Source organism: Chanodichthys erythropterus, chromosome 10, assembly GCF_024489055.1.
Source record: "Chanodichthys erythropterus isolate Z2021 chromosome 10, ASM2448905v1, whole genome shotgun sequence".
Lineage (NCBI taxonomy): Eukaryota > Metazoa > Chordata > Actinopteri > Cypriniformes > Xenocyprididae > Chanodichthys > Chanodichthys erythropterus.
Window position 1 is genome coordinate 36,057,427 of NC_090230.1, and position 117,561 is coordinate 36,174,987.

Sequence of the window (117,561 nt, forward strand, 5' to 3'; positions counted from 1 at the left end):
CAGCAACAAAGGGCATCTGGAGGAATCAATTAATCTTAAACTGATCTAGAAAATTAATTCACAAAAAGGTAAAGAAAGAGTTCATTCAACTTAAAGTAAATTGCTATTGAGCAAATGCAATAGAGAACTGTGACGCGTAAATCCATGTAGCACCGCTTGTGGAAATCTTTGATGCCATGTAAATGTACAACACACCACACCAAAAAACGGATGTCTTTCATGGTATTGCTGGAGATTAATATTTTGTGATTAAAAAATAAAGGTGAACCTTACTTATGGTGGCCGGACTAACTTCCATTACCCTGATACCCACCCTATTATGAGTTAAAAATCAGCACATCTTTAAAGGATTAGTCCACTTTCAAATAAAATTTTCCTGATAATTTACTCACCCCCATGTCATCCAAGATGTTCATGCCTTTCTTTCTTCAGTCCAAAAGAAATTAAGGTTTTTGATAAACGTTCCAGGATTTTTCTCCTTATAGTGGACTTCAATGGACTCCAAAAGGCTGAAGGTCAAAATTACAGTTTCAGTGCAGCTTCAAAGAGCTTTAAACATACCAGATGAGGAATAAGGGTCTTATCTAGAGAAACCATCTCATTTTCTAAAAAAAAAATTAATTTATATAAAGCATATACATAAATGATCGCCTTCCAAGTGTTTCCGCCAAAACCGCACTTTCGTATTCTTCAAAAAGCTTACGCTGCATGTCCTACGCGTTCTCTATACTACTTACGGAAAAAATGGAACTGGCACTACGTTCGTTCCGTACGTAGAATAGGGAAGGCATAGGACGTACAGCGTAAGCTTTTTGAAGAATACGACAGTGCGGTTTTGGCGGAAGCACTTGGAAGGTGATCATTTGTTTATATAAAGCATATACATTTACTTTTTTTTTTTTTTTAATGACCGATCGTTTCGCTAGATAAGACCCTTATTCCTCGTCTGGGATCATTTAAAGCCCTTTGAAGCTGCACTGAAACTGTAATTTTGACCTTCAACCGTTTGGAGTCCATTGAAGTCCACTATAAGGAGAATAATCCTGGAATGTTTTCATCAAAAACCTTCATTTCTTTTCGACAAGATATAAAAAGACGTGAACATCTTGGATGACATGGGAGTGAGTAAATTATCAGGAAAATTTTATTTGAAAGTGAACTAATCCTTTAAGTATCTTGTTTATGCAGAACAATGGAGACAAACTTGATGTTTGACAGATAATGCAAAATTTGATCAAGATAAAAAAAGTAATTGAGGTTCCAGTAATAAGCTACATAACGGCAGATGCTGGATTCCAGTGACTCTGAAAAATACGATACCGTTTCTCATCATCTTGCTATAAATAACAGCTAGCTGGTTATTTGATCCTCTGTCACGGATGCTGAATTGTGGTATGCCAATACATGAAAATAACACGCTTATTAATAATATAGCACGAAAAAACAAACCAGAAGCCGTTCTGCACATTTCTACTTTGGCACCTACGTTTCCCCTTCACGGCATTGGTCTTCACTGTTGCTACGACAACATGCATCTTAATGGCAATCGGTTTCTCTACACTCGCACACGTAAAGATTTCTAATATTGCACATACAATAACACATTTCCAAAATGTTTACAGGAATGTAAACCATTTAAACTTTCATATTTTTATACTTTATTCCTCTAAAATCCATCTTCCCTGGGTTAGTATCCACAGAAACTCATAAAAGTGTCAATGAATGACCAAATAAAAATGTGCAGCAGGAAATTCTCGTTCTGTAAGTAAGGTGTGCGCAGTACCGGTTTCCACGACTTTAACCCAGTGTGAAACTAAAGGGGCAGTCTCTTGATCCAGTCACGGCCCCGGCCTGCTCAGTCCAGCAGGAACCATCTCGTGTGCTGGTCTTTCAGTAGAGGTGATGCTCGTGGTTAAGACTTGAAGACGTGCACCGCCCGCACCACATACTGCCTGCAGATGGGGCACTCGTTCATCCTCTTGCCGCACTTGGTGCAGGTGACCATGTGACCGCACTCCAGCAGAACGCAGTCTATCACGGCATCCATGCAGATACGGCACAGGTTCTCATCAACGCCGCCCAGCTGAGCTACTTGCACACCATCTGCAAGAAAATATATGGATAGTTTGAGATCTTGTTTAAAAGTCTATCGATCTTGTGCGCCTGTTCTGCTCGTGTGTAATGAGGTTTGCCTTTTTTACTTTGGGAAAGATTTTTTTTTGTACATACTGTAGCTGCATAGACAATGACATTTTTGAAGACATTTTGGTAACACTTTACAATACAATCATTAGTAAACATGAACTAATAATGAACTGCACTTCTACAGCATTCATTAATCTTGGTTAATGTTAATTTCAACGTTTACTAATACATTATTAAAATCTTGTTAACATTAGTTAATGCACTGTGAACTAACACGAACAAACAATGAACAACTGGATTTTTATTAACTAACATTAAGGAAGATTAGTAAATACAGTAACAAATGTATTGCTCATTGTTAGTTAATACATTAACTAATGTTAACAAATGAACCTTCTTGTAAAGTGTTACTGAAATTTTGAGCAGTAAAAATGTGGTCAATTTTCATTTGAATTAAAATGTTTAAGAAATGGTACATGTTCAATACATCTTAAAACTCCACTGAAGACATTTTTGATGATGCACAAACAGAGAGAAAGTGTTTACAATAAAAACAATTATGATGGAAATTATATCGGCCATGCATGTTGAATTGTTAATATTTTGTTTAAGGACAAAAAAAACTTTAAAAATGTTCATTATTTGAGCATGCAAATTTTTTTTTAGAGAAAATTAAAACTATTTTATAAAATATAGCTGCAAGCAAGAAGCAAAAGCAAGAAGAGCAAAAACATTAGAAAGAATGACAAATCATTAACATGCTAACCAATTAGCATGCTAAGCTAACTAACATAAGACAACAAACACAGGCTTGGTCAACTTCGAAGAGGTATTTCTCGGGAATGGTAGCAAATATAAAAAAATCTGTTCAGTCATTTCTGTGCGGCTCAGTCAAAAGATTATTTGATCATATTTTGGACAAAATTGGACCAAATTTGTAGGAGGAGTCACGAAAAAAAGTGTTTTTCCATCACTTCAAAATGGTGGACAAACAAAATGATGGAAATTGATAAATGAGATATTGTCAGAATCGGCATACGCCAAGGAACGTAAGGACATAGAGGACAATTTGGACAATGTTTTGAAAAGTTATCAGCATTTATGCAAAAATCTGAAACACTATCTGAATGATCCCCACCTAATTTTGTGCCGATATGTCAAATCGTTTAAGAGATACTAAAATTTATAACACATTTCAAAATGGCGGACTCCTTTAACATACTTTCTCATTTGACATCTTTCTAGCCAGTCAATCTCAGCGGTCAGAACATTAAATGAATCATATACAGTATGTGCTTTCAACTCTCCTGTACGGCAGACTAATCCAGTATTTGCTGATGTCAGTCTTATTATCTCAATTAATTGCCCTATAAAAATCGAAATTGGGCACATCCTTAAAGCATCTGAAGCTTGGTCCTTCTCCAAAAAGCCACTTAATATTTTGTCTCAGACTGGACAGCAATAATCTTCGGATCATTTTAGGCTGTTTTCCAAGCATTGTTAATCGTTAATATAATTAATGATGGCAAGGTGCAATTACAGTAATGTGACAAGCTATAAAAAGACAGACAGATCACATTAGGAGCACAATTCATGACACAAATGGGATCATATGCACGTGAGAACCACATATCAAACTCTCCCAGCATGCATCATTCATGGTGATGAGATGATGGTAATGATGATGTTCGAGCCGCATTAAAAAAAGGCTGAGTCTTACCTCCGATACCTCCATTGCATATAGGAGGAGGGTAAGCTATGACTTTGATTGACAAACATAGTAATGGTAGAGTTAGCATTATTAGCATTGGATAGCACTGTCAAAAAGCTCACATGCATTTAATGTCTTCTCACACTTGAAATTGTTACCCTAAGTTATGTTTTTTAATTTTTCACAGTTCATAATTCACTAGGTTAGTAATTAATCAAGGGTAGTCAGGTTTTGATATTTGTATACATTTGTAAACACCGATTTAATGTTTTTATTTGAATATTTATGCATTTAAACATTTGTTTAAAAAATGTTGTTATTGTTAACTAAAACGAAAAGCTATTAAAATGTTTTTTGTTAACTGAAATAAAGCTGAAATAAAGTAAAATTACACAGCAAAAATAAGAAATGTTGCCTTGGCAACTAATGGAAATAAAATAAGTTTAAGTTACTAAAAAATATACTAAAACTAAAAGCTAAAAAACTAAAATTAAAATAAATGAATGCTCTATATTTTATATATATATATATATATATACAGTCCAAAAGTTTGGAACCACTAAGATTTTTAATGTTTTTAAAAGAAGTTTCGTCTGCTCACCAAGGCTACATTTATTTAATTAAAAATACAGTAAAAAACAGTAATATTGTGAAAATATTTTTACAATTTAAAATAACTGTGTACTATTTAAATATATTTGACAAAGTAATTTATTCCTTTGGTGCAAAGCTGAATTTTCAGCATCGTTACTCCAGTCTTCAGTGTCACATGATCCTTCAGAAATCATTCTGCTGATTTGCTGCTCAATAAACATTTATGATTATTTTCAATGTTGAAAACAGTTTTATACTTTTTTTTTCAGGATTCCTTGATGAATAGAAAGTAGAATTTTTTTTTTTTTTTTTTTTTTTGGAAAAGAAATTAAAGAAATGAATACTTTTATTCAGCAAGGATGCATTAAATGGCAGTAAAGACATTTATAATGTTACAAAAGATTAGATTTCAGATAAACACTGTTCTTTTGAACTTTCTATTCATCAAATAATCCTGAAAAAAGATATTGTACACAAATATTTTGTACAATTGTACACATTACATGTTTCTTGAGCAGCAGATCAGCATATTAGAATGATTTCTGAAGGATCATGTGACACTGAAGACTGGAGTAATGATGCTGAAAATTCAGCTTTGCCATCACAGGAATAAATTACTTTGTCAAATATATTTAAATAGAAAACAGTTATTTTAAATTGTAATAATATTTCACAATATTACTGTTTATACTGTATTTTTAATTAAATAAATGTAGCCGTAAACTTATTTTAAAAACATTAAAAATCTTAGTGGTTCCAAACTTTTGTATATAAACGTAAATGATATTCAAAACAAATACTAAACTAACACTGTCAAGTTCAATGTATCAAAACAGGTTGGCTTACCTGCAGCTAGGCTGTTGCTAACATTTTCCACTGCAAGGAAAAGAAAATAAGAAGAATCAATTTTATGGAGAGCACAAGCCTGTTTGAAAATCATATTAGCTACAGCTGATTTGGGGCCGATCCTTGACTGATTCAATTTCATGTTGTTTTTTCTCACATGCAGTCTGGCAAAAATATTTGAAGACTGTGATAAAATGACTGCGTTCTTTCTCATCCATCGCTCTTATTATGAAATGCCAGCTGAGCTCTTTTCAGCCTGAACATCAACAAAAGCTGACCACAGAGTTTCCCTCTCATTATTTTGCCAATTATACAGCCAGTAGAAGATAAAATGGTCTGTTACATAAAGTTACCAAGGAACATTTCATGCACTATTCTACTAATTAAAACATCTTCATGATATCTTCTATAAGAAGGATCATCTGCTTAAAAAAAAAAGAAGCATTTTTTGACAGAATTCAGATTGGGGGAAAAGTCAGCAAGTTTTGTGACCAATATATTTGCCATCTGATCAAGGACTTTTTGACAAATCACCCCAAGACTGTTAGACTGGACCCCCATCTGTCCTCCATCCTCACACTCGGCACGGGTGCCCCACAGGACTCTGTGCTGAGCCCCCTTCGTTATGCTCTCTACACTCATGACTGTGTCCTCACTCATCCCACAAACACCATTATTAAGTCTGCAGATGATGCAACTGTGGTCGGACTTATCTAAGTAGAAGATGAGACAGCTTATAGGGACGAAGTCCAAAGACTGGCAGTGTGGTGTTCAGACAATAGTCTCATACTGAACTCTTTAAAGGTGCCCTAGAACCAGTTTTTACAAGATGTAATATAAGTCTAAGGTGTCCCCTGAATGTGTCTGTGAAGTTTCAAAATACCCCATAGATTTTTTTTTTTTTTTTTTAACTGCCTATTTTGGGGCATCATTAACTATGCACAGATTCAGCGCGCGGCCCCTTTAAATCCCGTCGGATCATGTGAGTATAGTATTTATTTGGATGTTTACATTGATTCTGAATGAGTTTGATGGTGCTCCGTGGTTAAAGCTAACATTACACACTGTTGGAGAGATTTATAAAGAATGAAGTTGTGTTTATGAATTATACAGACTGCAAGTGTTTAATAATGAAAATAGAAACGGCTCTTGTCTCCGTGAATACAGTAATAAACGATGGTAACTTTAACCACATTTAACAGTACATTAGCAACATGTTAACGAAACATTTAGAAAGACAATTTACAAATATCACTAAAAATATCATGTAATCATGGATCATGTCAGTTATTATCGCTCCGTCTGCCATTTTTCACTATTGTCCTTGCTTGCTTACCTAGTCTGATGATTCAGCTGTGCACAGATCCGGACTTTAATACTGGCTGCCCTTGTGTAATGCCTTGAACATGGGCTGGCATTATGCAAATATTGGGGCGTACACCCCGACTGTTACGTAACAGTCAGTGTTATGTTGAGATTCGCCTGTTCTTCGGAGGTCTTTTAAACAAATGAGATTTATATAACAAGGAGGAAACAATGGTGTTCGAAACTCAATGTATGTCATTTCCATATACTGAACTCTTGCTATTCAACTATGCCAAGATAAATTCAATTTTTGATTCTAGGGCACCTTTAAAAACAAAAGAACTCATAATAAACTTCCAAAAGAGCAGTGCAGTCCCTGGGCCTTTATGCATTATGTGGAAATTGTCAGTTTTCAGTTTCCTGGGCAAATATATCTCTGCAGATTTCTGCTGGGCTACCAAAAACCTATGGAAGCTTGTTTCCACCTCTAAATAAAAAATAAAAAAAAGGTAATTGCGACTTTATCTCACAATTCTGACGTTTTTATCATAATTGCGAATTTACATCTCGCAATTCTGACTTCTTTTTTCAGAATTGAGAGATATAAACTCACAACTGCAAGTTATAAAGTCCAATTCTGAGGAAAAAAGACTGACTATAACTCCCAATTCTGACTTTATAACTCCCAATTGCGAGTTTATATCGCAATTCTGAGGGTAAAAAAAGAGTGCGAATTGTGAGATAAAAAGTCACAATTATACCTTGTTTACTTTTTATTCAGTGGTGGAAACAAGCTTCCATAAAAACCACACCAATAGTCAAGAAGGCAGAGCAGAGACTCCACTTCCTGAGAATCTCCAACCAAAATCAACTGCAAGTAAAACTGCTGGCATCCTTCCATTCTGTTCCAACGAGAGTGTGCTAACAAACTGCACCTCTTTGTGGTATGCCAGATACTCAGCAGCAGACAGGAGAGCCCTCCAGAGGGTCATCAGTACAGCCCAGAAGATCATCGGCTGCCCACTGCCCTCCCTGGAAGCCTTATTCAGCACTCGTTGTCTAAGTAGAACAGCTAACATACTGAAAAACCCATTTCACCCTGGAGATCATCTGTTTGTCCGGCTGCCCACTGGTAGGCACTTCAGGTCCACTGTATCACGGACAAACAGATTTAAGAACAGTTTCTACCCCAGAGCCATACTAGAAATTAATACTGTTACTCTGAACACTCAATTGCACTTTGAATGGATATATTTCAATTACACTAATTGTATATTAGGGCCACTGCAAGATAATGATGTGCAATATTTGTACATGCAAAAGTTGTTGTATTGTATTGTTATGTGTTATACTTATTGTGTCATGGTTATATCTATTGCTGTTGTGCTGTTATGGGTGAATGCATTGTAAGCTTTGCTAACAAATTTCATTTTTTATACATGATAATCAATGGGAATTTAATTGAATTATTAAAATTGAATAATGTATTGAATCAACTAAAGTCTCTATCATTCCCTTTCAGCTTATGAATATTTTGGGCGAATATAGGGCCCTGTTTACACCTGGTTTTAATATGTGTTTTGGTCGATCGGATCATAAGTGGACGACAGGGTCTAAAATGTTTTGAGCTTGTCCACTTTCAACCACTTCCAAAGTAGTCAAAAACGCATTTGACCGGATTGCTTTCGTAGTGTAAACACTCATGTGGTTGAATGGGTTCAAACAGCCTCAAAAGACCATCTCTCCGCCTACTGGCCTAATGCGTAAACATTATGGGATGTGCACTAGCCAGACTTTGTCGACCCAAGTTTGGTTTGAAGATGAAAAACGTACTAAACACAATGTTTTCGCACCATTCCTGATTTCTAACACACACTCATGCTGTTTTCCGTGGTCTTGCGGCTAAGAGAGCAGAAATTAAAGCTGAGGCTCTCCATATGTTTTTCGTCATCTCCAGTCATATTCATATGTAAATTTTGCAAGCTAATTTTGTCCATTAGTTCGAAAGATTGGAAAAAACACATTAATTTACCCGTCCATAGACCCTCCCCTTTCTTTCTGGTCTACTTGTGATCCAATAGACCACAACACATTTTAATACTGGGTGTAAACAGGGCCTAGATGTTTCAGAAACAACCACAGTGTAAGTAGACCACTTTAGGTAGAGTCTAAACTTATATGCGTCACATTGAGTCTTACTTGATCTTCTGTTGAGTTCATTCTCTCTGTAAAGACGATGGACCCGCTCCACCAGCTCCCATTTCTCACAGCAGCCTGAATAGTTGACGAAGTTGCGGGCGAGAATCTCTTTCAGCTGCCGCACTGTCAGGCTCTCAATGTCGTCCTCGCGGGACAGGTCCGAGAGGGAGGCACGTGCGCGTCTCTGCGTCGCTGGGCTCGCCTGCTCGGGACAGACGTCAACAGAGACGTGTGAAAGGACGGGTTATAGCATTTAACTGTAGCCCATAGTGATATTACACCAGACTGCTAATTTTTAAACTTGTAGATGTTCTTCTGAGGTATTTGCCAAACACTAAGCAGTTATTGGATGCCACTGAATTATTAATGTTAATGGATGCTGAGAGAATCGAGGGGTTTTAAAGTAACCCAATCGTCACCCAATCACTCAAGGCATGCTGATTTTGTCAGAAGTGAACACAGGGATGGTTTGTCTCACCTCGAGTATGTCGTCATGAGGCTCCAGGTTGAGGAGAGAAACTGATGCAGCATCTCCATGGTCCTGAAGATAAAACACAGAAATCAAGATCTTAGATCAGATTAAAACCGGTTGAAGTCAGAACGCGTGTTCTGTGTGGTGATCACACGGGTGCTGTGAGTTCAGATCCCATCATCTCTCCTCTTTAGTGTTTGTAGTTCATATAAAATCATATGCTAAATGAATAAATGTAATAAATGGTGGATTGGTAAAATCTGGTATATCTGACCACTTACTTGATCTTATATATTAAATCTTTTAATTTAAGTTTTAGAATATAAATTCAAGCCATATTTAAAACACAAACATGTTATACATAGCGAAAATAAACATAAAAAATATTATATATAATATACTATTGTTCAAAAGTTTGTACAGTCAAAAGTCAGTGAAAAATTTAAAAGAAAAATACAGTAAAAGCAGTAATGTTGTGAAATATCACAATTCAAAATAATTGTTTTCTATCTGAATATAGAATTGATCATTTTAAAATTTAATTCCTGGGATGCAAAGCTAAATTTTTTTAACATCATTACTCCAGTCTTCAGTGTCACATGATCCTTCAGAAATCATTCTAATATGCTGATTTGCTATTCAAGAGACATTTATTATTATTATTAATAATAATAGTTATTGTTATTTTTATTATTATTATCATCAATGTCCAAAACAGTTGTGTTGCTTAATATTTTTTTGGAAGACAGGATTTTTTCCCCCAGGATTTATTGATGAATAGAAAGTTCAAAGGACATCATTTGTAATATAATATAATATAATATAATATAATATAATATAATATAATATAATATAATATAATATAATATAATATAATATAATATAATATAATATAATATAATAAATATAATATAATATAATATAATATAATATAATAAATATAATATAATATAATATATAATATAATATAATATAATAAATATAATATAATATAATATAATATAATATAATAAATATAATATAATATAATATAATATAATATAATAAATATAATATAATATAATATAAATAATAAAAATTGAGATGCATTGCAAAAATACTCTTCAGATACATCACCATATATTATTCAAGTATATATTGTAAATAATAAATAAATATATATTATTTTGTACTAAAATTGCCTCATTAAGAATTACATTTAATTTAATTAATTTTACTGATTATAAATTGTAAAACACATCCTAAAGTAAATCATAAAAAAAATAACTATTCTATTGGTTTTGGAAAGATTTACCTTGCCAAATATGAGTAAAATGAGAAGAAGTCTTTCATGCAATTCTTGAGAACATTGCGCATTCATGTATTTTTAAGTTTCAAAATCCTTTTTTTTTCCCCACTTAAAAAAAGTGAGATTCACTTTAAATCTCCATAAAAACTACTCTGTTTAAGTGCATTTAAATTAAATCATCTACCATCACATTTTCACAATTAGCTTTCCTCAGTTCTGCAACTGCACATCAAATAACAACACATTACAGATTCAATCACTCATTCCCACTGATTGCAATATTTTCTTCCCTGTATCATTCACATAAGGACTGTGTGTGCAGACAGCGTTCGGATGGTTTGTTGGTCTCTCTCTTTTCCTATTTGCCGCATTCAGAACAATTAGCTAATGGCTCAGTGTCCGTCCTGTCTGCTGTCTTGCAGAAGAATGACTGTGTCTTTATGAGAGGGCTCAGCACATGGACCGAGATCTCACACACGGGCCACATACAGACATCGTGCAGCTTTGCTGGCTGGCTGCGTATTAATAATGAATGGGTCAGTCTGCCAACTCAGGCTCTAAAGTCACACTAGACCATCACAGTCTCTTCCTGAACACACAGACGCACTCTTTAAAACTTCAGGGTGAATTTACTTAGTTATCAAACTTAGTCATTTTCCTCTTAAAAAGCACTTTAATGGCTGTGCTGTTCAACTGTAAGTGTACTAAGTCATTCAGGAATTGTCGGACAACCTATTCCAACATTATGTAACACGCTCAGCATGTCACATCTAAATAAAAAGGAAAGGCTTAAACGTCACGGCTAGCCTGGTGGGGTACAGCTGTTTCAAGTATCCACGCGGTCACGTCGCATCAAAGCACGTCAGAGCGGATGAGTGTCTGCTAACTGAGGGTTGTAAGCAGCTTAATAACTACAGAGAACAGGAGTCAATAGATCGGTCTAAAAAAAAATTCAGATTGAGAAAAAATCCTTGCTTATGTAGTCAGAAAGTGATAGTGAATGACATAAAAACAAATTAAATGTGACTTAATGAAACAAAAATGTAAAAGATAATAATTGACAGTAATGTTAAAGCAATACATTAGAAAAAATGTTGGTTACTTAATGTGCAATTTTAGGTAAGATATTTTAAAGGTTGAAGATTGTAAATGTGTAAACACTGATCTGTTTTCAAAATATTTAGTTATAAAAAATATAAAATAAATATTGTAAATAATTATATGCATTAAAATGTTTTTTGAAAATGTTGTAAATTGCCACATTAGGTAATACATTTAATTTAATGAAAATATCTTATTGATTATAAATGCTGAACCACGTCTTATAGTAAATGAGAAAAATGTATCATATAAATTTGACTTGTTTGTTAAAAATGAGTAAAATGAAAAAAAAAGGTCTTTTTTCTTTCTGTTTGGTATTTTGTACTGCAAATATTGTTCTGTTCTCATGACAAACTGCTTGTGATTTTCCTTATTTTTAAGTTGCTTTGAATAAATCCATGTTCACACAGCAAGAGAATACGTTTGTCAGTCCTCTATTTGAATCCTTAAAGGATTAGTTCACTTCAGAATTAAAATTTGATGATTTACTCACCCCCATGTCATCCAAGATTTTTATATCTTTCCTTTTTTAGTCGAAAAGAAATTAAGGTTTTTGAGGAAAACATTCCAGGATTTTTCTCCATATAGAGGACTTCAACAGTTACCAATGGGTTGAAGGTCCAAATGTCAGTTTCAGTGAAGCTTCAAAGGGCTCTACACGATCCCAGACAAGGAATAAGGGTCTTGTCTAGCAAAACGATTGGTCATTTTCTTAAAAAAAAAAAAAAAATGTATACACTTTTTAACCACAAATACACTGCTCTGCGATGCGCCACGCATTACGTAATCACATTGGAAAGGCCACGTGTGACATAGGCGGAAGTACCGCGGTAGGGCGAAAACCTCCATCTCATTTTCTCCTCCATCTTCAAAATCATCCGGCATCATTGTTTTACCTTTTTTTGTAAAGTCCATTTAACTTAGTCTTTGCATGTTCACTTTGTGGACACTGGATTGGTACTTTTGCCTACGTCACACGTGATCTTTACTACGTGATTACGTCATGCGTGGTGCAGTGCAAGATGAGCATTTTGTGGTTAAAATGTGATTTTTTTTATTTTTTTTTTTAGAAAATGACAGATCGTTTCACTAGATAAGACACTTATTCTTCATCTGGGATCATGTAGAGCCCTTTGAAGCTGCACTGAAACTGCAATTTGGACCTTCAATACGTTGTAACTGTTTAAGTCCACCATATGTAGAAAAATCCTGGAATGTTTTCCTCAAAAACCTTGAAGAAAAAAAGACATGAACATCTTGGATGACATGGGGTGAGTAAATTGTTAGGAAATTTTAATTCTGAAGTGAACTAATGCTTTAATACGGTTTGCGTTCACACACAGTTCAGTTATTCACAGGAGTGACAACCGAATTCTATAACCAAACTCACACCTGTAAATTTTAGGACTCATAACCGAATTCTTGGAAAATCACACGGAACCGGACCCAACAACTAGTTGTGTCACGTTCTGTGCTGCACAAATGCATGGCTACCCTGTGTTACGGGTTTTCATGTGTGGTTTCAGTAACTTTCAGTGACGGAGATATGAGCTGTGTGTCATCTGAATGTTTTAGATCCAGTTACTGTTCTCCATCGGATATAAAAGCTGCTGTCGGTTAATGAAGATTTGATGGATGAACTCGAGCGCTTTGGACTCTTGTTGTGTCAAAAGTGATAAGGCTTTTCAGTTTTATGGATGTTACCATCTTTGATATTACTTTGGTCACTGTCGCTATGGTTACTGATAAGAGAATACAGGCTTGACTGCCATTGCACTTTCATACAGACAGTATTCAAAACGCTACTGTAAGTTGCTGTGTGAATGGGACTCACAACTTTAAGTAAATGCGGTTGTCAATCCAAAAAACTGACAGTGTGAACATAGCCTAAAAGTGTCTGCTAAATTAAAAGGAAATAAGAATATTAGCCACCGACTGAGGTTCTGGTGGTGCAATCATGCATGTGAAAACAGTGACTGAAAGAAAGCGCCTCACCTGATTGGTTGTCCCTGAGCTATCGCTGCGACTGAGAGCTTCTCCCTGAGATGCGGCTACGGACAGCACCGACTGCTGGGAGGAGGAGCGTGCTGTGGAAGCAGGCAGTGTGGAGAGAGCGCGCGGAAGTGATGGTAGACTGTCCGTGTCTGCTACCGCCTCCTCTTCTTCCTCCTCCTCCTCCTCCTCATCTTCCCCGATCTCCAGCTCGGCACCCAGATGGCAGAGCACCAGGTCCACCAGGTCCTCTTTCTCCCTGCATGTGTCCGTGTTGATGTTTCGCAGCGTGAGGTACTGCCGCAGGTCTTTAACGCGGAGTCGCATTAACCTGGGCCGCTGGAAGGCCGTGCCCCACAGCAGGTGGCAGGTGGCGCAGCGCCGCAGGTTTTCCTGCAGCACAGAACACAGCGAGCAGAAGCTCTTCTTGCAGTCCGAGCAAACGTGCTGTGAAGAGAGAGAGAGATGAATAAATAAAGCTACACTACGTAACTTTTTTTTGTTCAAAATTAACAAAATTGAATAATGAGAGAGTCCATCATAAGAGGGATGGGCATTTTCGAAACCAACCTTTCAAATATAGTGCTCTTAATAATTTCGTAAGAGCTTGCCTCACCACAAGGTTTTTAAAACTTTATAATGGTCCACAATCTTTAATAACATTTTTAATGTCTTAGGGCGGGTATTTTTGATCCCGGACGAGCCCCCATAAATTTTACGACTCCCGGAGCGGTCTAGGGGTACAGAGATCTAACATTTAAAAAAAAAATTGACATTAAAAAGAAATACATACAAACAATTTGCTAGACAAAGAATCACGAAACCGAATGAATATAGTGCAGCAAAGTAATTTATTAAGTGTGAGTACTCTGCTACATAAGGAAAGCTACAACAGTTGAGTGCATGAAGTTATTTGCATCATTCGGGTGTTTAAAGTACATTTTTTCTTTTTGGAATTTTCAGAGTGAACGCACTACTTGCACTATTTATACAACTAAAATAGTATAGAATAATGCATTTCGAAAATTTCAATATTTCACCCCCACTGCTTGCTGATCTCTGTGAACCCATGAACCAGTGTCTATATGTTTTTTACCTGATCTTTGATCAGTTTTATAAATCTGTAGTAGAGCTGCACTATTAATCTTTAAAGGTGCCCTAGAATCAAAAATTGAATTTATATTGGCATAGTTAAATAACAAGAGTTCAGTACATGGAAATGACATACGGTAAGTCTCAAACTCCATTGCTTCCTCCTTCTTATATAAATCTCATTTGTTTAAAAGACTTCCGGAAAACACGCGGATCTCAACATAACACCGACTGTTACGTAACAGTCGGGATCGTTAATATGTATGACCCCAATATTTGCATATGCCAGCCCATGTTCAAGGCATTACACAAGGAAAGGCAGTATTAATGTCTGGATCTGTGCACAGACAAGGTAAGCAAGCAAGAACAACAGAGAAAAATGGCAGATGGAGCGATAATAACTGACATGATCCATGATATCATGATATTTTTAGTGATATTTGTAAATTGTCTTTCTAAATGTTTTGTTAGCATGTTGCTAATGTACTGTTAAATGTGGTTAAAGTTACCATCGTTTATTACTGTATTCACAGAGACAAGAGCTGTCGCTATTTTCATTATTAAACACTTGCAGTCTGTATAATTCATAAACACAACTTCATTCTTTATAAATCTCTCCAACAATGTAGCATTAGCCGTTAGCCACGGAGCACAGCCTCAAACTCATACAGAATCAAACGTAAACGTCAAAATAAATACTTTACTCACATAATTCGAAGCATGCATGACGAACATCTTGTAAAGATCCATTTGAGGGTTATATTAGCTGTGTGAACTTTGTAAATTCACTGTATTATAATCGAGAGCTCGTGTGGCAGGGAGCACGCGATTTAAAGGGGCGGCGCTGCCAAAATCAGTGTATAGTTAATGATGCCCCAAAATAGGCAGTTAAAAAAATTTATTAAAAAAAATCTATGGGGTATTTTGAGCTGAAACTTCACAGACACATTCAGGGGACACCTTAGACTAATATTACATCTTGTGAAAAAGCATTCTTGGGCACCTTTAAAAGATCGCAATCTCGATTCAAACACCCATGCATTCTCATTCATAAATGACAACGATTCGCCTGTGTCTATTAAACCTTTTACAAAATTAACACCAGAATATTTGTGCTGCTGCTTAGCCAGAGAGAGCAGTTATTATGTATAGGTATGTATAAGTATGAAACAGTCTTTTCAACCACGCACACAGAATCGTTATATCTGTGTTACAAATATTCAAATTATCACAGAAGTACTGGGGGGAAAAAAGTTTATAGTTCAGATATAAACACTGATGTCTACGGAAACAATCAAAATAGAATAAATCACCTTTTGAATGTAAAATAACAATTGTGTTACATGAAACAAGTGAAGTATTTATGAGTGAGTCATTGAATCATTAATTCAAACAGTTAGTTGTAGTTTCTTAGTGATGTGATTATGGATCTCCAGGTAGTCACATATAACCGGGACAGGTCACGTGACAGGCGCATATAGCTGCACCTTCCAAGGAATGATTTTACTCTTACTGATGGATTTCCAGAGGAACGCATACGTTTCATCATTCGCCTATGCGTGTTTCCGTGCATCATATCCGTAAATAAAGGAATGGGATGTAACTCCCAAAACAATGATTCTCCGCAATTAACTTGTAATTTTATGCTTCAACCGTTACATAGTATAGCTTTAAAAAGCCAACTATTATGTTTGCATTAGACCAGTGAGTTAATTACGTCATGCTTTAGTTTTGAATGACACTGACAGAATACAGACACTAGCACCATTTCAACATCACTGCGGTGTGAACATCATTTTTCAAGACACTGTCTGACTCTCAGAAGCAGTTGTGGCATCTCTGTTGGCAAGCTCAGTGGTTCTTATCAAATGCCACCCTGCTGATGAATGAGCTGTTCAATCAAACCATTGCACTCTGGGTTAATGTCAGGTCTATCCATCAAGTCTGTGTGCTGATGTGAGCATCTGCAGATGTATCGCACTGTCTGGGCATCTGAGCGTCTGCAGACAGGTGTGAAAGTGCTGATAGGATTTCAAAAAACTGATGCTTTGTGGAAAAGTTAATGCTTGGATCTTTCATCACTTCTGATTTAGACATGGCAGATCAATGTTTCCTGCACTTCTCGTCAGGAGTAATACATACAGTATGTAGTCAACCAAAATGCCTATTAGCACCGAGTATACCGCTGTTGCTAGACCGCAGTGTTAAATACAATGCATCCACATGTGGCACTCATTCTTGAAATCATCACCAGTTGGTGCAAAGGGACGGTTTGCAACATTGCTTAGTAAGGCTGTAATTGTGACGTTTTTACTTGTAAATTAAGATGAAATAAATTACTGGTAATAATAACAGTAATAGTAGTATAATAGGCCTGTTATAACATATCATCTTGGCAAATTATTTATCATATAAATAATTCCAGCTATTTGACTAATGTTACAGTGAAATATTACAGTGACAGCAGTGCATGAAGTGTGCTTAGATTTTACTGTACATTGCTAGCCAGTAATTTAGATTATTACACAAGGTGTGAATTAGGCCATAACCCCAGGCATCCTACCTTTCGTCTGAACACAGAGAAGGCCAGTCCGCAGGCTTTGCATGCCAGGCCTGCGCTTCCTGAGGTGGTGCTGCTGGGTGGGTAGGTGGAGTAACCAGCACTTGGGGCGAAGCGGAACGGCCCGGCTCCGGCTCCAAAGCCTGGCTGCTGGGTGCGGACCGCCCCTGTGCCCATCACCTCATTAAGCAGCCCGCAACATGACGCCCACATAGAGGAGGCCCCCGCCTGGAGAACAACGACATGTTCAGATAAAGCAATGGCAAAAATGATCCTGTACTTCACCACAGAGGGCAGAATTTTGTGCCAAAATTCCACTTTGCAACACAGGAATAAATAACATTTTAAAATATACTAAAATATAAAAACAGTTATTTTAAATTGTAATTATATTTCACAATATTACTGTTTTTACTGATCAAATAAATGCAGCCTTGGTGAGTATAAGAGAATCTTTACAAAAACATTAAAAGAAAGAAAAAAAAAAAAAAATCAATAGTTTACTGATCTTCACGTTATGTAACTTGTACATCATAAACAACTAAATCCACTCAACACTCATAAACTCTGCAAGTGATCATCTGAAACAACTCAACACTTTGCAGTACTTAAGTGAAATCCTCAAGGAACATGATACAGTGTAAATGGCTGTTAGGGCAAGAAAAGGTCCGGCTAATTGTAGCAAGCATTTAGAGTGTTAAAACGGTGTTGGCAGAGCAAAATGACTGTACGAGCTAAACAGCTGAGATTAATGGATGTCTCTCAGGTTACAGCCAAATGCATGTGCAAACCAAACAATGCTTTCATAGTAATCATAAAAGTAGACATTACCAGGAGTATTCTTACTCTCCAAAGGTCTAATGATCTGGGGTTTTTAAGAGCTTTCATTTACTTAAAGGTGTAAATTTAGATCATGTTGGTTTCACTCTGCTGGATGTGTCATAATACCGCTGACATACGGTCTGGTTCACTTTGCAGATTTTTCTGGCCTACTTAGATAGAGAAAATGATGATCTGATTAAATGTAAAGCAACCAGAGTTATTTTTATTTGTTGTTTATCTGGAATAGATTGTACCACAATAATAATTTATTTCAATAAAGCAACTCCCTACTAAAGGTTGTACAGAAGCAATGAAAAACTAGGTTAAATGTTTTCTGCATGGCCCAAAAAAAAAAAAAAAGCACATATGCAACTCTGAAATATAGAGTTCTTATGGATATCTAATGTACTTGCTACTAAACCTGTTGGAAAAAAGGTGAGACACTGCAGATGTCTAGGGTAAAAAAATTAACTAATAGTTTTCACCATAGTTCCCCAGTGGATTGATTACAATAAGAATTGCAAACATTTTTTGTATTACAGGTTTTCTAAAATGTTATGTTTAAATATGCAAATGATGCATTATTTACTTTAAAAAATGCACTAATTTGCATAAAATTCTAGTACAAAAATCTGAACATTGGATGAAGTCAGGTTCAGAATACTTGTTTCATTTTTTTTTTTTTTTTGACATGTCAAAGGATTTTACAGAGAGGGTTTGGGGTATTTCTTTTTATCACTCCATAATTCAGAAAAAAAAAAAAAAAAAAAACATTCACAATTTTTTTTTAAATAAAATGTTGTATATAATCTCGCAAATTATATATGAACAAATCCCCCTGTAAAAACCTTCAGAATATAGATAGGAATAAAACTGTAAAGTTTGGTGTAAGTAAGATATAAGATATATGGCTTAGTGTAGGAGGAAAAAAACTAATTTTGATAAAAACAGCCTTTAAAAAAATATGTATTGTAATTGAAATCTATAGACACAAATGGATAATGTGTCAAAAAAATAAATGCTTATTGTTTTCTTACCACTAGTCTGAAAAAACATTTTATTAAAAGCTAAAAAGCTAAAAAGCCCAAAATCTCAAAATCGAAAATACAGCGTTTTAGCCTGTTGTGAAACTGTATTGTTGTTTCTTCTGTACTGAAATCAGAGTGAAATGGATTATTGAAAAAGAAAAAACGTAGGACGAGACTTGGTTCTACCCATCAGTTGTTGATTAGATGGAGGCAGACCTAAATGTGAACTCCAGTTTGATTGCAAAGAAAGAGGCGCTGTTTAAGTGAACACAACGATTGGAGAAGTCCACCACATGTTCAGACAGATATTTGAGTTATATTTTGATTGAGAATCAAAGGTCAAAATAATTTTTTAAAAGAAAAACAGAAAAAAAAAATAAACATATGCATGGATAAACTGTTCACTAGCCCAAGCTTGTTTCCGGGTCTTAGTTGGTCTCCCAGCCTGGAGGGTTTTGGAAACTTTTCAGCTGCTTAGGCTAAGAGAGCAGTTTAAACCAGCAAGCTATCCAAGGCAAATCCAGTGATTCTTTCATTCTCTGAAGCACTTGCTGTATCAACCTGGTACATTGTCTCCAGATGGACTGATTAAAAGGTACACTATGCAACTTTTGTCCCTCTAGCAGTAAAAAAAAAAAAAAACTGCATGCATTTTGTGGAAGAACATTGTTTTGGTTGTGCTTCGGCTTTGCGTGATTGTGAAGATGACTGTGGGTATCCTACTGCTCATAAAACATTCACTACTTGGCTTAAAAGGCAATAACCAGTTTAGATGGACAGGATCTCAAGCTGAATAGCTGAAGACATTACTTAATAGACACGGTACTTCCTCTAAAATAAATTACAGCACAGTACTACAACAACCAAAATGAAATGACCCTTCACAATAGATAATGCTTTACAATAAACTCTGTTAGAGAGCTACATATGGCAATTTATCTGTTCAATAAAATACCTTACTGTTGTTGAGTAATAAAAACACCATCTCCATGTTGCTTTTACATTTCAAATCCCTCAGTTCTCGCCACCTCCGACAAGCCAAGCCAAGCCAAGCCAATGTTGATTCTTGTTTTATTACGAGCTCTGTCTCATTCTCTTTTTGCCAGCAGACTCTCCTCTGTTCACCATTTGTTTAAATCGGGTGATTCCCCGGAGGTTCGAGATTAAGCTGCTCCATGTCAACCTTTCTTGCTTGTGGTTAAGACTAACCTGTGCCACTCCTACACTAAACACAGAGTAGCTGGAGCAACTTTTCTCTATTTACGGATATGAGGAGACATATGAGGGGCGAATTACATATGAGGGGCATATGAGGGGCGAATGAGGGGCAAGTATGCAATTTCCAGAGAAAAGCATCCCAACAGGTCTAAAATATTAACACTTATAAAATAATAGTGAATCAGGGTAAGAAAAAAAAACATGTTTTGGAAGAAGGATTGATGGTGTATTGACTCATTATTTAAATTTAGTTCATCTTGAACAAAAAAAGTTACATAGTGCACCTTTAATAAAAACTCTTAATCAGATTCGTGCTTGACCAGGGAGTGGACAGTAAAGCATAAGAACTCAAAATAAACATAAAATCCTTGTACAGGCAACAACATCCATTGTTTCTTTAATCAATAAACCCTCATTCATGCATTCAAATGCACAGCTTTCATCAGCGCCTGTGACCCAACATGGCGTGATGTCTCGTCTCAGAATAACACTCCGGAGGTGGGGTGGGGGTGAAAGAATGCATCTTCTGTTTAAGAGCAGGAGAATCAATGAGCTGAAATGAGCATACATGCATCCTATGGTGCACCGAGACAGAGAGAGATGGGCTGTCCTGTGTTTGACGCATCAGTGTTGGCTGAGCGGCTGGAATCTGTTGTTGCTCTTACACTGTGCAAAGCAGGATAAGCCAGGCGGAGCTCTCCGTTTGGCCCATGGCTTTTGTTGTTTATACTCTTATATAATGTAGGCCAACACTGCTGTGTCTGTAGCACACTACAATTAGATATTAGTGATGCTTTCTCTTATATAGAAAGACAACAGAACACAAAATAATAATAATTATATATATATATATATATATATATATATATATATATATATATAAACAAAACGTGAGTGCTACAGACATTACAGCAAAAGGCCCGGTAGATTTTTCAACACTTCTCTCAAATTGTTATGCTAATAATATAATTTGTTATGAAAAAAAAAAAACACATTAAATTAGAAAAATACAATATACATAAATACACTACCATTCAAAGGTTTGGGGTTGGTAAGATTTTTTTTTTATGTTTTTGAAAGAAGTCTCTTAAGCTCACCAAGACTGCATTTGTTGGACCAAAAACACATATTGTGAAATATTATTACAATAAAAAAAAATTTTTTAGTTTATAATGTAATTTTTTCCTGTGATGGCAAAGCTACATTTTCAGCATCACATGGTCCTTCAGAAATCATTCTAATATGCTGATTTGCTGCTCAAGAAATATTTCTTGTGCTGCTTAAGATTTATGTGGAAACCATGATTCATTTTGTCAGGACTCTTTTGATGAAGTTCAAAAGAACAGCATTTATTTTAAATAGATGTCTTTAGTAACATTAAATAAATGTCTTTACTGTCACTTTTGATCAATGTAATAAGACTTTGCTGAATAAAAGTATTAATATCTTAAAAAAAAAAAAAAAAAAAAACACACACAATAGACTGAACCCAAATGTTTGAATGGTAGTGTATGCAAAAAAAAAAATATATATATATATATTATATAATAAGCCTAAGCCAGTTCAAGAAGCACAATCCTTTATACTGAAGTCTGTTCTGGCAGGTCACTAATACTTCCTGTTGTTTATCATATTATTAATGATGTTGGCTGTTCATGAAGTGCACCCTGGGTTTGAGCGGAGTCCCTCTGGCAGTGCACTCAGTATGTGAACAGTATGGCAGTTAGCGTGATCTCCGTGTTGCGTAACATAAGGTCAGGGCATGAAGTCGCTGCTCGTGCTTCAGTCTGGCAGAGAGCCGGTGGCGCAGCTTCCCCCTGTCACTTCAATTAAAACCCCGTGAGCTCAGCGAGGTGCCCACGTCCATCACAAAACCACTGAGAGAAGAACACTGCAAGAGCTCGCATTTTTGTGTATTCATGCATTTGTTACTTACACATAGCAGAACTTTTTATAAAGCCTGTATGTATAGCACAATATGAAGTAATGTATGATTTTTAAACTTGCATTTTAGATTTCCATTAACTGTAAAATTTAATTATTATTATTATTATAATGTATTATAACTTACAAATAAATCTATGATATGATGCATGAATTATTTAGAAAACTTATTTATAAAATAAATAACAACATCAATTTATATTGAACAATATTATTGATTTGACTGCACTGACACTATTGGATTAGAACTGAACTGAGCTGGACGGTGACATCAAATGAACTGAACTCATTTAAAGGGGATCTATTATGCCCTTTTTCACAAGATGTAATATAAGTCTCTGGTGTCTCCAGAATGTGTCTGTGAGGTTTCAGCTCAAAATACCCCACAGATCATTTATTATAGCTTGTCAAATTTACCCCTATTTGAGTGTGAGCAAAAACACACAGTTTTCGTGTGTATCCCTTTAAATGCAAATGCTTTCCAAAAGGGGGCGGAGCTTTAACAGCTCGTGCTTAGGTTGCTCAACAACAACAAAGCTGGAAAATCTCACGCAGCCAAAATGAGGATTGTCAGTAACGGTGTTCACATTGTTCAAACCAGAGTCGACACTGATGGAGAGACTCAGGAAGAAGTTACAACTTTTAGAATGCAACTGGATGTTTCTGAATAGTTAGTAAAGTTAAATTTATGTAGTTGCTGTGGAGTTGATTCAACTCATCGACTGGCATGTGCCGTCATCTTTTGTGCAAAGCCCGTACAGACGCCCAAGATACATAGCGTACCTGTTTGCCAAACAGAGCCATACACACCAGGCTAACGTTTATGATTGCTATCAAATGCTGTGGTCTAATAATTTTTCCAAAATATCGCTCGGACAGAAATGCTTATTTTTTTAGCATTTGAGCTTACCAGAGTCAACTTGCAGGCTATCCAAGCTAACGAGACTCTAAATAGTGTTCAGTGCTCGTCTGCACAGCCAACGACAGAACAGTTAGCATGCTTTGCTCAAACTTTTGCCATGGCGTTAGAACCGGTACACCGTTTTTGCTTGCGAAAATAAAATGACGGCTCCGTGGGCGAAAACATGCAGATTAATGGGCGGTAATATTATAATAAGATCCCCTTCCTACATCACAAGTAGAGCGAAATATGAGTGGCTTGTTTTTTCACATGATTTGTAGAGAAAGCTTTATATAAATAAAAGTGAATTGACTTGACTTTCCATAAAAAGTAACTAAGTAACACAATTAGTTACTTTTTTAGGGAGTAACACAATACTGTAAAGCATTACTTTTAAAGGTGCCATCGAATTGAAAATTGAATTTACCTCGGCATAGTTGAATAACAAGAGTTCAGTACATGGAAATGACATACAGTGAGTCTCAAACTCCATTGTTTCCTTATGTAAATCTCATTTGTTTAAAAGACCTCTGAAGAACAGGCGAATCTCAACATAACACCGACTGTTACGTAACAGTCGGGATCATTAATATGTACGCCCCCAATATTTGCATATGCCAGCCCATGATCGAGGCATTACACAAGCCAGTAGTAATGTCTGGATCTGTGCACAGCTGAATCATTAGACTAGGTAAGCAAGCAAGGACAATAGCGAAAAATGGCAGATGGAGCAATAATAACGGACATGATCCATGATAACATGATATTTTTAGTGATGTTTGTAAATTGTCTTTCTAAATGTTTCGTTAGCATGTTGCTAATGTACTGTTAAATGTGGTTAAAGTTACCATCGTTTCTTACTGTATTCACGGAGACAAGAGCCGTCGCTATTTTCATTTTTAAACACTTGCAGTCTGTATAATTCATAAACACAACTTCATTCTTTATAAATCTCTCCAACAGTGTAGCATTAGCCGTTAGCCACGGAGCATAGCCTTAAACTCATTCAGAATCAAATGTAAACATCCAAATAAATATCATACTTACGCGATTAGACATGCTGCATGGCGATAAGAGTCGAGAGCTCGGGAGGGGGCGGAGAGCGCAAGCAATTATAGGGGCCACAGCCTGAATCGGCGCATTTCTAATTATGCCCCAAAATAGGCAGTTAAAAAAATTAATTAAAAAAATAATAATCTATGGGGAATTTTGAGCTGCAACTTCACAGACACATTCAGGGGACACCTTAGACTAATATTACATTTTGTAAAAAAACGTTCGATAGCACCTTTAAAAGTAACTTTCCCCAACACTAGTTCATTATATACAGGCTTCAAAGAGGAAGTTACATAAATGACTGACCAAGTAGAATCCCCACATCTACTTTCCAGTGTTTGTTTATATAACATAAGTGTGTGCACCCATTTTGTCCGTACATCTGACCCAGCATTGGTTCTAGTAGTTTCTGACAGGTTGACGGTCAGGAGGATTTCAGCAATACAGTCTCCTGCTTTTAGAGATCTGATGACCTATTCTCTCACATCAGAACAAGAGCGCACAGAGAGCTCTGTCTCCTTCAAGGAAAACAGAGCATTACAGTTCCCTTAAGTCACGATTCGCTGCACGGGGACTCATTTGAAAGCGAATCTTATGGTAAATGCTTATTTTTAATTGATGAGCATACTGGACTCCAGAGAGACCATGTGCATGCCGGCATCAACTGAATTCAGACTGATGTCTCCAGCGCTCATGATATAATACATGCAGAGACTTATAACTGCATTAAGCACTGGGAATAAGACAACTCGACAAGACTTGAGCCTGATGTTTCTTAAAAACAATGAATCAGCACTTCTGATTCACAATGGAATAAAGGAAAAGCAAATTCCTCGTCTCTCCTCTCACCTGCAGCGACAGTCTCTGTAAAGCTCAGGAAGAGCTACGGAGAAATGAAATCCCTCCCACTGACAGAGATGCATGACTTTTAATGACTTCTGAGTCTGACTAATGAGGATCGCATGAGAGTGCATAACTAATTACACCAGCAGATATGGGACTGAGCAGCTTTGAACATGTTGTTGGTTTAAAAAATGTTTCTTGAAGGAATAGTTCATCCAGAAACGAGTCAAGCCATAAACACTAAATACACTAAATATAGTTTAAAAGTAAATATTTTATAGTCCTGTCATGGTGTTTTTATCGTTTTTGGAGGTCAACAGAGCATATATTAACTCAAGTTTTATTTTAGTATCACTGTGATATTATAATACTTTAATATTTTGAATTTTTATATTATCCATTTTCATTTTAGTTTAAGTTTTGTACTTTTGTTGTTTTTCTCATTTTTTTCACTATTTTATTTATTAATGTCTATTTAGATTTATTCCTTTTTATTTTATTAATTTTAGTGAAACTAAATTAAAATGAGAAATGTTGAATCAAATTGCTATTTCCCTACCTTTAGAAAAACTAACTTGTGACTTATGCCGGAGGTCTAATGATTTCTGGCGTATTTGGTCCCCTCTCTGAAAATGTCTTTGTTTCTTGACTCTTGTTTATTTTGGAGCTATTACCCTTCACTTGATCCTTGAACTACCAGTTTATGGAAGATTGTATGATGGATGATTGTATAGGCCGGCATGAGACACCTGTACCACTGTTATTGTAAAACTAAGCAAAATAAAGAAAATAAAAAATAAAGAAATCTCATGGGGGAAAAAAAGAGAGAAATGCTGCTTTGGCAACTTGCTGAAATAAATAAGTTTTTTATATTTATTTTATTTTAATCAACATTTATATATTTCAAGTAACACATTTTCTTCATGGTTTTAATTTCCGTTTTAATTAACTATAATAATAACCCTGATTCACTATAAGCTTTCCTTGCTTGGAAAAGAGCTGTGTGAAGTTTCTTCAAAAAATTTCAGTATGAGGGTGAGAAAATAAGGACAGAATTCTCAATTTTTGGGTGAACTAACACATTCGAAGAAGTGTAGGAACCTTGCTGGGATCTAATAAGATGTCAGTAACAGTATTTAGACAACGATACAAAGATAAAAAAAATTTTTTATTAAATATAAATTTTGAAAAATCTTCATAATCATCAATAGATGTTTTTTTTTTTTTTTTTGCCAACATTATTACAAAATGACTGGCATATCCAATAATGATCTTCTGGTGGAGATATGCCGTTTCATTTCCACTGCTTTTTAATATGAAACAGATGAAGGTAGATTATCTCCATCTGAAATTTCTCCAGACTTTTGTTTAACTCTTTCTATGGTCCTAAAAATAATGACTTCAGCTATAGTGTGGACCAGATACCAAATAAAGTAGAATATGATTGAATGAACAGATTCATATTATTGCCTGATATGTACAGTATCAGGGTTCTAAACACCTCCAGAAATAATTACCACATTCATAAAAAAAAAAAAAAAACCTGATACTGTCTGATTTCCCACTCAAATTGTGCAAAAGCAATGTAGATATCCTCAGAAAAAGCTTTCTTTCAGAAGACAGTTTGTCCTTTGCTTCCCGGGAGATTCTGTGCTTTAAACGTGTCACTACACACAGTGTCATTACAGAAACCACAGGGAGAAAAAAGGCCAGACTGTGGTGCTCTTATGAATGAGAGGAATTATTCAGAATTATCTAACGTGTGATTAACCCTCTTATTATACCCACTCACGCTTTGTTTCATGGCTGCTCCCTGAAGAAGCGAGTTCAACACCAAGTCAAAAAACCGCCTCACACTTTGAATGAAAATGAGTATGTATTTGAAAGCATTTAGTCATTGTGTGCTGAACGCTGATAAAAATCTCATCACAGTCACCCGATCATTTCTCCCCTGCAAGTAACTCACATTATATCAGCAAATTCCCACTATTAAAACATTTAAAATACCACCACAATCATATTGTAACAAAACTTTATCACATCATAATCCATTATTCTGACATCATATGTCATAATTCAACTGTAATGTTTTAGAGAGGGAATCACTTCTGTATCACAGCCTTCCCTCATTTTTACTGTCTACTATTCTGACATCATAATCACTATGGCATTTTCAATTTTGAGTTTTAATAACTCATGAGAGGAATCGTCTCTGTCTGAGCAGATTTTCCAGTTATAAAATCTAGTCAATAATCACAATCAGAATCAGTCATTTTCATCTCCACACTTTTCCACTGTTCTGACATCAAAACCACTAATTCATTTGAGATGTTTATGTCCATTTATACCAGCCTGGCCAAACATTTTCATCACTATTCTAATGTCATATCTCATAATTCAAAACTTACATTTTACTCATTACTGTCTGGACCAGTTATAAATCACTTCTGTTCCTCATGACTGAGCAACTTTTCTCCATTCCTAACATCTCGTCAAATCACAACAATCATAATCACATGCACAATCATTTTTATCACAGCCTTCCCTCATTTTTAGTCTACTTTACTGACGTCATAATCACTATGGAATTTTTTCAATTTTGAGTTTCAATGAGAGGAATCGTCTCTGTCTGAGCAGATTTTCCAGTTATAAAAATCACAATCGGAATCAGTAATTTTCATCTTCAACATATTCCAAAATTCTAACATCATAACCACTATGTGATAGTTCATTTGAGATGTTTATGTCCATTTATACCAGCGTGGCCAAGCATTTTCATCACTATTCTGATGTCATATCTCATAATTCAAAACGTACATTTTACTCATTACTGTCTGGACTGATGATCCAATTATACCTGCTCAACCAGACATCACAAATAGAATCACAATTTTTTTCATCGCAATTCTAATGTCATAATCACTCTGCCAAAATTAAAAACTATTCTCATGTCATAATCACTATGTGCATAATTAAATCGAGACATTTTTAGTAGGAGAAACTATGTGAACTGCTGGTCCACTGATATTAACCTGATAGTTATCACAATCACTAATTTATAAGAGTAATTATAAAATAAAATACCACCACAATCATATAGTAACAAACCTTTTTATCAAATCTCACAATCTTAATCTATTGTTCTGACATTATATTTATCATGTCATAATTCAACTGTAATGTTTTAGATGGTGAATCTGTGCTCTGTCTGAGCACAAAAATCACAATCAGTCATTTTCCTCTTCACACTTTTCAACATATTCCACAATTCTGACATCATAACCACTAAGGTGAGATGTTTATGTCCATTTTCAAAATTGTTTATGTCCATTTTTTTAAATGTATGTACAAGGTACATTCATAAAACTAGCAATCATCACAACCAGAATCACATTCATTTTCATAACTATTCTGAGGTCATAATCACTACGTACATAATTAAATCAAGCCATTTTTAGTAGGAGAAACTATGTGAATTGCACTGATATTAGCCTGATAGTTATCACAATCACTATAATTTGTATAACTATCTGACGTCATAATCACTATACTATATTTAAACTGTGACCTTTTTAGTAGGAGAAATCACTTCTGTCCCTCATGACTGTCTGAACTACATGCTGCTTTATAAGAGTAATTATAAAATACCACCACAATCATATAGTAGCAAAACTTTTTATCAAATCTCTCAAACTTAATCCACTGTATTGAGTGACATTATATTTATCATGTCATAATTCAACTGTAATGTTTTAGATGGTGAATCACTTCTGTTCCTCATGACTGAGCAACTTTTCTGAACATCTCGTCAAATCACAACAATCATAATCACAAGCACAATCATTTTTATCACAGACTTCCCTCATTTTTAGTCTACTGACAGCGTAACCACTATGGCATTTTTCAATTTTGAGTTTCAATGAGAGGAATCGTCTCTGTCTGAGCAGATTTTCCAGTTACAAAAATGACAATCGGATGCCAGCCTGGCCAAACATTTTCATATATCATAATTCAAAACTGACATTTTTACTCATTACTGTCTGGACTGATGATCCAATTATAACTGCTCCACCAGACATCACAAATAGAATCACAATCATTTTCATCACAATTCTAATGTCATAATCACTCTGCCAAAATTAAAAAATGACAGTTTAGCAATGACTGCTGGTCAAATTATAACAGCTCAGCCAGAAACAGAATCACTATTCTGACTCTCTTCTGGGGAATCACTTATATCCCTCCCTTAAAATATATGTACAAGGAACATTCATAAAATTAGCAATCATCACATTCATTTTCATAACTATTCTGAGGTAATAATCACTACGTGCATAATTAAATCGAGCCATTTTTAGTAGGAGAAACTATGTGAATTGCACTGATATTAGCCTATTAGCTTATCACAATCACTAATCTGACGTCATATTCACTATACTATAATTAAATTGTGACCTTTTTAGTAGGAGAAATCACTTCTGTCCCTCATGACTGACTGTCTGAACTACATGCCGATTTATATGAATATCGTCAAAATAATTTCAATCACTATTCTGACGTCATAATTACAAGCACGTAATTACATCGCGACGTTTCAGCAGTGGAAAACACTTTTTGCTACATGCATTGATACATGCCTGCAATACTTGTATCGCTATCCTGACGTCATAATCACTGTTATAATTTAACTGTGACGTTTCAGAAGGGGACATCACTTCTGTCCCTTATGACTGTCTGAGCTCCTTGTCCATTCATATCAGCTCATCCAGTGACTGCTGGCAGAGACTATCCTCCAATCTCATTAGAGAAGTGCTACGATAAACTGGGTTATGATGGTCGCTGCTTGTACACTCTGTTCCAAGCAAATCAAGCTGCATCTGTCCTGATGTCTACAGATACCGATAGTATCGAATCTCTTGGTAAATGATAATAAATACAATGCAGCTGTCAGCCAAACAAACAAACACTCTTAATGCAAGAGCATGCAAAAGAAGGAAGAGCACGCGCATTGAGTCATTTGATGCATCCAATTGATGCAACTCTTAATAAGTCTGACTGTTGACATATCAAACGGACATTAATTATTTTGTTGCTTCCACGCAGACGACAAATCTCGTCGATGTCAATAAAAAATCTGACATTTATTTATTTTTACATACCTTCATTGCAACTTCCGTCCGTGAAAACTGTCGAATTCTAAAGTGATTTTCATCGCAAGGACGATCAGGAACACTCCATTACGTCTTCTCTTTCTATCATCCTTGTGTATGTGTAGAAAAGAGGATAACGTAATGGCAAAGCGCGGATCCGCCAATCCTGAAATAGCAAGGGCCGCTGGTATGTATAGCAGCCAATCGGCGTTGCGTTTGCCGGCGAGTGGGCGTGTCTTAGCGCCACGCATGTGTGCAGCAACGGTTTGATGCAGCGACACTAGTGCTCTCTCAACAGACCTAGTTTGGAAGCAGATGTGTAAAACGCTGATAATTACGTCCAGTTCTGATGTGCGCATTTCCCTGGACGTGCTAATTACATCCCCACTCTCAGTTTCATTAACAAGGAAACTGACTTAAAGGATTAGTTCACTTTCAAATTAAAATTTCCTGATCATTTACTCAACCTTATGTCATCCAAGATGTCCATGTCATTCTCTCTTCAGTCGTAAAGAAATTAAGGTTTTTGATGAAAACATTCCAGGATTTTTCTCCATATAGTGGACTCCAAATGGTTTTATGGTAAAAATTACAGTTTAATTGCAGCTTCAAATTGTTCTACACAATCCCAGACGAGGAATAAGGGTCTTATCTAGAGAAACCATTGCTCATTTTCTAAAAAAAAATTAACATTATACTGTATACGTTTTAACCATAAATGCTCATCTTGAACTAGCTCTCTTCTTCTTCTCTATTTGAATTCCAGCAGTGTAGACACTGCTAAGTGTATTACTGCCCTCCACAGGTCAAAGTTTGAACTAATTGTTATATACTTGCACTAGCATATTGTATATGACAATTTAGTTCAAATTTTGACCTGAGGAGGGCAGTAATACACTTAGCAGTGTCTACACCATAGACTAATAAAATATGGATGTAGTGTCCGTGACGTCACCCATAGAGTTCTAAAGAGCAGTTTTGAAGCGAAAATGAGGCCGCAGCCATCTTAGCAGCGCGTCACCGCACGTCACTACCGGATAACTGAAAATGGGCAAAGAGGCGGGGCGTAGTTGGATCCCATGATGTGACTGGTTGCTGAAACCAAGCCGCCTAGCTCGACGTGACCATGTTAACAGGCAAAGGAGCTAAACTATTAATAAAGATAACAAGTTATATAATTAGAAAGTTATAAAGGTTTACTGTCAATCTACAGTGTACACCAGTAATTAATTTGTGAGGGGTGTGCAAATAACAACACGAAAAAACAAAACTAATTGTTATATACTTGCACTAGCATATTGTATATGACAATTTAGTTCACACTTTGACCTGTGGAGGGCAGTAATACACTTTAGCAGTGTCTACACTGCTGGAATTCTAATAGAGAGGAAGAAGAAGAGAGCTAGTTCAAGATGAGCAATTTATGGTTAAAATGTATAAAATTTTATTTTATTTTTTTTTTTACAAAATGAGCAATGGTTTCTCTAGATAAGACCCTTATTCCTCGTTTGGGATCGCGTAGAATGATTTGAAGCTACACTGAAACTGTAATTTTTACCTTCAACTGTTTGGAGACCATTGAAGTCCTGGAATGTTTTCATCCAAAACCTTAATTTTTTTTCGACTGAAGAGAGAAGGACATGGACATCTTGGATGACATGGGGGTGAGTAAATTATCAGGAAATTTTAAATTAAAAGTGAACTAATCCTTTAATGTGAGAATTATTTAGTTACTTTCAACAACGCAGTCTGGTGCAGCCTAATTGGATTTTAAACAACTTTTTATGATATACTTACGATATATAAATGTGTATAAATGTATACATATAATATACAACATTATATGAATGTATAAATGTGACAAATAACAGTAGGCTACTTATGTTTTTGTCCGTGTAACGTCCGACGCCGACGGAAAGCTCTCGAGCAGTCTGTTGCTATGGTTACCTCCTCAGGCGAACGCGATCTCGAGCGTTTCGCTGACTAACTTTTAATCTGAGTATTGTGGTTACTAAACACATTTAAATGCGTTTGATACGACTGGCTGCTGTTTGTTTGGTCTACAGTTCACACTGGAAAGTGCTGGAATGTTTAGTGAGGAGATAGGCTATTTTACAACCTCACACGTGCTGTTCTTAAATACTTTAAAACTCACCATATGTTTTTATTTTCAAAACTCATAACCTTGGCTGTCCTGTAATTTTTAACATGTCAAAATAAACCATTTGAACTCATTTACACAAATAATAACTTATTTAGGAAATGCATATTTAATTAGGCTACATGCTCTAAATAAAATAATACAGTAAATAGAGCATGCTCACCAACTTACATAATTAAGATCAATTTAATCTTTCATTTCAGTTGGATCAGTTTTACGCTTCAGCGTTGCATTGCAACACACGTCATTGTTTTACAATAAAGTGAGAAAGCAGGCCATCTAGTGGCCAGATAAGTGAAAGACAATCCATACAGATACTGCACACTGTTGAAATCAAAATCATTTAAAGGGATAGTTCACTTAAAAATGAAAATTTACTCACTCTGTCATCATTTACTCACTCTCAAGTTGTTCCAAACCTGTATGTATTTCTTTCTTCTGCTGAACACAAAAGAAGATATTTTGAAGAATATGGGTATCCAAACAGCCGTTGAACCCCATTGACTTCCATAGTATGGGAAAAAAAATACTACGGAAGTCAGTGGGATCCCATGAACTGTTTGGTTACTGACATTCTTCAAAATGTATTGTGTGTGTGTTCATCAGAAGAAAGAAATTCATACAGGTTTAGAACAACTTGAGATTGAGTAAACAATGACAGAATTTTCTTTTTTGGGTGAACTGTCCCTATAAGAAGCCAGCTTTGTTCTGGAAGCATCTACAAATTCAAGGCTATTTAATATAACAATTCAATATAAAACATAAATGCAAAATACATAAGCGCATGTATCACCTGAAATGAGTTCAGTGCAAAAGTGAGTTTTATGTTTAACATATACAGTACAATTTTCATGAGATCTGATATGCAGAATAGTCACAGAGTGTTACAGATGGTAGATTCACTGCTGCCTGCAGGGGAGAAAATGCAGTTCTGAGAGAGAGAAAGTCATTACTATTCATATAGTATCATATTACAAGCACTTTTGACAAGTGAAAGTGGGTAGAACATTTGCCGTCTGTCAGAGTTAAGTGATGAATGTACTTGCCAAACAAACCTGAGAAACGAGTGGCCAAGTTTATGAAATATGATACCATCAGAAGACTTAAGGAACAAATCCCTGACAGTTCATTGTGAACACTCAAAAAAATAATATGTTGGATTTACTTATTTTTTTTATGTCAACAGGTTCCATGTAATTTGGTTATGTTGCATTTAATTAACATTATTTAAGTTAACTTAAATTAATTACATAAGGTTAACTCAGTGCCATTTGGTTGAATCAGGTTAACATTCTTAATTTTGTCCAAAACCTAAAATTAATATCAAACAGAAATTAAAACGAGTAATCCAGTTTAATTGATTAGTTATTTAGTGGATGTGTTCAAGAATGATTTTCACAAGATCTTTACTCTGTAACAACTCTTATTGATAGGTGTTAGTCAGAAGATGGTTTTATTCCAGCATGCCCAAAATTGTTGTTAAAACTATTAACATAACAGAAACTTTTAAGTACCAACATAATAGAACAGTAAACATTAAAAAGTTTCTCCATTTTCTCAAAACTGCTTAAAATAACACTTTATTTCAACATTTACTCTCCCAGATCAGCCCCTTTGAGTCCTGGTTGAGTTTACTTGATTGAAACATGTTGTTTTAATATGAAAAAATCATCAAGTTAAGTCAAAAAGTAATCGTTTCAAGTCAATTTAACATGAAGTAATTAAATTTGAACCAGAAACCTAATACAGTTGTGTTGAATCAAAATAACTTGTTTAAATAAAGTGAACAGCATCAAATAAAATCATTTTTTTGAGTGAAGTAGGCTATACCCTTAGCTTTGAAGCAACCTCAGTGAGAAACTAAACAAACAAGTGGAAATTAATTTTACATTAAAAGACACGATGTTTATGTTTAATTCTTTATTTTATTTTCTGAATGCTCTAAACTTTATTTGGGGTCATCATGGAACATATTTTTTTTTCTAGGTCCTTCACATCATGTTAGAGTAATTCAAACAGTTGTCCAGTTGGGGGCGACAATGACCATAAAACGTGAACCTTCAGCAGGCAATCTGTGAGTTTTACTGTAAATGAAAGGATCGCAAACTGGGGGAAAAAATCGTTTCACAATTACTGATCAGTCAGAAGTTACCTAAATCATTCATAACCTCATCTCAAAAACTAAACAGCTTTAAAACGTACTTTTCATTTGATGAGGTTACTTCAGTTGTTTGATATCAAATTTAAATGAAACGTTAAGTGTTTCATGCATTCAATCTAACATTTTTAATGTATCATCATTAAATTAGGCCTACTATTAGTAATTCACATCTGCTCATATGTTGTGTCTGAATCAACAGAATAACAGTGTATGTTACAGGAAATTTCAAAATACCAAGAAGAGTCACAAAAGTCCAGTTTAGTTTTCACAGAACTTTCTAGTTTTCCAAGAACACTATGACTTGCATGCAAAGTTATATGCGGAAATTCCCTGGTGTCATTAATTTGATGCCGATTTGGGTTTCCTGGCCTGTTGTTGTTAAGCCCATAAAAGGCTCAAGTATAACCAGCACTGAAACCTTTCTCACCGACTCAGACCCTGCAGACTTTAAGAAATGCACTCCAGAGACAGGCCTGGGCCATTTGTCTGGTAAAAAAAAACAACAGAATTTTGCAAACGAGGTCATTGAAAGATGAACAAACACATGAAACGAATCAACCACAAATGCATTAACCGATGTCTTAAAACACACAGTTTATAAAGGACAGTGAACCTTCATCAGTCATCTGGCACATGTGCACTTCAGACAAGAGGACTGAAGCTGCTGTTTCCTGTCACTGTGTGCGGTTAGGGAGGTGAACGAATCAAAGGTCATTGACATTTTAAGGGTTGTTAAAACCAACAAACTGCTTCAAACTCGCTACAGATGTTTTATTCAACACTACCAGATTGCCAAAAAACCAGTGCTATATCTCAGGATGACGAAACTAATTTTGTGCAATAATTTTTCTTTTTATGTATTTATAAATCTTTATAAATCTTTTGAATTTATAGATGATTTAAATTTTAATAATATACTTTATACTATTATAATTTATAATGTGATGTACATTATAAATTATAATAGTATAAAGTATATTATTAATATTTAAATCATCTATAAATTCAAGCAGCGCCATTCACAGGATGACAAAATCAATTTTATGCAATAATTTTTCTTTTTATGTATTTATAAACCCCGTACATATCATATTATATTTATATATATTTTATATATTTACATATAAATCATCTAAAAATTGAAGTATTGTATATGTATGTAATATAATTTATATAAATGCATTTCACGGGATGACAAAAAAAAAAAAAATTTGCAATCATTTTACTTTTTTATATATTCATTTGTAAACCTTTATACAAAAGCACATCACATTATTTATTTATTTTTTAAAATAATGTATAATATTTTCCCTTAAATAATCTCCATATAAATGAGAGGTTTTTTTGCAAGATTTGTACTTCTTCTTATGTATTAATTTATAAACCTTTATACAAAATCTCACATCTCATTATTTAAAAAAATTTATCCCAGGATGCAAAAAAAAAAAAAAAAAAAATCATCACTCTTTATGTATTTATTTTTATACTTTTATACATAAAGACATAACCTTATATTCAAAAAAATAATTTATAATATTTTCATTTAAATCAACTTCAAATAAACTCAAGCTGCTCTTAATTTATTTCACCATATGATGCATGAATTATTAAGGGAATTATTAAGGGAAATTAATTATTAAGGGGGGAAGTCTTGCCTCGTTATACTTCAGAACAAGAATATAATTAATTCTAATTTTGTTATTTCTTGAAAAAACATATTTTGATACATATTTATCATATTGTTCCATGATTAAGGAGCCATTTGAATAAAACAATCATATACAACAATATATGAAGGAGAAGTTAGCTACTTAGGGTTTTTTTTTTTTTTTTTTTTAATAAAAAGATAATGAGAATGCTACATTAGTGAATTAGAGCTGCATATATGGTGCAGAGATCCAGAGACTGCTTGTGAAACCTGCCAGCTGTTGAAATGACTTATGGAGTCTCATTAAGAAAGTGCTGTCTGCAAACGCAGAGCACTGTTCTCATTAAGCAAACAGAGACACTGAGAAACCCTTAGTATTGATCACACCAGGATAAGAAATGAAGAGGGAAAGAAAACCTCATCAAAATGAGCTTTTTGTTTGGTACAAGACAGCACCACATATACTGGAAAGCATATACTCATATATGCTAAAATACCATGTTTTCTACTATTCTTTGAAGTACCTTGGCACACCGTATACACTGAATACCATCATCCATATATGAGTATGGAAATCACATGGTGTTACAACCGATTCATCAAGTTAGAAAGTTTAACACACATCCCAGTATTTACTGACAGCACTGCTGATGCCTGTAATTACTTACTGTACATGAAATCCGGGAGACAGATTAGAGAAAAAACACATCTGGCAGGTAAAAAACAGGATGGATCCAGTTCCTGTCCATCCTGTATCTACGAGGCACGTTGTCAAAAGCAGCCCCTTAAAAAAGGATCATTTCTGTCATCTCACAAACACAACGATGTCCATTTGTTTACAAACGGTGTTTATTTCACATAGCAAGAACCATCATTCATTAGTGTTTATTATAAAACAGAAAGATAAAGAACATCCAGTTGCTCAAAGCCATTAGGATCACACCGTTTGCTACATTTATACTAGAACTGAACATTAAACTACAATGAGAAGCCCACCATGTAAAGTGCAAATCAGACACGCGTCTGTAAAGGAAACACCACCTGTGGAGCAAAGGGCATCATGAAACAACACAAAAGGTCACATTTACTGTCAAACACTCATGCGTTCGCACACACACAGCATTAATAATTAATAAATGAACTCTGGTACATTTAAATTTGTTTAAAAAATACAAAATATTGACATGAATCAAACAAAATTCTTCTATAAAAACACTGAAATCAATGCCACTGTGACCGTTCCAACATGGTTCTTGTGCTGATAAAACACTGTCATTTATGTGTCTTGTAACATCACCTCTCATTGCTAACTGGCCGAGTTTGAAAGAAAAATAATCACGTCGGTCATGTGGCATTGTTAGTGTCTCGGCTGCCTGTGTGTCCTGTTTAATGAGCTCTGGCTAAAGCTACATTTGCATCATAAGCTTCCACAGAACAACACAGACATCAGTCACTTTTCTAGCCCGCAGGCACACCAGCAGCCCTTTTTCTCTCTTCTCTCACTTCTCCTCCCTCTCTTCTAATTGAGGCGAATATACCCTGGACAAAAGCTTTCTCAGAGGGGAGCATTTGACTGTATCTGTCACAAACAAAATGTAAAAGTTTCACACAGCAGCTGCTGATGTGGGCGGCAAAGACTGACTTGTGGTAATGGTTTTATGTGTTACAAATCTTATTTATGGTCAGTTAGTGTTTGACTATAAATTTCAGTTTAATATTGCAAACAATAGATTGGCTGGTGCTTTCTGCAGCAACTGGACTAAGAATAAAGATGGTGGGAGTGTGGAACATGTCCTGATCCTTCTCCCCCCTTTCAAAATCCCACCTCCATGCATCAACTTTACATAACCACTTTGTCTCATGGCACTCAAGTTTCTTTTTGTGGTGAAGGAGCGCTTCATGCTTTTACAATGTTGAAACCACAAGGAACCGTGGTCCATCACCTCTCACAGAAATGCAGTGTATTTTTCTCTTCTACACTCCAGGGCTCCAGCACCAGATGGTCTTCCAGTTCATCTTCTTCATCCTCCTCAAACACACTGATTTCCTCAGTAGAAGTCTCTAGGCAGTAACTGCTGCCCTGGCCCTCACTGTATTCATAGATGGTAGGTAGGCTGCTTCTCATTCCAAAGCGTCTGCGTAGTGCGACTAGCAATGGCTGAGGCACAGTAAAGATGTCCACATTGTTGCCCAGATCCACCCAGGCCAAATTGGGAAACTTTTTGGGGTCCTTAACCACCTCTATCAGGTCTTTAAGGATAGCTACAGTAAGCCGGTTACCGTTGATGGCAAGTGTGGTGAGTTTGGGTAGCGCTCCTAAAAATGGTAAAAGTAGCCGCAAGCTGTCATCCTGGAGCTCTGTGAAGCTGATGTCGACTGCTGTCACAGATGAACCATTGTTCTGAAGGTAGTATGCCACACGATGCAAATCACGGCCAGAGAGAGGGATACCAGATAGATCCACAGTATCATTTGCCAATTTCTTTTTCAGAGTAGTTTTAAGACTGAAAAAAAAAAAAAACAGAATTAAAAGAATTGAAAAACATTTATAAGCATACACAAAGCATACACATAGTAAAATAAATGTTTTGTGTGTGTGTGTGTGTGTGCAAATTTTAATTATTTTTATACCATTGTTTATTTACATATAATTTATAGACGAATGTGATTTTTAGAGAGCATGGAAAGGTTGCACATGGTAGAGATTTAAAGGAAAGGAAGGACTAAAACAAAACTTTTTTTTTGGACAGAAAAAAAAGGTCTCCACATGCATTGGTGGTTCAGTGGTAGAATTCTCGCCTGCCACGCGGGAGGCCCGGGTTCGATTCCCGGCCAATGCAACATTGATTTTTGATACTTTCAAACAACTAAAAAACAGTCTAAGCAACGCAGTACCAACAATGACTGCACATTTGTTGCATTTTTCAGCAGATCTCAAGTTTTTCTATTAGTTTTTCATTTACATATAATTTATAGACGAATGTGATTTTTAGAGAGCATGGAAAGGTTGCACATGGTAGAGATTTAAAGGAAAGGAAGGACTAAAACAAAACTTTTTTTTGGACACACACAAAAAAAGATCTCTACATGCATTGGTGGTTCAGTGGTAGAATTCTCGCCTGCCACGCGGGAGGCCCGGGTTCGATTCCCGGCCAATGCAACAGTGATTTTTGATACTTTCAAACAACCAAAAAACAGTCTAAGCAACGCAGTACCAACAATGACTGCACATTTGTTGCATTTTTCAGCAGATCTCAAGTTTTTCTATTAGTTTTTAATTTACATATAATTTATAGACGAATGTGATTTTTAGAGAGCATGGAAAGGTTGCACATGGTAGAGATTTAAAGGAAAGGAAGGACTAAAACAAAACTTTTTTTTTGGACAGAAAAAAAAGGTCTCCACGTGCATTGGTGGTTCAGTGGTAGAATTCTCGCCTGCCACGCGGGAGGCCCGGGTTCGATTCCCGGCCAATGCAACATTGATTTTTGATACTTTCAAACAACTAAAAAACAGTCTAAGCAACGCAGTACCAACAATGACTGCACATTTGTTGCGTTTTTCAGCAGATCTCAAGTTTTTCTATTAGTTTTTCATTTACATATAATTTATAGATGAATGTGATTTTTAGAGAGCATGGGAAGGTTGCACATGGTAGAGATTTAAAGGAAAGGAAGGTCTAAAACAAAACTTTTTTTTTGGACACACAAAAAAACATCTCCACATGCATTGGTGGTTCAGTGGTAGAATTCTCGCCTGCCACGCGGGAGGCCCGGGTTCGATTCCCGGCCAATGCAACAGTAATTTTTGATACTTTCAAACAACCAAAAAACAGTCTAAGCAACGCAGTACCAACAATGACTGCACATTTGTTGCATTTTTCAGCAGATCTCAAGTTTTTCTATTAGTTTTTCATTTACATATAATTTATAGACGAATGTGATTTTTAGAGAGCATGGAAAGGTTGCACATGGTAGAGATTTAAAGGAAAGGAAGGACTAAAACAAAACTTTTTTTTGGACACACACAAAAAAAGATCTCTACATGCATTGGTGGTTCAGTGGTAGAATTCTCGCCTGCCACGCGGGAGGCCCGGGTTCGATTCCCGGCCAATGCAACAGTGATTTTTGATACTTTCAAACAACCAAAAAACAGTCTAAGCAACGCAGTACCAACAATGACTGCACATTTGCTGCATTTTTCAGCAGATCTCAAGTTTTTCTATTAGTTTTTAATTTACATATAATTTATAGACGAATGTGATTTTTAGAGAGCATGGAAAGGTTGCACATGGTAGAGATTTAAAGGAAAGGAAGGACTAAAACAAAACTTTTTTTTTGGACAGAAAAAAAAGGTCTCCACATGCATTGGTGGTTCAGTGGTAGAATTCTCGCCTGCCACGCGGGAGGCCCGGGTTCGATTCCCGGCCAATGCAACATTGATTTTTGATACTTTCAAACAACTAAAAAACAGTCTAAGCAACGCAGTACCAACAATGACTGCACATTTGTTGCATTTTTCAGCAGATCTCAAGTTTTTCTATTAGTTTTTCATTTACATATAATTTATAGACGAATGTGATTTTTAGAGAGCATGGGAAGGTTGCACATGGTAGAGATTTAAAGGAAAGGAAGGTCTAAAACAAAACTTTTTTTTTGGACACAAAAAAAAACATCTCCACATGCATTGGTGGTTCAGTGGTAGAATTCTCGCCTGCCACGCGGGAGGCCCGGGTTCGATTCCCGGCCAATGCAACAGTAATTTTTGATACTTTCAAACAACCAAAAAACAGTCTAAGCAACGCAGTACCAACAATGACTGCACATTTGTTGCATTTTTCAGCAGATCTCAAGTTTTTCTATTAGTTTTTCATTTACATATAATTTATAGACGAATGTGATTTTTAGAGAGCATGGAAAGGTTGCACATGGTAGAGATTTAAAGGAAAGGAAGGACTAAAACAAAACTTTTTTTTGGACACACACAAAAAAAGATCTCTACATGCATTGGTGGTTCAGTGGTAGAATTCTCGCCTGCCACGCGGGAGGCCCGGGTTCGATTCCCGGCCAATGCAACAGTAATTTTTGATACTTTCAAACAACCAAAAAACAGTCTAAGCAACGCAGTACCAACAATGACTGCACATTTGTTGCATTTTTCAGCAGATCTCAAGTTTTTCTATTAGTTTTTCATTTACATAATTTAGAGACTAATGTGATTTTTAGGGAGCATGGAAGGGTAGCACATGGTAGAGATTTAAAGGAAACGAAGGACTAAAACAAAACTTTTTTTGGATACACATAAAAGATTTCCACATGCATTGGTGGTTCAGTGGTAGAATTCTTGACTTGCATGGAAAGGTTGCACATGGTAAAGATTCAAAGGAAAGGAAAGATTAAAACAAAACTTTTTTTGGACACACCAAAAATAAAAACTGTTTTATGCATTGGTGGTTCAGTGGTAGAATTCTCGCCTGCCACGTGGGAGGCCCGGGTTCGATTCCCGGCCAATGCAACAGTGATTTTTGATACTTTCAGATGTCGGCCCACATCTGATCCGCATATAATCCACATGTACCAGATGTGGGCCGGATCTGGGCCACACTATGTTACTGTCTGGGACTTAACCAGACAGTGTTTTTTTTTCTCAGAAAAGGGTCATAAAATGACAGGCAATTTAAATCTAACTCTGCCAACTTGTTTTTTTACGGTGATGACCAATGTTGTTTGTGATGTGCACATCACCCATCAGCATGTCTTCCGCATATCCATATATGCAAAGCCAGACCAACATTTGAATTAGACTTTCTTAGAAAAGGGAAAGAAAAATGAAAATCGGATGTATATGGATGGATAGGGTTCAGTGAGTCATCGTTCTTGCCCAGAGCAGTCACGTTGACAAGCAAGTCAGGGCTGTCAGGATAAATGAGTGCACACACCAAAAAAAAAAAAAAAACAGAAAACTGTGGCAACTCAGGCTGATGGAGATGCTTGCAATTGTGTGTGGTTTGCTCCGAAGTGCTGCTACTGCAACTCCCCCATACACTTGTCTGCAGATGAGCAAGTGGACGACACAGCGGCCAGGGGGCATCAGCTTAAACAAGCAAGGTTGTCGATTCCTGAAATTAAGTGTAATTCAGCTTGTCGTCCATATGTATAGAAGACAGACCAATTATTTTCATTGCATCAAAATGAAATATTCTGAGTACATGGGTAATAATAAAGACTTTTATGCATGATAAATGGCTCTTTGTGCATTAACTACCCTTTAAATTAGAGAGCTGACAACTGAACAGCAATGCAGCTCCCTTCTTCAATCAGCCTGCAGCACCCCACCCCTCTGCAGCGGGGAAAGTCCATCTGCTTCTCCTCTGCTTGGCATGACAGCATTACATTCAGAGGGGCTTTTGCTGTGACTGCAGGATTTGGACTTCCTACGCCGTGTGCTCTATTGTTCTGAGTTTGGGCTTGTCTGATTGGATTAAGGGCTTTTCTACAGGGGCTGCCTGGCACGCTGCTCACACTTTTCTGCGTAGGAGCCAGAGGTCCAGCCAAACAAAACACACGTATCAGCCCTTTTCAATAACAACACTGTGTGTTGGTGTTATAGTCGTGAGGAAGGGTGCTGAGAGCTCCTGGAGTTGTTGGAATGAGGGGTGGAATGGATGGGGTAGGTAGCAGACTGCAATCCAGAATTGGCTGCCCATTTGCAAGGTAACATGGAAGTGCTAATTCCAGGATAGACTCTAGATCATGCACCCTTTATCTCAAGGATGTTGTTTACTCAAGGTTTACTGGCAATGTTGATTATAGGAACAAACCATTTCAGACAGCCTTTTGAAAAAGCAACGTGGCACGACTACACATACTGTGAGATATATAAACCATAAATATACCATGGCATTTAAATAGTAAAAATTCAAAGAATGTTTTGGCTGGTTTTGTTTGGCAGTTAGTAACTAGACTGATTAAATTAACTGTGGAACGAACTAGAATCCATGGAGGAACTGAACAACCTGCTTAATGAGAGATATACTGGTTCTAATTGCCTCGTACATCCATTCTGCCCTTTGGGATATTGACATGTTTTCACAAAGAGCTTACATGACCTATCAAACGCAACCTCAAAGACAGCTAGTGACTACAATGAAGCAAGCATAAAAACATAAGAGGCCACCACATATGTCACCATTTTGACTAATTGTACTCTGAATAATTACACAACGTGTTCATTAATTCATCAAATTAATCGCATGCATTAATATGTGCAGAGAAAGTCCCTAAAATAAAAGAATTCAAATAAATTACATTATTGCGGCAGACTATAGAAGCTTGTTTCCACCACAGAATAAAAAATAATTGGATAATTGTAACTTTTTATATCACAATTCTGACTTCTTTTCTCTGTGAGATATAAACTTTCAATATGGAGTTATAAAGTCCAATTCTGAGGGGGGGAAAAAAAGACTTATTTATATCTCACAATTCTGACTTTATATCTTGCAATTCTGACTTTATAACAACTGCGACTTTATATTACACAATTCTGACTTTATATCACACAATTCTGACTTTATAATACAATTGCTACTTTATATTACACAATTCTGACTTTATAACACAATTGCGACTTTATATTACACAATTCTGACTTTATAACACAATTGCGACTTTATATTACACAATTCTGACTTTATATTACATAATTCTGACTTTATAACACAATTGCGACTTTATATTACACAATTCTGACTTTATAAAACACAATTTCGACTTTATATTACAATATTCTGACTTTATAATGCAATTGCGACTTTATATCACACAATTCTGACTTTATAATACAATTGCTACTTTATATTACACAATTCTGACTTTATAACACACAATTCTGACTTTATAACACAATTGCGACTTTATATTACACAATTCTGACTTTATATTACATAATTCTGACTTTATAACACAATTGCGACTTTATATTACACAATTCTGACTTTATAAAACACAATTTCAACTTTATATTACAATATTCTGACTTTATAATGCAATTGCGACTTTATATTACACAATTCTGACTTTATAACACGCAATTCTGACTTTATAACACAATTGAGACTTTATATTACACAATTCTGATTTTATAACACAATTCTGACTTTATAACACGCAAGTGCGAGTTTATATCACACAATTCTGACTTTATAACTTTATAGCAGAACTTTTTGCAAGAAAAAAAGTAAGAATTGTGAGATAAATGATTGCAATTCTTCTATTCAGTGATGGAAACAAGCTTCCATAGCAGACAAAGACACTGAATAGACATTACAAAAAAGCATCTTTAAAGTTACAGATTGACAACCCTAGTTTCATTACCACCAAACACATGGTTTAATTTGCTAAAGATCTGTATTGCATCTTCTGTGCCGTAAAAGTGGTTGACTAAGCAAACTTGATGTACATGCTGAGTTTTTGTAGCACACACGGACTTTTGGATAAAATCCATTCAAAAACCTGTCAGGGCAGATCTGCATACCATGCCAACATAACTCTGAAAATAACATTGTCATAACTCTCTTCAGATGATTTTTCTACCAAGTCCTGACAACGTGGCAGGTTTGAAGGCCCATTTGCATTAATATAGCTCCATACTGACACTCTGACATGTGCTCTATAGGAAATGATGTCTCTAAGACTTTATTTAGATTTAAAGGCACGTTGCAATGTGACGGACGGTAAGTCACATTTTTAAAATCTCTCTCTTCTCCTTAAGCTCTGAATCTCTCCAGGGATGATGTTTGTGGTCATTCTATGAGCCTTTTGCAGGTTTTCTCTTCACACTACCACATACACATTTCCCTGGCCATCTTAAACATGAACTGCACAGAACAATGACTTTCCAGTTGGCTAATCCCATTTCAGTACTGGTGGGATAGTCGAGGCTATATATAAAGTTGAATGTAGACAGAGAACATGGTGTTAAAGCACTGCGAAGGTCCTGGAAGATGGGACTAATATATATATATATACTGTGGCCTTAAGTTTATGCTTCAGTCACAGTTTAGCTTAAGATATCCAGTAACTTAAGAGATCATAAGAGGCTCATCTTCCAACAGCCCCCATTGCCCTCAATCTCTCAGTCATCCCACCTCTCACTCGGTGTGTGGCACCTTGAGCTCATGCCAACCTGCTTTGATTAGCCGTCAGAAGGCCACTGGGGGCTTAACGGTGAGTGTCAGACTGAAGTAGTGCCAGTTCTTGGAGCAGATAATCCTCCTCAACACACATGCCCACACTCAATTAACACAAACACACAATCACATGTGAGATCCCTCTAACAAGAGGAATTTCAGGACATCGGTGCCTCTCTATGGGGTTTCAACCTGGCTACATGGATTTGAGTGGAAGCTCCACCAACTGTGCCAGTGGAAAACACATGCTAATGTGAGAGGAACGTTAAAGATTAGAGGCATTTAGAGATCTAAATAAAGCAACACCAAAAACTATTTCACAATCAAAAGGAAAAAAAATATATATATATATTTTGCTTAAAAAAGTAAAGCCTTTATTTATTTATTTATTTATTTATTTTTATTGTGGCATTATTTTCAAGACACATTTTTCTTTATATTTTTTATCACTGTAATAAAGTAAAATAAAGAAATAAATCATGATGAATAAAAAGGTTATATTACGGAATATAAATAAATCAGAGAAGTAGCAAATAATACTATATGAATAGCATGTGGGTTTTTGTTGTTGTTGTGGTTGTTGCTTTTTCTGTGTTATTGTAATGAGTGAATTTCACAAAAACATTTCCAGGTAACATTTAAAAAAAAAAAAGAAAAAAAAAAAAAAAATTATATATATATATATAAATATATATATATATATATATATATATATATTTTTTTTTTTTTTACTTTAAAATCATTTTGTAAAGTGACATTATTTACCAAAAACTTTAAATTTATAAAAAAAAAATTTTAACAATTAAGTTTTTCATATAAATTATCATTAGAATAATAAAAAAAATAAAAAAAGTGAATATCACAAAAACAGTTCTGGGTCACATTTGACCCCAACATCAAAAGAAAAAAAAAAAAAAAGAATTTACATTTTCTATTAAGAAACTAGATAAATAAATAAATTAATTATTGTTTTTCAAGCCGATTAAACATATATTTCCATTACTTTAATACTATACAAATACTGAAATTTTTTATTAAATTAGCATATTAGCTCAACCACAGTGTTGCAACTTTAACACTGTTGCCGCGGGTTGATTTTCATTCCCGCCCAAATAACATTATATTTAGCCCCTGGAATACAAATTTTACCAGGGGATCCCTGCCAAAAACTCAGATTTTACACCCTAGAACGCATTTTTTTACATTGGGACCCCCCGAAACACGATTGGGCTAGTTTTGGGCTAGTTTTGAGTTGCAATTTTGCGGGTTTTATTCTGAAAACCTGGCAACCCTGCAAAAAACTATGCCAGTGGAAACCTGCTACTTGCTAATGTGTAAAAAATGTCACAGATTAAAATAGACATCTAGGAATCTAGATAAAGCAGAAAAGCTAGATAAGTTAAAAGTTCATAGGAAAGTTCTTAAACAAGTTTTAAGCATGTCAGATACATATCAGGCTGATTGCTCCTGAAACTCCAAGGAAGACATATTTCCAGCATAATCGTGGGGTACTTTCAATGGCACCAACATCGCAGTAATTTTGATTAAAGGTATTTCTAATTATACACAAAGATAGCTCCGATTTGAATCGGATTATAACACATACCCTTCCCCGTTTTAGATGTGTAGTAGCGCTATATTTGCAGCCATTGAACAAGCTCCTCTTTGATAAGAGCCCGTGGCAAGGCAAGAGTAATGATAGCAATAATTATAGTGATGATAATAGCACATGATGTGTGTGATAGCATGGTGCTCTTAAAATGGCTGATGCGGAGCGGTTCTCCCTCGTATCTGCAGAAACACTTCAAAAAAGACACTTCAAAGCTCTGCTAGTGCATCAGTGCAGTGTTTTGGCGAGATCAAGCTCAAACCCTGTTCGCCGCTAATGCTACATGCTTGTATTTTTTTGTTAGCATGAGTCTAATATCTGCACCTCCTTTCTTTCTGCCTCTATAAGGCTCTGACAGTTGAATTATTGGAGAGGGCCGTCTGCAAGGAAGTGACGGATTATGTAACAGCAGCATAACGGGCACCCAGCCAGCGGAGTCATTGCAAAACGGCTACAGAAACGGCATTAAAATGTATTGCTTCAGAAGGGAAGCACCCCAGCGGCTGAGCTGGTTTGAGCTCTTCTACTGTACAGCGAATTGGTGCCGACTGTCTGCTCGGCCTTTTTAATGCGTCAGCCCTCTGGGAATTTATGCGTCGGCACATTTGCTTGATTTCTGCCAAGGCTACAAACAGTGATGTGATGTTTATGCTAATCAAAGCGTTTGGAGGGCAAATGCATCTTTTCAACACAAAGCAGTGATTTTATGGCTCTTATTTGTATTCATGCTAATGCTGTAACTTTTCTTTTTGAATCTCTATCAATATTTCTGTTAAATAGATTTCTCTGTCTTAGTATGGATGCTTGTTTACGCCACTAAATAAAAAAGATTTAAACTCGCAATTTTGAGTTATAAAGTCAGAATTGCGAGATACAGTCGTAATTCTGACTTTTGTCACAATTGCAAGTTTTTATCACGCAATTCCAACTTTTTCTCAGACTTGTGAGATGTAAACTCACAATTGCGAGTTCGAAAGTCAGAATTATAAACTTGCAATTGCGATCTCACAATTCTGACTTTATATCACGCATTTCTGACTTTATTACTCGCAATCCTGACTTTACATCATGCAATTCTGACTTTATATCTCGCAATTCTGACTTTATTACTCGCTATCCTGACTTTACATCACGCAATCCTGACTTTACATCACGCAATTCTGACTTTATAACTCGCAATTCTGACTTTTTAACGCGCAATTCTGACTTTATAGTTCACAATTCTGACTTTATATCTCGCAATTCAGACTTTATTACTCGCAATCCTGACTTTACATCACGCAATTCTGACTTTATATCACGCAATTCTGACTTTATTACTCGCAATCCTGACTTTACATCACGCAATTCTGACTTTATATCTCGCAATTCTGACTTTATTACTCGCAATCCTGACTTTACATCACGCAATTCTGACTTTATATCACGCAATTCTGACTTTATTACTTGCAATCCTGACTTTACATCACGTAATTCTGACTTTATATCACGCAATTCTGACTTTATTACTCGCAATCCTGACTTTACATCTCGCAATTCTGACTTTATTACTCGCAATCCTGACTTTATAACTCACAATTCTGACTTTATAACACACAATTCTGACTTTATAACTCACAATTCTGACTTTATAACACGCAATTCTGACTTTAGATCACGCAATTCTGACTTTATTACTCGCAATCCTGACTTTACATCACGCAATTCTGACTTTATAACTTGAAATTCTGACTTTATAACTCACAATTCTGACTTTATTACTCGCTATCCTGACTTTACATCACGCAATTCTGACTTTATTACTTGCAATCCTGACTTTACATCACGCAATTCTGACTTTATATCACGCAATTCTGACTTTATTACTCGCAATCCTGACTTTACATCACGCAATTCTGACTTTATAACTCGCAATTCTGACTTTTTAACGCGCAATTCTGACTTTATATCTCGCAATTCAGACTTTATTACTCGCAATCCTGACTTTACATCACGCAATTCTGACTTTATATCACGCAATTCTGACTGTATTACTCGCAATCCTGACTTTACATCACGCAATTCTGACTTTATATCTCGCAATTCTGACTTTATTACTCGCAATCCTGACTTTACATCACGCAATTCTGACTTTATATCACGCAATTCTGACTTTATTACTTGCAATCCTGACTTTACATCACGCAATTCTGACTTTATATCACGCAATTCTGACTTTATTACTCGCAATCCTGACTTTACATCTCGCAATTCTGACTTTATTACTCGCAATCCTGACTTTATAACTCACAATTCTGACTTTATAACACACAATTCTGACTTTATAACTCACAATTCTGACTTTATAACACGCAATTCTGACTTTAGATCACGCAATTCTGACTTTATTACTCGCAATCCTGACTTTACATCACGCAATTCTGACTTTATAACTTGAAATTCTGACTTTATAACTCACAATTCTGACTTTATAACTCGCATTTCTGACTTTATAACTCACAATTCTGACTTTATAACTCGCAATTCTGACTTTATTACTCGCAATCCTGACTTTACATCACGCAATTCTGACTTTATATCACGCAATTCTGACTTTATTACTTGCAATCCTGACTTTACATCACGCAATTCTGACTTTATATCACGCAATTCTGACTTTATTACTCGCAATCCTGACTTTACATCTCGCAATTCTGACTTTATTACTCGCAATCTTGACTTTATAACTCACAATTCTGACTTTATAACACACAATTCTGACTTTATAACTCACAATTCTGACTTTATAACACGCAATTCTGACTTTAGATCACGCAATTCTGACTTTATTACTCGCAATCCTGACTTTACATCACGCAATTCTGACTTTATAACTTGAAATTCTGTCTTTATAACTCACAATTCTGACTTTATAACTCGCATTTCTGACTTTATAACTCACAATTCTGACTTTATAACTCACAATTCTGACTTTATAACTTGCAATTCTGACTTTATAACTCACAATTCTGACTTTATAATTCGCAATTCTGACTTTATAACACGCAATTCTGACTTTATAACTTGCAATTCTGACTTTATAACTCGCAATTCTGACTTTATATCACGCAATTCTGACTTTATAACTTGCAATTCTGACTTTATAACTCACAATTCTGACTTTATATCACGCAATTCTGACTTTATAACTTGCAATTCTGACTTTATAACTCACAATTCTGACTTTATAACTCACAATTCTGACTTTATAACTCACAATTCTGACTTTATAACTCACAATTCTGACTTTATAACTCACAATTCTGACTTTATATCACGCAATTCTGACTTTATAACTTGCAATTCTGACTTTATAACTCGCAATTCTGACTTTATAACTCACAATTCTGACTTTATAACTCACAATTCTGACTTTATAACTCACAATTCTGACTTTATATCACGCAATTCTGACTTTATAACTTGCAATTCTGACTTTATAACTCACAATTCTGACTTTATAACTCGCAATTCTGACTTTATACTTCGCAATTCTGACTTTATAACTCACAATTCTGACTTTATAACTCACAATTCTGACTTTATATCACGCAATTCTGACTTTATAACTCACAATTCTGACTTTATAACTCACAATTCTGACTTTATATCACGCAATTCTGACTTTATAACTTGCAATTCTGACTTTTTAACTCGCAATTCTGACTTTTTAACTCACAATTCTGACTTTATAACTCACAATTCTGACTTTATAACACAATTCTGACTTTATAACTCGCAATTCTGACTTTATATCACGCAATTCTGACTTTATAACTCGCAATTCTGACTTTATAACTCGCAATTCTGACTTTACATCACGCAATTCTGACTTTATAACTCGCAATTCTGACATTATATAGCGCAATTCTGACTTTATAACACAATTCTGACTTTATAACTCACAATTCTGACTTTATAACACAATTCTGACTTTATAACTCGCAATTCTGACTTTATAACTCGCAATTCTGACTTTACATCACGCAATTCTGACTTTATAACTCGCAATTCTGACTTTATATCATGCAATTCTGACTTTATAACTCGCAATTCTGACATTATATAGCGCAATTCTGACTTTATAACTCGCAACTGTGTTTTTATCTCGCAATTCTGAGAAAAAACAAAGATAAAATTTCATGGCGAAAACAAGCTTCCATACCTTAGAGCTGCATGATTAATCATTACAAGATAGCAATCTCGATTCAAACACCTACGCAATCTCATTCCTAAATGACAACGATTCACCTGTGTCTACTGAACCTTTGACAAAATCTCACTGAAACATTCAAATGACCCAGAGAAAGTAGTTATCATGTATAGATTTGAAACAGCTTCACAAAAAGCCTTTTCAACCACACAGTATTGGTACTTCCGTGTTACAAATATCTTATCACAGAAGTACTGGGATAAAAGTTTATAGTTCGGATAAAAACACTGATGTCTATGGTAGCGATTAAAATAGAGTGAAAATAACTTGACAGTCTGGTTGACAACAATCAGCTTCGGCTCATCTTGTTATTTACAACAAGTGAGATGTTCTGTACCAAAAGCTCCCCACATGGAGTTCCAACGGGCGATTAATCATGGATAAGGCTCAAAGATACCAGCTTAACGCTGTTGTCAAGGTAGAGTTCGCCGAATGGCGTATCTGATTGGATTAAATCGAGCGCTAAGGTGTAAGTGCAGTAGCTCTACACCTTAACCAGGGCAAAGGAGAAGAGAACAAAGCAGAGCAATAACTTAATGACAGCTAGTTCAATAAAAGCAGAGCGACCAGAGAGTGAAAGGCTGCTTTGGGGAAACAGGAGAGATGAGTCAGACCTGTTGACGACCTTTCTAACCTCAGCTCTCCAGGGCTGTCCAGACACACAGTATGTAGGTCAAACACATTTGAACACAGCCAACGAGGTCAGGAAGCAGGAATGGAAAAAAATAATACATAAAAAAAGAAATCAAAAAGAGAGTAAACAGCAGGCAGGCGAGGTTTAGAGTGTACTCTACAAAAAATAATTTTAGTATATTATTTGTCTTGTTTTTCAGTAAAAATAAAGTGGTAAAATAGAACTTAAAAAAAAAAGAGATGAAAATAAAATCATTACAAAAAATACTTTAAAAACTTGTGCATTACAGTAATAAAAATGAGATATTTTCAATGGGAATTGGGGAAGGAAATGTGTTTAACTGTTATGCCACAATGCAAAACTTTCTAGTACCAACTAATTAACATGATATATGCATATGATAATCAGACATAATCATCATGGCATATATCAAAAGATGTTTATGTCTTTCTTTCTTCAGTCAAAAAGAAATTTCTCCATGTAGAAGACTTTAATGGCTACTAACGGGTTGAAGTTTCAAACTGCAGTTTCAATACAGCTTCAAAGGGCTCCTAGCCAAGGAATAAGGGTTTTATCTAGTGAAACAATTGGCCATTTTCCAAAACAAAATAAAAGTGTATATACTTTTTAACCACAAATGCTCATCTTGCACTGCTCTGCGATGTGCTACGTATTACGTAATCATGTTGGAAAGGTCGCACTTGACGTAGGGCAAGAAACTCCATCTCATTTGGTCCTCCAACTTCAAAATCGTCCAACATCGATGTTTTACATTTTTTTGTAAAGGCCGTTTGACTTAGTCTTTGCATATTCGCTTTGTAAACACTTGCTTGGTACTTCTGCCTACATCATGTGTGAACTTAAATTATATTTTAAAATATATTAAAATAGAAAACAGTTCTTTTAATTTTGCAATATTACTGTTCTAACTGTGTTTTGATTAAATAAATGCAGCCTTGGTGAGCATACATAAAAACATATATTTTTCAAACGTTATCCAATTGTAGTACCATTTGACACAATCACTGAACAGCAGCACTGCCACATTACTTTCTGAGAGGGATATAATTTACACATCCATCAAGGCTTTCCCAAGCCAACATCAAAGATCGTCTTCGAACTTTAGCTTCTAGTTTACACATTACAGTAGCTAGAAATATTTATTGGGAGTGCATTTCTCTTACAGTCTCAAAGACATCACAGGGAGTAAATGTCCACAGGAACATATGGGACACAAAACAGGGATGTGGGATGCAGAACAGATCGAATGCGGATCATTCTGCTCGGCAGCACGTCATCTTCAAAATGTGGGTTGAAACGCCAACCCACTCTCGGGTCGAGGCATGCACAAATATGCCCGTGAGCATGAGGGTTACTGTCCTCAAGCAGCGGGCACATGCATCACGTAAGCTGAAACCCAAGCTGCCTCACATGTGTTCAGCTCAATCTGTCATCTAACGCACCTGCCAAAACAGGCTTGTTTTATAGGCCACCGTGGGCATCCACAGGTCCTCATTTGGGTTAGACTCACTCTACTGTGAATTCTCTACCATCACGCTCTTAACTCTGGCTATCCGCTGACTAGAGCAGCGATGGGTCATGTATCTTTTACCCCAGCGGCAGGCGGCCAACATGCTCCACACAGTGCTTATCGGAATGAGGAGGATGTTAGCTGACAAATATCAGCTCCTCACTGCTTTTAATGCAAGCGCAAACGCTCCCCCAATAAACTTCGCATCAAGACCCTGAAGCAGAGCCGAGACCTCCATACAAGAGGGGATAATTACACAGAGGGCTGTTGCTGTCTCATCTTCACCCCTGCTGACTGCTTTATTAAACAGATTCATCATTCGATTTTGTTTCAGAGGCCGTTATGGCTGAGAGGCGAACGGTTGCCTTGCAGGAGCGCTGGGTTGATGAAATAACAACTGCCGCTGTGCTGTTTCGTGCTCTCGCACAAGGGGCTTTTCCAGGAGCTATCAAGAATATGTGGGTGATTAGCCTGAAATCGAGAACAGATTTTAAAAACACGACAAAAGAACACTGGTTTCTCAAGCGTAGAGGCAAACAACAGAGAGACGTGATCTGCAATGTATTACAAAGTACAAACAATCAAAACACTTGTTTCTAAAGAAAATGCTTTATATATATATATATATATATATATATATATATATATATATATATATATATATATATATATATATATATATATTTATATATATATATATACAGTACAGTCCAAAAGTTTGGAACCACTAAGATTTTTAATGTTTTTAAAAGAAGTTTTGTCTGCTCACCAAGGCTACATTTATTTAATTAAAAATACAGTAAAAAATGAGTAATATTGTGAAATATTATTACAATTTAAAATAACTGTGTACTATTTAAATATATTTGACAAAGTAATTTATTCCTGTGATGCAAAGCTGAATTTTCAGCATCGTTACTCCAGTCTTCAGTGTCACATGATCCTTCAGAAATCATTCTAATATGCCGATTTGCTGCTCAAGAAACATTTATGATTATTTTCAATGTTGAAAACAGTTGTGTACTTTTTTTTCAGGATTCCTTGATGAATAGAAAGTTCAAAAGAACAGCATTTATCTGAAATACAAAGCTTCTGTAGCATTATACACTACCGTTCAAAAGTTTGGGGTCAGTAAGAACTTTTATTTTTATTTTTTTGCAAAGAAATTAAGGAAATTAATACTTTTATTCAGCAAGGATGCATTAATGCTACGTCCACACGAAGCCGGAGCTTACCCTAAACCGATCTTTTTTTTTCCTCGTCTCAAAAAATATCTGCCGGCGTTTTCAAATTTTTCCACTCTGGGACCCGGTTTCAAAAAATACCGGTTTCACCTTTCGAAAACGCCGGATCCGTGTGGACGAAACGCCTATCCGATAAAAAATTTGTGCGGTTTCACTGAAACGCGTCTCCGTGTGGACGGGGCCTAAATCAATCAGTAGCAGTAAAGACATTTATAATGTTACAAAATATTAGATTTCAGATAAACACTGTTCTTTTTAACTTTCTATTCATCAAATAATCCTGAAGAAAAAATATTGTACACAAATATTTTGTACATTTGTACACATTAAATGTTTCTTGAGCAGCAGATCAGCATATTAGAATGATTTCTGAAGGATCATGTGACACTGAAGACTGGAGTAATGATGCTGAAAATTCAGCTTTGCCATCACAGGAATAAATTACTTTGTCAAATATATTTAAATAGTACAGAGTTATTTTAAATTGTAATAATATTTCACAATATTACTGTTTTTTACTGTGTTTTTAATTAAATAAATGTAGCCTTGGTGAGCAGACGAAACTTGTTTTAAAAACATTAAAAATCTTAGTGGTTCCAAACTTTTGGACTGTACTATATATATATATATATATATATATATAATCAAACCATAATTTATTTAGACACCTTCAACATTTCCCACATTATCACAGTTTATTTGGTATAGTTTAAAAAAAAGGGTAATAAAATATGACAAGATCTCAGAGTTAAACTGTGTAAGAAAAAAATAATCTTAATTATGTCAGATAACACTTAAGCAACACATGGTCAGGTCAAAGTCTCTGAATAATTTTTGGTCCCAAATTTTTATCAATTTTACTGGTAGTCCACTGTATGAAGAATTTTTGGGTATAATATGTCACAGTTTACTTTATTTTGATATCCTCACTTACATAAATTAACTATAGTGTCCTGCACCCACTAGTAAAAATAAAAAATGTCTGAATAGTTTTTGGTTTGACTGTATATATGTATATATATATATATGTATATATATATATATATATATATATATATATATATATATATATATATATATATATATATATATATATATATATATATATAGACACACACACACAATTTGTTTTTACAATATTTTTTGTTTAAATAGATTTAATCAATTATATCAATTATATAAAATATATATTATCTTGAATATACACACATATACAATTAAATATAAAAATAAGTAAAAATTAAAAAACTAAAAAAAAATATAATATTGTATTATATTAATATAATATATGAAATATTAAATATAAAAATAATTATATATCAAATGATACAAAATAAAATATTGTGTGTATATATACAGCTCTGGAAAAAATTAAGAGACCACTTAACATTGATTTCTGAACTTGGAGTGGTCTCTTAATTTTTTCCAGAGCTGAATATAGCAGATCTGCACAGGTGGAGCTGGGGAAGGAGGAGGGTTTCTAACAGCACTCTGCAATTGCTACAGCAAATACTGACCAAGTATTTGAAGGCTGAGCAGCGAGCTCATTGGCTACTGATACAGCAGGAACTATCAGCTGTGCTCTATAGAGAATTATGTGATTGCAAGCAGTTATCAGCCTGTGCCATCTAGAGTTTCATGACAGAAGTCTATTTTTATTAGAGTATTTTTTTAGAGTGCAACAGTACAGTACTAACATGTGCTCAGTGATACGATGTGATGAACTACAATACATCTGGACTGGGACAATACATCGGTTCTCAATTTGCGATACAATAATTCTCGATCAATTATGATATTTTCTCTCTCGAATCGATTCTGAGCTTAGTTTTAACAGCAGATGGCGCTCTAATCTAGTTTTTAAACCGCACACTCAAATGCTCAGGAAGAACAGTGCTGGAGAGCGCTTGTGTGTTCGGCTAAGTCATGTAAGTGGTTAAATATATTTGCACCTAGGCTCAGAATGCTTTTATGATGTGAGATTAATGTCAACACATCCCACTGCGAACACCCTTGTAATTCACTTCAACCTTTTCAAACTTTATGAATGATTATTTTAGGTTTAACTGGTCTGTGTAAAGGAACTGGAAGCAAGCAGAGTATGGGTGTTTTTAAAGCACATGCCATCTAGTGTTAAAAACTAAGCTCAGATTCGATTCGAGAGAGAATTGCGATACATCGGAAAATATTAGAATTGCTCCAGGTTCTTTGCATCGTGAATCAAGAATCAATGTATTGTCCCAGCCCTACAATACATTCACTGATTTATTGCGTCAAAACTATAAAGTGAATACACTGAAAAACATAAGAAACTCTCACGTTTCTCATCAACGCCACAGTATATGCCATTATGAATATGCAGAAGTGCGAATGAGATCCAGAAGCTACAGTTAAGGGGAAGGGGGGCCTGTTACTTCCACAAAGCTATGGAATGTTTTCATAAGACTTGGAATAAAACATACGAGTCATACAGACTACTTTCTTAACAGTCATTTTTGGAGGAAAATTTTGTGTTCCACTGAAAAAGAAGCTGCTTACTGCTTTGGAACGCCATGAGGGTGAGTAAATAATGACCGAATTTTCATTTTTGGGATGAACTTTCCCTGTAACTATGGTTCTAGTGGCACAAATGCAGTTTTTCTCAGCTTTCTTGCTCTCTCTCACTCTACTCAAGTCTCTCTGATGCTCTTTGTCTTTCAGGTTTTCCCCTCCGGCCATCTAACCTCTCTCTTTAAAGCTTTTCTGGGATACACGAGAGGAAAAAAAATCAATGTGGTTTAAAGGAGCCTGGAAGCTCTCCTAAAGAATATTAGAAAGAGGAAAAAAAAGATGGGACATCTTTCGAAGCCAAGAGCATCAGCACTACAGCATCTTTCCTCTCCTCTTGTTCCCTTTAAATAGAACAACGGTCGGCCTGACAATATCTTCACACTCTAACAGGCGTCTTGTTTCGCATTCAATCTTTTCCCCCACAATCACCTCCGAGGGTCTGACAAGACAAACGGAGGAGGCATTTCTGCAGATTAGGCTTTCATAACAGAGATTGGAAGAGCAGAGGTTCATGAATTACGTGAGCGATGGAGATGATGGCTTGTTATTGTTTGGGCTTGTTTGGAGATGAGCTGGTGATAAAACAAGGAGCAGATGAACTAAATTGCAGCTGTTGAAATCTCCCAAACTGGGTTAATTGCTCTGGGATGGGGAGAGAACATGGATATCATTAAAAAGACTTTCCCTTTCGTAATGACTTCCTCACCATACCTGCCCAATGCCCAGAAGGAAAGACGTTTGCTGTGTTTCATATGCTGTTTGGTGTGAAATCATGACATCTGACAGAGGAACTCATCTGAGAGAAAAATTCATTTAAGTTTCACCTGTCCGTATTTGACACAGAGGCAAAACACCAGTCATACGGAATGATACCGAGAGTCGTAGCAATAAAAAGTGTCTACCATCTCTTGATTCAGAAGTGACAGGTGCCTCTAGGGTAACAACATTTGCACTTTTATATGATGGAAAGTGTCACGATCAGTAGATAAAAACTGCAGTAGTTTCTTGCAGCTCAATTGGAAGATCATAGTGCTAGCAACACCAACGTTGTGTGTTCGACTCCCAGGAAGCACATACACTACTGTTTAAAATGTTGGGGTCAGTAAGATTTTTTTTATTGTTGTTGTTAAAAGAAATGAATAATTTTACTCAAAAAGTGATTGTAAAGGCACACTGTAAACTATAACGCTCAAAATAATTAATTGGATCAAGTAGGGCAAACTTAAATTAAGCAAATTAGTTAATTCAAATGACCTTTTATGAGTATTTAGGACTTTCTTTTGAGTTCACGAAACTGACAGATTTTAAGAAATCTGAATTGTTTTGATTTTTATGAACTTGTTTCTTTTAATTTAGACAAACTTAAATTTACCTAAAACTGGGTTGGAATTTCTGTTTCCCAGCATGCTTTGCAATGACACTCGAATGGAAGAGTAAATGCTAAAATTAAGTGTTATATAATGTTTTTGTGCAAGATTAATGTTAAGTGGGAGATTTAGTAGTGTTTAATGCTTTGCTATGCTAATTTAGAAGAGTTTCTTTAATGTGTTTTTTTGGGGGGTTATCATGTGACGAGTGGAGCATGAGCTTAGTTTGAGAACAGGTCTATGTGAAATGTACTATATTGCTGTACTCTTTCAGCAATTGATATGCTATGCAAAATTTTTCAAAGCATTGTGTTAACAATTAGCATTTGTTGAATTATCTAGTTATAGCTAAATTTCACTACTAAAAATATTAAAGGGTTAGTTCACCCAAAAGTGAAAATTCTGTCATTTATTACTCACCCTCATGCCGTTCCAAACTCGTAATACCTTTGTTAATCTTCGGAACACAAATTAAGATATTATATTATTCAATTGTGCTCCGAATCTAACTGAAGCAGTGTTTTAAAATCGGCCATCACTAAATAAGTCATTATTTTGGCGCTCCAAAAATATTCTCTTCGCTTTATAATATTATTATTGAACCACTGTACTCACATGAACCGATTTAAATATGTTTTTAGTACCTTTATGGATCTTGAGAGAGGAAATGTCATTGCTCCCTATGGAGGCCTCACGGAGCCATCAGATTTCAACAAAAATATCTTAATTTGTGTTCCGAAGATGAACGAAGGTCTTACAGGTGTGGAACGGCATGAGGGTGAGTAATAAATGACACAATTTTCATTTTTAGGTGAACTAACCCTTTAAAGTTGAGATTACATGATAATTTTAGGTTAAATGTATGAATTAACTGGCTCAAAAATATCAAGTTAAGAGCAATTAAAATGTATGAGTACAAAATTGAAATCTGCCAGTTCTGCTTACTTAAACATTGAATTTCTTAACTTAAAAAAATGTACATGATTAACTGATTATTACAAATATTTTGAGTTTTGACCAAGTTATTCAGGTTTATAGTGCATTTAAAATGTTACAAAAGATTTCTATTTCAAATAAATGCTGTTTGAACTTTCATGTGACACTGAAGACTGGAGTAATGATGCTGAAAGTTCAGCTTTAACATCACAGGAATAAATTACTTTTTAAAATATATGAAAATAGAAAACATTTATATCAAACTCTAATAATATTTAAATAAAAAAAATTATCCCTTGGATACACAACAAACCTTCACTGACAAATCACATTTCCACATATTCAAACTGGGCACAGTTACGAGAAAATTTGAGGAACAATGGCACGACATGACAAATGGCAAATTTAAATATCCACAAGTGCAAATAAGATATAAATTTCAGTCTGATCCTCACACAAAAAATTTGTATGACTTAAGAGGATGTGGATTTGTTTTTCTAATGTACATTTGGTTCCTTAAAGTCACAGTATGTAAGTTTAGCCGCTAGAGGTCACTTATTCAGAACAATAACAAAGACGTAGCTTGATGACGCCATTAAAGAGTGTGGAATCATGGGAGTTGTCTTCACCTCTACAGCCGATGGAAAGCAATCTGATGGGACTCAAGGCAGAAATCATGTTCATGGATAAGCTTAGGGCTGTGAAGGTAGGCATGACAACTGCGCCACCTCGGTCGTGGAGTGTCACCGGCAGAAGTGTGACGTCATATATAATATATATTTATATATCTCTCAGAGATCACGTTAACTGAAAATTTTCCATCTTTGTTGGAATTTGTTTAGCAGTGACGGAAAAAATCTGCAGCCCGTCCGTCATTTTGACAGGCGATGTAGTTTGTATGTAAGCTTGTTGTAATTCCCAACCCTGTCCAGTAGGTGGTGAGTGCGCTCCAGTGTGGCAGCAGAGCGCGAGTTCAGTCTCCAGAATAAAATGAAAACGATGCACTAGATTACACACAGACGAGCACCCAGTTCAAGTAAATTGCATAATGATAAAGTTACTTATGCATGCTTACTTAAGTTTTTTTTTTTTTTTTTTTTTTTTTCTGACTATAAGTTTATGGTCAACGAATGGCTTTTCTGAGGTATAATGTTAGGTGACATTGTTTGCAACACTGATTGAACTGACATGATACAGATTTCGGTAAGCTGCTGTATCTCAACATATTTTTTTAAATTTCATTCATGTTTATTTCGTTCTGTATAGTAGTAAAGAAGAAAGGATGATCGCATTCACTCACAATCCGTGACGAGTTCAAGATTAAAACTGAAAGTGATGCAGTCTTTGATTAACTTTCTTTTCATAGTATAAATAAATGCAAGCCTATGCCTATTCGCTTATCCTCTAAGTTCGTGAATAAAATGTCTTATTAAAATATAAAAATTAAAATGATGGGTAATATTGATTATGATGGATTTTTTTACGATCCTGTCCATCAAAATGACGGCGAAACGCAAGTCTAACTCAACCTCTAATAAATATATATTATATATATATATATATATATATATATATATATATATATATATATATATATATATATATATATATATATTATATATATAAATAAAATATAAAAACCCTGCCCCCCCTTCGGACCCCACCACCGCAACACCGGCGGTTGTTGGTGATTTACCACCGCGGTAGTAAAAATTTGCCACCGTCACAGCCCTAGATAAGCTAATTTATTAAAGTTTAATTAACGTTACTGTGAATTTGAAGCAGGACGGGGCCGAGAGCTGTGGGAGCGGAACGAGTCCGGTAAAGCGAATGCTACGACATTGATTTCATATATGTCACTGACAGGCGACGCAATGAAGAGAAACGTTACACTGTTATAAAATATATAACACTGTGCTAGTGGTTTTTGGATACTTTAATGCAAAAATCTTATATTTGCCTTTAAAGGAACATAAAAATGAGAAATTCTGTCATAATTTACTCACCCTCACCATCCATATCTTTATGACTTCAGCAGAACACAAAAGAAACTAATTAGACTCAAAAGTAGATACTTTAAAGAATTTCTCAGTGTTTTGTTTTCTTTGTTCAAACAACATTGGACCTAATTGACTTTCATTCTATGTACAAAAAAACCTGATGAATTTAAAAAAAAAAAATTGTGTTCTGCAGAAAAAAAGAAAGTCATACAGTTTTATTGGATGGCGAGGTTGAGTAAATGACTACAGAATTGTCATTGTTGAACTGTCAGTGATCTGCTCCTTTAAGTAATTGTAGTTGCTCAATATTAACCCAATTAAACTTTCATACCCATTTAAGCATCTTATGCCAACGTCAGGAATGGCTAATCTTGTTTCCTTCCACTTGTGTTTCAATCTGTCAGCACAGAGTTTTCTAAGCTCTGATTGTCCTCACTGTGGAGGGGTATCTTAATAAGGGACAGATGGACAGACGCAAGACTCTTACCAGGCTTGCGACTTCCTCCTGGGCACGTTCTGTCTGCTCCACTTGGAGTGAGGGGTCAGGTGATAGATCAGCTGCCTGCAGATCTTCTCAGAGGACTTGAGAGCATCAGACTCCTGCATGAGAAGAAGCAGGTGATGAAGAGCTATTCTGGGAGTCAGATAAAGCTTCAATCAGAGGGCTTATGACAGCATAACCCAAAGGAACTTGAAAGTTTACCATGTCCAATGCTATTAAAAGGGTTAAACAAAGGTAAAGATTCAAGTTAATCTGTAAGTGATGATTTAGTATAAATAAGGTCACACAATATGCCACAAGAGGCCATGCATTTCGTCAATTTCACCATAGTCAAGAGGTGCTGGTAGGCATGACATCACATATAAGCAGCTCTCACACTGCCCGATAGTTCACCCAAAAATGAAAATTCTGTCATCATTTACTCACCCTTGTGTTTTTCAAAACCTGTATGAAAGAATGTTGGTAACCAGACAGTTGACTTCCATAGTATTTTCTTCCTACTATGGAAGTCAATGGCTACAGTCAACTGTTTGTTTACAAAAATTCTTTAAAATATCATCTTCTTGATCACCAGAAGAGAGAAACTCATACAGGTTTTGAACAACATGAGGGTGAGAAATTGATGACAGAATTTTTATTTTTGGGTGAACTATCCCTTTAAAGGTGCCCTAGAGGTGCCTTTTCAAAAGATGTAATATTAGTTTAAGGTGTCCCCTGAATGTGTCTGTGAAGTTTCAGCTCAAAATACCCCATAGATTTTTCTTTAATTTTTTTAACTGCCTATTCTGAGCCATTATTACATATGCACCGATTAAGCGTGCGGCCCCTTTAAATGTCCCGCTCCCCCACCCCCGCGAGCTCTCAACTGCTTTAAACAGCAAACACAAAGTTCACACAGCTAATATAACCCTCAAAATGGATCTTTACAAAGTGTTCATCATGCATACATCGATTCCTGTGAGTATAGTATTTATTTGGATGTTTACATTTGTTTATGAATGAGTTTGAGGCTATGCTCCGTGGCTAACGGCTAATGCTACACTGTTGGAGAGATTTATAAAGAATGAAGTTGTGTTTATGAATTATACAGACTGCAATTGTTTAAAAATGAAAATAGCGACGGTTCTTGTCTCCGTGAATACAGTAAGAAACGATGGTAACTTTAACCACATTTAACAGTACATTAGCAACATGCTAACAAAACATTTAGAAAGACAATTTACAAATATCACTAAAAATATCATGATATCATGGATCATGTCAGTTATTATTGCTCCATCTGCCATTTTTCGCTATTGTTCTTGCTTGCTTACCTAGTCTGATGATTCAGCTGTGCACAGATCCAGACGTCCTGCCCTTGTGTAATGCCTTGAACATGGGCTGGCATATGCAAATATTGGGGGCGTACATATTAATGATCGCGACTGTTACGTAACAGTCGGTGTTATGTTGAGATTCGCCTGTTCTTTGGAGGTCGTTTAAACAAATGAGATTTATATAAGAAGGAGGAAACAATGGAGTTTGAGACTCACTGTATGTCATTTCCATGTACTGAACTCTTGTTATTTAACTATGCCGACGTAAATTCAATTTTTGAATCTAGGGCACCTTTAAACGTGGTGAAAAACACTGTAAAGTGGCAACAGCACAGCAGTAGTGTATGGAATCAACATCAGTTTAATAAAATAAGTTATTAATAATAACTATGACTATATGAATAAAAAGTTAGGGGTCTGTACGATTTATTAATGTTTTTGAAAGAAGTCTACCGCTCACCAAGGCTGCATTTATTGGATCAAAATGTGTGAACAGTAATTTTGAGAAATATTATTACCATTTAAAATAACTGTTTCCTATTTGTTTCCTATTTAAAAAAAGTATTAATTAAAAATGATGATTTAAATAAATAAAGTAATAATGCATTAGAGTAATAAGAATCTTAATGAGAACAAAAAACCCTAAAGCGAAATGTCTGGAGACATCAATTAAAAGTTTGGGGGAAAATATGCTTAATTGCCATTAAAATAATGTCTTATTGTAAAACAAATCTTAATGGTCCTAAAAATTCATTTTCTTAAAGCATAATATAATTTCTATTTTTTTTTTTCAACTCAAGATTACATAATCATATAAATTTTGACTTTAAAAACAGCTAATAGTGCTGTACTCTTGCGATACTCTTCCTAAACATGTAGCTTAAGACAAAGTTGAGAGTTCATTTAAAAGGTCTTATGCCATTTTGAACTGCTGGGTGAGAGAGGTTGGTGTAAAATGATCTCAGGTCGTTTGCTCAACAATGCCTGCAGCCATTCCTGCATCAAAACAGGCTTTGGCTCACCTCTCCCTCTTTAAACGGATTGGCCGGAGCAGAGCTGAGCAAATTTAATCAGCGCTACAGCACAACAACACAAGCAAGGCAGGAAAACACAAAAGACTGGACGAAGCGATTGACTGGAGTCGGCTAGCTAAGAAATGTACGTCTTGGTGGCCTCCCGATGGCTATTAAGGCAAAACAAAGACATTTGTTGAATCTCTGACGCATATTAAGTGGGCTGCCGGTAGCAGTGAGTGACAGCAATTATCGAACTATTTTTATTGATCTCCCTTAATAAAGATGCCATTGGATGGTGTGCACTGACTCCAGAGGGAGTTTTATTGTCGGAAGGATTTATGTGAACTTTCAATCTGTGACTGAACATTAAGACATTAGCTATAGCTCAATATGCAACTGCCACAATTTAATGAAAAACTGTCAATTGCAAGACACCTAAATGAAAAACAAAATCTATGTGCTGCGCACAAACAAAAGCTCATTAAAATGCCTTTCCATATTTCCCATGATTCCCATCATGAATAACTGCTGCGATGGAGGATCAGCTGACTCCTGGGACTCAAAACTTCATTAGATAGTGGTGTACTGAGACACACAATCAGAAACTACTTTAAAACCGTAGCTCAATAAGCTACAAGACGTGGAAGATGTTCAACCAGAGACGGACCACACGCAGCTGCAATACTGAAAGTCACGCTTTTCAGTCAAAAAGCAGCCAAATGCATCTTTGTGTACAGCTAAAGAAGCTGGTTTTATGATACAGCTGTTGTCAGTATTTAATGTTGTTTTTGAAATATATTATTGAAATAATAACATCTTTCTTATTTAAAGTATGTGTAGATGTTATTTAAAGTAATGGGTATCATTCATGAAACACGAGCAGAACGAATTTTTGTGTAAATCGTGTGTAAAGTGGTTCTGGCGTAAATTTTCGGATTCATTAAAATGTTCGTATTTTCCAAATGTTAGTTGGTACGAAAGAAATCTACACCTGCTCCCAGCCACGCGTAAAAAGTGCGTTTAACATCCGAACGTTTTGCTCATTAATAAGGCTGCATTTTAATTCACCTTAATAAGGGACATATTTACAGCATTTTGAAAAAATATTATATATAGTAATTACATACGCTTTTTTCTTTTTACTTTTATTGCCAGTAATAGCATCTGCAAACGGAGCACTTTAATCAAATAATTAATTGATTTCAATAGGGCTGGGCAAACTAATGGCCCCTTAATTGTTATGGAAATTGTTTCCTATAAAATGACCAAAATCCTTCGTTTGGTGTCCTAATATGATGCCCATATATAGTTGTCAGTCGGATTTAATGGGCGGGATTTATGGTAATTGAGAATGAGCGTGCACGCGCGTCCCATTTACGACTGATTGGAATTCATTAACACACACACACACATTTCACTATCACTTCTGACGTTTATGAAGTATTTTTGAATCAGGAGAAGAGTTTTCGGGAAGGTCTCTTTATGCGCAAATCACTCACATATTTACTCATATATTTATGAATGTTTCATGAATGAGACCCATTATGTCTACAAAATACACACTTCAAGCTACCAAACAAAAACTATACTTTATTTAATTAAGGGGGAAATATACTTTAAAATGAAACAAATAGGTAATGTATTTAAGTTATAGTAAATAATTTATAATTTAATAAGAGCAGTTTTTCTATGGCTCAAAAAAGTAAAGGTTTTTGAATGAATGAATGAATTATATGGTGAGAGCATTGAACTTGAACAGATAAATTAAAACTAATAAATAAATGAACTGATAAATTAACATTAATAAAACGGATACAAATGGCTCTAGCGACTTGTGCACAGAGACTGAATCAGTGAACATTTCTTTTTGATCTGGTTCATTTACACAAACTGTCTAAACAAATGAACGTTTCATCAAAATTAAGTAGACTTTCCATAGCTACATATGAGTTTAGTGAGTTTTGAATCAGTAAATATTTTTTTTTTGTAAAAGTTTATTACATAAACTGTCTGAATGAAATGATTCATTAAAATGAATCAGATTTTCTAACGCTTCATATGAGTTTATTGAGATTTCAATCAGTGAATCATTTCTTCTTGATCCAGTTCATGTACACAAACTCTCCAAAGTGATTCATTGAAATGACTCAAACATTCCATAAGTGCATATGAGTTTAGTGAGTTCAGTGAATCATTACATTTTGATCCAGTTCATGTACACAAACTAATTCATTTAAATGAACCAGACTTTCTGACTCTACATACAAGGTCTCTACTTTTAGATATAGATTATAGTATAACAAAGTCTAACAGGTTTGGATTTCAGGCATGGCATCTGAATGACATGAACCCATTACTTTGAGGAGCATGGTGGCTTTTCTGAGCTCAATAGGATGGGATTTTGTCTACCTGCCAGCAGGTAACTGGATGTTTATTAAGCCAGAGAGGAAGAAAAGAAGCAGAGGAAATTGCTCTCGTTTTCTGGGTTTAGATGCTTAGCTCCTCAAGGCTTCTCCTGTTGAGGCGCCTGCTAAGAGTCCAACTGAGAACTACAAGAAACTTCACCACAAATCCAGCCTGAATACTATTTTTGCAATGTTAAAATACTCCCACTAATCCCACTGTCCTGCTCAGATCTGATTCAAGTGTGTTTTTCTCAGCAAACTCAAAGCTAGAAGGTAAATGCTAATGTTGATGCTTGTGTAAACAAAATGTTTTCTTGAGTTTTATTACATAAAATGGCCAATAAAAGCAGAGGCAAAACAGTTTATTGAATGAAATTCATTTTCTATCTATCTATCTATCTATCTATCTATCTATCTATCTATCTATCTATCTATCTATCTATCTATCTATCTATCTATCTATCTATCTATCTATCTATCTATCTATCTATCTATCTATCTATCTATCTATCTATCTATCTATCTATCTATCTATCTATCTATCTATCTATCTATCTATCTATTGTTGAATATATCATTCTCTCTGTCTGTAAGACTTATAAGCCTTTAAACTTTTCAAGTTAAATATTACATTTACATTAATTTATTTGAATTTCAACTTCCTTGCATTCGCATTTAAATTGAATTGGAATTTTGATTCTCAATTAAATTCTGAACAGCATCTATACCAACACATTCACATGTTAAAGTTACTCAATGAGTTGCATCCTAATTCAGTCTATTACAATTGTTTATGCTTGTGATGTGCTCCTGTTCTTACTTCAGCGAGCTTCACATTGATTTACTGTCAAAATGGGCCATTGCGATACGTGACAGGGAATCGAAAACCAACGTCAGTGTCAGCTGTTTAGTCAGTGACCCCTCTTACATTCTTAATCAGAGAGTGACGGTAGGTTACAGTAGGTTACCCAAAATGTTGGCTTGGATCTTGTTTCATCAGATATGCAAACTGACTGACAAAAGGTTTTCTCGGCACTTCGGTTTATATGAGAAATATGCTGCCCATGTTCATTGGAAAAAAACAAGTCTGTGGTGACATTTTTGAGTCTTTCACTTTTTGCGACACATGGAGTGGCACTAAAAGCTTTCAGTTTTATCCAAAACAGATTAATGTGAATCTGGTAACACTTTATTATGTTTGCTGTTAAACATATCTCGGCAGTACAGAAGGGCTGAAAGGTTAAATAATGTACCACCTACACTTAACCCTAACAAATATAGCGTTAACAAAAGCAAATGTGAAACACAAACACATTTGCTGAAGCACCCATGCCATTTTACCTTGTCTTTGAGCTCTTTTATAGTGACCTGCCGAGCAAGTTTACTGCGTCAGGAAAGCCATGCAAATGGAGCTGATTATGTGATGCAAATGTCAAAAAGTATTAGTTTAAAAATATGTTTTGGGGGGTTGGTTCATCCAAAAATGGAAATTCTGTCATTAATTACTCATCCTCATGTTGTTCCAAACCGATAAGACTTTTGTTCATCTTCAGAACAAGATCATTTTGATGAAATCTGAGAGATTTCCTGTCATTCCATTGACAGTCTATGCAACAACCACTTCGAAAAGTTCATAAATAGATCGTACTAATCTATAAGATTTGAGCGGTTTAGTCCAATTTTTTTTAAAAGCGGAACTCAGTAAGATCTGCGAAGCTCCCCCAACAGGTTCCTTCAGTGAATCACACTGTCGTAAATACTCCAAGCGCAGCTCTGCACTACAATGACTACAATGCTCACCAGCGCAGTAGTTTTGCAAATACAGTACAAGAAATCTTGATGGAGGTGGGTAATTTTCTAAACTGTCTTATAAAGTTATAATATATACATTGTTTTTGAATTACCGTAAAGCATTTTGTCACTCTCGCGTGACCGTGAACATGAGGCGACATTGTTTCGGGTCGGCGCAGCTCAACTTGCAAGTGCTGTTTTTTGGCGTAGACGTGCCAGAGGGGGTTAGTGCTCGCCTCAAACACACCACTACAAGTCAATTAACCATTATAAGGACTTAGAAAACTATTTATGAAGGTAAAAAAAGTTACTTAGTTCTGCTTTAAGACACTCGGTCACTTTATATGATGAACTGATTGAATTTAGTCTTTTATTCACATATAAATATTCATCAAATCACACATCAGTTGTGGTAAACGGAAGCATGTTTGCTTGATGTGTGAGAACCAATGAGGTTCATTCGTGTGTTATGCATCACGTTTGAGCTTCCGCAAGAACCAATGAGATTCATTCTCGTGTGTTACGCATCACGTTTGAGTTTCCAGAAGAACCCACTGTAAAACATTTCAGCTGGTTAAACTTAAAAATGTAAGTTCACCTGCTGCCTTAAAAATGTAAGTTAACTCAACTTGAAGATAAGCTTTGTTTCAACTCAAAAATAGTCAAGACAACGCATTACCTTAAGTTAAAATTTAAACTTAAAGTAATGCATTGTCTTGACTATTTGTGAGTTGAAACAAAGCTTATCTTCAAGTTGAGTTAACTTATGTTTAGTTGAGTTAACTCACATTTTTAAGGCAGCAGGTGAACTTACATTTCTAAGTTTAACCACCTGAAAATGTTTTACGATGTTCATTCTGGTGTTACACAGCACGTTTGAGCTTCCGCATGAACCAATGAGGTTTGTTCTCATGCGTCAAGCAGGTTCAGTTGAGCTTCTGTTTATGTTCACTGATCAATGTTTAAATCTGAATAAAAGCACCTAAATTCAGTATTTTCATCAAATAAAGTGGTCATGTCTCTTCAGAAAATTTGGACTAAACTGCTTAATTCATATGGATTCGTTTTTTGATCTCTTCATGAACTTTTTGAAGTGCGTAGACTGCCAACGGAGGGCCAGAAATCTCTCAGATTTCATTAAAAATATCTTCATTTGTGTTCCGTAGATGAACGAAAGTGAAGGGACCGACATGAAGGTGAGTAAACTATGACAGAATTTTAATTTTTGGGTGAACTAAACTTTTAAGGTTATAACAAATTGAGAAAGGAACTGTGTGCAAATAAGTCTTAAATTGTTCATAATTGCAAATAATATCAAATGATAATCTGTCTGTAATCATAATTTGAGTGAAAAGGAATACAGGTCGTTGGAGTTTTACTGCCTTGTACTTAATTTTTTGTTAGAGGCACGTATAGTACCTAGATTGGAAATATGACAAATGTTGATTCAATTTGCTATTCAAAGAAAAGGACAAGCCTTGCCCCTTCAAGTGGATCTATTATAGGAAAGTGCTCCTCTCACTGGCCTTTCTGTCCAATTAAGTCCAAACAGGACTGTGGAATTTCAGCATGGAATGAAAACATCACTGATGGCTCTCTTGAGCAAAATAAAGGTCACTGCCATCTTTCTGTACTTCTCACGCTTTGCAAACTAATTTAGGACCGGGCTGAAGCGCCCGAACTCCAGTCTCGGCCGTGGGATGACAGCTGCCCGTGGTCTTATCCAGTCGGCGGGACTGTAGAATTGGCCCGCCAAGCCTCTTACCGCAAGCTAAAAATAAACGCTCTACATATCTGGAGACTGAGTAATGAACGTGTGCACAGGTTTTGGCTCAAGCTCACACAGGGATCCAGAGTTCAGGCGATAGCTGAGTCAAACCCTTCGACTAGCCACCTCGTGAGTTTGTGTTTACGATCATCTTCGCTTATTAGTGCTGGTGGCTTACCCTCTTTGGACACTGCATGTCTCGGGCCAAACTGAGCAAAAGCTCATGGGAAATTGGATCCACTAGGTTGAGGAAGGCAGCGTTCTTGTAGAGGATATCGTTGAGAGATGTCCCTTCAAGACCCAGGTCCTGTCGTGAAAGAGAGCGAGAGAGATTGTTAAGCATGTAGGATTACAAATTCAAGTAAAGGTCACTGATAAACCTCAATATTCAACAACTTAATCCTTTCATCCTACGCCTCCAATCCCCATTCGCGAGATTACACGAGAGGCTTTTTTGAATGACATGGAGATAAAGTAATCTTTCCATCATGTTTACTTCTAGTGCTTTAGAAGAAAGAAAGTCTAAATAGAAGCCAAACTTGTTTGTTGATCTATTGCTGGACCAGCGCCGCTAACCTTTAAGTCCAGCTTCTTTATGTAAGGCAGAGAAAGTGTGTGCAGACACAGTGACAGCTTATTAGCCAGGCTTATCGTAGACAGCTAAAGTGTTTTCCACCACTGACTGAACCGCCAAGGCAAGCAAGTCTGATACGACCAACAGGGAAAGAAAAAAAGCATGTGGGAGAATCAAGAAATAATTCCCTGAGGACGACGTTCCTTGTTTAATCCACCGGTCTGCGCAATTAGTAGGGACACAAAGCAAACGTATAGAGGGTGAAACACATTTACTGCCTCCGGGTAAATGCCAGCATCACAAAGCAACAACTACACCACCCTGTGAGTCGTTTCAAAGACAGATCCTGCAGAAATTGATGAAGAAAACTGGCAGACGGAGGAATGCTGCTGAGTCCAGGGAAGTGGAAACTCCCTTTGGGTTTCATGCTGATATATTGCTCTTCTTTTTCTCAGGGATTCCCTGACATCTGGAAGCTCCTCCAAGCTCTCTATTTTCATCTATAAAGCATAAGCACAGGTCATTTCTGTTCTGCAGTACTTATTGAACACAGCATAACCTCTAAAATGAATATGATTGCATTGTAATTTAAGAGAGCTTTTCTATAAAGGTGTTTAGTAGGATTTCTGCAGAAAAAAACTGTAACTTTGCCTATGTAAAGAAAATTAATATGAAGCCAGGATGGAAATAAAAAGCTAAAGTTAGCCATTGCTTAGTAAAGGATTGAGATTTCATTTACATGAGGATGTCAACTTGAACTTCATGTTTTAATTTTCCTTTAAAATTATTGATAATACAAATCGAGAACACATTCACAGAATTCATCAAATCCATTCCTAATATTTTCTGATGAAATTATGTCACTTCCTGGAAGGTGATGTCATTTAGGAACTAGATTTTGTTAAAGAAAAAAGGACAAGTCTTTGTTATTTAGATACTGAAACTTATACAGCAATATTTAAAATGTTATGCTTAGAGAAAAAAAATGAAAAAATGCCTAGAATATTTCTTAATAATGTTTTTTATTGTTGAAAGATAGCAAAAATGGCAAAATCCATACAAACCAAATCAATGAAATTATTTTACATTCGTCCCTATGCTTGTTTAATTGTGATCAATGTTATTTTAGTATTATTTATATACTATTACAGTATTTATTAATGTTTTGAATTAGCTTTACAATTATATATTTTCAGTTTTCGTTTTAATTTTAGGTTTTAGTAATTTTGTTATGCGTTTATGAAATTTATATTAGATTTTTATGTTTCAGTTTTTCACATAATATTTATATTTTATTTTATTTCAGCTTTATTTTAATTACCAAAAACTATAGCTTTAGTTAACAACAATAACAACAGATTTGATAAATGTAAACAAACTCATTTGATTTCTATCTTTATCCAATATTTTTAGACATACATGATGGAGACATGAAAATATACTGCAATAGGAATGACCCAAACAATATGGCAAAGCAGAGTCATATCTGGGAGATTAAAATGCAATCAAAGAGACAACATTTTAAATTCAACGTTATTATGCAACCACAAAATCTGTGTAGCATTGACATCCACTGCATGTGCTCAGTAGAGCATGTAAGCGGGTTGTTTCCTGCCTTTGCTCAATGAGAGTCAACGGAGGAAAATGAATTGCACTCATTAGGGCACAGGAAGAGCTACAACAGAGATAAGGGATGTTGTTTTTGTCCTCCTCTTGTTCTTTCACTCACTCTCTCTGGGGCAAAGGAAGCTTTCCGCACCATCCTTTTGACCCCCAGTTGATTAACATCCAATCCATTTTCCCCTGAACGGAAAAGCTGCTTTTCAATGCAGAGAAATTAATTTCTTTCAGCAACCTACAGTCTTAAAAGGTAGCAAGGATTGCCTTGATGTGACCCCTCTCTCTCCTTCAACAGAGTGTTAAGAGCTTCCAGAGCCGGGGTGAGTGAGACGGATCCATGTTTGGAAAGCTTTTCAACTGGCTGGGCATCCATGTGACAAAGTGCCATATCTAGACTGGGCTGAAACTGAGGACTGAAAAAAGCACTTAAAGGTGCCATCGAATTGAAAATTGAATTTACTTCGGCATAGTTGAATAACAAGAGTTCAGTACATGGAAATGACATACAGTGAGTTTCAAACTCCATTGTTTCCTCCTTCTTATATAAATCTCATTTTTTTAAAAGAACTCCAAAGAACAGGCGAATCTCAACATAACACCGACTGTTACGTAACAGTCAGGATCATTAATATGTACACCCCCAATATTTGCATATGCCAGCTCATGTTCAAAACATTGGACAAGGGCAGCCAGTATTAACGTCTGGATCTGTGCACAGCTGAATCATCAGACTAGGTAAGCAAGCAAAGACAACGAAAAATGGCAGATGGAGCGATAATAACTGACATGATCCATGATAACATGATACTTTTACTTGCAGTCTGTATAATTCATAAACACAACTTCATTCTTTATAAATCTCTCCAACAATGTAGCATTAGCCATTAGCCACGGAGCACTATCAAACTCATTCAGAATCAAATGTAAGCATCCAAATAAATACCATACTTACGTGATTAGACATGCTGAATGACAAACACTTTGTAAAGATCCATTTTGAGGGTTATATTAGCTGTGTGAACTTTGTTTATGCAATGATAGAGTCGAGAGCTCGGGAGGGGGCGGGGAGCACGAGAATTTAAAGGGGCCGCAGCCTGAATCAGCGCATTTCTAATTATGCCTCAAAATAGGCAGTTAAAAAAATGTATTTAAAAAAATCTATGGGGTATTTTGAGCTGAAACTTCACAGACACATTCAGGGGACACCTTAGACTAATATTACATCTTATAAAAAAAATTCTGATGGCACCTTTAACCATGACTAAATCTGAACTTTTTGCAGATATTTAAAAGGCTTAAATAATTTGAACAAACTAAGCATTATGTGCTTATGTCATTTTTATTTGTTTATTTTTAAAAGAAATATTTCTATAAACACTTTTACACAGAAAAAAAAAGGTTCTATATGCAAAACTTAAAGGGTTCTGTCAGGCACTTCATATATATAACCTTTTAGGGATTCCATCATGGGATCATTTCATGGATTTAGTTTTAATTATTAAATATTTTATTCTAATTCATTTTTAATTTTATTATAAAATGGTTAGTTCCTGTCATTGATTCTGATTGGTCAATAGCAACGTAACCTGTATTCAATAGTGCTGTCAAATCGATTAATCGCATCTAACATAAAAGTTTGGTATAATACAAAACTTTTGGTATAATATAAGTGTGTGTGTGTGTATATATATATATATATATATATACACACACACACACACACACATATATATTTACAAACTTTTATGTTAGATGCGATTAATCACGATTAATCAATTTGACAGCACTATTGAATACAGTTTACATATTCAATAGTGCTGTCAAATCGATTAATCGTGATTAATCGCATCTAACATAAAAGTTTGGTATAATACAAAACTTTTGGTATAATATAAGTGTGTGTGTGTGTGTGTGTGTGTATACACACACACACACACACACACATATTTACAAACTTTTATGTTAGATACGATTAATCGCAATTAATCGATTTGACTGCACTAATATTCCATCTTTATCCAATATATTAAGACATAAGGACATGAAAATATACTACAGATTTAATGACCTATACAATATGGCAAAGCAGAGTCATATTTGGGATAACAGAAATATTAAAGTGCACTCAAAGAGAGACATTTTAAATTCAAATGACTTAACTATTATAATTTGAACAAACAGTATCGCTTCCCAACAACAGGTATTAAAATTTGTGGCTTATAAAAAAAGCCATATCTACAGACTTGGTGGTAAACAACCACTGAGCAACCACTCAGAACACCTTAGGGACCTGGCAACCTTAGCATCTTTTTGCACAGACAAGCACAGAAACTGTGACAATGTAGCTTTATTTTTACTGTTTTCAAGTTTTCAGATCTCCCATAATTTCATTCTGTTCCAATTATCTTTTGATCCAGATGCCCAGATTCCCTTTCCAGATGTTCAACAAGCTAGAAGACATCATTAAAATGACTCAAGTTGAAAAAAAGGACAAAGGAGGCTTTTCTCAGCCCCTTTCATCCAGCGAATGTGCAACTGGAGGACCCTCATCTTCAGGCTGCATACATTGAGATGTTCCTGTGATTTGAGGACCCTCTTGACAAAGACAAGCTAATCAATAAACACAATTGAATGACAAAAAATCCTCCATGAAGTTCATACGTGCTGATTCTCTCATAAACACTTCAAGCTTGAACTGTGGTGCTTCCATTAGCATAAGCTGGATCAATGAGTCTGCAGCACTGGCTTTAATCTACGCAGATCTGGTTTGCCATCAAGATAAAATGATGGACTTACGGAGCACTGAGGAGCCTGTCAATCATCAGCTGCAATATCTGAGCACTACACAAAAACCTCAACTGTTCAACAGCTATCAGATCTCTCAGTCGTGATCAAGAAACATCAAGTGTATGGTTTTGGAGAGATGGGATTTGCTCTGAACAATTTGTAACATCCTGAATGACATCCTGAGTCCAGCTCATTCTTTTGGACAATTCAAGTAAATGCAAATCAGAATTTGTCCCATTTATGAAGCACATTTGTAAAGGAAAATCTTGAGTGACTGTGATGCTTTCAGACCAGGTTGTTAAGAAGTTGTGAGACAGGATCTGTCAGCCATGCACAGCAAATACTGGACTATAAAGAACCTAATAAGATTAGGTTTGTCCATCATGATTAAACATACAACCACAAATTAATAATCAAGTAATCTATACTACACTGTAAGAAAGAATTGTTGGTTTCACTTAAAAAAGTAAGTTACCTGGTTGCCTTAAAATTTTGAGTTCATTGAAATTAAAAATTTTAATTAATACAATGAAGGCAATTGACTTAATCAACAGAAACTCAGAATATTATGTTATCTGAACCACATTCATTTTTTTAAGTTGACTTAAAAGAAAATATGTTGTGATTACAAATCATGAAAATATTTTTTACAGTGTATATATTATATAAATTGTATACACTATTTTGTAAAACGTTCTTTGAAATATAAATACCATGGTGTACCATTATGATACTCATTTAGTACCCTGGCACACGGTATTACCGTGTCTTTACCATGGTACTTCCAAAGTACGTTTTGTAAGGTTTGTAACTTTAACAATTTTATTTCAAATTTAAATGAATTATTATGTTATGCAGCTAGATAAAATGTTTTTGTAAGAATTTTATTAGAAATATTTGAATTTGAATCTATACTTTTCATTGCAGACTTTAGTATCTAAACAGTTTTAGACGCTGAAATTTAATTTTGAATTTTGAACTCAGAGGAGGGTTTTAATATACATCTCATTGCAGAAACAGTACAACAAATTTGTGATTTTTCTTAGGGGGAAAAAACTGCTGCAATAGCATCATCAGCATCAACAACAACAACAACCTGTAGTAGATGATACAATCTGGTTTATGAATAATTGATGTTTTGTACCTTTCTAAGCAGTTTCAACACATCGATTGCTTGTTCCATCTTCTGCTCCTTCAGCAGGGTTTGGATCTCCCGAACCCAAGCCACTCTCCGGACATAAGGGCTAGGACTGGATTTGCGCAGCATTCCGGGGAGCTTGTCGGACTTGAGCATCAGAGAACTGAATAAAAACTCTCCTCTTCCTCCACTCCTCTTCTCCACATCCCGTTCATGATGCTGTCGACCCCTACGAAAGACAGTCGCCTGGCTGTCCAAACTACTTTGCCTGGTCAACTTGGATCCCATGTTTCAACTTTCCTATTTTAGTCTCAGTATAGAATAATGCAACGCTGTTGTTTCATAAAGCATGTGTAAAGTAAACCTTATAAGATCTCTTTAGTGAGTGCACGCTCATAATTGCACTTCAACGGATTCAGTTGCTCGTGTAGGATCAAATTCATCAGGAAAAATGCATATTCACCGCACGAAATTATTAAAATGTCACTTTCTCCGCGTTTCTCTTGCCCCTGTGAACCTCCGCTGTGTTTGTGTTCTTCCAGGCTTCACCATATGCCACGCCCATGTCTCACTCGCTGTCCAATCAGAGCGCTCGATTCCCACATGTGTTTACAGAAGTCACGGCTCCGCCCACTTTCAACAGCATAGTGTTGATGATGGGAAGCCCGTTCTGTCCTGTCAGCACCTACAGTATAGGTACTACTGAATTGTGTTTATTAAAAAGGAATAAAATGAATTAAAAATAAAAAAGCTAATCAGAACAATTTCACAGAAATATTTCCAGTCATTTCCAAGATGTAGCCTACAGTAAAATGATGTAGGTTATCATTTATATGGCATTTACATGTAAATGTAAAAAAAAAGACGTTTTTTTTATATATATATATATATATATATAACTGGGTAATTCAATTCACATTTATTTGTATAACGCTTTTCACAATACATATTGTTTCAAAGCAGCTTTACAGAAAATGCTTTATTCTACATTAATTAAAGGGATAGATCATCCAAAAATTAAAATTCTGTCATTAATTACTTACCCTCATGCCGTTCCACAACCATAAGACCTTTGTTAAGTTTCGGAACACAAATTAAGATATTTTTGTTGAAATCCGATGGCTCTGTGTGGCCTGCATTGCCAGCAATGACATTTCCTCTCTCAAGATGCATTAAAGTATTAAAACATATATAAATCAGTTTATGTGAGTACAGTGGTTCAATATTAATGTTATAAAGCGACGAGAATATTTTTGGTACGCCAAAAAAAAAAAAAAAAACCTGACTTATGTAGTGATGGCCAATTTCAAAACACTGGTTCAGGAAGCTTCGGAGCATAATGAATCAGCGTGTCGAATCAGCGGTTCGGAGCACTAAAGTCATGTGATTTCAGCATTTTCAGCTTTATAATATTAATATTGAACCACTGTACTGATTTAAACTGATTTAAATATGTTTTAGTACATTAATGGATCTTGAGAGAGGAAATGTCATTGCTGGCTATGAAGGCCTCACTGAGCCATCGGATTTCAACAAAAATATCTTAATTTGTGTTCCGAAGATTAACGACGGACTTACGAGTGTGGAGCGGCATGAGGGTGAGTAATAAATGACATTATTTTCATTTTTGAGTGAACTAACCCTTTAATTAAATACTCAGCCTCATGTCATCCCAAACCCATAAGACCTGAGTTCATCTTCAGAACACAAATTAAGATATTTTTGATGAAATCCGAGGGTCTCTGAACCACACATAGGCAGCAACGTCATTGCATCATTTGAGGTCCAGAAAACAGTGGTTCAGCCTTAATGCTACATCCGAATACCGACTAATTTTCTGATGGAATATATAACTAGTATCATCGGCAATGGAAACTAATTCCATGTTTTCTAATAATATTACCAAGAGGCAGCATGTACATTGAAAATAGCAGAGGGCCTAAAACAGACCCTTGTGGCACTCCATCATTTACTGATGTTAACTTGGATAATTCCCTGTTTAAATAAACAAAATGGTAACGGTCAAATAGGTACGATCTAAACCACCCTAATGACTTTTTGTTTTCTGTGAATCTAACGTATATGTTTTACATTGTTGTTTTACAGAATAAAACTGCTCCAAACAATTTAGTGCTATGTTTGAATGATTAAGACTGAATCGATTCAGATCATTTTGCTTACGCGTTTGATCAAATCATTGTAAAGAACTGATTCAAAACAGCCATTCACAGCCGTGAATAGGATCTCTCTAATTCTGATTCTAAACAGCCGACAGGAAATATGGACATGCGACTTACTAGCTCCCGAATTATCAAGGGAAAAGATTCTTGTGTCGGCCTCACAATATTAACCGGTTCTATTTAACTAGGGCTCAATACTGACACAATACTGAAATTAACTTGGAATATCGGAGAGATGGCGGTTGAAATACATAGTATTTCAAAGAATATTAACACGGTATTATTGTAAAAGAAAAAAAAATAAAGTATGGGTAGTACTGTCAATATGCATCCCCAAACGCATGGTAATATCATGGTACGCTTTGATAGCAGCTAAAACTACTTTCACAGTGAAAATGAGACCATAATGAATACAGAGGCATCTAATCAATTCAAAATCTATGGTTTTCTAGACCACGGCAATACTATGTTTTGGTAATGTTGTAAGCCTATAACTTGAACAAATGTTCTATGTTCACAACTTTGAGGGACCCTTCCCAGAATGTTCTGAGAACATTCCCTGTTAGTTTGAATATAGTCCCATTTGTGTTTTTGATGTCTACGTAGAACACCGATGTGGTGACTGACTAAACGTCCTATAGTTAATCATTCACTAGACCTAGGCAAATGTAATAAAACATGAACGGCTTAACCATTCAAAGATCAAATGTGTGAATACAAGTGATAGAGTAACAAAAAGCTACCTGTAGTTGTGAAACATTTGCTAGGGTTGCTTTTTCAGTCTACATGAATTTACCATCACCACTACCTGTGCCCTTTTCACCAGTGTCAATAAAACAATTATGGATGATTCCACGGGTGATTTGGTTAAAGTTTGATGTTCATGATAGTTAGACATTGAGAGCCAGAGGTTCACAGCGTTGACTCCGTCAGCAAGTGGAAAGGAGGCTCATTCTATAGGAGACTCAACAAGAGGCCTGTGAAGTCTACAGGTAGGTGATACTCCATATACTCAAATCACAATTAAACTCATCATTTATGAATTTAATTGAATCATCATGTGAGCTTCAACTATTTTCTCACACAATGCAAAGCATTTTTGTATAAAAATATTATGCAGCATCCTTCCTGTTGTATCTTTTATGTTGGAACACACACTGAACGCAGAGGATCGTAATTTTTACTCTTTTGTTGCGATTTGTAGGAGGAAATAACACAATCTCTTGCTCTTTTCTCTGTGTGTGAGAAAATTCTAGTCTCTTGTGTGGTGGGTTTAATTTTGTTGGCTGCAGGCACTGCAGGTTTCTCTGAGATGTGCTGCAGTTCGTTCCCACACACAGCACAGTCTGACAGGATTTAATGTGGACAGTAGCAGAGCTTTGAAACTATGAAAAGGCGCTTTTCTGAGGAGGATTTCACTTCATACAAGCCGTTTTTTATTCCAAGTTTTCAAATTATAAATGCATGAAATTTTGCTACCTTTGGCAGGGATACATAAAGCAACATTAAGCAACAAAATGTAGAATACGAAAGAGCCAGGATGCATTGTGTAATTCTTTATATAGTACTAATTTTTTGAATCAGGGGTTGATTTACACTAAGCATGTGTACAATCATCAAATCATCAATTCATTACATTTTTAATAGAAAAACTAGAAATAGAAGCAATGGAGAATCATGATTAGCTACAATTTCCTCTGAGGAATACTAACAGAGAACAATTTATTGCATGCGTTTTGAATGCATAATCGTTGCAAATATGCCATGACTGTTTATTTAGCAAGATAGCAGAAAATGTTGTAAGTGTATTCAATCTGCAGCTGTAAGATATGTTTCGTATTGACTTCCTTGCATGACAGTGATTACTGTTGTACAGCTAATACCTCAGTATTATCCAAGTTTAATAGAAGAAATTTAATATTTTATATCTTTAACACACTCTGTCAACTTGGATCATTTAGAAATTTCATCTGGTCAAATAAACATATAGTAAATATAACCGAGTATCATCTGCATAACACTGGAGACTAATTCCAGGTTTTCTAATAATATGTATACTGAAAACAGCAGAGGGCCTAAAAAAGACCCTTGTGGCACCCAAAAAAATATTTAACACCAAAAATACATGTATGTAATACATAAAACGTAATATAACTTATTCTTACTTCCTTTATATAACTACCTTAAATTAATTTATTTATATTAAGTAAATGGTCAAACACATTTTAAATTCATAAAAATGTATTGTCTCAATTGCTGCAGGAATAATAAGAATAATCCAATCTGACAAAAAATAAAACATAATGCAGTATTTCACAAGTTAAGACAACTGTTTACAGCAGTTTTGTGCTTTCTCCGAAACTAACACAATGGTTATGGCTCCTTGTTTGACTTTTTAGTTTTAAGTCTGTGTGCCAAAAAGTTCACAGATCAACAAGGAACCAAATTTCAACATCAAGCATTATTTTCATATATTCAAGGTAACATTGGGATCTCTCTGCATAGTATGGTAGTGCTTTTGCTTGTCTGAAACCTTCCTTGTAAACGTGTAAAAAGAAAAAAAAAAAACAATTAGGACACTTGGGGAAAAAAGAAAAGCAGTTTGAGGGATTATATTTGACTTTACATATAACAGGTTTTCTGTTATCTGTCACATTTTAGCATTTAGACATTCAGCAGCCCAAGTGTCCTATTCACAAGTTAACTTCCTGGACTATAGCACAAAGGCTAACATCTCTGTTAAAGGGTTAGTTCACCCAAAAATTACATTTCTTTCATTAATTATTTACCTAATTTTGCTCCAAGCCCCTAAGACCTTCATTAATCCTCAAAACACAAATGAAGATATTATGTGTGTACAACCTCAGCTGCAGGAGACTGACATAAAAGGGGGGAAATTTTGTATAAAGTTGTTATTTTTTGTTTTGTTTTTTGTCACTTCATAACATTAAGGTTGAACCACTGCAGACACATTGACTATCTTAACAATGTCTTTACTACCTTTTTGGGCCTTGAAAGTGGTAGTTGTGTTGCAGTCTATCTGAGGTCAAATAGCTCATAATAGCAAAAATAACCTAATTTGTGTTCCAAAGATGAACAAAGGTCTTACGGGTGTGGAACGACATGAGGGTGAGTAATTAATGACAGAAATTTCATTTTTAGGTGAACTAACTCTTTAAGAATATCAGAGTTAGAGGAAGCCAGAAGGTGCATGAGGTGTAGTCTCTTGATTTGATTTAGTGTCATTGGTTCATAGTGTCATCGATCATATGGTCTTCAATTCATTGTTTCTTAGGTTTCAAAGTTTCTAAGTCCTTCCAGTGGATCGAAACATCTATGTGATGTCCTAAAATCTAAATTTATCAGTACCTTCTGGAAGAATTCAAAAGTGAATTTGAGACACGGAGCATAGCTTGATTGCGTAGATCAATCCAAACAGCAAACAGCATACAAAGGAAAAACTCCTAAGTGTTGTAGTAGTTTTAAACCCTCTGTTGCTAAGCCAACATCCACTGGCTCATCCTCAACGCTTTCTTTAAGGGTCACAAAAGGGCCCAGAATGATCTCAGAAATTCCTCCCTCAGTTCCTTCAGGATTGCAGTCCTAAGCAAGCAAATGAACGAATGAATAAATATATAACACCTTGTTTAGTTTCACTTTTTCTGTCAAGCTGCTATGAACGTTGACAGAAGTGGCACAGTCGTTATCCGCATTAATTCTGCTTTTATCTGAGAGGAAAAAAAGGAAGAAGGAAGAGATGGAGGCCTACTGTGGAGGAAACTATTGTAATTTACAAAAAAAAATCTAATGTAAATAACAAAAACACTTACTTAATTTACTGTGAACAAGTTGACTGAATCTCTCCTCAAAATGTCCAAGTTTAATCTTAGAATGTTTCAATTATTGAAACATACTGGACACTTCTGTGATGCTTCTTCCACACACTTTACGTTGCCACAAAACTCACATATCTCAAAGTCAAAAATGAGAAAATCGACATCAGCAATTTTACAAAGAAATGAAATGAGTAAATTTTAGTTTTAATACAAGAAATATGAAAAAATATTACACATACCATAATTGAGTTATTGTCCCATTGTATTTATTGTTGTATTGTATTTTTAATGAAATTACGACTTTAAAAGAATTCATGTTCCCTTTCATGGACACAACTTTTTTTTTTTTTTTTTTTAGTTTATATACAGTTGAATGACAAACACACACTTTCAATGTTTTGGTATATTTCAAAATTATATTTCAAGCGAAGTAATGCACATCGAGATGACAAAGCAGGTATTTATATATATATACTCGTAAAAGTACACAGTCAGTTGAATACATATCTCGAAATTATCAAATTTACAAATACTTGTAAGACAATAATATATAGATAACGTATTCATTAATGTAGATAACATATAAGTTACAATAATGAAGTGTGTTTGAGCAAAGTTTTAGCTTATTTGCAAAGCATAACGTTAGCAAAGAATGCTGAAATGACGAATCTGTTATTAAAAAAATAATTATAATAATAACGCGTAATCTATCTAAATGCGAATATGATGCACGGTGCACCGTCAAGTCGACAGCATAACGTTATCTTAAAGGTGCTCTAGAACTTTTTTTTAAAAGATGTAATATAAGTCTAAGGTGTCCCCTGAATGTGTCTGTGAAGTTTCAGCTCAAAATACCCCATAGATTTTTTTAAATTAATTTTTTTAACTGCCTATTTTGGGGCATCATTATAAATGAGCCGATTCAGGGTGTGTGGCCCTTTAAAGAGCTCGCGCTTGCCTTAAACAACATAAAAAAAGTTCAAACAGCTAATATAACCCTTAAAATGGATCTTTACAAAGTGTTTGTCATGCAGCATGTCTAATCGCGTAAGTACAGTGTTTATTTTGATGCTTACATTGATTCTGCAATGAGTTTGAGGCTATGCTCCATGGCTAACGGCTAATGCTACACTGTTGGAGAGATTTATAAAGAATGAAGTTGTGTTTATGAATTATACAGACTGCAAGTGTTTAAAAATGAAAATAGCGACGGCTCTTGTCTCCGTGAATACAGTAAGAAACTATGGTAACTTTAACCACATTTAACAGTACATTAGCAACATGCTAACGAAACATTTAGAAAGACAATTTACAAATATCACTAAAAATATCATATTATCATGGATCATGTCAGTTATTATCGCTCCATCTGCCATTTTTTGCTATTGTTCTTGCTTGCTTACCTAGTCTGATGATTCAGCTGTGCACAGATCCAGACATTACTTGCTGCCCTTGTCTAATGCCTTTCATAATGTTGTGAACATGGGCTGGCATATGCAAATATTGGGGGCGTACACCCCGACTGTTACGTAACAGTCTATGTTATGTTGAGATTCTTCGGAGGTCTTTTAAACAAATGTGATATATAAGAAGGAGGAAACAGTTTGAGACTCACATTTCCATGTACTGAACTCTTGTTATTTAACTATGCCGAGGTAAATTAAATTTTTTGAAATGATCACAGTTACATATATTACTCTTTTTACAGATGAGAAGACCTAAAATAAAAGTTAATAACGGTCAATTCGATTTATCAAAAATGCGCCTTCACGCTAAAACTAAGAAAACAAAATAGAATAAACATAAAAATGGTTATTGTTTAAGTTTAAATCATTAATAAACATATCTTACCTCGTAAAACACCCACATCTCTTCATCCAAATCTTCCTTTTCGCTAAGTCAGACAGTAGATCGCCATTGCCGCCTTCAGTTGTTTTTTGAACTCAGACTTCAGTGAACATGCTCAACACGTGCATTTGCGCCTTATTTCAACAAACTAACTATAGTTTATGTAATTTGATCAGGTTGGTATTGTATCCATTTCATTCAAGTTGTATAAAAGTAATTTGGAATAATAATAGGTATTTTAGTTTTTAAATATGTTTTATTAGATTTTTTTGCTTAATTTCAAATAGTGGGAAGAATCATTTTTTTTCAGCATGATGTTAACAATTCCCTGTTTAAATAAACAAAATGGAAACGGTCAGATAGGTACGATCTAAACCACCCTGATGCCTGTCCCTGAATACCGGTGTAATTTTGTAATCGATCTAAGAGTATGTCATGATCTATATTGTCAAATACAGCACTAAGCTCAAGTAAAACTAGTATTGAGATGCAGCATTGATCAGAAGCGAAGTCATTTGTAAGTCTGTAATGGATCCTGAATCCCAACTGAAATTTTTCATAGATATATATGCATTTGACAGTGATTACTGTATTTCTGCTTTATGAATTATGATGTGTTACATAATGGTTAGAGGCGGTTAAAATGCACCTTTAAGCATAACTTACATTAACAATCATTGATTGCAAAAGTTAATATGGCCAGGTCATGGTTATATGAGAATGCACGTGCCCCATTTATCTTATCTGTTCTCTGGGATCCATGGTTTGTTTCAATTAGCAGTTAAAACTAATCTAATCTGTTTAAAATCAGTAATTCACATTCAGTTTGACTTCAGAACTCTTTAAGGATAGAATTGCTTGCAGATAAGTTGACATAAAAACATAAACAAGCAGTTTATATACACCAGCAAAAGAGAACTAGACACTTGTTGATACGCATTCTCTGTAAAGCTGCTTTGAAACAATATGTATCGTGAAAAGCGCTATACAAATAAATGTGAATTGAAATTGATGCATGTTTCAGGAAAATGGTGCAGAAGTCTACTGTCCTGGGCCTCACATTGCTGCTGCTGGCTGCAGTCGGCACGTTTTTGGCCGTATTCTTTTCTGTTCAGGGCAAGAAGGCCTCTCCTGAACCTGAAACTGGTTACTTCAAGGCAGCGGTGGCAGCAGATGCCGGGACATGCTCAGAGATCGGCAGGTTTGATTGACATTCACTTTTTGCCATCTAAGAATCTTAAAGCTGAAATAAAAATGAATTCATTAAAATATCATCAGAAATTATATTATTGTAAATAAACAACAAAGGTCATATGAGGAGCACACTGTAAAGATGTTTGGTTTGTTAACCTAAAAATGAACCCGTTTTATTTACGTCAGAGATTTTATTAGCTGAATCATCAATACATCCTCAATCACACCAACGAAAGTTATTTTTAAAGTCAGCATGAAACAGACACTGCAACAGATTTTCTTCCCTATTGTGATGTACATCTGAGTGAAACAGCTTCTCGAACAAGAAAAAAATTAGGGCGGGACTTGATTTTGTCCACTGGGAATTGATTGAATCATTGGATGGTTGTGGTTAGCTATTGGTTGATCTCATGTGAGTGACAGGTTGCCCCGCCCTCACGCAAGTAAACAATCTACTTGATTTAGATCTGGTTTTATGTAAGTGAATCGAAGCACACTGATGAACATCATTTTTAAAAGTTACATCAGGTAGAAAGAGATCCTTAAAGGGATAGTTCACCCAAAAATGAAAATTTGATATTTATCTGTTTACCCCCAGCGCATCCAAGATGTAGGTGACTTTGTTTCTTCAGTAACACAAAAGATGATTTTTAACTGCAACGGTTGCCGTCTGTCAGTCAAATAATGGGAGTGAATGGGAACAAAAAACTTGCTTAGACAAATCCAAATTAAACCCTGCGGCTCGTGATGACACATTGATGTCCTAAGACACGAAAACGAACAGAATTTATATAATTTTTTACCTCTAAAACACCACTATGTCCAACTTAGTGAGGTCTGATCACTTTGACAACGGCAGTAATGTCTAGCACTCATTGAAGTATATGCGCGAGACATCACTGCCGTTGTCAGAGCGCGATCAGACCTCACTAAGCGAGTGCTGAACGCAGTTGGACATAGTGATGTTTTAGAGGTAAAAAATTATATAAATACTGTTTGGTTTCTCACACAAACCGATCGTTTCGTGTCTTAGGACATCAATGTGTCGTCACGAGCCATTCACTCCCATTATTTGACTGACAGACGGCAACGGTTGGAGTTAAAAATCATCTTTTGTGTTCTACTGAAGAAAAAAGTCACCTACATCTTGGATGCGCTGTGGGTAAGCAGATAAACATCAAATTTTCATTTTTGGGTGAACTATCCCTTTAAGATACTAACTGCGCATTTGTACTTTTTATGTTAAGGAAAACTAGTTTTCTTGGACAATTTCTTACATATTGCAAACTAGTGCTGTCAAATGATTAATCATGATTAATCGCATCCAAAATAAAAGTTTGTGTTTACATAATAGGCTACATATGTGTGTACTGTGTATATTATGTATATATAAATACTCACACATGCATGGATATATATATAACAAATATATATTTATATATAAAATATAAATAAAATTGTCGACGCACATTTTTTCACTCTTCTTGAAATATTTTTTAGTGGCATTTGTCAGCAAACTCTTTTTTTTTTTTTTTGTCGCATTTTGATTTAAAATGATCATACCCAGGTTTGCATGCCAAATGCCCTCTCTGTGTGCACTCCAGGGACATCCTGAAGAGAGGCGGTTCCGCTGTAGATTCTGCCATCGCTGCTCTGCTGTGCGTGGGATTGATGAATGCCCACAGCATGGGCATCGGAGGAGGGCTCTTCTTCACTATTTATGATGCCAAAACAGGTATGCAGTCACCGTTACCTGTCTCTGATTCAACCTGACACATCAGTCTGCAGTGTCTGTGTGTATATGAAGAATTCATGTACATGTTTTTTTTTAAAGATCTAATTTTATTACTGTTATATTTATTAGCGCTGTCAAAATGAACGCGTTAATGCGATTAATTTTTTTTTTCAGTTTATCGCGTTAAAATATTTAACGCAATTAACGCACCATCCGTTTTTTCCGTCATCCTTTATGTTGTGTGGGTGTTTACACTCACCACAAGGTACTCCACTTTCTTAATAAATATTTCTTTTATTTAACAAGGGTTCCTTTTCTTTAAAAAACCTTTTAGACACTTAATTACATCAAAAAGAAACAAAACAACCTACAAAACTGCAAATAACAAAGAAAATTCAAAATAAATCAAACTCAAAATATAACCACATTAAATCAACAAACTGGGACAAATTAAATCAAAACCGAAGCAATCTGTTACAAAAAAAACAAAATTATACAAAAAAATATCAATCACACATCACATAATTCCCAAAGAATAATAATAATAATAATACAAACAAATAATTTCCAATTAATTTCATACCTGTTACAAAAAACCCCCACTCTTACTCTATCCAATCTGGTTACTAGGATTCTCAGGGGTGCTTCCGATCTACAAATACATATAATACAAATAAAATAACTTTACATTTCTTCTCAAAACCCCACAACCAATCTCACACTTCATACCTTTTAAAACACCCAGGTTACACTCTCTGGTCGCTCTAGTTACTGGGGTTCTCGGGAGCACTCGCGGTCTACAAACACACATCCTTAACCAAACACCCCACACTATTTTCTTGTCAAATCAAACCCCTTAAAATGACTATATAACTCACCCTATCCTCCGTCAGTGCCGCATTTGTTTGGCGTGTATACCACGGTGTCTGTGCATCGCTCAAAATCTTCCGTGCTTGTCTCCCTTAAGTATTCCCATAGTTCCTCCCCGACCCCGCCTAACCAGAGCTCAATACCACATCCACCCCCACTTATCAAATCATCGTCCCGATGATTACATATTTATCTGGGCTACCCAAATCCAAAAACTAAATTACGCCTCTTTCATCACTCTTTTTAATTCATTCATCACCTGCAGCAACTGTTCTAGGACCATTGCCATTTCCCCTACTTTTCTGGAAGCGGGCCTTAACCCATCATTTAATTCTGGGGGGATTGCTGCAGCTTCCATACCCTGCACAGATCGTGGCTCTCTAAAGGGATTCCTATGCTGTCCCGCTGTAGCCCTCTGCGAGCGTCGAACTGAAAAGTCTGTCCCAGTGGTTATTACTTGATCCTCCTCCCTGGAACAATCCTCTTCTGCACTCCTTTCCCTTTCCACCCCCGAAGACAGGCTTACTGGTACCACCACTCGGAGCTCCTCCAAATCTTCCTCAGACCCAGATGATGCTCTGCTTGAACTGGAGTCTGTACTTTGATGCTGAATTGACTCTACAGGGTCCTTCTGTAATGGTACACAACGTCGTAACTCCAAACGATGCACATTCCTTGGTGGACGTGATTGATCCACTGGAACTATCTTATAGACCGCCTTATCCGGGTCCAATCTCTCCAACACACAGTGCGGCAAATCCTCCCAGATGTCCTGGATTTTATTTCTTCCCCTCACTCTTCGATTTCGTAGATACACTAGATCACCCGGATTCAGACTGGCATCTTTTACAACCCCTTGTCGTGTTTGCCTCTGCTTCGCCAAACTCTGTAACCGCTTCTGTGTCCACTTATATGCCTGTTGCAATTTATGCTGATGTTCAGTAACCCACGTCTCTACCCGTCCTTTTCTTTCTGCCACCCCACCACTTAACCAATGGTCAACTGGGAGATCAGGACTCCTGCCAAACATCAAGAAGAAGGGAGAGAATCCAGTTGTGCTATTTTCAGTGGTATTATATGCAAACAGTACTTCATGTAAGTATTCATCCCATCTTAATTTCTTTTCAGGAGGAAGGGCCCTGAGGAGGTCGTGTAACGTTCTATTAAATCTCTCACACTGCCCATTACCTTGAGGGTGAAATGCTGTCGTTCGACTCTTCTGCATACCATAAATTTCACATAACTGCTTCACAACTTCGGCCTCAAAGCACCGCCCTTGATCAGAATGAATTCGAACTGGAACTCCGTATCGATGAATCCACTCCTTGACAAGCACCTTGGCCACTGTTATGGCCCTCTGATCAGCTGTAGGTATGGCTACTGTAAATTTAGAAAAGACATCAGTTATAACAAGCACATTTTCTTTTCCACTCTGAGAACGTTCCAGCATGGTAAAGTCCAGAGCCACAACCTCCAAGGGTTTAGATGCTTGAATACTATTCATCACTGTTCTTACTTTAGGCTGAACGTCCTTAGACACAATACAACGAAGGCAATTCTTGCAGAGCTCCTGAACATCCTGGTACATCCCGGGCCAATAAAAGCGTTGCCGTACTAATTTAAATGTTCTATCAATCCCCTGATGACCTTGACGGTCATGCAGCTGACTCAGAACTTCCTGCTTTAAGACTTGAGGTAGCAGAAGCTGTTTTACCCAACCCCCTCTAGCATCTGCGATGACCCTATAGAAGATGCCTTCATGTTCTTCCACTTTATCCCACTGTCTCAACAGCTCCAATGTATCTTTTAACTCCTCTTTTCTTTCTTTCTTACCTGGCCCTTCCCCCTTACTCCAATAGAACTTAAACCGGGAGATAACGGGGTCCTGTTCTTGCAAGCTCTGCAAATCTTGTGTCTGGAATTCAGGAAAAACTGAAACAACATCCACTGCAGCTACAGATTGAGGTAAAACACTCCCTTCCTCCTGTCCTCCTACCGCATTTTGTCGGGACAGGGCATCGGCATTTCCATTCCTCTTTCCTGGACGATACACAATTTCAAAGTCAAACATGGCCAACTGTGAGGCCCATCGTTGCTCTACCGCCCCCAATTTAGCGGTCTTCAAATGGCTCAGTGGGTTATTATCAGTAAACACGATGAACTTATTTCCAATTAAATAATCCCGGAATTTCTCTGTTACTGCCCACTTAAGGGCAAGGAACTCCAGCTTCATTGTACTGTAATTATCCATATTACGTTCCGATTCCCTTAGACCTCTACTAGCATAGGCCACCGGCCTCCGCTTACCTCCCACATCCTGGGAAAGCACTGCTCCGAGTCCGGTATGGCTGGCATCTATTTCAAGCAAGAAAGGCTTAGTGAAGTCAGCATACACTAGCACAGGAGAAGATGTTAATTTCCTTTTTAATGTTTGAAAAGCTTCTTCACATTGATCATCCCACCTCTGTCTGAATTGTTCATTAGTTAAGTATACTCGTTTCTTTTGCTTCTTACCCTTTAGCCTGTCCCCCACGGCGGCCAATTGATGTAGCGGGGCTGCAATCCTGGCGAATCCTTGAACAAAACGTCTGTAATAGCTTGCAAATCCCAAAAAAGATCTAAGCTCTTTCGCTGTCTGAGGTTTCGCCCATTCTGCCACTGCTTGAATCTTCTCAGGGTCTGTCGCCACCCCCTCACTAGAGATGACATGACCCAAGTAACATACCTCTTGTTGGAAAAAACAGCATTTACTGAGCTTAACTTTAAGTCCATGATGCTGAAGTTGTTGCAAGACCTTCTCCAATCTCTCCAGATGTTGCTCCACTGTTGATGAAAATACAATCACATCATCCAAATATAAGAGCACTGACTGGAAACTTTCATCACTGAATATGCGTTCCATCAGACGCTGGAAAGTGCTTGGCCCATTGGATAATCCATACGGTAAACGGTTATACTCAAACAGGCCAAAAGGAGTACAAAAAGCAGTCTTTTGTTTATCTTCCTCTGCCACAGCCACTTGATTGTATCCACTTGCCAAATCCAAGGTGGAAAACAAACATGCTCCACTCAAAGCATCTAAAGATTCTTCAATTCTAGGCAAGGGATATGAATCTCTCCTTGTTTTAGCATTCAACTGCCTATAGTCCACGCACATCCGAATTGATCCATCCTTTTTCTTTACAATCACAATCGGTGATGAATATGGGCTGCAGCTCTCCCTAATGACATTTTGCTCTAACAATTGTTTAATATGTGCTTTAACCTCCTCATATTGAGTAGGGGGCAACCTCCTATACCTTTGACAGACGGGAGCATCATCTAACAATGGAATCCGATGTTCAATCAAATCAGTATACCCCAAATCCCCACTTCCTTCAACAAACACAGAGGCATATTTATTCAATAACTCCCTAGCCTTCACCTCCTGTTCCACATTCAACCGAGGAAAATTAAGGGTACTAAATCGTTGAGGGACTGTTACCCCTGACTGGGCCACATTACTTTGTTCAATAAAAACTGTACACTGTTGTTCTTGCTGTACCGGAATAAACTGAATATCAAAATCCCCCCCACTTACTACCACCTCAGCCCTATGTACAGACGCAAGTCGAATGTGTGGGTTTAAAAACACATCACTAGTACCCACATTCATAATTGGGACGAGCAATTGTCCTTTTTCTGGGGACACTATTGAACCTACCACTAACAGGTCTGCTGGTAAACTCCCCTCACTCTCTACTAGAGGTTCTAGCAGCAAGGATTCTTTAGGCATGAGTCTAGTATACCCACTTGTTGCACAAACCAATTGAAGAGTACCTGCTGCCACCTTAACTGGACTTGGGGCCAGCAGGTTCACAAAAGATTGTTTTTGTGTATCATGCAATTGACAAATTTCCAACGCCTGTTTCAAAGAGACTTCACATTGCTGCATTATAGAACTTTTTGAATACTGAGACCCAAACTGTTGCTTCAAAAGACCATGACAATTTCGAATTACATTCATACCAATCAAACCTGGCACCAGTTTCTTTCTTTCTCTTGTCTCTAGATCTAGTGTATCTTTCACAACTAACACCCCCTGTTTTGGAAGTATTTGGTCCAGGATTTTGATATCTAGCTCTAGATATCCCACATATGGGATATCTAGGCCATTGGCTGCTTTTAACACCAGCCAACCACACTCATTCAATGCATCTGTCTTCTTTCCTGCAAAATGCTGTTTAAAACAACTCTCAGTTATCATGGAGACCATAGAACCAGTGTCAATCAAACAGTTTATTTCCGCATCCCCCATCTTCACCACAGTGACTGGACATTGACCCACCAATTGTTTGAAAATTTCTGGGCCGGTTTCTCGAACAACAGAGCCAGGTAACCCCTTATTTACTATGTGGCTCTCCACAGCAAGGGGTGTTAGTTTAACTGGCCAGGCTTGGGGGCTTGGAACTGGGATACATTATCAACAGTATTTCTTTGCTGCCCCCATACTTGACCGGGGTTCACAATCTCATTACAATAACGTCCAATATGTCCCACTTTTTGACACTTAAAACAAATAGGCTGTCCTGAGGGATCAAAGGCATATGATCTTCGTGACACTCCCTGCGGCTGCCTATTAACGACTTGCAAACTGGCCATTTTTTCAGTTAAATCACTTAACTGCTTTTGCTGACTTTTCATCATACCAAACAACTCTACTAACATTGAATCTGAACTCTGCTTTGCAATCACTGTTTCACTATCAATAGTACTAAAGGTCTCAGACCCCCCTGATGTTTCAGAAGAACTCACTCCATCCCCAGCCCACTCAACCGCTTCTTTGCGGACATCAAGAAATGTTAGGCTTGGTTTCTGTCTAATCATTCTTTTTAGCTCTCTACAGAGTTCTTTACTTCTCACATTCTCTGCAAACTGATCCCTAAGCATGATATCTTCTTCAGACACGCCCCTGGGATTACAACTTTTCAATTCTTTTAACAGAGCCATTAATGCATGTGAGAACTCAATCAGAGTTTCAGTTTTCCCTTGTTGTCTTTCAAAAAACTGTCTCTGCAATGCAGTAAATGATTGAGCACTCCCAAACACTTCAAGAAGAGCTTCAAAAACTCCCTCTGGGCTGGAACGTATTTCCTTGGGTCTATACTTAATTTCCTGTTTGGCCTCACCCTCTAAGTGTTCCCATATAAAATCTGCTGCCTGAGCTTGAGTGAAATTTCGGGCCTTAAACACACTTTTCAGGTCCTCAATCCAATCACTCAAAGGTACACTTGAAGATTTACCTGTATACACTTTACATCTCTTCTCTCTTGGTACATAAACTACCTCTACCTTTGTTGTACTTCGTTCTTGCCGCACAGTCCCAGTGTCCATCCCTACATCTCTTGAAAGTCTCTCATTTTCAATGGCCAGTCTGTCCTTTTCCTCCTTCTCCTTCGCCAGTCTCCTCTTTAGGTCTGCCAGCTGCTCCTGAAGCTCCTCCATTATGACTCTCTGTACTGCTGATAAACCACAGTCCTTAGCCCCTGTTCGATCGTCTCTGTCTTCGCCACGGTTTTGATTTAATTTGTCCCACCGAAACAAACAAACAAAAAAACCCCAAAACAACAGAAAAAGAGAAAAGAAGTACCCCTAAATTGGAGGTCCCTTCCTCGTCGCCAAAATTCTGTTGTGTGGGTGTTTACACTCACCACAAGGTACTCCACTTTCTTAATAAATATTTCTTTTATTTAACAAGGGTTCCTTTTCTTTAAAAAACCTTTTAGACACTTAATTACATCAAAAAGAAACAAAACAACCTACAAAACTGCAAATAACAAAGAAAATTCAAAATAAATCAAACTCAAAATATAACCACATTAAATCAACAAACTGGGACAAATTAAATCAAAACCGAAGCAATCTGTTACAAAAAAACAAAATTATACAAAAAAATATCAATCACACATCACATAATTCCCAAAGAATAATAATAATAATAATAATAATACAAACAAATAATTTCCAATTAATTTCATACCTGTTACAAAAAACCCCCACTCTTACTCTATCCAATCTGGTTACTAGGATTCTCAGGGGTGCTTCCGATCTACAAATACATATAATACAAATAAAATAACTTTACATTTCTTCTCAAAACCCCACAACCAATCTCACACTTCATACCTTTTAAAACACCCAGGTTACACTCTCTGGTCGCTCTAGTTACTGGGGTTCTCGGGAGCACTCGCGGTCTACAAACACACATCCTTAACCAAACACCCCACACTATTTTCTTGTCAAATCAAACCCCTTAAAATGACTATATAACTCACCCTATCCTCCGTCAGTGCCGCATTTGTTTGGCGTGTATACCACGGTGTCTGTGCATCGCTCAAAATCTTCCGTGCTTGTCTCCCTTAAGTATTCCCATAGTTCCTCCCCGACCCCGCCTAACCAGAGCTCAATACCACATTTAGCTTAGCTATATGATGATGCTATCATTCAAACCATTCAAGCACGATTAGAGGCAAAAATGTCTTTGAATCTCCTGTCTGACAGACAAACACGACTCATGCGCACAAAAAGCGCCTTCAGACCGCATTTAGTTCTCTTTCGCGCTTGAACGGACAAAAAAACAAATAAAATTATGCCAAAATGCAGTTTTTTTGTTGAGTATCCTCATAAGCACAGTCTTAAAGTCTAATAAAGTCTTAAATGAACGTAAAGTGTTGTGTGAAAATAAACTTGCTACAGTCTTCCATTAATGTTAAAGCTGCTGTCCATAACTTTTTTTTTTTTTGGTTAAAAATGATCCAAAAACAATTTTTCAGCATGAACATAACCAGCCAGTGTTCAAAACTATCTCCTTACCTTAGCGCGATTCACAACGGTAAGCTTGTAAAAAAAAGTTTTATAATTTGGGTGGTACTGGTGGGTTTTCACGGGAATGTCGCCGATTGCCTATGCGTCATTGCGTCACGTGACGTCTGTAAACGAGTCCCAGCTAGTAGGCTATATCGCATGTGAGATGGATCATTTATAGACTTTTCTCACAGCATCTGCAATTAAACTTATCATTTTGGTGGCGGATTGTATGGTATGCCAAATTAATGTTAGAGATTAGATCTAGGTAACACTAATACTCACTAAATACACATGGTCACGCAATGCTGATGTTGTTAAAGGGTTAGTTCACCCAAAAATGAAAATGATGCCATTAATGACTCACCCTCATGTCGTTCCAAACCCATAAGACCTCCGTTCATCTTCGGAACACAGTTTAAGATATTTTAGATTTAGTCCGAGAGCTTTCTGTCCCTCCATTGAAAATGTATGTATGGTAGACTGTCCATGTCCAGAAAGGTAATAAAAACATCATCAAAGTAGTCCATGTGACATCAGTGGGTTAGTTAGAAGTTTTGCATTGGAAATACATTTTGGTCCAAAAATAACAAAAACTGTGACTTTATTCAGCATTGTATTCTCTTCCGGGTCTGTTGTCAATCCGTGTTATCTGGTGCGCCCGAGCTTCGTTTACAGTCTGAGGGAGACGCACGCTGTATTCAAGCTATTCTACATTGTTTGTATTTTGGTATTGCTATATTTTTTTAAATGGGGCGTAAGTGTCGCGGATGTCCTAATCGCCAAAAACCACGTAAAAGTGCATTACCGACGCAGACAGATGAAAGAATTCAATGGAATCAATTCAATGGAAAGGATTCCGGAAGAGAATACAATGCTGAATAAGGTCGTAGTTTTTGTTATTTTTGGACCAAAATGTATTTCCAATGCAAAACTTCTAACTAACCCACTGATCTCACATGGACTACTTTGATGATGTTTTTATTACCTTTCTGGACATGGACAGTCTACCGTACATACATTTTCAATGGAGGGACAGAAAGCTCTCGGACTAAATCTAAAATATCTTAAACTGTGTTCCGAAGATGAACGGAGGTCTTATGGGTTTGGAACGACATGAGGGTGAGTCATTAATGACATCATTTTCATTTTTGGGTGAACTAACCCTTTAACATTAACAATTTCAGAACAAAGTATGACAATATTAACAATTCGCTTGGTTTGACGTGATATGAGCTAAGCGATCGTTAGATTTAATCATCATTGGCAGTGCGATTTACTGTAATACTTTTTTTCCCCCTCAGTTGGTCAAAACAATAGTGGCAGACATGTTACTTGTTCAGATGACATTCTCTGGTGAAAATTCTTATTTTGGTCACACTTCCAAGACTAATCTGTGATTCCAAAGTACAGTATCCACACCGATGTGGTGATTGACAGCAAACATCAGATTCATCCGCAGAGGAACAATGCACGTAAAGATAATAATTCCGAAAACAACTGCAATTGCAGGTTTCAAACAGAGATGGCGACAAAGAGGCAAAACTACGGACTGCAGCTTTAATTAAAGAACAAAAGAAAAAAGAAAATCACTCACTGCTCTTAACTATTATTTCCTTCCTGATAGATCAAATATTTAAAATATACTGCTTTTATGTTGTTTCTACATTAATTTGGAGATTAAATGTGAAATGATTAAAATATAAAAATATATTAAAACCTTTGTTGGGGTCAATTAATCACGATTCATTACAGAAAAATGTGATTAGTTAATTTGTTAATCGACTGACAGTACTAATATGTATGTGAGTATATTTATTTATTTGCAGGAAAAGTCGAAACCATCAATGCACGTGAGACGGCCCCTGCAAACGCAACCAGAGACATGTTTGGAAACAGTACAGACCTTTCCCAGAAAGGTAGTCATTAACTACATTACATAAAGTGAGGAAATCATTGTTGAAACAGGATTCTCACGATGCCTGGCCTTGTGATACGGTCCAGCATGGAGAGATAACCATCAAAAACTATCAACACAATTTCAACAATCAATAACTCAGAGTATAATAGGCTCTCCATACAGTTAACGTAGGACTTTTTGAGGAAAGCCATAAAACTGTATCTCAGTACAGTGTGCACATGGACATTTCACAACAACATACTGTCATCAAGGGCATTTGATGACGTTTTTTATAGTCTGGAAACACTGCATTTTTATTACTATTATTACTTTTATTATTTTAAATAAGTACACTGTCTTTTTAGATACTAGCACATGGAATCATGCATGTAAAAATTCATCCACAGGTGGTTTGTCTGTCGCTGTTCCTGGAGAGATTCGCGGGTATGAGATGGCCTATAAACGACATGGCAAGCTTCCATGGAGAGATCTGTTTTTACCAAGCATAGAACTGGCCAGGAACGGCTTTCCTATTGGCAGCGCACTGGCCAGTGCCATTAGATCAAACAGAAATACCATTATGAATGATAAAACGTTATGGTAAGCACACATAGATATTTTCAACTAAGATATTTACCTTACAAAAAAAAATCCATATTCTTTTTAGCACTTTTAACAAGGTGCACTAAGTAATTTTTCTTTTTATATAATCTAATGTGTGATTTGTGATACCTACTTTTATCCACAAGCTTTATACATGAACATTTTCTGCTGATTATTTTGTTTCTTAGTTCTGTGTTCTGCGATTCCACTGGAAACATCCTGCAGGAAAATGACACCATCACCTTTCTAAAACTGGCAGACACTTACGAGGTCATTGCAGAGAATGGGCCGGATGCGTTCTACAACGGACCGCTTGCTGAGAACCTTGTGAGGGACATCCAAGCTGCAGGTTTTTTTTTATTCGCACATATGTCTGTCTATCCATTATTTAGAATCAACAGCTCATAAAAAATCTGGACTAGTGTTGGGCAAAGTTACTTTTAAAAGTAATGTGTCACAATATTGCGTTACTCCCTTAAAAAGTAATTATGTTACTCAGTTACTTTTTATGGAAAGCAATGCGTTATGCGTTACTTTTTCTCACCTGGGCTGGGCTTGCTTGTTGAAAAGAAAATGTTTTGGCAAATGCAAAGGCTCTTTCGCACCAAATGGTTGGTTGAATTGGATCATCACAGCAGCAAAGACATTGGTTAGTGAAGTAAGATTAAATACATATTAAATGCCTGTTCACAGTTAGTCTAGAACTACAATAACCATCTTGTTCAGACAGCGCACTCAACACCTCTGCACTTACTGTCAGTCATTAAATGGGAAAACAAAGTAACTTGCATTATTTGAAAAAGTAACTCAGATATTCAGTTGTAAATTTAAAAGTGATGCGTTACTTGAAAAAAGTAATCTGATTACATAAACTTGCGTTACTTGTATTGTGTAACCCCACAACGCTGGGTGTAGTTGTTAATAAAAAATGAGTTCCCTTTCAGTCGGTCACGTTCGACGTACGTCAGTAGTGACCGACGAATTGGGATATCGCTTAGAGAGCCCTATCATCTTCGTGTAAACTAAAACAAGCCAATGGAATTGGCGTGCGATATTTGCATAATGCGCACCGCCCCCGTCAGGTGTATATAAATAGGAAGCAGATGCAATCGCACTCTGTCTTTCGCTTCGGAGCCATTCACTGGTGTCCTGTTTTAGAAGACTCCTTTCTTCGTTTGTTTTATGCTAAAACATTGCCTCAGAAGAGGATTTACAGCGAGCTTTCAGTGCTGGTGAAAGGGCACGTTCAGCGAGGCCGCGAGTCTCCGAGGAGCTGAGCTATAAGCTCGAAAACTGCTGTTTTCACAGCAACACAAAAGAGTGTGTGCGTGTGTAGCGATTTGGGCCGGTTCCTCGGTGTGTCAGGGAGTGGTGTACCTGACACATCGCGTCGCTCCCTGGGTGCTTCAGCACGAGTGAGTTGACTTCCCCTTCTAAAGAGCTTTACAGACGAACCCTGACAGTATGTCATTTCGTCTGTGCGTTAATGGGTGCGGTCGTTCCCTGGTCCCTGCCGATGGGCACAATCGTTGCATCTCGTGTTTGGGCATTCTGCACGCTGAAGCAGCTTTTGTGGATGGTTCATGTTCCCATTGCGGGAACATGACTATCGCGATGCTGAGGTCGAGACTCTCCTTCCTGAAGTCTCAGGAAGCGGGGGTCCCCTCTCCTATGCCGCGTACGACCGTTTTTTCCGGCCCCGGGAACCGGAATGACGGTACGGCGCTGTATGGGAAGGGTGACCTGAGGATTACGGTCAGGGCTTCCCCGCCGGCGGAAACGCTCCTCGGGCCCCTGCCGCCTCATCAGCACCGCAACCCATCGTGCCACCGTTGGTTTCCGCTGGGCCCTCTACGGACTGTCCAGCCGTTACCTTTGGTGTGCCGGCGGCGGATCGGATGTCGATCGCTGCATCGGAAGGTGAGCCTGAGTCCTCGGGGGAGGATTCGGACGCGCTGCCGCCCGGGACGGTAGCGTTGCCCGAGTCGGATCCCGAGCTCACGGCTGTGCTCTCCCGGGCCGCCTTGTGCGTCGGGCTTGAGTGGAACCCTCCACCCTGTCCCGGCCCATCTCGGTTGGACGATTGGTACTTGGGGGGGGGGTCGCGCTGGTCAAATCCAGCGTCCCGCCCCAATGCCTTTCTTCCCGGAGGTACACGATGAGGTGACCAGGTCTTGGCAAGCTCCGCACGGGGCTTGTACAGGGCCTGGTTCCTTGTCCGCCTTCACCTCCCTGGACGGCGGGCTAGCCAGGGGGTACGCGAGGATCCCGCCAGTCGAGCGGTCTGTTGCGACGCAGTTGTGTCCCACGGCCGCTGGCTGGCGCGGTAAGCCGCGTCTCCCGTCCCAGGCCTGTGAATTCTCAGCCGGTCTGACTGAGAAAGCTTACAGTGCCTGTGGGCAGGCTGCCTCTGCCCTGCACGCGATGGCCCTTTTGCTGGTCTATCAGGCAAAGCGCTGTCGCAGATGCCCCAGGAAGGTCCTGACCAACAGCTGCTTGGGGAGCTGCGCGCTGCCACTGACCTTGCCCTCCGGGCAACGAAGGTGACAGCGCGTTCTGTTGGCCAGGCGATGTCTACTCTGGTAGCCCAGCAACGCCACCTCTGGCTGACCTTGGCAGACATGAGGGAGACCGACAAACGTCGGTTCCTGGATTCCCCCGTGTCTCCGGTCGGCCTTTTCGGCGACGCGGTGGAGAGCTGTGCCCAACAGTTCCCCGCTGCACAGAAAGCAGGTTGAGGCTATCAGACATGTCATGCCACGGCGGTCCGCTGCTGCCTCCACCCAGCCGCCCGTGGCTCAGCCTCAGCCCGCTCGTCGCCGAGGGCGCCCGCCTGCGTCTTCCTCCGCCCCTGCTAAGTTGGCAAAGCAGCAGCCTACACCAGCCAAACAGCAGGGTGCCGGTCGCAGACGTGGTGCCCAGCCCGTCTCTGCCAACCAGGTGGCAAGCGGTCGGGGAAAACTCGGCCCGGAGACGGGCGACCTGGAGCGGAAGGTTCCTGCCCTTTGGGAGAGTATTCCATCTGCTCTCCCACCCCCGGAGGAGGGCCGGGGGGATTTTGTGGCGGCTGTCTATCTACCGCCGCTGGCTCTCCGGAGTCCAGCGGTACCCACTTTGCCACAAAAAGAGCAGTTTCCTCAAACTCCAGGTCACAGGAGGGCGCGTTCGCCAGTGTGCCAGGCCCCGCCTCGCCACTCGCAACCCCCCTCCCATTCCGCCAGTAGGCGGCAGTGTGATGGCGCAGACCGCGTCCCGTGCGCCGTCTCCCATTCGCACTGCTGCCTCGCAGAGTCCGACCTCACTCCGGGCCGCTTCCATGCCGTCCGAGTCGGGTCCTTCTCTGCCTTGCTGCCACACCCCCGGTGCGTCTGTGGTGCCTTTGGTCCCGCTGGCTCGGAGTCTGGAGGCGTGGATCACGCTTCCCAGCCCGTCCCGCTGGCTCATTCGCACTGTCAGACTCGGCTATGCGATTCAGTTCGCCCGGCGTCCCCCGGTTTTCAGGGGTGTCCACTTCACTCAGGTGTCGTTGGACAGTGCACCTGTTCTCCGGGCGGAGATTGCTGTCCTGCTGGCGAAGGATGCAATCGAGCCGGTCCCTCCAGCCGATATGAAGTCGGGGTTCTACAGCCCCTACTTCATTGTACCGAAAAAAGGGCGGTGGGCTACGGCCAATCCTGGATCTGCGCGTCCTGAACCGGTACCTTCACAAGATGCCGTTCAAGATGCTCACGCAGAAGCGCATTCTCGAATGCGTCCGTCCCCGGGATTGGTTTGCAGCAATAGACCTGAAGGACGCGTACTTTCATGTCTCGATTCTGCCTCGACACAGACCCTTCCTCCGGTTTGCGTTTGAGGGTCGGGCATATCAGTACAAAGTCCTACCCTTCGGGCTGGCCCTGTCACCCCGCGTCTTTACGAAGGTTGCGGAGGCGGCCATTGTTCCCCTCAAGGAACAGGGCGTTCGTATTCTCAACTATCTCGACGACTGGCTGATCCTGGCCAGCTCGCGAGAGCAGTTGTGCGAACACAGGGACATGGTTTTAGCTCACCTCAGCCGGTTGGGTCTTCGGGTCAACTGGGATAAGAGCAAACTCGCCCCCGGGCAGAGGATCTCTTATCTCGGTCTCGAGCTAGACTCGGTTGCACGGACTGCGCGTCTCGTCGGTGTTGAACTGCCTGAGTTCGCTCAAGCGCAGGACAGCGGCTCCACTGAAAGATTTTCAGAGGCTCCTGGGGCATATGGCATCTGCAGCCGCGGTCACGCCGCTCGGATTGCTTCATATGAGACCGCTTCAACACTGGCTCCGCGGCCAGGTCCCGAGATGGGCGTGGCAGTGCGGCACGCTCCGTGTCCCCGTGACACCGAGCTGCCGTCGCACCCTTGTCCGGTGGTCGGACCCTTCGTTCCTGCGGGCCGGAGTACCCCTCGAACAAGTGTCCAGGCATGCTGTGGTCTCCACAGATGCCTCTGCCACGGGATGGGGGGCCACGTACAACGGGCATGCAGTGGCAGGTCTTTGGACGGGGCCTCAGCTGCATTGGCATATCAATTGCCTCGAGTTGCTAGCGGTACGTCTTGCGTTGGCCCGCTTCAAGAAGCTGTTGTCAGGCAAGCACGTTCTAGTCCGCTCAGACAGCACTGCGGCCGTTGCGTACATCAACCGTCAGGGTGGTCTACGCTCCCGTCGCATGTCGCAACTCGCCCGCCATCTCTTGTTGTGGAGTCAGAAGCATCTGAGGTCCCTTCGGGCCACTCATGTCCCAGGTGTGCTCAACCGTGCAGCCGACGAGCTGTCACGGCAGCCTCCACTTGCGGGCGAGTGGCGGCTCCACCCCCAGGCGGTTCAGCTGATTTGGCAGCATTTCGGCGAGGCTCAGGTAGACCTGTTTGCCTCCCCAGAAACTGCCCACTGCCAGTGGTTTTATTCCCTGACCGGCGGCACGCTCGGCACGGATGCCCTGGCACACAGCTGGCCCCCGGGTCTGCGCAAATATGCGTTTCCCCCAGTGAGCCTTCTCGCACAACTCCTGTGCAAGGTCAGGGAGGACGGGGAGCAGGTTCTGTTAGTGGCTCCATACTGGCCCACTCGGACCTGGTTCTCAGACCTCATCCTCCTCGCGACAGCCCCTCCCTGGCCGATTCCTCTGAGGAAGGACCTCCTGACTCAGAGACGGGGCACCCTGTGGCACCCGCGTCCCGATCTGTGGAACCTCCACGTGTGGTCCCTGGACGGGATGCGGAGGTTCTGAGTGATCTCCCGCAAGCGGTTGTAGACACCTTCACTTCCGCTAGAGCTCCTTCCACTAGGAATCTCTATCCGTTGAAGTGGAACCTGTTCGTCGAATGGTGCGCCTCTCGCCGAGAGGACCCCCGATCATGTTCGGTCGGATCCGTGCTTTCCTTTCTGCAAGATGGGTTGGAGCGAAGGCTGTCTCCCTCCACCCTCTAGGTGCATGTTGCCGCTATTGCCGCACATCACCATGCAGTTGTGGGTAAGTCCCTGGGGAAACACGATCTGATATGCATGCTTTTTCGGTCGACGAAACGTGCCTAGAATTCGGGCCCGGTGATTCTCACGTCATCCTGAGACCCCGGCCTGGATACGTGCACAAAGGTTCCTACCACTCCCTTCAGAGATCAGGTAGTGAACCTGCAAGCGCTGCTTTCGGAGGAGGCAGACCCAGCCCTAGCTTTGCTCTGTCCCGTCCGCGCTCTGCGCGTTTACGTGGACAGAACGCGAAGCTTCAGGACCTCAGATCAGCTCTTCATCTGTTACGGAGGCCAGCAGAAGGGAAAGGCTGTCTCCAAGCAGAGGATGGCCCACTGGATAGTGGATGCCATCGCCTTGGTGTACGAATCCCAGGGCGTGCCTTGCCCGCTCGGGTTGAGAACCCACTCCACCAGAGGGGTGGCCTCTTCCTGGGCGCTGGCTCATGGCGCCTCGCTGACAGATATCTGTAGAGCTGCGGGCTGGGCGACACCTAACACGTTCGCTAGGTTTTAGCCTACGTGTAGAGCCGGTATCCTCACGTGTACTCGCATCCACTAGTCGGTAGACGTGTTGTACCCACTCTAAGTGTCGGCTTGCAATGCCATTCCCGCCACTGGCCGGATACGTGCATACTTTCTCTCCAGTCGTGTTCCCCGCTTGGCGAACCCTGTCGAGTTCCTCCGCCTCCCCCTTCGGCTCGGACATTGCGGAGTGTCTGATGCCAGGCCTACATCCGTCGCTGACGCTGTCTGTTGGCTGGGGCCCATATGTCGTGACCCCTCTACGTGAGCGGAGGTCCCTACGAGCCGAGTCCGTGTCTTTCCCTTAGCAGAGCCAGCTCTGCTGTCACCTGTCAGATGAGTCTCCCCCTAACCAGGTGGAGCCATCCCAGGGACTCCATATGCGTACTGCCCCCCGGGCCAGTCCATATGTGTATTCCCACGTAAACTCCTCCCCCATTGGGTAGGTAGTGGTCTCCGCAGCGTCCCTTCGGGTTCGCTTTCCCAGTGTGTCTAGTTTACTTAGTGGGTAGTGGTAGACAGCAGTAGACTCTCTCGGTGTAAGCTCGCCCCCTTCACCGCCAGCCGGTGCTATGGGCGGCTGAGCTTGCGCTGGGCACTGGAAGGGGTTTCGTAACTGTGGCGCTTTAGTTGGGATCCCAATTCGTCGGTCACTACTGACGTACGTCGAACGTGACCGACTGAAAGGAATGTCTCGGTTACGTATGTAACCCTCGTTCCCTGAAGGAGGGAACGGAGACGTACGTCCCGTCGCCACAGTTTCTGTACCCTCGCTGTAGCGCGGACACCAGTTGTCTCCTCAGCGAAAAACAGAGTGCGATTGCATCTGCTTCCTATTTATATACACCTGACGGGGGCGGTGCGCATTATGCAAATATCGCACGCCAATTCCATTGGCTTGTTTTAGTTTACACGAAGATGATAGGGCTCTCTAAGCGATATCCCAATTCGTCGGTCACTACTGACGTACGTCTCCGTTCCCTCCTTCAGGGAACGAGGGTTACATACGTAACCGAGACGTTTTGCTAAATGGAAATAGGACAAATGGTGTAAAAAGTCCAGACACTGCATTTAAATGAACACACATTTTGATGGGTAACAACGGTCATTTCATGACGACAAATGTAACACAACACTGTCATTACTGTCATTACGCATGACTTTAAAATGTAAATATAGGTGGTAATAAGGTGCTTGAAAAACGACATATATATATATATTTTATTTTTTGAAAGCAAAATATATTCAAATAGAAAACAGTTATTTTAAATAGCAATAATATTAACATTATTTTTTTTACAGTATTTTAGATCAAATAAATACAGCCTTGGTAAGCATAAGACTTCTTTCAAAAACATGAAAAAAATCTTGATTATTCCAAACATTTGACTAATCAAACACTGCATTAATGGGTCTATATAAATGAAAATGCATTATCATATTTGGAGGTCTGAAAACCCCTGATTTAGCCAACCCAAAAGAAGTTAATTGAAGTCTCAAGCCCAAATCTAACTCAAAATCTGATTGGTTGACTAAAATGTGGATCCAGGAATACATTTTACACTGTAAACAAATTATTGCAATTTTAACCGTAAAAGACTGTACAAAATGTGACCGTAAAAAACTGTTATTTGGTTAACATTAAGTTCCCATATTATATACAGAGAAAAACTGTAATAGATCTAACCTTACATTTCATGTAATTTTACAGAAAAATAAAAATTTAATAATAATACAAATTTACAGTGAAAAACCATAAACTGACATTCCCACAATTCCCTGTGTGACACCTCACATTTGATGTTTTTAATTTATAATTATGTATCTTATCTATATATCTATTATATATCTACATATGGCTTTTATGTTGCATATTATGTTGATAAACAAATGTTTATTGCATTATTTGAGAGTCATGTGTGTTACATTACTCACCTTCTATATATTAGTATGCAAATCAGCTTGTGGAAAAAATACTTGTACTGAACTTTGAGTCATCATGTGGTTTACTATTTACCATCACTGTTATTATAGTGGTTGTCATTGTATGTAAAATGGTAAAATGTACAAAACAGATTTTAGAAGCAGCAGAAAAGGACTGTTGGATTCACTGGTTTACAGAATTATACTGGCAAACACAGCTGCCAGTTTTATTTTGTGAAAATTATGGATTTTTTATTTTTTTTTTTTTACAGTTTGCTATGGTAAACCACATTAAGCATAGAGCCACATCTTTCATTTAAAGTCAGATGTACTTGACTGCCCATATTAGTGTTTTAAAGATGCTAAGCAGTTTCTAAGCTTCTGTTGTGACTGAGGGTGCTGTGGTTCATTGATTTCCAAATATTTTACAGCCCACTAATTCCTGCAGTGCTGCCAATAGTCCACCCAGGCAGAGGTGTTGAAGGATGACACACAATTGGTTATTAATGACTAAATCGATAAACTCAGTAGGTTTGATCTCATTAAGTTGTTTAGAATCATGCGTCATACGGGCGTCTGTGTCGTGTGTGTTGCAGAGGGGATTATTACTCTGGAGGACTTGAGAGATTACAAACCCTTGCTGGATGAAAACCCCCCCAGTGCTACCGTGGGTGAATTTACAATGGTGGCACCAAATGCTCCTGCCAGCGGCCCAGTCCTCACATTGATACTCAACATCCTGAGCGGTAGGTGCAGAGTTTACCCACTGGACAGTCCTGGACAGTTTTTTGTGCTTGAAATGGGAACATTTAATGTATAGACTACAATTTAAATAACATAGCCTAAACTAGGGTGTGTTTTTTTAGTTGTATTTACTAAGTTCTATACTAACTCTGCTCACAACTGCAACTTTATATGTCACAGTGTGACTTTATATCTCACAATGTGAACTATTTTTACTCTTGAGGCAGAAACAAGCTTCCATATAACCAAAGTGGACCAGCATGAAAATTCACGCCGGTCTAATCTGGTCTTTTTAGTGGCGAGAAGAAGCATCCAGTTGATACTGATTACACAATGACCATTAGTCAATCTTTAATGTTCTTAACCATTTCCTCATGTGGAACGGTGTCAGGGGAGGATGAAACTTCAGAACTTCCTAACTTTTTTTTTTTGCCATTAGCTATTAAAATCCCTCCACCCTTCACTCCACCATGCCTGTCCTCCTGTCTCCCACACCAACACTAACGTGGGCTGTTTGCCACTAATTGGACACAAACCAAGCATGGAAAAATCTATGCAGTCAGCGTGTTCCGACCCTTTCCTTGGGGTTCCTCCAGCAGGGGATACTCTGAAACAGCCTGTCATTTGAGATTCATCAGCTTTGCTTTCTTGCGGCGAGCTGGACGTTCTCCGCAGCTCTGTGTCTTGGTCTTTTTCAAACACCCACTCTGTAGCTTTACTGATGAGATACTTAGTCATTAAGTTGCTGACAGACAGGGCACGGCTGTCGATAAACACTGTTAGCACTTGTTTTTTTCACAATGTTGCTTTATTTATTCAGAAGTTATGAAACATCTTCCACGCTGAAACTCTCATAATTGTTCAATTATTTCAAAAAGACGTGTCTGGCATGAATGGCCGAGACAATTTGAGATGTTTTCAGACAGCAAATCTGGGTCAGTTGTCCAGTATTAAAATAATAGTTGACCTAAAAATGAAAATCATGTCATCATTTACTCATTCTCATGTAATTTTCTAACCCATTTGACTTATTTTCTTTTGTGGAACATGTAATGAGATGTTTTGAAGAAAGTTCAGCAGAATTGTTTGGCTTTAAAGTTTTTACTTTTTTTATATTTTCAACTTTCTGTAGTGTGTAATGTTGCTGTTTGAACATGAAAAATGTTTGCAAAGTTAAAAAGAACAAAGTCACTACAAAGGGAGTTATTCTCTATATCAGTAAGGACTGTTTCTGAACTCCCTGAAATGCCTCGATTGTAGTCTTGAGTTTTCCTCTGGGAACGAACACATCACAGTATCCTCCATTTTAATATTTCCCGCCCAAAACATACTCAAAAAAGGGGCGAGGCCTGGTTGAGTTATTTAGTAGTCTGTTAAAACTCGTCGTTATGGTAAGAGGTGTGACATTTTCGAAACAGTTGACCAATCACAGCACACTGGTCCAGCCGACCAATCAGAGCACACTGCGCTTTTCTGAAGGCGGGGATTCATAGAGACAGGAACTAAACAGAGCGTTACTGACAGACTGGGAAAAGAGGTGTTGCAACAGTGTAAAATATTTGAAAAATAATGTGTTTTTTTAACATTCAGGCATAAAAACGTATTCTAGTAGACCCCAAAAACAAAAAAGGGCATAATAGGTCCCCTTTAAGAACTGAAATTTTCCATCTCATTTGTGCTTCTGCATATTCAGATTTGATAAGACGAATACAACAGTTACATTTGACTTTATTGACTTCACAATAAATAATATACTGAACATTTTTTTCACAGAAATCTATCGTCAGGCTTCTGAAGACCTTTCTATGGCAGCCATCTTGATGATTGGCAGTTCTAGCCATTCATATGACAGCAGTTTATCATGGTTGAACAATCAATGTAGTGAATCTAAACTGAGCTCTCATTTTCTTTCCTCAGGTTACAACTTTAGTCCAGACAGTGTCTCCACCACCGAAAATAAAATCCTCACCTATCATCGCATAGTCGAGGCCTTCCGGTTTGCGTATGCAAAAAGGAGCGTCTTGGGGGATCCACAATTTCTCAACATCTCTGATGTAATCTATGAACTATGAAAGTTGTACAATGTTGTTTTTTGGTTGCTTCAAAAAACAGAACTTTCTGTCATCATTTAGTGGTTCCAAACCTGTATATGTTTTTAATTTTAGTTAAAGATTTAGTAATTTCAATTGGTGCTTTCACATTAGTTCAATCACCGAAATCTCTAAACCACAACCAAAAAGCGTTGTTTCAATGTAAAAATTCTTAGATGTATCTTCAGCAACTGTTCAGGTTGACAGATGGCATTGGCATATGTTAGCCTCTCTCGTTGTGATCAAAGCCTTTATTGAAACCGACATGCTGTATCTCACACTAATCACAGAGCATGAAAATAGTACGCTATTGACTGGCTCATTGTGTGTTCACTCTTTTGATCAGCTGTTCTTTCAAGCTGTAGATTATTGTGCCGCCAGCAGGGCCACAATAATGATCTGTGATCCTCTTTCTCTCTGGCAGTTCATCCAGAACATTACCTCGAAGGGCTACGCTGACATGATACTCCAGAAGATCACAGATAATACGACTCAGCAAGAGAGCTACTATGAACCCGAGTTCTACCTTCCCGACAATCACGGCACGTCGCACGTGTCAGTGGTGGCAGAAGACGGCAGCGCGGTCGCCGCCACCAGCACCATCAACCTCTAGTGAGCATTTGCCTTTTTTCTTTGCCAAGCAGATGTTTTCATTGTCATTGTTGTCATTATTTAGTCACAACAGTTTACAATTTTTAGGGGATTTAGCCTACGATTGGCTTACTTAGTGCTCCTACTATGCTAGGTTCACGACTTTCCAGGTTACTCAAGAAGCTCCCATTTTAGGTTCCTAATTTTGTTTTGGAGGTCTCCTACAATAGGCTGACATGCATCCAAGTTCAAAAAGCACTTTAATTTTCACATTATATACATTGTAGCATCTATTTTCTTAGTGTCTGAAACAGTTCAATCAAGGGTTCAGTTTCTCTAAACCGCTCCTTTCCAAGAGCCTCCTCTGGTCAGATGGCCCAGTCTGTTGTGATTGGTCAGTGCGTGTTGGAAATGAAACGCCTGTTACCATTTATGAATTTTGTCTCCGAAAGCTTCCTCAGCATTCGTATACACATTGATACGAACAGTAATGATGCAGTTGATTTTACTGCATCAATTCGAGTCTGAGTCCTCATCCTTCAGAAGTGCATGCAAAGTGGATTTGCTTTTGCAGCGCAGAAAACAGCGTCTTCTCGACATGTCGACAACACAAACCAAAGTCTTCCAGGCCTCGACTACAACTGCAGTGTTTGAGGGTGAATCAAAGTAGATGTTGTTTGTAGGCAGCCAATGAAGACCATAGGCATTATGCAAATTTGTTACAAAACGTAGGATTGTGCAGGAAGTAATACTGTCTTTACTGACGACTCGTTTCAGGCAGTTCAGAATCTGTTCTTTCTTTTGGGAGACAATGGCTGCGTCCTAAAGCTTAGACAGCTGACCTGTTGCCTTGCTGCCCTATCAGGCAATGACTTTGCAAGCAGCAAGGTATATCACAAAACTGATTTCGGACAGGCTTCTGAGGTAGCATAAAAGCAAAAAAGAGAGAACATTGGTGATAATTTATCAAATGTATAATTACTCCAATATGGAATGCATGGAATGCATAGGATTGTGGACAATAAAGGGAAGTGAAGGATACATCTATGCTGCCTTCAAAAATCGTTCAGATGATCAGATGGTATCTCAAAAGACAGGAAGTGAAGCTAACATTGGATTGGGAAGTGCCTTGATGCCTTCCTACCTTGGAATGTATCCTCCGAAGGCAGCATTTTTAGATTTAGGATGCAGCCAATAACTCAATTTATCATGTACTTTGATCTTTGAAACTTTGCTGACCTTTTACATTCACAAACAGCTAAAGGTGATATTCAAAAAAGCTGTGATAATTACATATCACTTTTATTATTTGTAAATGGCATCATGTTTTTTTGTTCTCTCCCAGTTTTGGCTCCAAGTTTATGTCAAATTCAACAGGAATTTTACTAAACAATGAGATGGATGACTTCAGTTCTCCCTTGATCACCAACAACTTTGGAGTTCCTCCATCTCCCAACAACTTCATTGTCCCACGTGAGAAAACACAATCACAACCATTGGCAATAGCCTACTACCATACTACTCATGTTTGCATTGCACTTTACAGTCTTATCATCATTACTGGTGGTAAAATCACTGTAAAACGTGACTTACAGTTTCTATAAAAGCAACAATATGATAAAAGACACCATGTTAGAGTAAAAATGTGGTATATCTCACCTTTGGCTAATATATCATTCAAAATTACTATAAAAAGACTACAAAATTAATAATTAAATATTGTTTGAATATTAAATAAATCATTTTAAATAGTATTTAATACAATAAATATTTTAAATGTAAATAATTTAATATATGAATATAATAATTTATAATAACGTTTGAATACGTCATGAAAAAAATAATATTATTTTAACATCTTATTCTTATGCAAACAAGATTAAAAGATCAAAATTTGACTGTTCCATTTAACCGTTTTAGATAATATTTTTGCAAAGCATTATTTCAAACACAACCATGAACTTTAGTGCATCTTTAAAGATTTTGTTTTAATAGTTTGGTAACCCTGTTGCTTCACATCTTTGCTCAGACAAAAGGCCCATGTCTTCTATGTGTCCCGCCATCCTGCTAGACAAAAACAATAATGTTAAAATGGTAGTTGGAGCCTCTGGAGGAACAAAGATCACCACAGCAGTGGCTCAGGTGCATTTTCATTTTATTGTAGTCCAGAAAGTTATGCTGGATATAGTTTAAACCTTATCATCTCATGCATAACTGACATCTTCTGCGCAGGTGATCCTAAATGCACTGTTCTTCGAATATAACCTGAAGAAAGCGATAGAAGACCCAAGAATTCATAATCAACTCAGTCCAAACACCACACAGGGAGAGCCTGACTTTGACAAGGTGAGTGATAAGAAATTGCTGAAGTAATGTACAACATACTTCTCATCTGTGCTATAGGCAGTGCTGAGTAGTACCTGATTCGATGTAATCTGGATTACGTAACTAGATTACAAAAATAAAGTACTTGCAATTAGAAAAGTGTATACAGAACTTTAGAATACACTTTGTTATTGATTAAAGGGTTGCATATTATTCACTCTGTAAACTTTCCCAATTTTTTCTCCTTTAAATTTTGCTTTCTAAAAAAGACTACGACTTACAGTGAACTTCCGTTTTCCAGTAGCTCTGTATATTTCTGTAGGCATGTTTTTGAGTGTAACCACTTATTATTGGTCACATTGTACCCCAAAATGAATTTTTTGTAACAGCAATTTCTTTCAGTGTTGGACTGAAATACATCCCATATATTTTCTTGATATTTTCTTTGGTTGTTCTGAATACACATGTTGTTTTGGCTAAGCACAACCCACTCAACCCACAGGCCGTTTTGGAGGGTCTTGCCCAGAAGAACCATGTTACGGAGGTGTTGAAGTCCACAGGCGCAGTGGTTCAAGCCGTGGTGCGGTACAGTGCTGGCCTCAGCGCTGAGTCAGACCCCCGTAAGGGAGGATATGCAGCTGGGTACTGACATCCGATTCAGCGATTCAAGTCTCCAGGCCAGCTGGAGGCAATCGAGATGCTACTTCAAGGCCGCAAGGACACTTTTCCCCTATGCTGCTCTGAAACAACCAAGTGCCTCCATCAGAGATCCAACAGGCGAATCAGCTCTGGACAATCAAAAGCTCTGTCAATGTTGATCTCTGCACACTCCACATTCAGCGAATGAGGAGTAAAACACATCCAAACACACACACACTGAGAACACACAATCTTTCTTTGGCTGTTTCTTTCGATGACATCCATACAACACAATCTGTACTGACAATATTTATTTCTGCAAATAAACGTGTTGTGAGCCATTACGAGCTATTTTGCGTGTCTTCTGTCTGTACTGAGATTTAAATCCAGGCAAGAGAAAATTTTTGTAAGACTAAGCGGGAGTGTCTCAGGGGAGGAAGTTTTAATCAAGCTTCTAATAAGAGCTGAAGCATGAACAAGAGTTGAAATGCTCGTTTTAATGTCCCACGAGTATGTGGTCCTACCCACAGGCACCAGCCCAACATCAAGCAGCATCATTTATGCTGAAGTTGTGGGGGACAGAGAAAAATCACATAAACAACCCTTAATTAAACTTTCAAACTTTGGCTGTACTGAACTTTAAGAAAAGGCGGAAGATGTGTCGCAATCTAACAAATTCATTTTTGTCACAGTAAAATATTTTGAAAAGGCAGAAATACAGCTGACTGGCTGAGAGATGCACATCAGATAAATGAGTGACATTTTTAATCTGACATGTAAAGTACATTTTCAACATGGCTGATCAAATAATGTAATGTAATTATTTGGCTAACGATTTACCATGAATTATTAACTGCCATTTTTTCGTCCTAAAATGGTAGCCTATCTGTGGGGGAAAAAAGTGGATGAATTAAAAATGAGATCAGAATACAAGCTAATCATGGTGCATTATTATGCATTCTGGGATTTTCTGGAAAAATGCTTAAAGGGTTAGTACACTCAAAAATGAAAATTCTGTCATTAATTACTCATCCTCATGTCGTTACAAACCTGTAAGATTTGCGTTCATCTTCGGAACACAAATGAAAATCTTTTTAATTAAATCTGAGAGCTTTATGTCCCTCCATTAACAGCTACACAACTACAACTTTACAGCCCCGGAAAAGTAGTAAAGACAAAGTAAGTGACTCCAGTGGTTTAATCCCAGTTTTATCAAGCGACGCGAATGCTTCGTTTGTGCAAAAAAACATTATTTATACTTTATTTACAAAATATTAATCTACAACTGACGTTCACGAGAGCACCACGGCGCCTGTTGTGTTGACGCAAGAGCAGACATTAGCTGGGTTTCCATCCAAAAACGAAGCAAATCTTTTCAAATTTCAATGAATTGGGTGCATTTTCATCATGTTGTTCGAGTGAAGATGGTATGGTAACACATACAGTAAATAAAACAGTACTGTGACCGAGCATTCTTGATCGCTTCGCCTAAATACTTATGAATATTAAAATAATAAACAAGCCGTCTGAACTCTTATCGACTTTATGATGTGTCACACACATGTGAGAGGACAATCCTGAAAACCCCGCGACATTCCAGTACAAAAGTGCGCAGACTGTCTTTCTGTGGCAAGCATCAAAAGGGAAAATGCATTGCACACACATATGACGAGCGCCAGTATCCAGGATTAATGTGTCATAATAACCACAACAGAATCAAACAAAGTATAACATGTCTGTTACAACACCATCAGTGGAAACAGACAATTAGTCACGTGGGTTTAATGTTTGCTACGTCAGAATTTATTCGGCAAATGTGTTTCCCCCATTATTCGCAATAACGTTTTTCGCACATGTCAAAAATCACCTCAAGCAAGCAAAAAAACTTTTTTGCAAATTAAAGGTGCCCTAGAATTAAAAATTGAATTTACCTTGGCATAGTTAAATAACAAGAGTTCAGTACATGGAAATGACATACAGTGAGTCTCAAACACCACTGTTTCCTCCTTCTTATATAAATTTAATTTGTTTAAAAGACCTCAGAAGAACAGCCGAATCTCAACATAACACCGAGATCATTAATATGTACGCCCCCAATATTTGCATATGCCAGCCCATGTTCAAGGCATTACACAAGGGCAGCCAGTATTAACGTCTGGATCTGTGCACAGCTGAATCATCAGACAAGGTAAGCAAGCAAGAACAATAGCGAAAATGGCAGATGGAGCAATAATAACTGACATGATCCATGATAACATGATATTTTTATTGATATTTGTAAACTTTCTAAATGTTTCGTTAGCATGTTGCTAATGTACTGTTAAATGTGGTTAAAGTTACCATCGTTTTTTACTGTATTCACGGAGACAAGACTGTCGTTATTTTCATTTTTAAACACTTGCAGTCTGTATAATTCATAAACACAACTTCATTCTTTATTTATAAATCTCTCCAACAGTGTGTAATGTTAGCTTTAGCCACGGAGCACCATCAAACTCATTCAGAATCAAATGTAAACATCCAAATAAATACCATACTTAAACAATTAGACATGCTGCATGACGAACACTTTGTAAAGATCCATTTTGAGGGTTATATTAGCTGTGTGAACTTTGTTTATGCTGGTTAAAGCAAGCACAAGCTCGGGGCGGGGAGCACGAGAATTTAAAGGGGCCGCAGCCTGAATCTGTGCATATTTAATGATGCCCCAAAATAGGCAGTTAAAAAAATGAATAAAAAAAAATCTATGGGGAATTTTGAGCTGAAACTTCACAGACACATTCAGGGGACACCTTAGACTTATATTACATCTTTTAAAAAGACGTTCTACGGCACCTTTAAGGGATTTTTTTTTTAATTGTTTCTGATGCGATACTTCAAAATGTGCATAAAAACAGGGTGATGGAAACAGCTATTGTTGCGTGAATGCATGTTGCAGATCAATATTTTGTAAATAAAGTGGTAAATTATGTTTGTTTTTTGTTTTTTTTACGCAACAGCATACGCGTTGTTTCATAAAATTGAGGATAAACCACTGGAGTCACATGGATTACTTTAATGATGTCTTTACTACCTTTCTGGGGCTTGAAAGTGGTAGTTGCATAGGCTGTCAATGGAGCGACAGAAAGCTCTTAGATTTCATTAAAATATCTTCATTTGTGTTCCAAAGATGAACGAACATTTTACGTGTTTGGAAAGACACATGGGTGAGTAAATGATGACAGAATTTTCATTTTTGGGTGAACTATCTTTTTAAAAAAATAAAATGCTACAAAAGTGTAATATGTGCCCTTGAAGTGTTTTGAAAATAAGAGTACCTGCAGATGTTAATGGTTATGTTAACCAGTTTCTCATGCTAATAGCATCAAATCGCTAATATTACTAGCTAAAACCAAATCAGTAATCTTGTTTACAGCCAACACACACTAAAACACCTCAGTTTTTGTGACCCGTTTATCTCAGTATCTCCCAGTTTTGAGGTCAGAAGCAGGATATTTCAGCCCCTGCGTTAGGAAAGGAAAGCTGATTTGCGCTTTACACAGAAGTTCAAAGCTTGTCGTTATTATAGCAGTTCATATCATAGCTGTTATTAAAGGTCATGTTGTGAAGTCTGTTTAGATCTTGTTTTCATAGAGCAAGCTCTACGCAAGTGCACAGGCATGTTTTGAGCGCAATCCCTGCCTCTTCATTTGCCAATATTTTAGCATTGTCTTGTGTTTTTCGGGGGCGTTTGTTCCCGTCGGGTGGCTTTGAGAGCTGTCGGGTTCGTGCTGGTTGGAAAAGGTCAGGCTCTTTCACTGTTCCCGACTCTCCCATAGGGGCTGACAATAAAGCCTGGTCACATGGCACTCATCACTACAGCGGCACCACAATTTACCCTAGATCACTACCCAGACTTTTAGTCTAATTTTTCAGGGGGAACACAGTTTGAGACTATACAACCCTAAACAGTAGGTTCAGACATTGGTCTGCTAATGATTTTATGGCAGTTTAGGACAGCTGGTATCTGCTGCATTCACATCAAGTCAACAAATTGCTAGTTATGACAGATAATATTAAAGATTGTTCACTTGTTATGAGGAGACATCCTTTTGAAATGAAACAGTACACAAAAAACCAAGCAGCTTTCTGAACTTGTTGCGAAATCTGCGTTGGGAAATCTTTCACCTCACACAAAATTCCTGATTGTGTTGACTCCTAAAATAAACATATTTAGCCTGGGAAAATTAAAGGGTTAGTTCACCCAAAAATGAAATTTCTGTCATTAAGTACTCACCCTCATGTCGTTCCAAAACAGTAAGACCTTCTTTCATCTCCAGAACACTAATTAAGATATTTTTGATGAAATCCAAGAGTTATTTTTTATTTTATCCCCAATAGAAAATGTAATTACCATCATTCAAGGTCCAGGAAAGTACTAAAGACATCATTAAAATAATCAACGTGACTACAGTGGTTCGACGTTAATGTTATGAAGCGACGAGAATACTTTTTGTGCGCAAAAACAAAACAAAAATAACGACTTTATTCAACAAATTCTTCTCTACCCTGTCACACTTGTACGCAGTTGATGCAGTGAACACATTTCAGCGCTTCCGTGTTTACATCTGAACGTTTTTTAATTGGTTGTGAAGTAAGTTTTAAACCAAATGTAGTAGGCCTATAGCCTACAGTATGCGATTTCGGATCCAATGCTTAGCCTAATATCAAACCTGTTGTGATGACATATGCCGACACATGCGCTTAACTGGTTTGGGGGGAAATTAAGTCTCATTGGTAAATATTACTATTTAGTTGTTAAATGATATTCGTTCACTTAGACCTACATGCCATATTGAATTTAATGAAGATTAAAACGATGCTGTGATGGATAGACTTACAGTCTTTATACAGTTGCATGCATTTTAAAGGTCTTATTTCCATAACTCACAATTTTAAAAACTGTTGGTGAACTAAATGATTTTTTTTTTTTTAGATTGCTATGATGTTAAGCATTCATTAAATGCACTGACTGTATCTCTCACAGCCTCGTTTTTATTACTGTCAAAAATAAAATATGGTGCTAGTATGGCTGAAAAACGTATTAAACTGACAGTGTATGTATATTTGATTATATGAAAATAAAGTTTACGTCGTTTAATCGTGCATGAATTGTAAATTACGGATTTTATTGACCGTGTATTAAAAAGTAAACTTTAAGCTCCCAAAGCGAAATCTCCAGATAAGCGCGGGTTTTTTTCCCGCGTCAATGGACACATAGCCTACCAGGGTCACAGAAACGCTCACAAGAAACAAAATTATGGCTGAACTGTTCAAGAAACAACCAAAACTGAGGTAAGAATTTTGATTTGTGATTAAACCGAGTATAAAGAAGAGGAACGAATTCATCCCTCTGTTTGCCTCCTGCCCTACAGGTGCGTGAACGAGGATTATTTGCATTTTTTAATAATGCATATCTTCTTCCCTTCGAGGGAAAGCCGTTTGCATTCAGCTCACTGTGAACACACATAAAACTGAATTTAATCACATTACGCTTTGTGGACTATAGCGTCTCCCGTGTTCATGATTTATGCACGGTCTCATTTGAGCCTGTCCCTGGAACTCGGACAGCGAGGGGTAATTCAGAAGCTTGAACCATTTTCTTCCAGGATAAAAGTCAATTAAAAGAGCAATTTAAAGGCATTAGAAAGGATTTATTTTGACGTATCAAGCAAAAAGGTTTAAAATGCACTTAAATGCGATTCAGTATGTCATTCTCTG

The 117,561-nt window shown here is 37.4% G+C and overlaps 3 protein-coding genes and 9 non-coding genes across 15 annotated transcripts; 10 read left to right on the top strand and 2 right to left on the bottom strand.

The window, feature by feature from the left end:
• Positions 1 to 1,169: 1,169 nt before the first annotated feature.
• On the bottom strand, positions 1,170 to 30,378 carry rnf34b (ring finger protein 34b). 2 transcript variants are annotated; one of them, XM_067399084.1, is made up of 7 exons: positions 30,277 to 30,378; positions 17,309 to 17,533; positions 13,657 to 14,100; positions 9,279 to 9,341; positions 8,801 to 9,002; positions 5,297 to 5,326; positions 1,170 to 2,103 (listed from the first exon to the last, which is right to left on the bottom strand). In XM_067399084.1, the coding sequence occupies exons 1-7, from the start codon at positions 30,280 to 30,282 to the stop codon at positions 1,913 to 1,915; spliced, it is 1,161 nt and encodes a 386-aa protein (XP_067255185.1). In that variant the 5' UTR covers positions 30,283 to 30,378; the 3' UTR covers positions 1,170 to 1,912. The 2 variants fall into 2 exon arrangements, with proteins under 2 accessions (XP_067255185.1, XP_067255186.1); XM_067399085.1 differs by lacking the exon at positions 5,297 to 5,326.
• A 6,722-nt stretch (positions 30,379 to 37,100) lies between these two features.
• Positions 37,101 to 77,015, bottom strand: lrrc75bb (leucine rich repeat containing 75Bb). The gene is made up of 4 exons (XM_067399086.1): positions 76,474 to 77,015; positions 70,527 to 70,655; positions 62,038 to 62,150; positions 37,101 to 38,741 (listed from the first exon to the last, which is right to left on the bottom strand). The coding sequence occupies exons 1-4, from the start codon at positions 76,753 to 76,755 to the stop codon at positions 38,177 to 38,179; spliced, it is 1,089 nt and encodes a 362-aa protein (XP_067255187.1). The 5' UTR covers positions 76,756 to 77,015; the 3' UTR covers positions 37,101 to 38,176.
• trnag-gcc (transfer RNA glycine (anticodon GCC)) lies at positions 39,007 to 39,077 on the top strand. The gene has a single exon. It is a non-coding gene; the product is annotated as a tRNA-Gly (tRNA).
• Positions 39,327 to 39,397, top strand: trnag-gcc (transfer RNA glycine (anticodon GCC)). The gene has a single exon. It is a non-coding gene; the product is annotated as a tRNA-Gly (tRNA).
• On the top strand, positions 39,645 to 39,715 carry trnag-gcc (transfer RNA glycine (anticodon GCC)). The gene has a single exon. It is a non-coding gene; the product is annotated as a tRNA-Gly (tRNA).
• trnag-gcc (transfer RNA glycine (anticodon GCC)) lies at positions 39,964 to 40,034 on the top strand. The gene has a single exon. It is a non-coding gene; the product is annotated as a tRNA-Gly (tRNA).
• On the top strand, positions 40,284 to 40,354 carry trnag-gcc (transfer RNA glycine (anticodon GCC)). The gene has a single exon. It is a non-coding gene; the product is annotated as a tRNA-Gly (tRNA).
• On the top strand, positions 40,602 to 40,672 carry trnag-gcc (transfer RNA glycine (anticodon GCC)). Its single transcript has one exon. It is a non-coding gene; the product is annotated as a tRNA-Gly (tRNA).
• trnag-gcc (transfer RNA glycine (anticodon GCC)) lies at positions 40,921 to 40,991 on the top strand. Its single transcript has one exon. It is a non-coding gene; the product is annotated as a tRNA-Gly (tRNA).
• trnag-gcc (transfer RNA glycine (anticodon GCC)) lies at positions 41,241 to 41,311 on the top strand. The gene has a single exon. It is a non-coding gene; the product is annotated as a tRNA-Gly (tRNA).
• On the top strand, positions 41,681 to 41,751 carry trnag-gcc (transfer RNA glycine (anticodon GCC)). Its single transcript has one exon. It is a non-coding gene; the product is annotated as a tRNA-Gly (tRNA).
• A 2,353-nt stretch (positions 77,016 to 79,368) lies between the features above and the next one.
• Positions 79,369 to 112,168, top strand: ggt1b (gamma-glutamyltransferase 1b). 3 transcript variants are annotated; one of them, XM_067397560.1, is made up of 13 exons: positions 79,369 to 79,639; positions 85,356 to 85,532; positions 87,130 to 87,260; positions 96,803 to 96,892; positions 97,281 to 97,473; positions 97,665 to 97,825; positions 106,009 to 106,158; positions 108,074 to 108,210; positions 108,671 to 108,858; positions 110,183 to 110,310; positions 110,867 to 110,979; positions 111,070 to 111,183; positions 111,665 to 112,168. In XM_067397560.1, the coding sequence occupies exons 2-13, from the start codon at positions 85,360 to 85,362 to the stop codon at positions 111,809 to 111,811; spliced, it is 1,725 nt and encodes a 574-aa protein (XP_067253661.1). In that variant the 5' UTR covers positions 79,369 to 79,639; positions 85,356 to 85,359; the 3' UTR covers positions 111,812 to 112,168. The 3 variants fall into 3 exon arrangements, with proteins under 3 accessions (XP_067253661.1, XP_067253662.1, XP_067253663.1); XM_067397561.1 differs by lacking the exons at positions 79,369 to 79,639; positions 85,356 to 85,532; positions 87,130 to 87,260; positions 96,803 to 96,892; positions 97,281 to 97,473 and having other exon boundaries at positions 97,674 to 97,803; XM_067397562.1 differs by lacking the exons at positions 79,369 to 79,639; positions 85,356 to 85,532; positions 87,130 to 87,260; positions 96,803 to 96,892; positions 97,281 to 97,473 and having other exon boundaries at positions 97,698 to 97,821.
• Positions 112,169 to 117,561: the final 5,393 nt, after the last annotated feature.

Bases quoted from the DNA above. Each gene is read 5' to 3' on its own strand.
- ggt1b (XM_067397560.1), top strand. From the start codon at position 85,360: ATGGTGCAGAAGTCTACTGTCCTGGGCCTCACATTGCTGCTGCTGGCT. The intron at 97,826-106,008 runs GTTTTTTTTTAT...TGTGTGTTGCAG, and splicing joins GAGGGACATCCAAGCTGCAG to AGGGGATTATTACTCTGGAG. The intron at 108,211-108,670 runs GTAATCTATGAA...TCTCTCTGGCAG, and splicing joins AATTTCTCAACATCTCTGAT to TTCATCCAGAACATTACCTC.
- lrrc75bb (XM_067399086.1), bottom strand. From the start codon at position 76,755: ATGGGATCCAAGTTGACCAGGCAAAGTAGTTTGGACAGCCAGGCGACT. The intron at 70,656-76,473 runs GTACAAAACATC...CTTTCACGACAG, and splicing joins TGTTGAAACTGCTTAGAAAG to GACCTGGGTCTTGAAGGGAC. The intron at 38,742-62,037 runs GTAAGAGTCTTG...TTTTTTTTTCAG, and splicing joins AGGAGGAAGTCGCAAGCCTG to TCTTAAAACTACTCTGAAAA.
- rnf34b (XM_067399084.1), bottom strand. The intron at 9,342-13,656 runs GTGAGGCGCTTT...TTTTATCTTCAG, and splicing joins GCTCAGGGACAACCAATCAG to GACCATGGAGATGCTGCATC. The intron at 5,327-8,800 runs GTAAGACTCAAT...TTTTCCTTGCAG, and splicing joins TGAACTCAACAGAAGATCAA to TGGAAAATGTTAGCAACAGC.